The 144,179-nt window shown below is 29.5% G+C and overlaps 13 protein-coding genes, 3 long non-coding RNA genes and 1 pseudogene across 24 annotated transcripts in view; 11 read left to right on the top strand and 6 right to left on the bottom strand.

The window, feature by feature from the left end:
• Window positions 1-14,989: 14,989 nt before the first annotated feature.
• Window positions 14,990-18,106, bottom strand: LOC114168406 (uncharacterized). The gene is made up of 9 exons (XM_028053200.2): window positions 17,796-18,106; window positions 17,669-17,706; window positions 17,461-17,569; window positions 17,353-17,376; window positions 17,160-17,228; window positions 16,089-16,139; window positions 15,888-15,978; window positions 15,745-15,802; window positions 14,990-15,504 (listed from the first exon to the last, which is right to left on the bottom strand). Exons 1-9 carry the CDS (start codon window positions 17,955-17,957, stop codon window positions 15,234-15,236), a joined length of 873 nt encoding a protein of 290 aa, XP_027909001.2. The 5' UTR covers window positions 17,958-18,106; the 3' UTR covers window positions 14,990-15,233.
• Window positions 18,107-18,694: 588 nt separating this feature from the next.
• On the bottom strand, window positions 18,695-21,948 carry LOC114168405 (actin protein 2/3 complex subunit-like protein). Its single transcript, XM_028053199.2, has 12 exons — window positions 21,737-21,948; window positions 21,349-21,532; window positions 21,195-21,257; window positions 20,984-21,089; window positions 20,677-20,781; window positions 20,522-20,598; window positions 20,285-20,402; window positions 20,027-20,102; window positions 19,649-19,840; window positions 19,310-19,427; window positions 18,998-19,222; window positions 18,695-18,915 (listed from the first exon to the last, which is right to left on the bottom strand). The coding sequence occupies exons 1-12, from the start codon at window positions 21,808-21,810 to the stop codon at window positions 18,868-18,870; spliced, it is 1,386 nt and encodes a 461-aa protein (XP_027909000.2). The 5' UTR covers window positions 21,811-21,948; the 3' UTR covers window positions 18,695-18,867.
• A 3,036-nt stretch (window positions 21,949-24,984) lies between these two features.
• LOC146881903 (uncharacterized) lies at window positions 24,985-27,879 on the bottom strand. The gene is made up of 2 exons (XR_014986401.1): window positions 27,562-27,879; window positions 24,985-26,409 (listed from the first exon to the last, which is right to left on the bottom strand). It is a non-coding gene; the product is annotated as an uncharacterized LOC146881903 (long non-coding RNA).
• A 2,216-nt stretch (window positions 27,880-30,095) lies between these two features.
• LOC114169961 (putative glucuronoxylan glucuronosyltransferase IRX7) lies at window positions 30,096-32,694 on the top strand. The gene is made up of 4 exons (XM_028055372.2): window positions 30,096-30,770; window positions 30,912-31,279; window positions 31,364-31,614; window positions 31,813-32,694. The coding sequence occupies exons 1-4, from the start codon at window positions 30,503-30,505 to the stop codon at window positions 32,291-32,293; spliced, it is 1,368 nt and encodes a 455-aa protein (XP_027911173.2). The 5' UTR covers window positions 30,096-30,502; the 3' UTR covers window positions 32,294-32,694.
• A 4,106-nt stretch (window positions 32,695-36,800) lies between these two features.
• Window positions 36,801-38,551, bottom strand: LOC114168888 (xyloglucan endotransglucosylase/hydrolase protein 31). The gene is made up of 4 exons (XM_028053857.2): window positions 38,265-38,551; window positions 38,037-38,137; window positions 37,730-37,947; window positions 36,801-37,439 (listed from the first exon to the last, which is right to left on the bottom strand). The coding sequence occupies exons 1-4, from the start codon at window positions 38,473-38,475 to the stop codon at window positions 37,079-37,081; spliced, it is 891 nt and encodes a 296-aa protein (XP_027909658.2). The 5' UTR covers window positions 38,476-38,551; the 3' UTR covers window positions 36,801-37,078.
• Window positions 38,552-52,389: 13,838 nt separating this feature from the next.
• On the top strand, window positions 52,390-56,637 carry LOC114168282 (vacuolar protein sorting-associated protein 24 homolog 1). Its single transcript, XM_028053035.2, has 6 exons — window positions 52,390-52,723; window positions 52,812-52,888; window positions 53,582-53,684; window positions 55,870-55,991; window positions 56,109-56,300; window positions 56,393-56,637. Exons 1-6 carry the CDS (start codon window positions 52,612-52,614, stop codon window positions 56,471-56,473), a joined length of 687 nt encoding a protein of 228 aa, XP_027908836.1. The 5' UTR covers window positions 52,390-52,611; the 3' UTR covers window positions 56,474-56,637.
• A 3,750-nt stretch (window positions 56,638-60,387) lies between these two features.
• On the top strand, window positions 60,388-63,343 carry LOC114170483 (serine carboxypeptidase-like). Its single transcript, XM_028055969.2, has 9 exons — window positions 60,388-60,737; window positions 60,895-61,063; window positions 61,178-61,297; window positions 61,388-61,531; window positions 61,633-61,783; window positions 61,876-61,964; window positions 62,065-62,326; window positions 62,404-62,537; window positions 63,120-63,343. Exons 1-9 carry the CDS (start codon window positions 60,427-60,429, stop codon window positions 63,225-63,227), a joined length of 1,488 nt encoding a protein of 495 aa, XP_027911770.2. The 5' UTR covers window positions 60,388-60,426; the 3' UTR covers window positions 63,228-63,343.
• A 4,309-nt stretch (window positions 63,344-67,652) lies between these two features.
• LOC114169160 (serine carboxypeptidase-like) lies at window positions 67,653-70,074 on the top strand. Its single transcript, XM_028054199.2, has 9 exons — window positions 67,653-68,022; window positions 68,162-68,330; window positions 68,407-68,526; window positions 68,601-68,744; window positions 68,856-69,006; window positions 69,109-69,188; window positions 69,273-69,537; window positions 69,641-69,774; window positions 69,853-70,074. The coding sequence occupies exons 1-9, from the start codon at window positions 67,688-67,690 to the stop codon at window positions 69,940-69,942; spliced, it is 1,488 nt and encodes a 495-aa protein (XP_027910000.1). The 5' UTR covers window positions 67,653-67,687; the 3' UTR covers window positions 69,943-70,074.
• Window positions 70,075-71,562: 1,488 nt separating this feature from the next.
• LOC114170474 (serine carboxypeptidase-like) lies at window positions 71,563-73,917 on the top strand (annotated as a pseudogene).
• A 2,841-nt stretch (window positions 73,918-76,758) lies between these two features.
• LOC114168510 (S-adenosyl-L-methionine-dependent methyltransferases superfamily protein) lies at window positions 76,759-81,084 on the top strand. Of its 6 annotated transcripts, none has more exons than XM_028053353.2 (11): window positions 76,812-76,908; window positions 77,233-77,318; window positions 77,906-77,988; window positions 78,073-78,139; window positions 78,684-78,749; window positions 79,226-79,319; window positions 79,469-79,579; window positions 79,730-79,830; window positions 80,159-80,233; window positions 80,333-80,425; window positions 80,555-81,084. In XM_028053353.2, exons 4-11 carry the CDS (start codon window positions 78,098-78,100, stop codon window positions 80,849-80,851), a joined length of 879 nt encoding a protein of 292 aa, XP_027909154.2. In that variant the 5' UTR covers window positions 76,812-76,908; window positions 77,233-77,318; window positions 77,906-77,988; window positions 78,073-78,097; the 3' UTR covers window positions 80,852-81,084. The 6 variants fall into 6 exon arrangements, with proteins under 6 accessions (XP_027909151.2, XP_027909152.2, XP_027909154.2 ...); XM_028053355.2 differs by having other exon boundaries at window positions 77,906-77,981; XM_028053352.2 differs by having other exon boundaries at window positions 76,832-76,908; window positions 77,228-77,318.
• Window positions 81,085-88,744: 7,660 nt separating this feature from the next.
• LOC114168731 (transcription factor RAX2-like) lies at window positions 88,745-90,582 on the top strand. Its single transcript, XM_028053644.2, has 3 exons — window positions 88,745-88,982; window positions 89,089-89,218; window positions 89,585-90,582. The coding sequence occupies exons 1-3, from the start codon at window positions 88,847-88,849 to the stop codon at window positions 90,237-90,239; spliced, it is 921 nt and encodes a 306-aa protein (XP_027909445.1). The 5' UTR covers window positions 88,745-88,846; the 3' UTR covers window positions 90,240-90,582.
• Window positions 90,583-98,040: 7,458 nt separating this feature from the next.
• On the bottom strand, window positions 98,041-103,745 carry LOC114170033 (lactoylglutathione lyase family protein / glyoxalase I family protein). 2 transcript variants are annotated; one of them, XM_028055501.2, is made up of 9 exons: window positions 103,606-103,745; window positions 103,222-103,341; window positions 103,066-103,127; window positions 101,589-101,649; window positions 101,299-101,378; window positions 101,160-101,230; window positions 99,701-99,790; window positions 98,415-98,535; window positions 98,041-98,259 (listed from the first exon to the last, which is right to left on the bottom strand). In XM_028055501.2, the coding sequence occupies exons 2-8, from the start codon at window positions 103,312-103,314 to the stop codon at window positions 98,435-98,437; spliced, it is 558 nt and encodes a 185-aa protein (XP_027911302.1). In that variant the 5' UTR covers window positions 103,315-103,341; window positions 103,606-103,745; the 3' UTR covers window positions 98,041-98,259; window positions 98,415-98,434. The 2 variants fall into 2 exon arrangements, with proteins under 2 accessions (XP_027911302.1, XP_027911301.1); XM_028055500.2 differs by having other exon boundaries at window positions 103,425-103,613.
• Window positions 103,746-104,400: 655 nt separating this feature from the next.
• On the top strand, window positions 104,401-107,598 carry LOC114168342 (4-coumarate--CoA ligase-like 7). Its single transcript, XM_028053122.2, has 7 exons — window positions 104,401-105,033; window positions 105,216-105,751; window positions 105,874-106,063; window positions 106,231-106,376; window positions 106,619-106,686; window positions 106,783-106,885; window positions 107,282-107,598. Exons 1-7 carry the CDS (start codon window positions 104,550-104,552, stop codon window positions 107,393-107,395), a joined length of 1,641 nt encoding a protein of 546 aa, XP_027908923.1. The 5' UTR covers window positions 104,401-104,549; the 3' UTR covers window positions 107,396-107,598.
• A 591-nt stretch (window positions 107,599-108,189) lies between these two features.
• On the top strand, window positions 108,190-109,376 carry LOC146881904 (uncharacterized). Its single transcript, XR_014986158.1, has 2 exons — window positions 108,190-108,819; window positions 108,901-109,376. It is a non-coding gene; the product is annotated as an uncharacterized LOC146881904 (long non-coding RNA).
• A 6,856-nt stretch (window positions 109,377-116,232) lies between these two features.
• Window positions 116,233-117,277, bottom strand: LOC146881905 (uncharacterized). 2 transcript variants are annotated; one of them, XR_014986101.1, is made up of 2 exons: window positions 116,987-117,277; window positions 116,233-116,792 (listed from the first exon to the last, which is right to left on the bottom strand). It is a non-coding gene; the product is annotated as an uncharacterized LOC146881905 (long non-coding RNA). The 2 variants fall into 2 exon arrangements; XR_014986102.1 differs by having other exon boundaries at window positions 116,969-117,277.
• A 15,474-nt stretch (window positions 117,278-132,751) lies between these two features.
• LOC114169974 (Heavy metal transport/detoxification superfamily protein) lies at window positions 132,752-134,612 on the top strand. Its single transcript, XM_028055400.2, has 5 exons — window positions 132,752-132,905; window positions 132,991-133,120; window positions 133,208-133,437; window positions 133,657-133,741; window positions 133,835-134,612. Exons 1-5 carry the CDS (start codon window positions 132,897-132,899, stop codon window positions 134,281-134,283), a joined length of 903 nt encoding a protein of 300 aa, XP_027911201.1. The 5' UTR covers window positions 132,752-132,896; the 3' UTR covers window positions 134,284-134,612.
• A 7,747-nt stretch (window positions 134,613-142,359) lies between these two features.
• Window positions 142,360-144,179, top strand: part of ABCF1 (ABC transporter family protein) — a 3,568-nt gene continuing 1,748 nt past the window's right edge. Inside the window, exons 1-5 of one of the 2 annotated variants that reach the window (XM_028054085.2) lie at window positions 142,438-142,827; window positions 143,342-143,466; window positions 143,584-143,657; window positions 143,758-143,968; window positions 144,061-144,179. The exon at window positions 144,061-144,179 is cut by the window's right edge and continues 116 nt beyond it. In XM_028054085.2, coding sequence (XP_027909886.1) covers window positions 143,404-143,466; window positions 143,584-143,657; window positions 143,758-143,968; window positions 144,061-144,179 — 467 coding nt within the window. In that variant the 5' untranslated portion in view covers window positions 142,438-142,827; window positions 143,342-143,403. Of the gene's footprint in view, window positions 142,828-143,341; window positions 143,467-143,583; window positions 143,658-143,757; window positions 143,969-144,060 lie in introns of both variants that reach the window. The other variant, XM_028054084.2, reaches the window with a different exon arrangement.

The raw sequence follows: 144,179 nt of genomic DNA on the forward strand, positions 1-144,179 counted from the left end.
ACTTTGGTTATACACTTTTTTACTCTCTTTTAATTGTTTGGTTTGTTCTTTAAGGTTTAAGCAGATCTTCAAGGTACTTTTCCTTTTATCATAATCTTAATTCTACATTTTTTTTTCCGTTATGTTATGTTCAAATGGATATTCTCAAATTTGGGTCACACATTTAATTATCTTTACTCCTTTATGATAATGAATCTGATGAAGAAGGTACATTATATTCTAGTAATTAAAATTTTCAATTTCAATTATTATATCATATCTAATTTTTCATTTTTTTTCTATGTGTAGGTGGATCGAATGCAAATGAAACCACTTATCATTTGTAAAATTAATAAATATTTTGGTTATTATAAAATTTTAGTAATGTGTAATTTTTTAGCTTTTATATAATTATTTGAATTTTATTTAGTTGTTATTTGATACTTTAATTTGAGATTTATACTATTATAATATTTTTCTTAATATTTGACATCATGAAAATCAAAAAGAGTATGTTATTTTAATATTGAATATTTTGATAGTATCATGATTCCGTTGGTGTGATTTTTAAATTTTTTTATAAAAAATATTTAATTGATATATGGAACAATAAAAAAATGGGTATGGGTATGGGTATAAGAAAATACTCGTTACCCGGTGGGGATGGGGATGGGTCAAAAGTTGTATACCCGTTGGGTTTGGGGATGGGGATGGCGATGAATTTTTATTATGGGGATGGGAATGGGATCATGATACCCGTACCCGCCCCGTTGCCATCCCTATTATCAACCCTTAAAAAGAAAAACAGTAAATAAGTAAGGTCTTCTTCAAAATAACTATAATTGCAATCATTATTATTTGACAAAAGAGATATATGTGATTATCAACTATGAATTCTTCATCCCAATTCATTACGTACGGAGGGAGTAGGAATAGTGAAAACATTATTATTTTTTATCTTATAACCATCTTTCGTCACTTTAACGGAACTTCTGAATAAAGAAATGTTGGAGGCATTGAGTTGATTATGTAAAATCTTAAATTCAATTTAACAAAATATCTGATATATGCATAATTTTTTTCATATATAGTTTATGCTATTTACTATTTATATCTCATTTTTGTCTCTCTCACAATTATGAGAACGTTTACACAAATTTGTTATGTACATATAAAAAATTCCTCTTCAGTTCTATTGATTGGCTTTTCCAGCATCTTGCATGCTGTTGATCAAGAAAATGTAAGAAAGTGACCAAATAAAACAGTGATAACCTTTCAACTATAAAGTAGCAATATTAATAATAATAACAAAAAAAATATGAAGAGGTGGAAGTGACATGTTCCTTAAAAGGACCAATTATAATAAAACATCTTTCTAAACATAAATTTCTCACATGATTTGAAAATTATAACTAATGGGAGGAGCTATCAATATCTTTTATGATGTTAATATATAATATATATTATTATATAATATATATTATTACTATGAGACCAAAACAAGATTTGTTCAACGGTAAAAGTAAAAGATGAAACCTCTTAACCAACACGGGATTAATTAAATTCACGTGGATTATTTAAAAGAAAAAAAAAACATAGTTATTTATGAAGTTAAGAAAATCAAGAATGAACTAAATCTTAGTGGTTTCAAACTTTGTGTTTGGTGGCTTTTGACTGACACAAAGTTATTTTACTGACAGTAATTTGAATGAATGCATGGGGAATGGTACGATCCTTACTATTATTGGTTACCTCCATTAGAAGTAACTTAAACTCTCTCTTTCAATGCATGCATCTCCATTTTTGGCTATGGAAACTTACCCTTCTCTTTTTCATTACACGTGGGCTGCTTCATGCAGTAAATCCAAACATATATTTTGTTTTTTTTTTTTCACTCAACAATAATTTCAAATAACTGGTTCCATCAATAACATTAGTGTCTCACTTTGATTTTGCTTCTTTGCTTTAACTAAATTACAAGAGAATGTTAAGTCATGGAAACTTGTTTTCTTGAATTCAAACAACAGTTATCTTATTTTATTTTAATAAGTTGAAAATTGTTTCAATTGTAGTTTAGATGCAATGGACCATAATTTGAAAAAAAAAAACAAAAACAAAATATGACCATTCATATCATATATATAAAAATTAAAGCTAATTTAAATAAAATGAGTATTCATGGAATATATATATATATATATATATATATATATATATATATATATATTAAAATGATATCATAGTAATGATAATAAATAGCATTAAAACTTCCAAGAAAAAAAAATGATAATTTGTTTGACAGTACGTGTTTATTAATCAAATATAAGTATTTTCATGGAAAAGTACAGGGAAGAAGAGGTTTTTAAATTTTACATCTATTTTATGTGCCTTACATTTTCAAATTTTTTTCATAAGAATTAATTTCATGTTATACAAGGGATTCACATAAAAGATTCAATATTAATAAAATATAAATTCATCTTACATAAAGAATTAATATCACCTCCAACTTAAAAATCTTAAAATAATATGTTTATAGATTTTATTTCTTATAAAATACTCAATTTATTTTTTAGGACTTAAATTTACGGTTAGGTTTCGACATATAAAAGAAAATACTATATACAAACGGGTGATTTTTAATTTATGTGTACAAATATATTTAATTTTATATTTGTATAATACATTGAAACAAAAAAAAAAAATACTAAATTAGTTATCGTTGTATCTCGATCAAATCTACTAAATTTAGTTATCATTTGGCACATCTCATAATGGTCTACTATAAGGAGTTTCAAAATCAATGCAATTGAAAAAAAAATAAAAAATCTTACGATCTACTCCAAGTGTTGTCGACATTTTTTTTTTTCATATAATGTTCCAATACCATAAGAGATATTCCACTATTTGAGTCTAGTTTACGATCTCTTACTTGGAACTAGTTACAAAAAAGTTTTCTCCTTCTATATCAATCAATAAAGTAAAAACACTTTCTAGAAAGAACAATATGGAAATCTTTTTTTTCCCCCTTAATGAAGTAATTGTAATTATTTGTTTTGGTTGACCATTTCAGCAGTTGACAGTGTTAAAAATATCTAATTGATATTATGAAATTAAAGTGGTTCTATGTGAAAGTATCAGCACAAGTGCGTGCAGAAGATAACCAATCTTTAACTTTTTTTGGAGAAAAATATTATGATAAAGTTCAATTTGCTAATCAACTTTAATATATTGAGAAATGATTTTGGATATAAATTTCTTTTATGTTTAGATAAATGATTTAGATTTAGAAACCCCATATCTCAACTCTTCATCATCATTATTATGCAATCTAATGTTATTATCATTCCCACTAGTTATAACAAATTTCAGTTAATACTTTAGTTGCATGCACTTGCAATTTAGTGTAATGCCTTTCATTTTAGATTTTGATATAAATTGAAAAGACTAAGACTTTTTTTTTTTGGTAAAATAAAAGTCCTAAAATGACCCAAAACATGTCAGAGAACCAACTTAAAAAAATGTTGTCATTCTATTTGGTCAGCTCACACAATAAACTTTTTACAATAATTAATGTTTTTTAGTTGAAGCTCATACTTTTAATTTGTATGTGGAAAAATGATTTTATTCATAACTATTTTAATTTACTTTAATTTATATACAAAATCATTTTAATATGTTTTAGTCCATACTGTTTAAACTCAGAGATAATAAAAAATAGTATGTATTAAGGATTAAAAACTTTTTTCAAGTATAAGGAAAAGTAAATGTATTGAACTATGAAGATTAGATCAATAATTAAACAAAATAAATGTAAGCATGTGCCAATAATGAACTTATATTACATATACACACATAGCTCTCACCATTTAATGGACAGAAAGGAATAACTTCCAAAATTTTATATTTCATTTTTTTACTTTCTGACATGACTTAATGTGTGGTCATTGATCATTTAGAAAAAAATAGTGATACATTGATAATGATCCACATTAAACTACATAAAGAGATAAAAATTGAGAGTTAAGAAATGATAGTTATACTATCATTCTGTCTTACAAAAATACATATATTTTCTTTGTTTGAATTCATAATACATCTAATATATATATATATATATATATATATATATATATATATATATATATATATATATATATATATATAATATCACAATTAAAAAACTTTAATGCAGTTTTACTTATGAATGGTTGATGAGGTTAACAAATGCAAGTTGATAATTTATCACAATATTGTTTTATGGTAAATAGCATTTGTAATATAATTAGTCATAACTTATTTAACACTGCATCGGTGAATAATATATATATTTTGTTTTCCTCTTCAGATATGAGAAGCTTCCACTCTTGTACTTTTTTTTTTCTCAATCAGATGCTAAGTACCATTTCCTGAAAGACCGTAATCACTGATAAATGAATCCAAAATCTCTTAACTGTATGAAAATTACATATATATAAATATTACAATCTAGAAAGCGTGTTCATCAGAACACATTTTCTGGCTACTTTTAATTACTGTAATTCACTCATCATGTCATTTTCTTATGTTTTTTTTTTTCTCAGCATGTCATTTTTGACAAACTAAAAGAAAGAAAAAATGTAATAAAAAAACATCCCACGGCACTCGATTTGACTTTACAACTACATGTGCTTAGCATACAATACCTAAGAATAGATCCCTATGGAATACCTATTTTCCATTAAAACAAATGTTAGACACAGTTTAAAGTTTTTTAATAAACTATGAACACATTTAGTTTTATATTTATATAGTTTTTTTTATCCTTTGATCAATTTCTTCAAGTTTCCTTATATCTTTGATTCAGCTATAAGAATGCTGAGAACACATGAACTACATTTTAACTCGCCAAACAAGTTAATATCATCACATGCTAAAATAGCATTTTGATTCTTAAATATACGTATATAATTATCATACTAGTTTCTAACATTAAAAATAAAAGAAAGAGTCTTCGGAAGATTGAAAAAAATTGAAGATGATATCAAACTTGTGGTATATAACATTTATATGGATTATAATTATAGCTAAAACAATTACTAATCGAAAGCAAAGTGAATAATATTTTTTTAATAATATAGTTTACGTAACACTAGCGTAAAAACATGTGCTATAACGTTTATGTGTACATCTTTTTTAAATATATAATATTATATGAGTATACGATAATAATAGTATAATATCATTAAGTTAATATAAAAAATAAATTTATATTTAAAGTGAAATAAATAGAGTAAAGAAGAGAAAATAATTGTTATTGAATGAAAAAAAAAATTGTTAGAATAGTTTTATAGAAAACATATAAAGCCAACCGGTAGTCTTTAAAAAATAAATAAATAATTATATTGTAAAGGATAAATTAGAAATAAGTAATCACGAAGACAAAAGAGGAAATCCTCTTTATATATAATTATAAATTTTAAATAATATTATGAGAATATATATATTTTAAATCACTTAGTCTTTCATACTTATGTCATTAAAAATTGTGCTAATAATGTTATAAAGTTGTCTTTAAGTCTAACTCAATCCAATAACAAATAAAATATTAGACCCAACAAACAATAAATCTTGTTAAGATAAGTTATGATTTATGACTCTGATATCATATCAAGAAGTTAATTTTAAGTCTAATTGAATCCCACAAAATCAATTTATGAAAATAAGGCTTGCACCCTTTTATATATTATAGATTGACTTCATTATTAGTCAATGTGGACCGCCAACAAATACTTTTAAAAAAATATTGTAAAGTTTGATGAAATAATACGAAAACATTTTCCACTTTTATTAGACACTTTACCCTATAATTATGATATGTAGGGTGTAGAGACATAAGTTGTAGTGGTCACAAAAAGGAGCTGGTAACCAAACTTTCCCACCAACATTTGGCCTAAGAAAGGTGAGGGCCCTATTTCAAATAATAAAAGTCCTATGAAAAAGGAGGCTTCTATTTGACGAAATCAAGACCCAAATAAGAAATGATATTTAGATGAAGTGAGCTAGGGTACCCTACAACTATATAAACATATCCCCTATAGGGTGTAGGACACATGTTTTGTTTAACCTTCAAGACAAGTCCTTTTTCTAGCCATTTATATAATATATATAAGATAATGACTACTTCTAATGGCCGTTAAACGTATAATGAGGATTAGTAGGTTAATTAATTCCACTGTTATGTGTTATCATATAGGATACCTAGTGATAATTATTTAATTAATTAAAGACAAAATGGGTGATTGTTTTCTACTTTCAAGACAGAGTGTGGTAAATCCAAATTGATAATACAAAACTCAAACTCAAAAGTTGTTGATTGATTAGGGTGTCATCACCTTTATGTCTTATAATGTTTGCATTTTGGATTCACCAAGTGGGTTTAAGCATTGGATTATAATAAGGTTTGAAAATAATTAGTAGATAGTTAGATTCTTTGAATGTGTTATCAAGGTTTATTTTTACCATATAAACAAAAACTAATTTACTATAATAGACAAATTCATTTTGATAATTTGTATATTTAAAAAGAATCGGTATCAATTTATAAGTTAAGAGATGAATTGTTAATATAATTGTGTTCAGGCTTAATCTTCTTAAGTATACTCTTAAGTTTAAGATTTTGTAAATAAAATGTGATTAGAAGGAAAAAAAAACCATTAAAAGTTGTCAACTAAATTTCTTAACAAAATTAGTAAATTCTTAAAGGTAAAATGGGAAATATTTTATATTAATGGAATAGTTTAAAAAAATATTGTGGGAGTTGGATAAAAAGATGATAGTGGGAAAAAATATAAAAATATTATGAGAATCAATCTAATCATTGACTCAATTGAGTAGTAAGTAGATCATTGATTCATCCAATTTACACTAAAAACGTAAAAGTATATTACATATATTTTACAAAATAACTAAATTTAAAAGTTTTATATCACACATTGTTAATATATAAAATAATAAAAAAATATTTCATGGGATGATAAATGATGAATGTGTTTCAAATATCAGTCTAATTAAATGTCAAAATACATAGTAATAATTATAATATGTATTTATTCTGAAAATAATTATAATATATATTTGTAAATGTTTGAACAATATGATTTCAGATATAATTTCAACATTAAAATATTATTAAAATAAAAAATAATAATTTTCAAATTTTCTAAATAAAAAAAAAATGACTAAACAATCCAACTCTAACAAATTTATATTTATATTAAAAAAATCAATCAAATTGATTGACCCAAATGAATTGTTTTTTTTTAGTGTGGGGAGTGTTCCTAGTTTGAGAAGAATGATTAAAAGCATGATATATATTTCAAAACTATGATTTTGATATTTATTAGTGAAGAGTGAGGCTACAAGGATTTTCTAGGGTATGGTCACATATTAAAACCATCAAATTAATATAATATTCCTCTGTAAATGGAAGAAGTAAATGGCATTAATGTGTTGTCCACTTGTGGGGTTCAAGAATTTGAGGAACTTTTGGCCTTTGTGTTGTCTCCTACTCATCATATAATTTATATCCATTAGTTTGGATTGACGAGAAAATATGTAATTAAGTGAGATAGAATGACACTAAATTTTGTTAGAATGGTTTTATTTAAATAAGATTGAGTTTAAACTACACTAATGACGCTCTGTTTTCTTTTTAATTTAAGTGGTTTGACTTATTTATATCAATTAAAATTTAATGTAACTTCTCTAATTTTAAGTGTGAAAGATAGGAGTTAATCACTTTTTTTTTTTCATTTTATTATAAAAGTTATTTTGTTCTATTTCATTATTGTTAGGATGATGAAAATAACATGTCTTGAAAATTTTTCACATTGTGTAAAACAACTAAAGAAGTGAGTGTTAGTGACTATATAATGGACTCTAAATCTATGATGTTTTTTATTCGAATCAAAGAAACTTTAAATTTATATTTGACTACTCACCAAAAGACATGTATGTATTGTTTATGTGTTTTCTTATGTTTATTTTATTTTTATGTTAATAAAGTGATTCTCAAGGTTTTTTTTTCGACAACTATTTATTTTATTTTATATTGTTTTCGACGATAACAATAAATAAAATATAGGGAGTATTTGAGGTGTTCAACCTTAAGATTTAATAAACATATTAAATCAGAACACATCCACATGAGGTTATATTTTATGTTTCTCTAATTAAAATAGAACATGATGTTATATAAAATTGTACGGTTTGGTTTTATCACCAAAGATAGAATGATGAAATAAAATAGAATGTTTCATTTTTCTTTGTTCACGCATCTTAATGTCGGCATATTTGTTACGAAGCATATAAAATAATATTAGTGAAATGAGAGAGAGATTAAACTTTCTTAAAATTTATATGAAACAAAGATTGTTGCAAACTTTATAGGTATTTGGGATTAAAAAAAAACTGAAAGTACAAGAAGAATTACTTTTGATGATTTTGCTTAATCGTGCACTGTCAAAATTAAATCAATTATTTTTTTTTTGTTATTTGTTAAATAATCATTTTTTAAAGACCGCTGATATCTTCTTCTCATACTATTAAAACAGTTTTATAATTAAGAATTGAACTTAAGATTATGAATTATAAAAATGTCTAATAATTTGCGTTTTTAGCGATAATCTAAACATTTATTTTATGGAGTAACCAATGTTAATAATTATTTTATAAAAAAAATATGAAATAATTCAATTGTTATACAATTTTGTTTCGCCCTATAGTCACACCTTTTTTTTATCTGCATAATCATACCTTGTAAATTTCTTGTTGATATATTTTTGTTAATTTTCGTAGTTACATGATGTTTATATTCTTTAATATATAAATATGATATAATTATTTGTGTAAAAAGAGCATTTAACTTTATTTAATTTGTTTTGGTTTAAAGAGAAATTAAACTTTTAAAAAGGCAATGTGATTTTTGACATTATTGTCAAACTATATATATGCATGGAATTGAAGTCTATTTCTTGATCATATGAATATAGGTTTATCAAAGTTTATATTCATGAGGTTAGAAAATATGTTTTGGTTGTCTTAAAACATATATTTATAGTTGTGTATGTAATTTTAAAATTGTCATTACGTTTCTAAAAGACACCAGTTTAACCTAACTGAAATCTATATCCACCTATAAAGGGTTAATTTGTAAATTTTTACAACCCACAAAAAGTCATGTTGCAAAGAACCACTCCAGAACTAGCTTTTTCCTCCATAATAGTCTTTGTTGAAGTTCGTTTATCTCATTCTTCTTAATTTTGATTTCTTTCATTGAGGTTCATGTTTACTTTCCCTTTCATTTTTCATGATGTTGTTGTTAATCGTTATGGTGTTGTTGCATGTAGGTTTCTCATTGTCATCCTTTCACGTTTGAAGCATCAGTGCAAAAAGGTTTGTGTAACTTTCGCTTTGGGTCTCTCTTTGCACTCTTGCTCTTATTGTCCAAAGTTGTAAGTGTTCCTCATTCCACTCTCTCGCAACAAGCATTGTTTGAGTTGTTGGTCTTAAGTTTCGGTTGTCTTAATAACCAAAGCCTATTCTTACAATGTGTTTCGTTGCACTAGTGAATGTCATGTAGAAAAGACTATGGAGGAAGAATATTTCCCTTTTATAAATTGTATTAAGTACACTTATTTATATATATATATATATATATATATATTATAGGGAAGAAAAAGGGATATATTAACGGATAAAATTTGTTGATAAATTAAAATTGATGATGGTAAAAATTTTATTGATAAAATATTTATTGATAAATTTCATTCACAAATAATAAAAATTCATTGATAATTATTAAAGGTCAAAATTTGTTGGTAAATATTAATCAATAATTTTTGACAAATTTTGATCGTCGATAATTATCCATCACTAAATATCATAATTTGATTATTCTTTCTTATTCTTCCTACCTTCTTTTTATTATTCTTCTTCTTGCTCTTACTTCTCTCATTCCCTCCTTTCTTATCGTCTTTGGCTCCTCTCCTCCTTCAACTTGATTGTTTCTCATTCTCTTCCTACTCCTCTCCTCCTCTTGTCCTTCTTTTGACCAATTTTATAATGAATATTTTAAGAACTCATTACATAATACATGCACCAGTTGTTGTTCTCAATAATACTTAACTTAGCACTTTTACCCTTTATTCATGGAATGGAGGAAACATTAATTTCGTTTTTTTAGACTTGAGTTTAACCAAATAAATTGTTAATTTTAGTCTTCTGATATCTACGATGTTTAGACACACTATAATTGTACAATATTAGGTGTTTTTGGTAGTAGAAAATAAATGGAATGAATTAAAACATATTACAGAGTTGGATTGGTTGAAACAGAATGAAATGGGTTTCAATTATTTTAATTCCCATCTCAAATATATTATCTTTAAGATGCTAATAGTTAAGTTAAAATTTACAATCTAAAAGTTTTGTTCCACAAAGTATCCATATTTGGAATTGTGTGGTGAAATATACCCACATATAAGGCAATATTATGTTATTAAAATATCCATTGTTGATTTTGAAATCAGTAGTTATTTCATCGTATTACTTTTTTAAAGAATTGAAATAATATTGAGATAGAACTGGTACTTTCTAGTCGTATAATTTACTAGTAGCATATTTCATTAATACTTATGAATATTAAAAAGAGATCAATATAAAAGGTGCACGTTTTAAATCTAAATAAAAAATAAATAAATAAACGGATAATTATTTGACATTTTATTAAACACAAACATATATCACCACAAGATAAAAATGATTAGAAAAACAGTGATTTTATATTTTTTAAAAATGAAAAAGTTACAAGAATTAAAGTTTAAATTTTCTACTATTTACCCACAAACTTTGTCACTAGATTCATCTACATGGAATATTTTCTGTCCTTTCATAATTTAAGGATACATATAAGTTACTTTATAAACTCTTGATGATAACAAAAGCAAGGAAAGAGAATACTTAATTAATGGGTTCAGTAACCAAATAGTTATTATGCTAAGAATCAAAGTGATCTCAAAGTTAATTGCTTTGTCTCTTCCAAGATTTCATTTCACAATAAATAGGTTTGAAAAAAAAAATTAAGGAATTTCTTTAAGAGAAGGGTTAAAGAAAGTCATGTTCTTAGTCTATATTTAAAGTTCTATTCTACACTTTTTTGACTCCTCCACTTTCACTCTTTTACACACACCTAAACGTTTATATTACACCAATTATCTTCCTTTAAAAATCAATTTTATATACATTATGGATATATATACTATTTATCTGGATTGTGGGGTATTGATCACGTCTCAAATTTAAGTGATAACATTCTAATGGATTATCTAATGACATTGAAGTGACCTTAATCTTACTTTTAGCCTCCAAACAAAACTTCAAGCCTCATACCATTATTATTTTCACATTTTTCATTTTTCACTACTAATGAACTTTTTTTTTTAAAGTTTGTATGAAGATATAGTAAATATAGCACTAACTTGTATTCATTCTAATAATTATTAATTGTATACTTTAAACAAAATCACTTAATCTCAAGAATACATATTTCCATAATTAAGAAAATAAGTTTTAAAAGACAACACTTTATATCCATTATACTAAATCTAATATAATAAAAAAAATAATTGTTTCAACTTCAAGACAATAAATTTAGAGTGAATTACTACATTTAAAACATTATTTACTTTTACACATAGAAATCCATAATGATTTTATCGTTAAACATATATCAAAGAATTAAAAGGAGAACTATATATTTAAATTATACTTAATGTTAGATATTCTACATTGATCAAAAATAAATACAAATTTACAATATAAATAAATGGTAATTCTATTTTTTAAATCAGTTAAGTAAAAAAAATATATTCTTACTTATATATTATAATTTGATTTTAGCTTTAGTTTACGTAAAACCTTCAACAACTTCTAAATTAAAGACATCATACTTTCACACTAATAACATCAAATGTTAAAATCGAAAAAAAATCCAAAAAGAAATATCTGTAATATATATGAAAAATTAAGAAGCAAATAATAAGAAATTAGTGTCGACTTCAAAATCTTAAAGAAGATCAAGAGCATACGTTACATATTGAATTATTGTGGTGGAAGATGAAATAGAATGAAAGTGGTTAAGTAGGGTTTGTAGAAAGAAACAAGAGGTAGATTACAGAAGGTTTAGATTACATGAAAGACAGAATATACCTTTGATTAAATGTAAAGACATTATTGGATGAACAGAGAGTAACATATATAACACTTAGTCCAATGTTTGTGGGATCCTAACGGCTAATACCTGTCGGAAGAACCCTAGAGAATCGTGGATGCCAACTTTCTTTAAAACGCGTGGGCTCCATTTACTCAAAACAATTAAGATTAACATTTTTTATTTATTTTTATTTAGAGTCTTTAGGTGGGTTGTCAATTCCATCACCAATCATATCATGTTTTGATGATCTTTGGAATCCCAAACAGTCATTAACACAAAAGTGAGGGCCCCACTTAACCAAAGTTACTGTTAAATTAATTCAAATGTTGGATAATTAAAATTCTAAATTCAAAATTGATCTGAATTATCTCATTGGTAATGGTAACCTCTCCTTCTAAGCAAACTCTTCTAGGATCATGACTTCAACAAGACCATCTTTGACACAATAATGAATATACAAAACTCAATAATGAATATATATCACTTTTGTGATATTAATGGTTATGTTGTTTTGCATTTTAGGAAGAGGAAAATAATAAAATAAAGTGGTCAAAAAATTTGTGATGTTTATAGCAAATGATAAATTATTAGAAATGATTTTAAAAGAGTGTGAATTGGGAAGGTTTTGGGTCTCGAAGTGTAGGAAAAACGACGGCCGTTGGTTTTGTCGCATTGTGGGTGTGATGCAGACAACTTAGGTTGTTAGTTAACGTTGTTTGATACTGCCGCGTGGCCCGATCTCATTTATTTGAACGCAACATAATTATTGATCAATCTAATGTATTCATGTGTTTAATATAAATATAGATATGTATACAGTATATTTTACTCACTCCCTGAGTTAAATATTAGAAAGTAAATAATTTTGTACTAATTAAAAAAACAAGTTTTTTTAATTTGTTTTTACTAATTTAATTAAAAGTTAAAAAATAACTATTGAAGTTATAATTACAATTTATTTGAAAATGATTTTATGAAATAAGGTAGATTTTTTTATATTTGTTTGTGGGTTTAATTATTAACTTGATTTTTATATTTATGTCTTCGCTTAAGTTTTCATATTATTTTTAATTTAATTCAGTTTTTACTATTTTAAAAAGAATTAATGTGGTTCTCTGTATAAAAAAAAATCAATTTAGTCTCTTAATTGACATTAGTATCATGTGAAAAGTATCACGTGTCAAAAAACTTATTTTGAGATCATAGTTTGATATTGAATTTTAATACATGATGCTTTCTAAATATTTTCACATATTACACGTCGAAATTTTGATATGTGATATTTTACTAATATTGTTAACATCAGATTAATAGAACCACTCAAGTTAACTCTATAAAAAAAATTTGAAACTCTAGAAAAATATTAAAACTGAAATGAGTAAAAGAAATATAGAATAAAATTGAATCAACAAATTTGTTCAAAGATGATTGTATACATGTGACAGATTTATATACATTTATGATTGATAATGCTATTAAATTTTGTAATTGCAGCAAATCTGTTTTATTGGTTGGAACGTGTGGGGACATTGTGCAATCCATGAAGGTTGAGGAGACAATATTTATGTGTTGATTTGTGATAGAGTGATTAAAGAATGGTGAGATTTTTGTGCAGAGTGGGAGAAAAAGGAAGATGAAGAGGGAGGTGAAATCTAAGTATAATAAATAAAGCAATGGATCATAAGGAGAGACAGGGAATAAGTGAGTTGATTATTGATTATAATAAGATAAGAGAAGGAAGATGATTGTGTAAAGAAAGAGGAAAAGGAAAGGATTAGAAATGTTATTAGGCATAAAAATAGGAAGAAAAGGAGAGAAGAGGGTGTCCCACACGGTTTATTGAAGAACATGGATGATGCAATGCAACCAACACAAACCAAACAACTCTGATATTGACTATTGAGTCTCGCAGCACATGCTTGCACAATTTCGATTCGCTCACATATCACTTGTCAAGGAAAAGTTTACATGTCTTTAAGACCTTTAAAGTGCAAAATCATTTCTAGTTTCATTTTCTCTCTTCTTTTCTTATTTTAATTTTTGCATTGGTTTAACTTATTCGGTGTTTATCTTGGACCCTGTGGTAAAAAAAGTTGACGGGTTTTGATATGGGTCTGTTGCAATTGGAATTGGATTTTTTCTTTCTGCACCCCATTTTCAAAACCGACAATTCAAAAGTCACTTTTACAAAAGGCAAAATGGTGATTTTGAAAATTATGGGTGCAGTTAGAAATTATAAGGTGCAGATAGAAAAAGCTGTGGAATTTGAATGGAGTTCACCAAATATTTTGGACCACTTATAACTAAAGGCCCACATATAATCCCTACAGAACATGATCATGTAATTGTAAGAAACAGATACCGAAACAACAAGGGAAGTTCTTTAAACAGGTGATTCATCTATAAGAATACTCAAACCAATCATACACTAAAACACTTTTTACAAGTTATTTTGAATAAACTTGCAACATAAAGCTTATACATTAAGTATAATTTAATTACGTCTTTTATTTAAATAGTGTATGATTGCAGATAAAGGAGAAAAGGGCAAAAGAATTGGCCATGATGATCAGTAAAGTTATTCAACAATCTAAGAAAGTAAGTTCTCATAGATTATGGTGTCTTCCTTTACCTGGCCAATCAAATTACAATCAATATATTATACTTTGTTGTCACATCAGATATAATCCATCCACCTTTGTGTTTTAAATACAATAGGTTTTTTGTGTTGTTTTTCTTTAGAAAATCACACTCCGGTTTAAGCGTGTGACATAAAAATGGTACTTTAGAAGAGACACGAAAACGAAACATTCACCTGAGGTTCGTCCTAAGTGACTGTTATTATGAACTAACACAAAATAGTGATAGCCAACGAACTAGGAACATAGGATACAATACAACATACGAAATACACAGAACAACATCATCATAGGATACATATGTTAAATGATTAATTAAATAAAGAACGCTATATATAATTCTATCGGTTATTTCGCTTAGTCTAATCTAATCTTCGCAATTTGACATTTACCGGAACCTCCTTGTACGAATGAACCTTCTGAACTGCTCTTCGCAAGGGTCTTCCGAAAGAACACCTTGGAGCTTTATTCCTTTCATCAGAGCTTTCTCCTCTTTCAGTTTTTGAAGTTGGAGATCTCATCGTGTTAGGTCCAGATTGAGTGACAAGATATGCATCCTCTAACTCGAACAAATTTTCTAGAGGTTCATGTTCATGGGTTTTGAACGTTGTAGAATGTCTCCTCAAACGTCTCCTATGTATCAAAAATTAAGGTGCACATCATATTAACAATTTTCTATAAACTTATTATTTAGTTATGCTAATAATTTTCTCAGGTGCTTTTACAACATGCAATGCAACTCTTCATGCATTCCATACACTCAACATAAATAAATTAAAGTGCATTTGTTCAATGAGCTTGGGCGTGCATTGACCATCTTAAACTGAATTAACCTAAGAGACATTGGTAGATGATGTTAAAGAGTGAACTAACCTATTTTCTTTAGCTTTGTCTTTCCCTGTTTTCTTCGAAGCAGTTGAAGAACCAGTAGCTGCAGAGTTCCAAAACAAGCTTAAAGATTGAGAAAGAAAAATGTAAGAAAAAAATTCCTTGAAGAGATGAGTTTTAGCATTTACATTTACTCCTTATCCGTCTTCTATTCATACATTTGTGTTGTTCATCATTGCTGTCCTCAGGGGATAGCTGCACTGTCTTTTCATCTTCTTCCTTGAGCCCATCGATACATACAACAATAAAAGAATGAGGAATAACATTCAATATTCGCCAATGCCATCAATTTAGAAGACAAATAAGTGTAAAAGATTTTTCTCAGGTACCTGTAACTTTGTTAAGGTAGGATTCTCTACGCAGTTAATCTCCCCTTTATTCTGCAAAAATGGGAAGGTCCCAGTTCATTTACAATGATGATATCAGATTGAAAAAGAAAAAGAAAACAAAGGGAAAACATTGTTTTATGCCTTATCCTACATATTGCATTGGAAATTTTAGAGCTTAGACCACACACAGAATACCAAAATTTAACTCAATCCTGTTAAAATGCTTGTAAGGCTCTTTTTTTTTTTTTATCTTTTTTACAAAATGAGAATTCTTGCAAATAACGTTTGGCATAAAAAATCATCTCTAATGGATAACTTTAACAGTAAAAACTTGAATATGCACATGAGGAGCAATTTTCAGTTCAGGAAAAAACACCCAATAGAATACTGGAAGGATAATTGCCGTGAGAAAACGTTTTTTTCTTTAAATTTTACAATTTTACAAAAGTTTTACGCACAAACATTTCACATAAATGCTAAATCTTTTCTGAAGAGACGTTGCTTACTGATCATTTATGCAATTTTTTTGGAGTGGCATTAATGCACAAAAACTACACATAAATTAATTAACCGGTGATAATCACAATTTAAAAAGTAACACCTGCAATTTATTTAAAAGATGTAATCATAACCAAAAAACTTGTTCCCTATATTTTCATTATTCATTTTAAAATATTTTTTCCCCATAACATGATACGAAATAACCATGGTTTTTATCTAAGAGCTTAAACATAAGAGATTACTTAGAGAATTTGAGTTCAATTCTATTTTAAACCAATAATGTATAAATGGTGTACATCAGACATTTAAACACTTTTTCCTCCCAAACCACAATAAATTATTATGATTGTAGACCATTACATGTCTTGGGTCTGGATGAATCTCTGATAAATAACCAAAAGTTTTTCAATCTATAAAAAAGATTTAGTACACATGATGATCTGTTATATCATATCATGCAATAATTTCTCCAACCACAGTTTCTTCCACAGAGCATTCATGCACGAAGTAAGGTAAGCACGTAACTGAGCACATGAAGTAACAGAAAATCTAGCTCAAAGCATAACAAACCTGCACATTCATGTTTTTTCCTTTAATCAAAGCAGCCCTCCACAAAATTTCATGCTGCAGCGTTTTAATCTGAAACAACCATCATCCAATTCAAGAGAAAAAAAAATGAACCCTAAAAAGCCATTTGAGTAGCACTCCACAAACAAATACACTTAGAGAACTGAACCAACTCATTAACTCACTCATGACTTACCCTTTCCCTCCCCATGTTAAGCTCCTGCAAAATTAACCAAAAAGAGTTACCATCACCCGCAATTAACCACGTCAATTAACAAAGCACTTGTTCCATTCCAAAACTAACCGCTAACATGTGACTATTTGACTGCGCGAGGTTCCAGTTTTGGAGTTGCAGCTTCTTCACATCGCCTCTCAGCCTCTGCAGCTCCGCGCCACTCACTTCAATCATTTTGCTGTTCAATTTTAAAAATAAGCAAATTAAATTAATAACTAATAACACTATAGTTCATTGCTTCTAATTCTCTGATGCTAAAACTCGATAGTTTAGTTACTTTCTTTCCGCAAGGAGTTGAATCAACGCCGTTCTTTCCTGCGTCACAATTCAACCAAACAATTAAGAAAAGAGATAATAATAGATGAAAAATCGAAAGAAAAGGAGAAAGTAGTAAATAAATGCACCTTGAGGAGTTGTTGAATGGAATTGTTATCAGAGGGAAAGGAGTGAAGTTGTTGGGAGTGAGCGTTGTTGGCGTTGTTGGCGTTGTTGGTGATGTCGGAAAGCTTCTTCCGCATTAAGCTTCCGATGGATTTCTTCGCCATTTTCTCCGCTGGCATGCTCATGCTTCTTCTACTACGACCACACCACCTACTTGATTAATTGCAAGTTGTTCATTTGAACGGAGTGTGGAAAGTGAAGAAAGGGAAGGAGTGTGTTGGAAGAAAAACAAAGCGAAAAGCGAAAAGGAAAACCAAGGACACTTCACTTCCTTCCTAGCCTAACGGCTTCTTTAACTGAAACTACCGTTACCGAACCTAATTCAAAGCCTCCCGAACCTCCCTTTCAAAAGGTCACAGGCGGGTTATCCTATCGTCCTATACTGTTTCAAAATTTCCTTTTTCGAATTTGATTTAAAATTTATCAATCCTTTATTGGTTACAAATCCCATTTTTTAATTTAAATATATGAAATAGTGTATGCGAATTGCTTTTATTAGATGTTTTTAGAATTATTGCTTGCTTAATCAATAAAGAACATGAACATGTTACAACAATTTCTATTTTTCTTTGTTCTCACAAATGTTTATTAAATAGTTTGTTTCTTTATTTTCTCCGTTAGCATACAGTGATTTACAGTGGCTGGGAAAGTGTTTAGAGTTCCTTTGCTGCTTTATGGATTTTTAATGGGCTTTTATTTGTTGTTGTTAACATATTTACTTTACATTATACTATTTGAAAATTGAGACATCGATAACTAATTTGAAATTTGAATTACTTGTATGCAGTTTGCAGGTTCCACACCTTTGCTACCTAGGAACATTGAATTGCCATAAAATAAGAGACAGGCACAAAAGGAACTGGAGAAAATAAGGTAATCGTGAATTTTAACTTAAGATACTGTTTTACATGTAATTTGACAGCTTTCGTCAAAATATTTTGATCACACCCAACTTTCTTTCTTTCCTCTGGTTGAAAAAATTATACATGAATTGATTCTGGGAATGTGCAGGAGGCTAAAGATAACTGAAACCAATTATTTGTAGATGGAGAAGTGCAGAAGATATGAAGCCCTGTGACGAACCTGTGAAACAACATTATGTTAGGTACATGAAATCACTCTGAAACCAAATCAGTGTTAAAAATAAGAAAGTTGTTTCCTTCACCTTTGATGCATATGAACGTAGGTTGGTTGCTGAAATTAAGGTGGAACAATTTTGAAGGTAAAGACAGAACATCTCATAGATTACTGGATTGTCTTCGATTAATGAGTTGGATATAACCCAATTCTCTGTCAAAACTAAGTGAATATACATATTGTAGAAGTCACAACTTCTGTCTTTGAAATTAATTTCTGTAAAAGACCTGAGGATCTCTTCTCCACTGTTAACCTGAGGAAAAAACCAGTTTGAATTTCCGAAAGTTTAAATAAACTTTTTATATAAATAAACTAGACAAGAGAAAGACAAGTAGCATACTCCATCAAAACAAGAAAGCAGTGTTTGATAAGCAACAGCACTCCTAAGTTGCTTGCAACGAGGTGTAGCTTCTGATATACATTCAATAGTCTGGATGCAATTCAAATCCTTTGAGACTCTACAAAGAAAAAACGAGAAATTAAGATCACAAAACCAATGAGCAAGATATAGAGAACAAATATCAGCATGCACATTAACTTGTTTATTTACGGTGCATAGCTTGGTCATTAATTCCAAATAGGATAAAGTTTGCAACAAAATTTGGTTCTAGTCCACTTTTAACCCAATTTATATATATACTGTTAACAACAATATTTGCAAGAGAAATTATATAAGAACCTGCAAGCAATGAATTTAGCTATGTTCTCACTACTTGAGCACCATTCCTGGTCTGTAAAGTAATTGACAATCGCTTCCATGCAGTCCTTTAAAAGCACCAACAAACCCAGAAACTGGCGATCAAGGAATAGACAAATAATAATTTCAACTATCTCTTCAGCTTCTACAGTAGAGAAGATTTCCTTTTTACTCCTGCAATGAGAATCAAGAGATATGAGTTCACACCATCGTACTTTCAAATATTGTCACTTGAATCATCAAAAGGCTATCTAATCAAGGCTGCCATAAACTCAAATGATGACTAACAAAAGAGTCAAATAACAGAAAAACCATTCAGGTGATCATTTAGTAGACTCACTGCTATTACTTGTTGCTTACCTTATCAGACAACAAACAGTGACAAATCTGATCCAAGCTCTAGTGTTTTGAGGTGGTCTTCCTTCAACGTCAGAATCTAAAAAAGACAAACATATAGATTGTTCTTAGAAGATTGCAATCAATGTGGCAAGATATTAGCAATTCTACTGAAACACTTCGGAGTTCAGACTCACAGTGTTGACACTTAACTAATATTAGATTACAACAATCTGTAAAGCACGGTGGAGAGATAAACTGGTATAGATATAAGAGAATAACCTAAGCTATTTGGCTCTGAGCTGGAAGAAAATTTAAAGAGGAACCCGTAAATGTCCAGAGCTCTTCTTAAATCTGCATATTCAGGAAACCAATCAATTTTGACCGGCATTTGATTGACCTGGTAAAAGGTTGCTGTGAACTATAAGATATAGTATCAAAAGATAATACAGAAATTAAAATTAACGTATTAGTTTATCAATGGTGCAATGCCAAAGTAAACATAACAAACAAGTTTACCTCCTCTTCAGAAGAGAGAATTGCACACCAAAAGTCGGTGGAAGAGCTGAAAAGCTCTTCTTTTGATGAATATAACACTGAAAGAACAAAGTTAAACAGTGGGATGACAAAGATTGCTGGAATATTCACGTATATAACTAAGTGTTTTCACTCACTTGTGTTGAACGCCCAGATGGCAACTGATTTTTCTACATGACCACACACAAAAACTAATTTTGAAAGCCAACCATTAACTAGTAACCCTTCAAGAAATATATCTCCTGCAAAAACAAATAATATTAGCTGCTATGCGTATAACCACTGAAAAACAGGTATACAATTTCCTCTGATAGCAACAAGCAGTAATTTGAGCTACGCTTCACTCAGTATTTTACCATACAAAAAAGAGATGGTTTATTAACATTACAAAGTAACAAAAAGACAGAAACATTGTTGCCTTATAAAACAAGAAAATACATCAACCTTTGTCCACAGTCAATTCCACCACAGAATTTAGCTTGTTGTTCAGAAAGGAGTTTAAAAGGTTACAGCATGTAAGATCAGGAAACTCCACAGGGGGAAAAGCTTTCTGCAATACACAACATCAAAAATCTAAAGCATTCAAACAATGAAGAGATAAAAGTAGCAATCCATGTACAGAGAATGACCGATAAATTTGACTTAGTACAATAACCTTATCTCCAAAAACCTTTACTCCCCAGGGTGGAATGTCTTCTTCTTCACCAAAAGCTTTCAACTGGAAAGAAACCCTAAGTATTCAGTAACAGACAATGCCAATCGCTAAGTACACAGAAACTTAGAGATAAGAACAGGTAAAAAGATTGTGCCTGTTTGTGACATTTCTCAACTAGCCTAGTCAACTTGGCTTCCTTGCTATCTTCGTCATCGTAGGAAGTCTTCCTCTTCTTTGCCTTAGTATTGGCCTTTGTCTGTTTTTTCCTCCTCTCTAGAAGCTTGTTCTGTTCTTTGTAATGATCTTTAAGAAGATCATCCAACCCAATAATTTTTTTCCTGGTTGGAATACAAATTTAAACTATTTGTTATAATCCACACTTTGAACAAACCAAGGGAAACCCAGATAACGCAAAACATCAAAACATGAATTATCATGAAAACTGCTAAGCTATAAAACCCTAAACCAAGAAAACAATGATAAAAATTGAACCTTTTGAAGAGTTGGGGCAAAAAGTAACATTTTTTGTGGAAAAGGATTACCTTTTAGTGTTAATTGCAGGGGATTTCAGAAGGTCGTCTTCTAACTCGAAATCCAAAGGATCGTTCATGTCCATCACAGAGTTCCGAGTTGGAATTTGATATTGGTAATTTGAAAAGTTGCACAATTTTGTGAGAAGCGTTCTACACAACTTATTTTGATGGGTTTACTTTGCTTGAGTCAATCACAATTTGGAGGGAAAATCTTCTTAACTCATGATTTCATGATATGTTGGGCTTAAAAATTTGTTCAGTTAAAGAAAAAACCCTACAAATAAATGTTATATCTCAATGTGTAATCTATATTTTAGTATTTGCTTAGTGTAATTTTTTTTTTTAAGTGGGGTGAAATCTTCCTTTACTAAATGAGTTTTATTAATAATAAAAATATATTTGAGAAGTAAGAAAAAGTAAATAAAAAGATATTCACGTACATAAGATTTTTGTCATAATGTTGAATTGAATATGAGTAAAAATATTTACACAATTTTTATTCACATTTTTTTTGGCTTAATATCTTAGTTGGTTCCTTCTTTTTTTTTCCGATCTTTAAATCGACTTAGCGGACCAAACTCACGTTACCATTCTTATTTTTAATTAAATTAGCAGTAAACATTTTAACACAAAATTTACTTTGGAATATGATTATCCAAAGTGGGACTAGTTTGCTATCACTATTGTTTACTGATCATAATTTGTGATTAAATTTTTGTGTGACTAAATTATATTTTTTTAACATTGTTTTTCTCTTATACTTAAAGTAACATGTTTTTCTCTTATATTTAAAATAACAAAATAAAGTAATTATAACTCTTTATTTAATACTAGCGTCCACACAGACACTATTATGTCTCTGTGTACGCATTTGTTTGCTATGAATGATAATATGTTAATATGTAATAATAATATAATGTTATTAAGTTAATATATAAAATAAATTAATATTTATTAAAAATAAAGTAAAATGAATAAAAAAATTAATTTTTAATGAATAAGAAAAATAAATAGTTTAAAGAAAATAAGTAAAAATAATCATTAATTTTAAAAAAATTAATAAATAATTATATTAAAAAGGTATAATCAATATTATAAAATGTGGATACAAAAGAAAGAATTTTCTTTGTATATTGTTGTAAATTAAACAAAATAAAATGTGAACATCACTAAACAAAGTAATAAAAAAGGATAATGCCCAATTAACAAAATAAAATAAAGGATAAAAATTTAATTAAAAAATTGAAATATTTAAATACTCAATGAATTAAAATAATTTTATATAAATCAAATTAAAAATATTTAAATTTATTGAAAACCATCTATGGCCCAATATAACAGCCGATAAGAATATAGTTGAACATTGGGAGTTTTCTTCCTACACCCCCAATTTTTCCATCACCTCCAAGTTTGACTTGACCGTGAAGATCATTATATCCTTCAAAAAAATAAAATGTAAATTATAAATTAAATATCTCTACAACCCGTATCTCCAGGAATGAAATTCGGTACCCCAGTTTCTGAAAGCCGGTAACACTGATTTCTGAAAGCCGGTACCACCGGTTTCTGAAAGCCGGTAACACCGATTTCTGAAAGTCGGTACCACCAGATTCCGAAAGTCGGTAACCCCAATTTTTGTTTTTAATTTATATATATATATATATATATATATATATATATATATATATATATATATTTATTTATATATTTTAAAATTATATTTATATATAATTATATTATTTATATCAAGTTTAAAAAAAATTTGAATAATTTTAATTATATATTTTTTAGTTGTATATCTTTATTATTTAAAAATAAAAAATAATTTGATGGATGGTGGTTGATAAAAGCGATTAAGGTTCTATCTCTGATCATAATAAAATTATTTTTCAATAAGTCATCAAGAAAGTATTAAAGTAAAAAAAAAAGTAAGGAGATAAATGATTATCTCAATATCTGTCATAAATCATTAATATTTTATTATGATTTATATATCTTAAATTTGTGATTATCCTATGACGTTTCTTCCAAATTAAGTTTTACCCAAATTAGTATGAACCCTAATTATGATTTTAGGAATTCTTTTATCAAATTGGCATGAACCTTAATTTTACCCAAATTAGTACAACCTTAAATTATGAAATTTAAAGGTTGTTGTGTTTTATGCTGAAATGGTAAAATTTATGGATATATCTTGGGTTGCATTACAAATTCTGCTACACATAATGAATTAGTTGGATAACCTTGATTTGGAATAGAAATTAGAATATCTATGTTGCGTGAATTCAGTGATTTAGAAATATTAGAAACTGAAAAGTGCATTCGTGAATCACTCTATAAAAATGGTTTAAGTAAAGAAAATGAAGAAATTTTTATTTAACTAGAAAATTAATTTATATATAAAAAAATTAAATTTGGCACCCCTAAAATTTTTATTCATGTTTCGCCACTGTTCGAATTTTGAAAATCGATAAAACTGAATTCTGAAAGTTGGTAACACCAGTTTCTGAAAGTCGGTAACTTCGATTTCTGAAAATCGGTAACACCGAGTTCTGAAAGCCGGTAACTTTGGTTTTTAAAAGCCGGTAACTACGACTTCTGAAAGCCGGTAACTACAAACCAAAAGGGTAGCAATGAAATTATAAAAAAGTTAGAGGTGTAGGAAGAAAAACCCCGAACATTGGCAGTATCCCAAGAGTTGTAGGCCTCATTTTCTACTATATCGTGACCCATCTATATTTTTTTATTGAAACGGTTGAAAGCCCAAAACCAAAACACTACAATAATTAATTGTACGAGCCTCCATAGGTTCGTAATATTTTAACGGACCAACCAAAAACAAATTTTCTTATTTGTCTTGCTCTAAAAATCAACTAATAATACATCAGAATTAATATATAAATAAAAAAGTAACTTTTGAAAAATTCAATAGATTTTTTTCTTTTACAAATTATCTTAAACTAAGTTCTTTGAATTATGAAGAAATGTTTTTTATTTCTCTTTTATTTTCATTCTTTAGAAGTATCAATGAAGAAAATTATTCAGTAAAAATTTACTTTGCTTGACCCTCCTCCAATACAAGGTCATTTAAAAGTTTGGATTCTCTCTTAAATTTTTCCATATTATTTTTCTATAGTCCTTTTTCAAAAATTTACTGATAAATAATAATTTTGATATTTTAAAATATATTAAATAGTTGTTTAAAATACTATATTTTTATATCGTTAATGTTTAGCAGAAAATCCCACAAAAAGAACTCAATAAAAAATTTTAACTCATCATTTAATTATTTATAAAGACATTATATATTTTCTGGTTTTAATTCTGAGAGAGAATAGAAAAAGAAGGGAATATACTCATACATCCACCATTCAAAGGTCAAACAAAATCCAATGTCCCCACTCTCCAAAATCTGAAAGAATATGAAAAATAATAGTAAGTTATAGTTGGCAATTCATTAATCGAATTGAGGCTGGGTTATTCCTTGTAGGGTGTCACATGCACACATGGGAACATGTTCCCAAAGCCAAACCCAATTTTCATCAAACTTTTCTCTCCAATAATTTCGAAGATTCTTCATTTTATCACCTCTGTTACTCACTCCACTGCATGTGCTCAAACAGCTCACACCACATTCCTGTAGGGTCATGCCCTTTTCTATCATTAAATTACATCTTCTTTCAAATTACAATTCCTTCATTTCTAAGCTCATGCATAAACAGACATCTCTTCATCTTCAGGAATATTGCATTGCCAAGTGGATAACTTGTCTTGTGTTCTTTCAATGCTGGGGGTAGTTGTCTCTTACAACCTCTTCGGTACAAATAAGTATGTTGGGTATTACGAGATATATATCATCGAAAAGATACAATATTAATGAGACATGAGTTCAATTTAAATATAAAAAAATTGACATCTTAGAGAATGGAGGGAGGTAGAAATAATTAAATTGCCGTTTACCTCAACTCTTAAGTGATGTGAGATTTATTGAGTGTACCGAAACAAAAACGAATTTCAATTTCAACTAATTTAGAAACTAAAAATATATTTATCTTTTGGGTTAAATAAGTTTTTGATTTCCAAAGTTTCAGTGAAATTTGGAATTAGTCTCTCTTTAAAATTTTTAACCAATTTAGTCATTCATTTTTAAAAATGCGTAAATTTATTCATTTTAACCAATTTTTTTTAAGTTTATCTGACGTTTCAAGTGCATCTTATGATAGTATTTGAATTGTGTACACCGTTTGACACATTTTCGCTTCAATGTTAACTCAAATATTATCATAAAATGCGTTTAAAATGTCAAATAAATTTAACAAAATTTAGTAAAAAAGATTAAATTTGTGCATTTTTAAAAATAAAGAACTAAAATAGTATACATTTTTGAAGAAGAACTAATTCTAAAATTTACTGAGGGAAAAAAATATATTTAACCCTTATTTTATTTTTTTGTATATATTTGGACGAAAGGATCTTTCTATATTTGCATTTCTGTCGCTACGCATATGGTCTTAATTTGAGAGACATGCCATGTAAAAATTCTGGCAAATAATAATAACTATTCGTCCTTTCTATATAGCTAAATAGCCAATTTGGTCAACTCGGACTTCTCTTCCATACTGTTAAATTTGAAAGATAGAGTAATGGCACTGTCTTACTCATTTATATATTACCTAACCGAACTGCACAAATAAATGCTTGGAGTTATTAAAGTAAACCCAACTATGATTAACAAGATCATGTTGTATCAATGATTTTTTGTTTTTACCTGTTACGTTCTATATTAAAGTCTCCCAAACAAATAATCGAAAAATAAAACCTACTAAAATGTTTCTTCATTTTCTCCTCAATGTATTATTCATTAATAAATCTAATTGTTATTGGTGAAAAATTGAGTTATAGATATTTAAGGCATGAGTTCAAGTTATAATTTTTTATGAATTAAATATGTTTTTGTTACCTTAACTTTCGGTGAATTTTGAAATTAGTCCATTTTGAAATTTAAGACTAATTTAGTCATTTATCTTTCGAAATATATGAATTTAGTTTTTTTAATCAAATTTTGTTAAATTTATTTGATGTTTCGTAGGTATTTCAAGATTGTATTTAAGTTGTTTATACTGTTTGACACAATTTTGTTTTAATGTTAAGTCAAATACTATTATGAACACGTTTAAAATGTTAAATAAACTTAATAAAATTTGATTAAAATGACTAAATTCATGTATTTTGAAAGATGAAAGACTAAATTGGTCTAAAGTTTCAAAATAGACCTATTCCAAAATTCACAAATTAAAGGACCAAAAACATATTTAACCTATTTTTTAATTTGTGTTGCGTGTGATAGCTTCCTCCACGGGTAATGGCTTTTCTTCACATATAAATAGGTATTTTTATATTTCTTCAAAATATATTTATATATATAACTAAAAGTCATTTTAATATCATAGAGAATTATAATTTTTTTTTTCTTTGGAAGAGGTTTCTCTAATAAACAAAGACTTCTAATTTTTTTAAGTAACACTAATACATAAAAGGCGTTAATTTGTGATTGGCATCAACCCCACTAGCAAGGACAATACAACAATGAGTAGTGTATTATGAAAGTAGCCAAACACAAGTGCTTTCTATATACACCCTTTCAATCATTGCTTCAAATGAGTTTTTCTTCTGTTCTACCCAAAATCTCACTTCATCATGAACTTTTCTTCAACAATTATATTTACTTAAGAAATTTTAATCTCTTATTTCTTCCTGTATGATAAGTAATAAGAGAAAAAATATGGCATAATAATTCATAAGACTAGTTTATACGCTGTTTTAGAAATAATTACCTTTTTTTCTTCAGCACCCATCAGAGGTCAAAACATAATCGCCGAAAGAGAAGGACTTGGGTATTTATCTGTTATAATAATCGCACGCAAAATTAACATTAGTTGAATTGAATGAGTCAATAAAAAATTTGAGTGCTTCTACACATATCTTTGCCTTCTAAAAATACTTTAGTTGGCTTAGCTTTTATGCGCAATATCGTTGGTTGCTGGTTTCCTTAATCAGGGAGGGAAAATGACATGCCTTCAAAAGTCGACAAGATAAAGAAACCAGAGAGAAAACATCCTTATATAACCTAAACAACCAAAAAGATAAAAACAAAAATAAAACTAACTACTTTTTTTTCTGTTGTTGTAAGTAATAAGAAACACTTCAACATTGTTTCTTAGAAACAACATTTGTGAAGTGAAAGTTGCTGGCAGAATTAATGTTTGATTTGAATTGATTAAGGAAATAATGATGGCAACTTAGGGTAGAAGCACTTATTGTTTTTTTATATTTAGCGTTTGTATGTTTGTGAGTGGGTGCTTAAAGAAGTAATCCAAATGTAATGAGAATGGTTATCTCACGAAAACTCCAACCACAAAAATTCTTTGCATATTCCACCACATAGAATGTCTCTATTGGATTTCATTATATAGGTAACACGTACTAATCCTATTATCTTTGACCCTAAGATACCATCAAACATGCAAACCTCATATTCTTTTATAACTTTAAATCACATTCACTCATTTTTTCCAAACACAGATTAGAAGGTATATATAATCGAATCCTAGTGTCTAGATATTTATTGAAATAAAAAAAATTATATTTTAATCATAAATTATAACTTTTAATAATATGATAATAAATTTTGTACATGAGAGAAAAATATTAGCTTGCCGTGTACGAAACTTAACAATTATAGAAATATGATGTCCCAACCATGTATATTGTCCGAGCTATCATATCATCACCAACGTGGCTACTACCCTGTGCCTCTGGCTAAGGGAAGCAATATATTCTTTGTAGCAAAATAAATAAATAAGAAATAACTCATTTTAAATCACGTGAAAACAATTATTCAAAAAAATATTTTAATCTAATAAATAAATATCGCTTCATGTTGTTTTCACTCAACAATAAATAAATTTGTATTTTAATTTTACTCTTGAAAAAAAGGTTTTCAAAATCTAAAATTTTATTGCCGTGCATAAAAATATACATGAAGGCCCCACTAAATTTTGAAGTGAAATAAATAGGCCCAAAGAGATTATATAAGAATAATTAAGAGAAGAGAGAAGATATGATTTTTGAGATACAACACTTGTGATTTTTTTATATTTTGTTAGATTTATTTAGTATATTTTAAAAAGATTGAAAAAGAAAACTCTGACTTCATGTAATCCCTCGAAATATTTTTTCCTAGTAGTGATATATGTTAGTGATTATCAATATTGACTACTTTTAAATCTATATTATAATATTATTTATAAATTATTCACATACAACGTCGATAGAAATATATTTTCAATCAATTAAAATGTAACTTTGGTATAATCCTTGAAATAATTATAATACAAATTAAAAAATATATTATACACGATGAATTGTGATGGAATGATAGCGTGGGTTATTTTGATAATTATAATTCATTTTTTTTATTCTCGTTTAAGGAATCTCAAATTATAGAAACTCAAATCAACAAAATAATTGTTTTCTGAGGAAGTCAAAAAATTGTTTTAGTCCCTTTTAATCAGTCATAATAATAATAATAAATATCAGCGCGTAAAATTAGTTACATGATTTGATTTGATGCAACACGAAAGTGATAACAGTGACAAGTGGCTTCAGGGAAAATAAAACAGTGGTTTTTGTTCAGAATTATTGAAGAACCATGACTCTTATTTTAAAAGTATTAATTATTTAATTAATTAACGGCAAACGATATTTTCTATTCCTATTATATATTGCGACTTTTTTTCATTAATTCTTGTATATATTTTATCATTGCTCTTGTTGTTTGGTTTTATCTATTCAAATTTTTTTACATGATTTTTGAAAATATGTTTTTATACAGCCTTACAAATATGATCCACTGTTGAATGCTTGGACACTACCTCATTGGCTGCTTGCACTTTCACGAATGATGGTGAGACAGAGATTGTCACGTTGTTACTTAATCTCATATTCATCATAAAACATGTTTAAGACAACCTTATCTTCTTTGCAAAGCCACACGAATTAGTTGTACCTAGAACCACTCACACCAACTCGATCAAATTACGCACGAGTTAATGCTATCGTAAGTATATTAACCCAGTCTTAACGACAACACTGTTACTGTAATTAATTTAAATTTTTTTCAGCAACATGTTCAGTGATGTGTTTGTTCGTTTCTTTTTTATGGTGTTTGAGTTTTAATTTGAATTTGTTTCATGGTTGATATGAGACAATATATAAAGTTAAAAAGTACTGAGAAAGAGGTCTAAAAAGCTGCATAATAAGCAAGTCCGTGGCCAACCTCATTTCTGATCCTTTGCTACCTTTCAGCCTTTCACCATGTGACCTAACAAACAATCTCTCTCTTTTGCACACGCTCTTTGTTCCCTCAATAATTAGGGAATAATCGAAATTAGGAACACACCAAAGTCTCTGTAACAAAATAACCAAGCCCATAACCACAATACATTAATCCCACCCTCTCTTTTTTTTCCTAATAAAAAATTCACAAACACCCTTTGTTTATTCTCTAGGCAAAAACGAAGTGCTAACAACACAACCCAACACAACACAACACAGAACAAAAAACAAAACAAAACACCCCTGTTTGGTTTCTCCTCCCGTCACTGTTTCTTCGTTTCTACTTCTTCTCACACCCGAACAAGATAGCACTTCCTCAACCACCTTCATCCTCTCCACACCTTGCTCGTTTTTCTTTTCCCTCTGAATTTAAATGAAATGGCTCTGCACAAAACACCTCCAAATAGCAGGGGGTACTATGTTAAGATGAAGCTTCTTCACAAACATGGAAGACCTCATCACCAGCAAGAAAAAAACTGCTTCTACAAATACTACAAATGGCTTCTATGGCTCTCTCTTTCCCTTTATTTCTTCACTTCCTACCTCATCAGTAACAACAACCACCCCAAACAACCCTCTCACCATGTCTCCAGAACTCTTATTGAATCAAACAACACAGCTCCTCCGCAATCTGTTAACTCTCGAGGTATCTGGAATCGTTCTCATTTTATCCTACAGTGAAAGAAAATATCTTTCACGGAAGAAAAGTATTGTTTTCCAGTTAAAGATTACAAATTTAGTGTTGTTTGATATTTTTGTATTGATATTTTGCTTTCTTGGTTATAAGGGTTTTCGTCGCTGAAGAACTTGAAGGTGTTTGTGTACGATCTCCCGCCCAAGTACAACACGGATTGGTTATCGAACGAGAGGTGTAGTAAGCATTTGTTTGCGTCGGAGGTTGCCATTCACAGGGCTCTGTTGACCAGCGAGGTGCGCACGTTTGACCCTTACGAAGCTGACTTTTTCTTCGTACCCGTTTACGTCTCTTGCAACTTCAGCACCGTCAATGGCTTTCCCGCGATTGGCCACGCGCGCTCGCTCATCGCGTCCGCAGTCAACCTCGTCTCCTCGGAGTACCCTTTCTGGAACCGGAGCAGGGGCTCCGACCATGTTTTCGTCGCCTCGCATGATTTCGGCTCGTGCTTCCACACGCTGGTACGTTCGTCTTTTGTTTTTCTCTCCTAATAGTTTCGCTCGTTGATTTCGTAGAATGACTTGTTTTTGTTTGGTTTTGCGAAGGAGGACGTGGCGGTGGCTGATGGCGTGCCGGAAATTATGAGAAACTCGATCGTGTTGCAGACGTTTGGCGTTGTGTACGACCACCCATGTCAGAAGGTTGAGCACGTGGTGATTCCGCCGTACGTTTCGCCGGAAAGTGTCCAGGACACTATGAATAACTCTCCGGTGAACGGACGGCGAGATATTTGGGTTTTCTTCCGAGGGAAGATGGAACTTCATCCCAAGAACGTTAGTGGAAGATTTTACAGCAAGTAAAAACTATCTCTATTTCTTTAACTAAATTTGTACAAAATAGTCAAAACATTTTTAATGGAAGCTTCAATCCTGCTCTTTTTTATTGATTTAAAATTTAAAATACGATACATTTTTGGTTAACAAAAATTATCTTTTTAACATTTAAAAATTATTTTTGCATTATTGTTGATAAATTCACTGTTTTCACCTTGAAGGAAAGTGAGGACAATGATATGGCGAAAGTTCAACGGTGACCGGAGGTTTTACCTACAGAGACACCGGTTTGCCGGTTACCAGTCAGAGATTGCACGTTCGGTGTTTTGTCTGTGCCCTCTGGGGTGGGCCCCGTGGAGCCCGAGGCTGGTAGAGTCCGTTGCTCTGGGTTGCGTGCCGGTAGTTATAGCGGACGGTATCCGGCTGCCGTTTCTCTCCGCCGTGAAATGGTCGGAGATATCGATCACGGTGGCGGAGAGGGACGTCGGGAGGCTGGCGGAGATACTGGAGCGCGTGGCGGCGACGAACCTGACAAGGATTCAAAAGAACCTGTGGGACCCAGCGACCAAGAGAGCACTACTTTTTAACAACCAGGTTCGGGAAGGCGATGCCACGTGGCAGGTCCTACGTGCTTTGAGCGAAAAGCTTGACAGGTCCTATAGGGGTTCGAGGGTTTCACGCCAATTGGATTTTGACACGTAAGAGGTTTAAAATCGGCGCCAAGGTGGTTCCTTGTTTGTTTCTGCACCCGTGCTCATGACATTGCGCAAACAAAACACGCTGCTGCATGGAAGATTATAAGAACGAAATAAATAAATAAATAGTAAAATAATAAAAACAATATTTAGTGGATGACAGCTGGAATTTATTCAGAGACGGAATTTAATGACTCATGCTGGGGCCCATAGGGGAAGATTAGGTTTACGACTTTCTTCGAGGTTATTAATGGTGACGTGGTTTATGGTGGTGACATGGCAGGAATTGATTGGAGGGATTTGCGGTTTGGAGAAGAAGGACAGAAAAATAAATTTTTGTATCATAATTTTTTGCTGTAAATAGATTTAAAAAGTTATATAAAAGGGATACAAGGTTGTTTTTTGAAATTCTGAGCTGGTTTTATTTATTATTGTATTTGATTTGACTGAATTGGTAAGTGGAAAGTGAGTAAAGTGAGGGGTGTGTCAGTTGTTTTGTAATGAAAGAGATGGAAAAATGAAGGGGAAAATTATTGTGGTGTTTGTTTTGCAGTGAAATGATTAATGAGAATGGAGATGAATGGAGGGAGATGAAGGTGTGTCAGAAATGTCAGAACTTTTATAGTGGTGATTTAAAGTTTTAATTTTTATTTTTTTGCAAGTTAATGGTGGCTGTCAGTGTGGTCACGGATGTGTTAAAGGTTGTCAAAATCAAAGCAAGCATACACAGAAATCATTCAGAGAATCCATCCCATGACATGCCACATCCAATAAAAGGGATAAGCAAAAAATGGGTATTCGAAATAGAAGATATTCGATAACAATTTTTAATATAATATTTTTATGTTAAAATTTATTAATAAGTTATATGAAATTATTATTTATTATTTATTGTAATAATTGTTACTAAAATTATCTATGTTATTTTTTAGTTAAAGACTTATTATATTTTATATTATTTATTTAAAATAAAAAACAATTTTCTCATTAAAAATATTAACTTTATATAGGTTTTTAATCCCAAATATTTAACTAAATTAATCCGAAACACAAACTATTTGAATATAATTAAACCGGTTATATTAAATAATTGAATGTAAATTCTAAATCTTAAATTTTGGTTATATATGATTCATCAGGTTGAATGGGTCTAATTCAACCCAAATGATGTTCAGCCTACTTAGGTTAAAATATATAATTTGTCTTTATTTTTGTTCAAATTCATCATTTCAGTTTTAATATTATTAATTTTTTTTAGTTAAATTTTAATATTCGTAAATTTTATTTAATTTGGTTAATTTTTGTTAACGATATTTAAATATTTAATAGTAATAAATACATATTAATGTATAGTATTTATATATAATTTTTTAATTATTTAGAAGAAATTCATTTTCTTTTAATTTTTAACTCCTTTGCATGTTTTGTTACATGCAATTAATACCGTGATGCTATAATTCAAGATGATGAAAGTAGTGTGTTAAAAATGGATAAAAAAAATTAATTAAAATATCATTATATTTTCTGAAAAAGAAAAAACATTTTTAAGGAAGGTTTTGTTTTGAGACATAGTTGTTTAATTCTGGGTCTGTTCTCATTCACTTTCTCCTTTTTGTTTCTAGACTTCTGGCCCAACTTTCGTACTGAGGTTTGACATTGTTCCTGATTCAAGATAATAGAAAAAGAAAAATGCATATTTGCTAGTTTTTAATTGAAAAGACATTCTTACATAAATTAAGAGAACTATTAGAAAATAATAACATATAAAAGAAGGAAGTCTGTATTCATTTTTATTATTCTAAATATGAATTAAATAAACTTTCATAAAAGAATTAAATTCGTAACAAAAAAGTATTATATTATCAATATTAAATATAAAAAATATATTATTTTGAATGTCAAATATCAGAAAAATGTAAGTTTATAAATATTAAATAATAATTGAATAAATATCAAATGATTAAATAAAATATAAGTTTTTCAAATCATTTAGTAAATTAGACATCTTTTAATAATTTAAAACAGAAACAAAGACAATAGGAAGATATAAAGGAGAATGAAAAACGGATACGGATAGATATAAGATCACATCCTTATATTTATATTTAGTTTTAAAAAATCTGATATTTCTCATATTTATACTCAACCATTTCAAAAAATATTATAAAAATTGATACAAATTTGAATAATATTTGTAAAAAATTTAAATAATATTTGTGAAATGGGGTTATTTTATTATCCTAAGAGAGACTGTTATTTGTAGTCCCTAATCTATCACATAAATTTTACCATTTTTACAATATTAAGAAAACTAATGAATATACGAAATTAAATAATTATAGAAAATTCATTAATTAAATAATTTTGATTCTGTCTAGTAAAAGATGGTGATACTGGATAGTGATTGCCATGTTGAAAAATCTGTCATGAAATCTCACGTTAATTATGACCCTTTTTTCTCAACATAGAAAAATAATTCAAATAGAAAATAAATAAAAGTTCATTACTTTTTCTTTTCCTATTATTGGTGCTATCGAGTTTTGTCTCTCTAATAATTAAATTGCAACTTTATTTTCCATTCCAAACCAAGAATTCAAACAAATTTTTATACAATTTAATGAAAAGAAGTAAAATACTTCTAGAATCCGTCGAGATTTCAGAGACCAAATTCAATGAAAAAAAAAATCAAATACTTTTAATAACTAAACGAATATTTGAAAAAAAAAAAAAGAAAAAGACTAGTCTTTTTTATTCACTTCATATTGTTCTGTAACTCCCATGTTTAAATTTGAATAAAATCAGCGAGCACACCTGCAAACTCATGCTCTATTTTATCCTAAAATAAATTTAAAAATATTTTAACCAGTGATTTATACTTTAAATTAAGTTATAATATATGATATATTCTGATTCTTCAAACAAATTTTCTATATGATAATTATGTTTGTGTAATCTCTATTTAATATATTTGTATCTTGATTAAAAATCCATTGTCAACAGATGAATTCATGTACCTATTGAAAATTGTATCCTTGCTTAAGTTAACGCGATTTTTCATTTATTTATTGAAAAGCAAATAAAGTGTTATTTTTCGAAAATAAAAAGTAAATAAAACTTCACATTTTTATATTCCCTTTTGCATAACCATTAATGGCTTCATAAATCTGAAAATAAAGTAATTAACAAACACTGAAAATATTATTATCCTTATGATGATTAAAAAGAAAACAAAAAACTTCATTCATTTTTTTTTGTTTTCATTGGTAAGCCCGTAATTTCATAATGTCTAATCCTTATAATTATCGATATATATGATATTAAGTTTCCTTTGCCTTATCCGAACTATTTTGTCCTCTCCTTCTATTTTTATTTTCTCCAATAATTGAATCACATGCACAGGAAATTTATAATCAAGACGAAATATAGTTAATTATTAACAAAAAAATTGATATATTTTCGATAATGATGTTTTTGTTTATCTTTTGTGAAGAAGCGTTCTCGTTCTCGTTACTAATAGTTTTTAAAATTTTATCTTTTAAATGATTAGATTCTCAACACTTATAATTAATTTTAAGTGAATTTTGGGTTTGAATCCTGGAAATTCAATAATTTAAAAAATATATAGATAAAATTTTTACTTTCAATATTATTCAACTCATCAAATTACGTGTTACATACGAAAGACAAATTTTAGCAAAAAAATAATATTCACAACAACACTTATTTTAATTTTCAATTTTCAATTTTCATTACGACTATATTTAATTTATTAATAATATCTGGGACTTCCAAGGAGTTCTAAAATATAATACAACATTTTTAGTGACACCAAAAATTAAGAAGAGACAAAATACAACAGAAAATCTCTTTCACATAAAAGTGAATTAAAATGATGCGTACTAAACTATCATAAAAGGTGTATAAATATAAATATACAAAACAAAATGGATATTTATAATTTGAAAGTTTTCTCAAAATCTATATTTGAAAAATTAGGGTACCTATTTACAGAAGGGGTAATATTTTGAAAAAAGAAAAACTCTCTTTTATAAATGCTAAGTTTTCATTTTAGTTTAATTGTTGAAATGGCAATATTTTCCTTTTAATTATTAATTGACAAAAGGCACGAATTGATTTGGTTGTCGTATCTATGAAACTTTAGTAGTGTTTCGGGCACTGAATTATGGTGTGGCCCATTTCGTTATCTACATTGATGCTATACAGATTCTTGATCAGGGCCTTCGCATGGGCCAGCAACAGTACCACATTACAATTTGGGTTTGTTTGTTTCCATAACCCTTTTCAAAAACATGACAAAAAATGGAATACTTTTTTTTTTTAAAATCTTATAAAAAGGATTTAACTTTTTGTTTTTTCAGGATTTCGTGACACACACTCTTGAGAATGGGAAAGGAACAAAAATGAAAATATAAGAATATGGTGGTCCTTTCAAAGGGTTTGCTTATAAGGGAGCATGTCCTTTCTCTCAATGTCACTTTTCACACCCATACACGTATCAGAAAAGCATTCTTATCAATTTATATTTATTTTCAACACCAATATTATAGGACCCAAAACATAACTACAACACCACAATGACACAACACAACAAAACATTCCAATCATTAGAGTGGCTTGGACGTTCAACTACTCTTGCAATTACACTTAGCAATGGGACCATCACAAAAACCACTCCCAACACAACACCGTTTCAAAGTTTCAATTTTTAAGTATGTGTATATAAAGGGTAACTTGGAATTGAGACACACCAACATGAACAAACAACTTGGGCTTAGCATTCTGGGATCAGATTGTGGTCTCTCCTAGGATCATGGCAGTAGTTGTACACCATGTAGTTGTTTTGGACCCATTGCATGGTCCTGAACTGCTGAGGACTCAGACTTCCAAAACCAGAAGGAGATGCAGAAGGTGGGTGGCATGAGGGAGAGCTTTCACTAGTGCAACCTTGGAGTTTGAAGTTTTTGTACCTACCAATGAAGGGTTGGTATCTGTAATCAGCTTTGTATTTTCCACCCTCTGTTGCCCAAGAAGATGCATCCCAGATTGACCCATACACATACATTGGCCTTGTAGGGTATGTGGCCTCACTTTTCCTTGGATACCTTCTTATTGGGACATCATCCACAAAAAATCTGCATATGTTATTTCCATCACAACACAACTAGTTAACAACAATGCAAAATATTGCAACAACCACATTCATTCCACAAGCAAGATTGTGTGTGTGTGTGTCACAATCACCTGATGTGTGAAAAATTCCTAGTCATAATCTAACAATGAGCTATGAATGGAAGTGCTGTATCAACGACTTGTTTTTATTTTATAGTTTCATGAACAGATAACAGATAAAAGGATATACTATAGTCAGGGGATCATAGTATGATTGTGAAAATTGGTGGCATGAGAATGCATGAAACATTACATTAACTCAGAGGGTTTCCATAGAACTGCGTAGTTGTGAAAATCCTGTGTTGGGTCAAACCAGAGATGAAACCTCATCTCTCTTCCTATGATGTTCCCATCTCCACTTCCCCTGATGTATACATTTGTCTGCAAGACATATGGTTTGTCTGGCGTGGTACCGAGGAACTCTATGTCAATTTCATCGTGGTTTCCGGGGTGGTCTTGGTTGTTTGAAAGCTGAAATTCCCAAAGAGTTCAGAGAGAAAGATTAAAACTTGCACTGGAAAGAAGGGATTTACTTTTTCAAGTTGTAGAGAAAATCTCACGTAGAGAGATGTAATGACTCCTGCAGTGTAACCAGGGTGAAGCTTAATTGCAGCACCAAAGTAACCAGAGTTGTAAGAGTGAAGTGACTTGAATCCACTCCCTGTGTTAGAAAAACAATGTCTTAGTAAGAGTATGGCAGTGAAGAATGGACTGAAAAAAAAAAACCTTGTGGCTGTGAATTAAGGGAAATTATGAGTGAGATGTGAGAGTGAGACAAAGTTACATACCTGAGCTAGTGTCTAGCCATATTGTCAAAGAGCCTTGGTCTATTCTCTGATGCTGAGGTCCCCAAAGGTTTTTAAAGCCTTGATTGAAGCTAATAGGAGTAATTTTGGAACTGGGGTAGTAGCCAGGTGAAGGTGGTCCCTGAGCAGAACCAGAATAAATCATAGATGAGAGTACAAGAAGGGAGAGAAGAGGAAGCATTGGGAATGGCATTGTAGGGAACAAAATGACTCTGCTAAAATGCAGGGTGGGGCTGAAGATTTTAGGTAAGTGATAGAGTTATGAAAGAGTTATGGATACAGAGTATGATATATAAAGAGGTTGAAGGCCCTACTATTCCAAAAAGGTGATAAGTTAGTTGATTGGGGAGTTACACATGATGACAAAAACTTATCACATTTGTGGTAACCATAGGGGAATATTTTGAGGTTAAGGTGTGGGCTTTTTCTGCGTAATTTCTTCAAGGGAGGGAACTTCCTTTTCAAGTGAATACCTGTTTGGTATAAACTTGCAAATTATATAATGTGCCACTTGAATGGAATAACATGGAGGAAGAATGACACTGTTATAGTTTAGACATGTATGGTTCACCACACCGAATCACAAAACATCACCATTCAACATTCGGACAAGGTATATGTTGCATTCAAAAACATGGGCAACTAATGTCTCATTATATGTTCTCTTTGGGAATTGTGATGGGAAAGGACAACTTCTCAATGAATGATAACGTTCTTATGGTGTACTTTCTCACTGTTACATACAATTTCTTCTTCAAAGTTGTTAACCAGTTATTACACTGATGTTATAAGCACTTTAGGCTGATGCAGAAATTGAAATTCAATTATGAATGTCGGTTGTAGAAATAGTTTGACATGCTCAATGTGTAATGCAGCTTAGTGCCACGATTAGCGGTCAGAGACAGTTATTTAATCACAAGATTACCTCATAATAACAAAGTAAAACATCTAGACTTCAGAAAGTGATTCTCCTTGCATGACTTAAATTTGTCATGTTCTGCTATAGAGGATTGATTCATAATCTAAACGGGTCAACATTGAATTTGTCAAATGCCATAGAGTGCCACAATTAATTATCAATCAGTGGGAGTGATTTAATATTATAAGTTATAACCCTTTAAAGATGCTCAATCTGCAAAGTGAAGCATTTGGGTTTTAGAAACTGATTTCTTCTTCACATGCAATAGTGAGGGGTTATAATTAACCGGTCAACATTTAGCAACTTGAATAGAACTTGCAACCACCAAAACCGATTTTCCACTTTGCATGTTTTGACTATTTTGAGCTTCAGAATATCAAGCTGAACCACACTCACTTTCATGATCACGTTTTAGTTCTGCAGCTTCATTGCAGTGTCTGCAATATATCAGCGACCCTAGAAATTTGTATGTGAACAACCATGCTTTTATTAAATTTTACACAATTTTTTTTTTATCTGGTGATCTAAAAAGGAAACAAGGAAATCTCAACAACTAGATTCAGCAAAAGTTATGGTTGCGGTCGTTACTTCAGGGAAAACCTACCTCAAAGTGGTTATCAAAATATAAGGGTTATGTTATGTGAATACTTTATTGATAATGACCAGTGTAGTGTAGTGTAGTGTATAACTAAACTGCGTTGACAAAGTAGCACATAATGCCATTTTTTAATCTTAGTCTGTCGGCAAAGTCTTGAGGATGAAAATTTTCCACCAATTCTTAGTTAGCTCATAAATTGAGGAAAAATGTTCTTTCATTGGAAGCACATACTTAATTTAAGGTACAATTTCAAGTACATAATTTGAAGGAACAAATAGATTGTTCACAATTTTCAAGAATAGCACAGAATGAGATGACTGCACCATTGGGTCTGAAGTCTTTTAGCTTTTAGGACACTTTGAGGTATAAAATCCAAGTTGTTAGATTTGGTATTAACGTATTCAAGTCAAATTAACCTATAGCAATGAGTTTATTGACTCACATGTATGACATATTTCTTTTTATTTTGAAGAGAATAAAGGAAAACAATTCAGCTACGAAAGTTCTTGTCCACATTATCATCTACTAGTAAATGTGTCTGCCATGTTTTTCGCTGCCATGTTTCCATGATTTATGGTTAAGATGCAAAATAATTTTCAGTTATGAAAAGACCTGTCTCTATAGTATGAGCTCAAGTTTTAAAGGGGTAAGATAAGTCCAGTCAGAAAAATCAATGAAATTTGTTTGCAGAGTTTGCTATTAGATATAAATAAACCAATGTGTTGGATCATTTTTGGGAGCCTTTAGAGGCCAATCCTTTGGTCATAAAACCAGAAGAAACTCTGCAATTTTTTTCCTACCACGTTCTTATGTCTGTCATAAGAAAACCTAATAGACTACTGCTACAAGGCATGTGGAAGCATTTATATTTATAGAATATGTGGAAATAATTTTAAGGGCCACGACATGTTTTTCAAATCTCAATTAGAAGAGTTTGACAAAGTAATTTTTCTTATCAAAAGTAGGGCATATACTTCGGCATAGTTGGCTGAGAATTCTTCCTTAGTAGGCGATGGGAGCACATGTTAAAAAAGTACTCTGATGTGCTTTCAAGGATAAAGTACCAACCAAATGCATACAAACATTCTTAAGTTTAGGTTTAATTTATATCAGATTGATGTATGATTTCTGATACACATCTCACGCAAAGTAATATACATTTTGATCGTAGAACTAGATATTAAATGACGATTAGATACTTGTTTAACCGCAAATAACACGATTGATCCACTTACTTAATAATATAAATCTTTCTTATTTCTAATCGATATGGAATATCCTAAAAGATAGACTTTAGATTTTAACTATAGATAGTGGTCCGGTCAAATATTAAATTTGTCACAAAATTTAATGATTAACACTTTGGGTTTTGTGTAGATCTCATGTTAAAATGATGTTAAAAACTAAAAGGGTTTACATTTTTCACTAAACTGAATTGGTTAGTCAAAATCATAGCTCTGAAACTGAAAAAAGAAAGCTACCTTGTACAAATTAACTACATTAATATTAAGTAGAATTTAGCATGGTCTTGCACTTTCTAGATACAGTTTAGTTAATCATCATAAAAGAGGAAGTACCTTCTGTTAATTTATGTCTTAATCTTCCGTAACAGAAATAAAATAGCAACAAATGTTTGTCTACCACCTGCTAAAATTCAAGGACACAGGGACCCAAATAATTAAACAAGTCTACATCCATCACCTTCCTCCCATTCTGAATAAGTGCTCATTCCTAAAGCTTTCTGAACCACAACTCTTCGGTGGAGTCTTGTCTTATAAATACTTTAGTTTCAATTGATCGATACAAAACTGATTTATAAAATAAAGATTGTATTTATAGACTAAACATTAATGGGTGGTTCGATAGCGGATAAAAATATATGTTTAACAAATATAAATTTCATTTTTAAACTATGATACTGATATAATGGTAAGAGATAAACTATAAGTCTAATTTATCTCCACAAAATCAGTTTGTAAGATGAAGTTTGCATCCATTGTATACTATAAAATAAAGATGTTACTTTGCGGTCAATCCATCTAAAATGTAAAAGTTCAAGAAAAACAAATCTTGTTTAGTATGCTGAAATTGTAATACTATAATAAGAATTTAATGTTTGTTTTTCCTAGGGTTTGGTTTTTGCTTCTTTGATGAAAAGATGATATGAAAAGGCGACAGGATAAGGAGTGTTGTATCTGCAAAGATCTTTCTTTTGTCTGTTGTCATATTGTGTAGAAGACAGAAGTAAAGAATGGGAAACATGCCGAAATTACGCTGATGCGATTGTGATTTTGAGTTACTTCACAATTTGCTTAAGGAATCGGAGAAGAAAAGAGTTTCTTTTTTGACTTGGAGTTAACTTTTGTTGAGCCATTCTTATTTTGACTTTCTTAATTACATTATGTTGTCTTTAATTTGGTAAAATGTTATTTTTAAGGGTATTGTTTTTAACGTAATATTTGCTTATTATAGTTTTGGAGAGTTTGATACATATTAATGACTTCTTTCCAATTTATTGAGAACGAAATTGTAAAGTTACTAAATTTCAAAGTTCTTGAATTTATTCTATGGATATGTGTTTTATCTTTTAGATCAAAATTTATTAAAAAATAAATAAAATTGTTTAAATATTCATGCATATATGAAAAAATCGCAATTAATGGTCATATAGCAAGTACTTTATTGGGCAGGTATGAGTAGGTTTTTAATATAATTTTAAAAATACAAGGATTTTGAAATCGAAATCTTAATTATAATATTAGATGCATCACACACGCAACCGGGGGCCGAATTTTAATAAATGTATAAGTGTTAAAATTTTAACAATTTTTTAAAACACGATAACTCCTATAATAGAAACTATTATTTTATGAAATATATTAAAAAATATTTTGAATACTTAAAATTAAAAATAATAATCACAAATTTAATGTATTAAAAAGAGTCTTCATTAATTTGTTCTTGAAATAGCCATATCATATCTTTCTATGATAATAACAATAATAATAATAACAATACATTTAAATAAATTGTGTTAGTTATTAATTTATTTTTTAATACAATAATAGTAAAGATAATTTGAAAAATATAAAAAGAAAAAACAAGGATAATAACTTCCAAACAAATTATCGTGATTATTCAATATCTAATTTGTTTTCCTGAATTTCACCTAAAACACGAGTTTCTATGCGTACTTGTCGTGGAAAAAATATATATAGATGATAGAAAGATCAAATATTTGTTAACAATTGAGTTATCAATTAGGTATTGTATGTACACTTTGTTGTTTTTCTATTCATTAAATTATGTTATCACACATTTTTTTTTAATCGGTTAGAGATGTCGGGTGACGATTTTGACTAAGCTTTTATATATTTTTCAATATTGTTTTCCTTTCAAGTACAATATGGAAACTAGGGTAAAATAGTTGAGTGTACTTACAAAAACATTTTAATGTGTAAGTCAAACATGATTTTAACAATTAGAGAATATATTCATGACATTTTTTTTTATCATGAACTAGTATATATACTTAAGGTGGGTTGATTCATTACTTGGGTGGAAAATTTGTGTTTTGTTTGCCAAAATATGATTTCGTTTTTTAATATTTATTGAATTTTTCTTGCATTTTAATCACCTAATGAAAATTAAGCTTAATTACTCACTTGAGCTATTACTTTGGACTTTTATTGCTCGACCTAAATATACCCCAACTCTAGTAAATTAGACTTTCTTTTGTCAACTCACATATATATACTTTATTTTTCTCTTTGTTATTGTGCAATTGCTTTGCAATATATAAAATAACATTATCTTTTAGACCTTCGAACCAATTATAAGCATGTTCAACTAGGTGTTTGGTAAAATTTTATTGTAACAATTCTATGAAAATTTGCTTTGAAATTTTGAGTTAATAAAGATGTTTTATTATTCTATTTTTTTTTTTTTATAACGATAGCATATATCTTTTAAAAAAACAGTCTTTATGTTATTTTTTATTGTTATAAATAACATATGTAAAACAAAATCACAATATATATATATATATATATATAATATAAATAAAATTAAGGTTTAAAATTAATAATTTGGTGTCTATATTTAAACATTTATTTATTTTGGTCATTATTATTTTTTACTTATTTAAGTTCTTGTTTTTTTAGAAAGACTAATTTGTGTTTCTAATTTTGTAAAAAATACATAATGTGACTCTTCCATTAAATTAACATTAATGTCATTTAGAAGTGTCACTTGTCAAAATTTGGATTCGTTAGTGTTAAAATTTATGTTATCTTCTACTTGAAGTGTGTCACATGTTTGAATCAAATGAGTTTCAAAGATAAAAGATTATTTAGATTTTGACATGTAATAGATATAGATGTTGACAAATGGTGTTTCGAGGTCAAATCTTTTCACAAAAATTAGAATTCAATTGGCTCGTAACACCTAAGTATAAAAACCAAATTTATAATTAAGCCTAAAATTGACTAATGTATAGGAAAACATATGCAATTATGTCTATTAACACTATAATAAAATTTCTCATTAACAATCTATTTTAGTGATAAAAAATTGTTACTCACTCTATAATGATAAATTCATATACCAATTTACTAAATAAAAAATTATTAGTTATTAAAATAGTCACTGTTATGAATGAAAAATTATAATTGATCTCTAAATTAGTTTGTAAATTTTAACTACCAAGATTTTGACTACTAAAGAAATTAGTTTCTAAATTAGTCAATATTTAATTAGAAATCAATTTAGTAATCAATTATAATTTTTTATTTATAATATTAATTATTTTAATAACCAATGATTATTTATTTTATAAATTGATATTTAAAATTGTTATTACAGTGATTAACAATTTTAGTCACTAAAATTAGTTATTATTTTAAAAGTTTAGTAACCATAACTTTCCACCCGTGCTATCTAACATGTGGAATGATATAATGTTGTTAGTCACAACCATTAATAGTTATTTAAGGTTTAACTTATTATTTATTTTGGTTCATTATAGTGTATAATTATATAGTGAAAATGGGTAAAAATGTAGAGATGGTCGAAGATATTTTATTAACTACTCATATGACAATTGTATCATAGAAATAAAATATAAATATCATTTTACAAATTAATTTTATAAAATTAAGTTGTAAAATTACTTATTAACAGTGCATCATAATCATATAAAAATATTTATTCTATTGTTGAAAAGTATTATATCATTGCCATTATCCTCTAATTAAACAACCTACAAATATTTAATTTCCCACGCAAAGTCGTTTATCAAAGGGAAATAAAATAAGTATCATTCTGACTCTTAAATAATGTATTTTTAAGCAAATCAATGTAATAAAAATAAAAACTACATAAATATTAAAAATAGAAGGATTTTTATTAATAAAAAATGTATAAGATTTAATGTGCAAATGACATTTCTTTATTACCAAAACTCTATAATTTATTGCCATTAAGAGATATAACCTTAAATATATTACCTTTCTTTTTTCTAATACGTGACAAAGAAACAGGTTCTTCATTGAAAAAAAAGATTAACTATGGTAAGCCTTTTATGTCTCGGTGACATGATAGTTGATGAAACATTTTTATTGATATCACTATTGATGATTTAATGATTTTACTTACGTGATAATATTATCCTACTATCATAATGTCGTCAGCATTAAAATTATTAGCACTAGATTAAAGTTTAAAAAATTAAAAAACAAAACAAAAACCAAAACCATAATGTTAAACAAAAGCCAATATTTTTTTTTTTAAAAATGATTTTTTGACTACCAAATTTTAATAACTTTATTTTACAATCTTAGGTGGCAACTTTTGAGTGATTTTTCATTTTTTTCATTTTTTCATTCTCAATATTTTAAAATCACTTAGAAGATGACACCTCATATTATAAAAGAAGTTCTCAAAATTTAATAGTTAAAATATCATTGTCCTATTTTTTTCCTTTTAACTTAAACTAACCTAAGATCAATTTGGTGTGTTTAGAAAAAAAAAAAAGGTAAAAGAGACTGTAAGTTTAACTCCTTCCATTAAAAATAAATTAACAACTAATAATTACTGATAAAAATAAAAATATAACAATTCACATTAAAGCCTTGTGAACCATTAGTCCAATAATTATCACATAATGTGAATTTGTTCATGAAGTTGAGAGGTTTTGGCGATGGTGTTATGAGCCAAAAACGAATAACAATTATTGCATAAATAGATTAAGTAGAAGTAGGGCCATTGATTATCATATTAAATCATGGTCCCATCCCATGCTATTATTCATATTTTAAACCATGGATATAAGGTACAAAATATTATTATTGCAAATAAAATAAACCTTGCTTCCCACCTAAAGTAACATCCACCACTTGAGTTTATGATCATCATTTGTGAAGTTTTGGACTTTTCAGAATATTTGGATTCTCGAATTATCACACCTAATCTTTTGTTTGTGACTACAATTATATGAATCAATCCATGAAGTCTAATACGGGGGAGAATAATGCATTGATTACTTCATATATACTAATAAACATTGCATTACTAATATGCTATATAGATAGCATTCATTACAACCTTAGCCAAAATTTCAACATAGAGTGATGAAATTCCAAACGTTGTGTGTCATGTAGAAATTCATGTCGTTTGTTATAGACAATTGATAACACCCCTTTGTCTCATACACATTGCCGACACCTTGATTGTGCCATTGCACCCAATTCAAGTTTTTGCTTATTTTTATCCCTCTCTTATCCAAATCTTAGCTTTAAGTTTCAAGAATTTTCAGTAGGTATTCATATAATAAATGAGTGGAGTTATTTTAATATTATATTATAGTGCTACTCCAACTTTGTCCACAAAAATGAAAGAAAGTAGTGGCATGCAAGAAGAATCTATCAAAGGTTAAGACTTTGATATACATTATATATATCGAACAAAGGACAAAAATGTACAAAATGGATTAGTGGAATCAATGCTTAATCAAATGGTCATGGGCATTTAAAAATTATTACTAACCCAAACCCTAGTGTTTTGGTACACATCCTATTGAATATAGTACTACGGATAGCATGAACAATTTTTAAATGAGTCAATGAATTAGATGATAAAATTTAGTGTTAAATATATTTTTGATCCCTTATTTTTATGTGAAATTTGAAATTAGTCCCTCTTTGAAATTTTATATTAATTTAGTTCTTCATTTTTAGAAATACGTGAATTTAGTCATTTTAACCAAATTTTGTTAAGTTTGTTTGATATTAAAAATGCATTTGATAATAGTATTTGACTTAACATTAAAGCAAAAATGTATCAAACAGTATAAACAACTCAAATATAAACCTGAAATGCGTTTGAAACATCAAATAAATTATAAAAAAAAAAACTGGTTGAAGAGACTAAATTCACACATTTCTAAAGATAAATGACTAAATTTGTTCAAAATTTAAAAAATAAACTAATTTCAAATTTTAGTGAAAGTTAAGTAACCTGACAAAAACATATTTAACGATAGAATTTACTGTGTAAATATGATTTTAAGTTTTAAGTTACGACAACTTCAAAAACAGAATATGTTTATGTGATCGATGTAAATTATGGTATACTATTTATTTAACGTATTATATAAGAAAGAAAACAAAAACCATGGATGGAACTGGTTTCATATAATGCTAAACTTCAGAATGTAAATGCAGATGCAAAAAAGGTTTAAAATGCTCAAAAAGCTACTATTTGTTTTGAGTTTTTAATATATGTTTTTTAGTTCTGGAATAACTCACTTTAAAATTTCTTATCATCTTAAAGTTAATATATAATTTTTTAGTTGGCGGGTAATGATTGTAACAATAATAATTATTTTGTTTATAATAATAGTTATAGTTATAATGATACTAATTGTAGGATGATATTATAAAACTATAATGTATATATAGTGATTGTATACTTTTAAAGCTAAAGATTAAAATTACGTATTTTATTTTGAAAAATATTAAAGTATTTTTATACCTGAGTTGGAATTTATTTCAACTTATAATTTTGGTCAAATATGTTCTAAAAATGAAATAAAAATAAATTCTCAACCACTCATGTTTTCTCTCTTTCCTTGGTTACTTTGGATTAAGTAGTTTTGATAACGCAAGTTGTGATATATAATGCGAGTTGAAATTTGAAAATTGAGTTGCAGTGTAATTAATTAGGCTGATTTAAACCTGTATTTATTTAAATTATTTTTATATCGAACTCACATGTGAGAAATGTAAGTGCTTATAACATGATTCAGAGGGCGATTTGAAAATAAGGCTTTTACTTCTTGCACTTTACATTTTCTTTGCGCACCCTCCCAAAATTTTAAAATGGTCATTTTTTACTTTCATAAAAGTGACTTTGACATTTCATGTTTTGGAAAATTTTCGGAATTTTAGAAATAAAATTTTCACATAATTTCTTAATCAAAATTTTTGAAATGAAAATTTCAAAATACAATTTCTCGAACGTATGAAATGTATTTTGGAGCAAGTTTTTAGGAATAGAATGTGTTTCGAAATAATTTTTTAAAATACCTGAAATATGTTTCGGAAAAAGCTTTTTATAATAATAATTTTTTCAAATGTCTCTCTTATTTTTCCACTGCAGCGTTCTTCCTCTCTTATTTTTTTTGGTGTTATTATGGAAGCGCAGTTAGTAATTGGCGGGGTACATTAAGCAATATCCTAGATAAAAGGAGCAACCAAAAAAGCCTGAGAATGCCCAGAAGAAATAACCCAATAAACCCCCAAAATATTTATATTTATTTTGAGTTTTCAAGTTATGAGTGACATTGAATATCCAATGCTGATATAAGTAATATGTATACCATAATAACAATTTAATGATATTATCTACATGTTAATTAATATATTAATATCATTAATTTCATTGTGAAATAGTTAAAGAAAAAAGTCAGTAAGTCTCTATTTTGCAAGCTGTAATGTAACTAGGAATTTGTTAAAAATAAAATTAAAAAATTTGAAAATTGATTGAAGCTGATTTTTTTTTTTAATTTTATGTTTATTTTCTCTTCAATTCAACAGTTTATTATGTTTAAATATATCATTAAGTTAATTATATATATTGTTTATTTTGGGAATTTCTTAAATTGTTCTATTAAGTTAAGGAAAATAATACATAAATTACTTTTAATTTTTTTACTTTTAAATAATATGAGACTTTTAAGTGTATTAGAGCAATATTTATCAAAATATATTAAAAATATATGTTACGGTTTTTAATTGTGAAATTATACAATTTATTTATAAATATAAATAAAAAATAAAATTATAAATATACTAACAACTATATAAAATAAATTTATTACATCTATCTCTATCTAACAACTTTAATTATATGATGTTTGGTATCTTTTTATATTTAATAATTTTATAGTAAAATTAATATACAAAACAAATCATAAAGTATTCTTTTGATTCAAATCTTTTATTAAATTTAAATAAAATTACATTTTATTTCGTATTTGAATCGTATCACTTTATAACAAAAAAATATTGCACATCTAACATGATAACTTTTACTCTTAGTTTAATGTTAATGGATAACGACACTTAATAATTAACATTTACTTGATTGAGTTAAGTTATTGAGTTAACTGTAAGCCCTATTTTTCTGCTTTAAAGAGATTTGGGGTCTGGTTTTTTTAGCGTCCAAGACTAGTCTATTAGAGACATTCAGAAATCCCATTCAGCCCCACTCACTCCCATTTTACTCTTTTCCATAATTGTTACTCTCTCTCTCTCTTTTCTCTAACAAAGCTTTGTTAGGATTTTGAGCAAGCTTTTCCTATGAGCTAATCACAAGTTCTCTTTAAGTAAGTAACCTCCCAACCTCTTATGATTTTCGTTTCCAGCTCCTGCACTCTGGTTCTACTTTAAGCATTGTCTTAATCTCATTTTTGTTCCCTGTGCTTATGTTTCAGCTTTTTCAGCTTCCTGGTACAGGTGCCCCCACTATGTGTTCTTCTCCTTAAGCTTAGTTTCACACAAAGGTAAGGGAAGTTAGGGTTTTCGCGTTTTTGTAGTATGTTGGTTGTTTTTGCGTTTATTTCATGCTAAAAATGCCTGATTGATGTTTATGCTTGTATGAGATTGAACTGGATGTTGTATTAGATTGATTTTCTGAATTGCATATATGAATAGGAGCGAGAATTGATATTTTCGCCCAAGCGAGCCCATCTCACCTATACGAGAATAGTAGAAGCTCGCCCTGGTTTTTGCTCGAGCTCTCGCCCAGTTTTCGTTTTGAGCGATGAATCATCTCGCTCAGGCGAGAGGGTCTCGCCTAGGCGAGAATTCGTGGAAACTTGGTGGGTTCTCTGCTTGAGTTGTCGCTCAGGTGGGAGATCTCAGCTTTGAGCGAAGAGCAATCTCGCTCAGGCAAGGAGGTCTCGCCAAAACAAGAACTCACAGAGCCTCCCAGTGCTTCTTGTTGGTCGTCTCCCCTAAGCGAGAGCTTGAAGCTTGAGCGAAAGGCTTCTTTCGCCTGAGCGAGGGTCCATGGCTTGAGCGAGACTGGTGTAGGGACGTGATGTTCTCTTACATGTTTTCGGTTGTTGGTTGCATGATTGATTGGATTACCCTATTTAAAGCATGAAGTATGTGAATATGTATGTATTATTTGATTTTATGAACCGAAATTGGTATGTTGGCATGAGTAAAACATGAATTTGGCTGGTTGGTTGAAGTATTGGCATGAAATTATAATGCTTGAGAAAAAAAGTTGTGGTTAGGGTGTGAGGAACATGAATCAGGTGTGATATAGACGTAATTCCATGAATCTCTTAGTGAGATTTCATGGTGGTATGTAGTGTATATAATTAGATAAGGATTCAAGTAAGGATTGTATCCCAACACTCTAAAGAATAAGTTAATCTCACCTAGAGCAGACTGGTTCAAGTGGTGAGAGTAGCGGGATGCCCTAGTCTTTGGCAGGATAATGACCTTATATGTTTGAAGGCTAACCCTTTGTGTGGTAGGGTGAAACCCATTGGCAATGGCTCTGCAGAGTAGTAGAGGCCACGACAAGTGCAAGCATTCAGTGAATCCCATCTTATTATATGTATTCAGATATTTGAGACTTAGAGTCCTGCTTGTTTGTTATCACATGATTGTATGCCCATCTTGTTGCATGTTTATGATGTGTTTAAGTATTTGTTTGCTATAACATGTTCAAAATTTTTATACTTTAATTTACCCTTTTTGTCAGCTTATGTTTGTTTTGTGTGTGGTTTTTTCTTTTGCACTGATCATCAATTATTAGTGTGAGTAGGGTGATGGAAACTCTGTTGTGTAGCCAAACTTGGGTTACTTTTTGAAGGCACTATATATCTTGCTCTATGAGCAAGCTTTTTGACAACTATCAAAACTCTTTAATACTGTTTAGTTGATGACATCTTAGTGTGCCTTAGTTTTTTTTTCCTAAGTGTATTTATGGATGACTGTAATGGTGAATCCTTATATACGGTTCATCTCGTATGCTCTTTTTTAATATTATATTTATGTAATGTTTTATTTAGTATATTTGTTCTATTTAAATGAAATGTCACATTAACTATCGTTTAATTTTTCTAGAAAAAAAGTTTTATTTTTAACCTTCTCGTATAGTTAAATCATCCTATAGATTGGACTTTTGGAATCAAATTTTAAAATAAAAAAATCTGATAAATGTTAAAACGGGAAAAATGTGTAAAATGAGATATAAATGTTTTTTTTTTTCAATTTTTAACCATAAGATCAAATATTAAAGGGTTAAATATGTATTTAATCCCTCAAATTTTAGTGAATTTAGAAATTAGTCCCTTTTCGAAACTTTATACCAATTTAGTCTTTCATCTTTAAAAAATGCGTGGAAATACTATCATGAAATGCGCTTGAAACGTTAGACAAACTTAACAAAATTTGGTTAAAAGGACTAAATTCACGTATTTTAAAAATGAATGACTAAGATGATATAAAGTTTCAAGAAGGGACTAATTCCAAATTTTACTAACTTGAGAGACAAAAAACATATTTAATCCAATATTAAAAATATACATGCCATAAAAAAAATTTATATTAAAGGTGGAGAAAATTAACAAATAAATAATTATTCAGTCACTTTTTTATTTATTTATGTAAACAAGATCATGACGTTTGTTTATTTATTTATTTATTTATTCGATATTAATTTTCTTAAGAATTAAATATTATCACATAAAACAATTTGTTATATAAAGTAGTTAGTTAAGCATATTAGATAAATTTTGATAATGTTACTATGTGTGAAGTATCGGTTGGGTCTATTGATTAATATATATGACATATAATTGATCTTTATCTAATTAAAAGATAAGGATATTAGTTTGTTATATATAGTTAAGACAATATAAAATTAATTTAATTGTATTCTGTTTTTATCTATTCATCTATTTTCTTTTTGAATTTACTCGTTATCTAAACAAAATTAAGTGAAAAAATAATCATATAATGTTAGAAGTGAAAACCTTTTATATTTTTTCTTTATTTTTTAAAATGATTAGAACAGAACATTTTGGGTAAAACGCGTGAAAGGGGTAAAAGAACATAGTAGGTGTTATTCGTGGAAGCGAATCATCGTCTTTGATGAACCCAATGTTTCAGTAGGATCTAATTTTCAGAGGTTTTGCCAAAAGAACAAATTTGAAGCAATTGTTTTTGTGAGCAAACTTTAATTCCTTCCGATCTCTTGAAAATCAATTTTCGATTTTGGGATCAGTGGGAATGGAGAAGGTGATGAACATTCTGAAGCCGAAGCCAAATCCGCAACAACTATTGAGGGATTGGCAGCGCAGGCTTCGTCAGGAGTGTCGCAACATTGAGCGCCAAATTCGCGGTATTCCTTCCTCTTTATTAAACCCTACCCAATTCTCTTTTGTAATTTTTTTTGTTTGCTTGATTTTTGTGTTATGGGTTTCTATTAGATATACAGAGAGAAGAAAAAAATGTGCAGAAGGCGATCAGAGAAGCTGCAAAGAGAAATGACATGGGTTCCGCAAAGGTTTGGTCTATCTTACTCTTTTATTTTGTTACTTGTAATTTGGTTATTTGACATTGATGTCCTGTTGTCCGTGCATGTGAGTTTTTTAATTTTTTTGGTAGATTCATGCATTAATTTGACTTAGTTTGAGGGATTGAGCAAGGTGGGTATATCACCTCTTACATTTGTTTGTTGAATACGTAAGTTGTGAGCGGAGTTGTAAGTTGTGAGTAGAGTTGGTTCTAGATGGAAGAGCATGAAATACATCTTGGTTTCCATTATTGAGTGTGGGTGAGGAAGATATTAATTTATTTTTTAGGACATATTTTTCGTGCAAGTCCCTAATGCTTAGCATGATGATCAAGGAGACGCAGTAGACGGGATGAGAGAAAAACTTGGGATGGACTCTTATTGCATTGCGTATTTGTGTTGAATCTAATGAATTATTGGATTGACCAATTGGATTATGCATGCATTGGAGGAAGAACTAGCAGTTATGTAGCTTAAAGTTTGTATGGATTGTGTCCGTTGGTGGGCTCGTTAGGATCCGTCACAATATTCAATAAACTAATAATGAAGTGATTTTTGGGTTGCATTTGTTTGTGGCCTTCTAGGCATCAATATGTGTTATCTTTTTAGATTTTAAGGTTCAAAGGATACGGTCAGTATTTTTAGAAAAATTTCTCCTTATTGTGATATTTCTGTAATTTGCAGGCACTTGCCAAGGAACTTGTGAGATCTAGGAAAACTGTTAACCGTCTTTATGAAAATAAAGCACAAATGAATTCTATATCAATGCACCTTGGGGAGAGCGTTGGTAGGTTTCTCCATGTTTTATTAGCCTTACCTTAATTTTGCCTTGTAACAGATAAGGACTGTCTAAGTTAGTTACTTATGTTTGATACCAGGTTTTTGATAATTGGTCCTTAGCTGTAGAACTTTAATTTTTTTTAATCTTTCTTGTAACTGAATGGTGTGGATAAATTTGTCAACGTAGTTGATTTTGTTGATGATTGAATTTTTGGTTGAGGAAAACGATCACTTGACTATTTGTTGCTTCTGCCTTTAGTTTTTTGGGGTAGAGAGGATAGAGGTTCGAGGATTTTAATCTAGTGTGCAACATGCAGATAGTTTTGTTTGATACCTTGGGTTTGACTTGTCTGTATGTCTTATTTATGTTATTTTTTGTGCACGCGCGCACACACATTTATACCTTAATATAACTTATCATTTTAGGCAGCATCTTATGATAAGTGTTATGTTTCCATGATTTATGATTTTTCATCCCCTTATTCCGATCTGAGGTAGGATCTCAATTTTTTACTATCCTTGCATGGATTTGCTTGCAATTGCCATTCACATGAAAACTATGTCTTGGTATGACTGGTGTGAGTAGCAATGCACAATCTTGGGCATAGAATTGTTGGAATCATACTATCCCACCATGCGTTCTCAGAAAAGCCTATTTTCTGTTGAAAAGGAAAAAAACCCACCATGATTTGTATGACTGTTTGTGAGTACTTTTTTCTGTTACTCTCAACCCTTGCTCTCTGTTTTGAGTCTTCTGACCTGTCTGTCTTTTGCATTCCAGTGCTGCAATTGTTACCAAGTTTGTCTGTTATATTATGAATTCCAACTTTTCGGTTGTCTCATTGATTTGTAGTTAGATTTTAGTTAAGGATATGTTTTGTAGAATACAATTAGCATGGAAATCGAGAGGAGGGAAAGAAGATGGAGGGAGTTATTAGAATTGAGGTTGTCAGTTACAAGTCCCACGTAAAAAAAATGCCATCAGAAGAGGAGAAATAACATTAAAGTCTGGATACTTCATCCATTACCAGTTATGGCATGTCTTATGGCATGTTGGGGTAAGGGAGAAGAGATAGAGGACATAGGTGGAAAAGAAGAGAAGAGAAATAAAGTGGAAATAAATAAAGTTGTCCATTTGAAGGGGAAGGGAGAGATAATAAAGTAGCAATTAAACTTTCAAAACTATTTAGTTTAAAAAATAGTATTATTATCATTTATTTTTAATATTTTTATTATTAATTCATTATTTATTATATTCACATTTGTAAGGGGAGGATAAACCAAGAAACTATACGTGAGGTTTATCTTTTAATCAAAAGGCTTTGTCTTACAAGACTTTGGGAGTAGATTCTCAGGGTGGGATATTTAATTATCATATCTGGATGATTGATTATGACGGAGGTTTATATGTTATTAACACAAAATGGGTAATATAATTGATTTTGTTGCACTACATTTCTTCTGGTATGTCTGGTTTATTTTCACATTTCTATTCTATCAAACCACATCCATTCTCTCATTTTCACTCTCTTCTTTCCTCTCCCTCCATTTCATCATTCTTACAAAAAAACACTTCTATATCTTATTTTTCTCTTCGCTATTTCTTAATTCAAAGGCTTCTATTTTTATTCTATTTCTTGCCTATTTTCATTTACTGTATTTCTCTTTTCTCTATTTCCATTAACCCTATTTCTCACCTATTTGTTTCCTTCCCACCTGGCACTCTGTGAGTGTTAGTTTGTAATTTTAAGGTGATTGTTGCTAATATGATATGAATTTAATTTTATGTTTTTGAATAGGATCTTACAATCTGTCACATTTTCTGTTTCATTCTCTGTCTCTGCTGATCCTTTGGTATGATCTCCATTTTTTACTGCCCAATGTGTAAGCTGAGAGAGCCCTTTAAAACCAAGACAGAGGGAAGGTTTGTTTGGGCTAGAGGATGATTTGTGTATAATCAGCCTTCTTTGATTAGAATTTTTTCTTTTATTTGGCTTGATGCGATGACTATTGTGACAAATCATATACTGTAATATTCTCATGTACGTGTTTATTATAAATATACTTATATATAATAATTAAATTAATCAATTACTGTTTTAGCTGTGAACTCTTACGCAATTAGTCATCATGACGGGTTTGTGTTGTTAGAATTTTGTTCGGAAATTCATGATTTTTGGTTGTTTATGCAGCAATTGCTCGTACAGTGGGACATCTGTCAAAAAGTGCTGAGGTTATGAAGCTTGTCAATAATCTCATGAAGGCTCCCGAAATGGCTGTGACAATGCAAGAGTTCAGCAAAGAAATGACTAAGGTATACCTGCAAAATCCTTTTAGTGGTGTGGAAGAACGTCACATTGAGTCCTGTCATCCCCTTGTGGTTAGAGAAGATAGTTGCATTGGTATTTATGAGTAGTGTTGTCTCTTTCAGGCAGGAGTTATCGAGGAGATAGTAAATGATGCTGTGGACTCAGCACTAGATTCTGAGGATATAGAAGATGAGATAGAAGAAGAAGTCGATAAAGTGTTGACCGCAATAGCCGGTGAGACAGCTGCACAACTTCCTGAAGCTGTGAGGAAAGAAAGGGTGAAACAACCTGGTCAAAGTGTTGGAGCCTCAGAGGTATGTTCAGTTATAGCTAATTTTCTTTATAAACATGGCTCTTTCCTGCCTTACACATAAACACCAATCATGGAATTCATTATGAATTGCAGGAAGAGGCTATAGCAGAGGGTGTTGATGATGAGGAAGAAATGGAAGAAATTAGGGCCCGACTTGCTAAAGTTAGATCATAAGCAAGTATTCTAATCTCACACCTCTACTTGTACTCTGGTGTGTTTTAAGAGATTGAGATGTTGACAGGTTTGTATCCTATTTGTTGAAACAGACAATTGATAAATCTAATGGGTAATATATTGTGAAGGGAGGTTCGTATGTAATTACACCCGTTCTTGCAAAATGTCTCAAGCTGTAGTTTTTTTTTGCTGTGACAAGATACTGACCTTAAAGTCTACATGCATGGTTGAGGATCTATTGCATAACTTGGTTTAATAAAATTAGTAAAATTAATCAGCAGCTTATGAAACTTGCAATTCTAAATAATTCTTGAAATTCCTTGAGAATGCACATATATCATGTGATTATGAGACAATTTATGTGCCACAAATGAAGTGGTTAGAAATTCACAATTGTCAATGAATGTGAAATGGACAAGAATGTGGTGAGTACTTGTTAATTTAAAGTTTAATTAGTCGGATGATAGTCACTATCATTTGGATGTGTCAGTTTGGTATTCTTCTTTAAAAATGTGTTAATTGAGTCTCAACTTTTGAAAAGATATTTCAATTAGGCTTATTTAAGATAAAAATTATTAACGTCTTTAATTAAAGAGAAAGGTAAAAACTAACAAATTACATTTAATTAAAATTTATACTTTTTATCTTTTGGGATTTGATTGCTCTTAATTTTTAATATGGTTTTATTTTATTTGAATAGTATCTCGATAATGTATTTACAATATTGGTTGTAGCGATTATACTAACCTCCTTTTTGTTGTAATTTGAGTTTTAATGCATTTACCGCATTTGTAAAATGGTGGATTATTGCATAATTACATGTTCTTTGTTTTAGTATCTTTATGTGATAGTGTTTATAGGGAGAAAACTCAAACTCTCTTGTCTTTGGTTGCTTTTTGCATTATATACATATAATTGTATAATTATATATAATTTATAAAATTTTATTATCAATAATTTTTATTTATTCTATGGATATTTTTTTATTATAAATAGTTGTTATAATCTAAAAAGTTTATTAAGTTTTAAGAAAAGAATCAAATCAAAATAAAAAACGTTTAAGTTTAGAAAAAAAGTTACTTAAAAAACAAAATTTGATAAAGTAATTATTTTTGTGTAAAAATTATCATTTAAAAAGTAAAATTAAGAAAAAGTGTATATTAAAAAAAAGAAGGAAGAATTTGATTTACACAATGATATACATATTTATTTGTGACGGGATTAAATTTTTTTTATTAACCTCACTACAAATTAATGATTTAATTATGTCCAATAATTTTAAAAAAATTGACATAAATTAATTAATTATATAATTTGTAGATAGTAAATAATCTTACATTTAGTAATGAAATTATTAATATTATTTGGGTCCTGCTAACTAATGTCTTAGATGATTAATATGTCTTGAATTTTACAAAAGTGCATAGTTAAATGTTATATTAAATGAATTTTAAACTAATTATCATAATTACAATTTTACTTATTTAAAATTCAAAAATTCCCGAAAGTGATGTACAATTCTGATTAATAATTTATTTGATGAACATTAATTTGAGATAATAAAAAAAATATATTTTAATATTACTGAAAATTAAAATATAAATAAATTTAAAATAAAGAAAATTAATTTGAAGGAGTGGCAAAAAATATTACTAAAAGAGGAAATTTTTTCACATTAGAGTATAATATTTTCATTAGTAAAAAAAATATATTTTGATTCCTAAAATTTAAACTTAATAATAGTCCCTAATCGAAACTTGGTCGCTGTTTAAAATTATTGTTAATATATAATAATAATTTTTATTAATAATAATAATAATAATATATAATTATTAGTATTATTATTATTATTTATTAATAATATAATTATATATTATTAATAATATTAAAATAAATAATAATATTATCACTATTATTAATATATAATAATTATTAATATTATTAACAGTTAATAAAAAATATATATTAATATATGAGTAATAATATTAATATATCAGTAGTAATATTAATAATAATAATTTAATAATATTAATATTAATATATCAGTAATAAAATAAATAATAATTAAAAATATTAATATATCAGTAATAATAATTAATAGCAATTAATAATAATTAACAATATTATTATTATTTATTATTAATATTATTATTCATTAGTAATATTAATAACTAATGAGATTATATAATAATAATAATATTATTATTTATAATATAATAATAATAATACTGATATATAATTATTAATAGTGTTATTATATAATAATAATATTATTAATTGTTATTAATATTATTACTTATATATTAATATTGTAAATCATTATTAACATTACTACTCATATATTAATATTTAATTTTTGTTAACTGTTAATAATATTAATATTAATAATAATAATAATTATTATTATATATTAGTATATTATTATATATTATTAATAATTATAATATTATTATTTATTTTAATATTATTAATAATGATGTATAATAATTAATATATAATAATAATAATAATTATTATTATATATTTAATAATAATAATAATAATAATTAATATATAATAATACTATTAATAATTGTATTTTATTATTGTTAATAATAATAATATTATTATTATTATATTAAAAATTATTTTGAATGTGCAAGGACTCAATAGTGACCAAATTTCGTATAAGGACCATTTTCAAATTAAGTTCAAAATTCATAGACTAAAAATATATTTTTTCCAATTTTTGTGAAAAGCATGTGGACACTAGTTTTTATTTCATAAATAAATAAATAATGCGTAATACGGCGTTTGTTATTTTTAACGTCATCCAAAAATAAGGATAAAAAACAATAATTTTGAAACTGTAGGGACCAAACATTGACAAAATTTCGATTATGGACCATTTCCAAATTAAAACCAAACTTTAGTGACTAAAAATAAATTTTTTTCCTAAAATTAATTATTTCAGTTTTCAATTTAAAATTTTAAAATCAAAGATCACTAATTATGCGTTCACTACATTGGTTAGCATTCTTTATATTATTTATTAAGTTAACAATTTATTAATTGAATACTTGTAATTTAATGATTAATATTTAATATTTATTAATTAAGTAATCATAAGTTGATATTTAATATTTAAATGAAATAACTTTATTAAATTATGTATTTAATCACTATAGTTTGGTAATTATTTGGGGCAAGTTTGGGAATTATGGGGGCAAGTTGATAGAATTTGGAAAACTTTTTTTGTGAAAATGAAAAAAAGAATCTACGAAAAGAAGTACAAAAAAGTTAGTCGCATGATTTTGCATTGCGAAGTGCTATAAGACGAAAATTATTCTTTCACACGCTCTTTTATTTCTAGGCTCACTTTACACTGAACTTTTATACAAAGATATTATATTAATATGATAAAAGTAAATACTATAAGAAATTATGCTTTTATATCCGAGTCAATTGAATGTAAGAGAGAATAAAAAGAAATGAAAGTTTGAAATAGGTGTCATACAAGGATGTAATCGAAACTTTTTTTAATAGCGAGAACAAATTAACACATTTTTAGAGATTATCCAAATAATTAAATATTTTCTTTAAATATAAAAGTTAAATGAGTTAAATAATTTATAAAAAAATATTAAATATAATATCATTTAAAAGGTGTTAAATAATGAACGTAGTTTTAGAAAGTGTATAAATTATCGTTTTTAAAAGCAAAAAATCAGAGTTAAATATCAGTTTCCGACAATAAGGAAAATATTATTCGACACCGTTTTATTACCGTTTGAAATATTTGATAAGAATAAAGTGCTCTTAATAAAAGTTGATTTTTATATTTAAAAAAAATAAAAAATAACGAGAGGTAGTGTTAAATATAGGTTTTAGAAAGAAAAATTGATGTGAAAATAGCGTGTTTCCTCTATAAAATTGACAGGCATCGTGGGCACAGATTTTCCAGTGTAAACAAGATGGCATGTTCATTACCCTTCTCCAAACTCTCTCTGTTGCTTTTGTTCGCATCACTTTCATTTTCCTATGCAACTTCTCGCCACCCTGCATTCCCACCACAATCATCAAAAGCAGAAAGACTCATAAGAAGCTTTAACCTATTCCCGAAGGAACCCTTCAACACCATCCAAGAACTTCACCACCTTCATACTTTTGTCCCTGGTCAGATCGTAGAGACCAACTTCTCGTTTCTCGGTGCTTCTGGGCCTCCTGTTGAAGACCTTGGTCACCATGCAGGCTATTATTCACTTCCTCATTCCAAAGCTGCAAGGTAAATTCTCTTTGTTCATTAGATCGTGTGTGATATACTCAAGGAATCAGTGTACAGATCTTAAGGAATCATAAGTATATGCTTGTGGATTAGTTAGTTTACGTTAATTGCTAACACATCATTAACCTCAGTGTCTTTCTTTTTGTGTGGCACGCAGGATGTTCTACTTTTTCTTTGAATCACGAAAGAACAAGAATGATCCCGTTGTGATATGGTTGACTGGAGGACCAGGGTGTGGAAGTGAATTAGCTTTGTTCTACGAAAACGGTCCTTTTCATATCACCAACAACTTGTCTCTTACATGGAATGATTACGGCTGGGATCAGGTCTCACATTACTCAATTTCTCCATGTTTCTTTTATAAAAACTGTTATAAACTTGCACCAATCTTTTTTCTTATTTGTATCTGCAACTCTCTTTTTTTTGTGCTCATTTTGCAGGCATCGAATATTATATTTGTTGACCAACCAACTGGGACAGGTTTTAGTTACTCTTCTGATAAAAGTGACATTCGCCCCGATGAAACTGGCGTTAGCAATGATTTATATGATTTCTTGCAGGTGATTACATAAGGTTCCTTCTTTCATTCCATTGACCTGAATATAAGATATGATATTATCTACTGAATTAATTTTACTATAATCTCACAGGCGTTTTTCAAGGCTCATCCTGAGTTTGTTAAGAATGATTTCTATATCACTGGAGAATCATACGCCGGACACTATATTCCTGCAATTGCTTCACTGATTAACCAAAACAATAAAAAGAAACAAGGAATCCATATAAACCTCAAGGTCGAGCAAGGATATATAATATTAATTACTAATTACTTTGTCTTGGTTTTGGTTCAGTTGATTTATTTGAAATATATATATATATATATATATAACAACAGGGTTTTGCGATTGGTAATGGGTTAACAAATTCTCCGATTCAATACGAAGTATACCCAGAATTTGCGTTACAGAACGGACTAATTACGAAGAAGGAGGCAGATGATATCAGCAAGTTAATCCCAGACTGTGACAAAACCGCTAAAGCCTGCGGTAGTATATAGCGAGTTCTTTTCCATTTGTCACTCACTTCACAGCCTTTTATATGTTTCACTGTGTATCGTTGTTTGCGTTTTAATTTGCAGAATCTCGTGGTGGGAAGGTTTGTGAGGATGCATTAGATGCTTGTGAAGCCATTTTCGATAAATTATTGTCTATTGTCGGTGATCTTAACGTAAGTTAAGCTGTCCTGAAACAATAGAAACTGTTTGAGAAAAATGAGGTAGTTGGGTTTGGTTGATTGATTGATGCATTGTGGTGTGTGAAAATTGCAGTACTACGACATTCGAAAAAAATGTCTGGGACCTTTGTGCTATGACTACAGCAACGTGGAGAAGTTGTTAAACGAGGAGAAAGTGAAGAGTGCTTTAGGTGTGGGGAAGGGGTTGAAGTATGTTTCGTGCAGTCGAACAGTGTATGATGCTATGCTGCAAGACACGATGAAAAATCTGGAAGTGGGGATTCCTGGTCTTCTTGAGGATGGGATAAGGTTTCTTGCGTATGCTGGGGAAAAGGATCTCATATGCAATTGGCTTGGTGAGGCTACTTGATTCATCTCAAGAACATTGGTTTTGTGTTGAAAAAACTAATGAGTTCTGGTTTTGGTTTTGCAGGGAATTTAAGGTGGATCAATGCCATGAACTGGTCAGGCCAAAAGGGTTTTGAGGCATCTCCTACAGTGAAATTTGTGGTTGATGGTGCAGAATCAGGGACTCTAAACAGCCATGGACCTCTCTCTTTCCTCAAGGTTTGTTTGTTTCTCAAGGTTTTTTCTGTTATTTTTTTGTCTGGAATACGTCCATAACTATTAATTTTGAAATTTTAAAATATATTAAAATTATCTTTAAAATATTGAAGTGTATTTTTAACTTTAGTAGATAACAACACAATAAAAATATTAGGGATAGTGAAAGTGTGAATCAAAGTCTCACATTGATAGAATAGACAAAGTTAAGTACTATAAATAAAGACCCATAACATCATTATCATCAGATTTTGGTGTAAAACACGTGTCAAATATCTTATATGTGCTAGACTAATGTTATATATACATAAACCCACAATCTCTCAAATAACCATAACCCATCAGTAATATTAGAATCGATGATTCTAAGTGACTAACAACATAACTATAACAAAAAAAAAAAAGACTCACCTTTTAAAATTTTTAATGTAAAACTGATGTCAAATATCTTATATATATTAGACTAATTTTATATATACATAAACTCACAATGTCTCAAATAACCATAAGTCAACAAAAACTTATTCGAGAATCTGAATTCGATATTTTTACTTTGGTTATAACTTTATTTGATGGTACTAACAGGTGCATGATGCTGGGCACATGGTACCTATGGATCAACCAAAAGTTGCATTAGAGATGTTGAAAAGGTGGATGGGAGGAAAACTGATGAACCCAACACCAGATAATTAGGGTTCCTAATGATTTATATAGTCATCTTAAAACCAAAACCGAACATCCTTTTAACATGGATAGCGATCACAATTATTTTTGTATACATGGCTTTCCGAATAAATTCAAGGGTGAAATTCTGGATACTTAACTATTATATCTAATTATTACTACGTTGAAAGTACATATCAACTAAAAATAAGGTCAATTCAAAAAATATATATGTATATATAAAGCGAAATTTGTACATTTTTAACACACTTTTTTTGTTAGATTTAGACAATTATATTTTAACATCCATTTTTTTACATTTATTTGATACTAGTTTTTATTTTTTTACTTTCTCTTTTCTTTTTTATTACAAATATAAAAATTTAGGACTATTTATCACAAATTAAAATATGACTGGACGGGGAACCAGAAAAAAAAAAGGAAGTTTGAAATCAAAGTTTTAAGTGGCCATTAGTTTAATTTAGAAAAGTATGAAAAGTTATAAAATCAAGCAAAGAACGGAAAACACTGTTTTAACCTAATCGTAAGTTGTTGTGTAAAATATTTTTTTTTTCATTAAAATAAAGTCTGTCATTAAAAATATTCATAAAAAAAATATTATTTTAAAGTTTTAGAGAGGATTCATATTTTATTATTATTGAATCTTTTCGGTGAATCTCGTAAATCAAATTTATAAGAATATCCTTTTTAAGTACATTTGTAAAATACTGTATAAAATTATGTTTATTCTTATCAAAAGATAGAATGTTTTTACATAAGTTGTTGTATAAGGTTTTGTTCCTTTATGCTGGAGTTATGAATGAATTATTGTCGAAGTCATTCACATAATGAAATGAGATTTTTCAATGGAAGATTTTATGTCAGTTAAGTTAGTAAGAATAAATTAACTTTACAGAAAACTTCGTTTAAGTTAGTAAGAGTATGTGTTAAGTTACAAAGTTTTTACGTGTGAAAGCAATAACGAGTATATTTCTGAGGCACACTCTTTTTTTTTTTCTTTTTCTTTTTATAAATTTGTTTAGGTTTTTCTGTCTTTATAAATATAAATATTACTAAGTTGTCGAAATTAGTTCAGAAAATATAAATAATTTGTTAAACAATTTGTTATAAGTTTTCCAAGTCATTTTAGTTTACGTTATCTCATTAGTTGATATTATCAGAAATACTCGATATAAATGGATGTATACAAGTCCTTCAACTTCACATTATTGAAATTTAAAAATGAGGTTGCATTATTGAGTATGACAATACTGTTAATTTCACTTTTGGCTATAGATTTATAAAAAAATCTTTGACATTAAAACAAAAATACATTTGTTTTACGATCTATAAATATAAAAATATAATGAAATATTCACTTTTTAAATATAAAAATATAAAATTGTGAAGTGGTTGCATTTTCTAAAAAGATGTCAAATATATCATCTTTTTTTACTTGATTAATATATTGGAGGCACAAATTATACTGATTTTTGAACTTTCTGAGTTTCGTGATCTTCATTAGGTTAACTATTTGTATACTGTTTAATATTTTTCGTTTAGTTACACAAAAAAAAAATGTTACTTGTAGAGTGAAATAAATATACAACATAAAAAACATGACCAATACATAAATTTATCCAAATGAAAAGAAATATTTATTCTATAGTATACAACTACGTATAATTTATATATATATATATATATATATATATATATATATATATATATATATATATATATATATATATATATAATACTTTTATTAGTAGAGTATTATTAAATTAAAAAATTTCTACCACATAATAAAACTAATTTGACTGATAAATAACTTCATCTAATTTAATAAATAAATTTGTAAACTTATAAATTTCTGTAACTAAATATTTTTTTTTTAAAATATCTTTATCATCTTAAGCTAACAAAAAACACTTCAAGCACAAAACAAAGAATTGTATAAAAACAAAAATTTTAACTAGTTATGTGTTTGACACGAATCCGTATCCGGTATTTTAAGATACTTTATTGATATATATATATATATATATATATATATATATATATATATATATATATATATATATATATATATATATAGACTGTTTCGTTTTCGTAACTTCATGGTATACTCATAGCTTGACAAATTTTTATTTAGAAGGTTGCAACTTCTTAACCGATGCAGTTTCCACTCCCGCTAATAGTTTAGCACACTTTTTGTTGTTATTGTGGGGTCCAGAAGCACAAGGAGATGCAATTGGACATGAGAGTGTGATTGCATTATAAGGTCGCAATTGAACAGATCGAACAAGTTCAAATTGACATAACATGAAACTTATTAATCCGAAAGCACTGTGGAGAGCAACAAAAGTCTACATACCGCCTAACTGACGCCAACTATATATATACATACATACATACATACATACATACACACATATATATATATATATATATATATATATATATATACCAATAACGTTTTTTATATTGAAAATATTTAATACATTTGATTTTAATTTAGATTCGCACAAGAATAATCATATATTTCTCATTTTTTTTTGAAAAAAATTGTATATTTTTTATTATGCATATATCAAGTGTCATATCTTATTATTTTCAAAATTAGCGTATAGGTGTATCAGATACGTGCCGTATCCGATATGCGTATCGTATATATGCATCATAAATCATAACAGAATTGTACAAATTAAATAATAACAAAAATTATAAAAAAAAATTATATAATTACGTTAGTAAATTTCATATATATAATACTAATTTTCGTTTGTTTAGATCTTTTTCAGGTTTTTCAAAAACATATTCAAATAAGTTAAAAATATTGACTAATTTAATTAATTTGGTTTTCAAGGATTTTACTTCTCATTTAATGCATTAATGTGTTATTGATTAATATTTAATGAAAGTATATTTCTCATTTAATTAGGTCTATTGATTGCTTCCTCGGTTACTTTACAAGTTCTTTATGATCGCAATAAAAGAATACGATAAAATTTCTTAAGTTTTAAATATTTAAAAGTTATTATTATTATTATTATTATTATTATTATTATTATTAAACAGGAAAAGAGAGTGTTTCGAAGGATAAGTAAAATGAATTAATTTCAATCTTTTATCTTATTTTATTACATAATAATATTTTATATCGAAGTAATGACTTAGTGATACTTTAATTAATATGAAAAATATAGTAACGGTTAAGAATATCATGTTCTAATTAGTTGACATAACTAATCCTATTTTTGAAATGATTGAGTTGAAAAAATATAACTTTTTAAATATAGGTAAAATTGAACTTGTCTTATTATGTAAGATAATAGGTTTGAATGTAGGTTTACTTGTAATTCACTGCAGTGATTTTTTATAATTTTGTAATCATCCTTTTAATTAAATTATAAATTACTTTTAATTACGTAGGTATTTACTATTTTTATATAAATTATTTTTTTATCCAATTATATAATAAGTTACTATTTTAATTTTTACATACTTTCACCTCAACCACTAATAAACCAATCCATGTGGGACAAATTAAATTATTAAATTTATGACTTACCAAAACAAAAAACTGGGTTTTCAGTTTAACCATTGATAAGTCAACTTGTTTGGATTGAGTTAACTATACCTTAATACTTATTATAGTCGAAATTTTTTCTCTTATTATATTTAAAGTTTTATTTTAATAATACATAATTTATTTAATATTTTTTAAAATATAATTATAAATTAAAAACTTAATTAAGTGTTTAGTTCTTATTACATTCTACTATTTTCAATTAAGTTTCTATTAAAAAAATTGTATTTTATTAAGTACTCAAAAATTTTATACCTTTCATTTAAATTCACCCTATTTGAATTTGTCATCAATCGGTACTAATGGGATTGTATTAAAAAAATTCTATTCTCTTAAGTATAAAGATATTTATAATGTTTTATTGTGTGTTGTCAATTAAAATACCATAAAATCAAAGAAAAATAAAGATAGAAACCCTGATTGTCCTAATATTAAAACAAAATGTCAAATAAAGACACAAAATGATGTTTGGTAAAAGTAATTAGGATTTTGAAACTATTTTTTATTTCAAGTTCATAATATTACTGTATGAACAAACAGTCACATTTTCCTAACTAACGGAATTAAAAAATATAAACATTTTAATCATTTAATAAAATATTTTTTTAATAAAAATTTAATTAAAAATACTCAAAATCTTAAAGTTAATTAAACTGATATTTCTTTTCTGTAAGAAAATATGTAAAGGACAATAATGCAAAAAAGATGCAGCATTATTTTTAATAAAATCACTTAAAGAAAATACTCAAATTTTAGAATGATTTAAACATTAATTAATTATAAAATAATCATAAACCCGTATAGGAGTACGTATGTGTCAGTAAATGTAAAGTTTGTCTGCACAGTCTCTGCTATAAATTCATAACCATCTTCTGCTATTCCAGTATTGGGGAAGAACATGGCTTTGCCAATGGCATCAACACCAACACTTTCCAAAGTTTGTCTCACTGTTTTGTTTCTTTTCCTTTCAATTTCTTCTTCTGCAATCTCTCATGGCCTCAACCATAACCCTGCCAACGCATCATACTTACACTCAAATGCACAAAAACTCATTAGAAGCCTTAACCTATTCCCAGAGGAATCAATTAACATCATAGAAGATGATCATGCTGGTTTTGTCCCTGGCCAGATCGTCGAGAAGAAGTTCTCGTTTCTTGGTCGTTCTGGACCTCCTGTTGAAAACCTTGGTCACCATGCAGGCTACTATTCACTTCCTCATTCCAAAGCTGCAAGGTAAATATATCACATTTCATTCATTCTATATACTTGTTCATTCCAATGATTTGATTGAAATGGAAAAGTACCGAGTGGGATTAATTCAGAGTAATGTCACATGATTACAATTGCAATTTTACTTTTCTACCACATGCAGAATGTTCTACTTTTTCTTTGAATCACGAAAGAACAAGAATGATCCTGTTGTGATATGGTTGACCGGAGGACCAGGATGTGGAAGTGAATTAGCTATGTTCTACGAAAATGGTCCTTTTCATATTACCAAGAACTTGTCTCTTACATGGAATGATTATGGCTGGGATCTGGTAATAACCTTATTCAATTTACACCAAACTTCTTTTGTTATTGTATCAACAACTTGTTTTTTTCTCATTTTTGCAGGCATCAAATATTATATTTGTTGACCAACCAACTGGGACAGGTTTTAGTTACTCTTCTGACGACAGCGACATTCGACACGATGAAGCCGGCGTTAGCAATGATTTATACGATTTCTTGCAGGTGATTACATAAAAGTTCCTTGTTTTATCATGTGTATAAACAAGATCTACTTATTCATTTTACTACAATTGCAGGAGTTTTTCAAGGCGCATCGTAATTTCGTTAAGAACGACTTCTACATCTTTGGTGAATCATATGCTGGACACTACGTTCCTGCACTTGCATCTCAGATTAACCGTGCAAATAAACAAAAACGAGGAATTCATATAAACCTCAAGGTCGTACAAAATGTCTTATATACATGACTGGGAAATGTTAATGAATGAAATGAAGGTTAATTAATTGAGTTGTTGGTTTTGCTTGCACTGACTCATTCGACATAACAACAGGGTCTTGCTATCGGTAACGGGTTTACAAATCCTGCAATTCAATACGCAGCATTCCCAGATTTTGCATTACAAAGCAGAATAATTACAGAAGCTCAGTACGACGACGTGAGAAAGTTAGTCCCACTCTGTGAACGATCCATTAAAAATTGCGGTACAATACAACTTTTCCATTTGTCACTCACATTCCTTTCTACCATGGTGTTTCACTTTCTGATGTTGTTGTCTGTGTATGATTTTTTCGAAACGGATGCAGGTGAAGAGAGTTGCCCCGAAGCGTTAGATATTTGTGAAGGCATTTTCGGTCGGATAATGTTTTTTGCCGGCCACATTAATGTAAGTATATATAGCAATGATGAAAGTAGAGAAGGTATTTAAGTGTTTAGTTATCTGATTGTGGTGGTGATACACAAAGTGCAGTACTATGACATCAGAAAGAAGTGTGGTGGGGGGAATATGTGCTACAACTTCGCAAACGTGGAGATGTTGCTAAACATGGTGAAAGTGAAGAGTGGTTTAGGTGTGAAGGATGGGTTCAGGTATAACTTATGCAGTGTGAAAGTTCAAGCGGCTATGTTGCGAGACATGCTGAGAAACCTGGATGTGGGAATTCCTGGTCTTCTTGAGGATGGAATAAAGGTGCTGGTGTATGCTGGGGTAAAAGATCTGATATGCAATTGGCTTGGTGAGGCTAGTTGGTTGATTTGAAAGTTGATCTTGTTTTGAAATTGAGTTGAGATTCTGTGTTGGATATTATGGTGATGTATGAATGAATGTGATTTTGATAGGGAATTCAAGGTGGGTTGATGGCATGAAGTGGTCAGGGCAGAAGGGTTTTGGAAAATCTCCTGTTCGGATATTCATGGTTGATGGTGAACTAGCAGGTTCTCTTAGAAGCCATGGACCTCTCTCTTTCCTCAAGGTTTGTGTTTAGGGTTGGATTAATATTATTGAATTAGAGTGTTAATTTCACTTTTGGATTAATATGAGATTTCAACAGGTATATGAGGCTGGCCACTTGGTCCCTATGGATCAACCAAAAGTTTCACTTCAGATGTTCAAACGTTGGATGGGAGGGAAAATGACCTAAACAAAAAGGAGATAATTAAACATAAACCAAACACCGTGTAACAATCACAATTATTTTGGGTACAATTTGAATAAAATTATACAACTTTTCTGAATAAATATTATATGATTCACCCAGGGGCCACACCCTCTACTTTTGCTCTTGTTCTATGCTAAACATGTCGTTACAGGTTGATTGGATTTATTGAAAAGTAAAAAACATAGTACATAAATTATTTAGAGTGTTTGAGTAAATCTACTAATACAGGGAATTTAATGGCTAGAGAAGATTCTCATATAAACTACATTTCTCTCGTCGTGAATAACTAAGACCGATAATATCATTGGATGTTTGGATGATACAATGCTCAAAAAATATACAGCGGTTTGTAATCACCTGCACCAATATAATATGGAGTATTTTTATAAATAAAAACAATTACCAACAGGGGAAAATAAGCATGGCGTGATTCATTAATTATTCAAATTCTACTTAATATGCTATTTTTCCTTCTATAATAACTAATCACTCTAATATCATTCAGTTTTTTTTTTAATAATTTAAATTATGTTAGATATTAATTAACTTAAAAATATATAATAATACATTTGAAAGATACTTTATATATATATATATATATATATATTTCATATATTTAATTGAATGAGGTGGAAATCATCTTTTTCAGTGTCCATGAATAATTTGAAGATGTATTTTTTAAAAACTGTAGTTAAATAATTTTGTATGAATAAATCATGCAAAATTTTACAACAAAAAGTTTAACTTACACAAATTGCTCTCCATCAAACTTTTATTATGTATTAATTTGTAATGCATATTAATCTTAATTGTACAAACGAAAAATATCACGAAGAAATTATAAACTTAAATGAACATATAGTGACTATATATAATTAGTTCAATTTTTATAAGTTTGACAATAATAAGAAATGTATAACAAAAAAATGAATCGGTGCAAAGGATTTAAAAAAAAAAACGCAAATTGGTTTGACAATAATATAACAAAGAGATAAAAAATTAAATTTTGGCATGATAAATGGAATTATATATATTTGACACAAAAATACTCTTGAATGTATAACGATTGAATTGACAAGCAAGTTTTGGTCTTAAAGATGAGCAAATTGAAATAATATGAGGTGGAAATAAAAATTTTGATGGAGAAGGGAACTATTTGGATAAGAATTAAATAAGGTTAATGGATTAGGAATGAAATTTCACAATACAAATCATCAAAACACATGAGAATGAAAGGGAGAAGAGACCAAAATTTTGACCGTTAAGTCAACTTATAATATCATACAAAATAATTTCTATAGGGAACAAATTGATTTTTCACAACAATTTGAGAATTAAAACAATGTATGTTGTATTACACTTTGTTTGGCAAGTGAGTTTGATTTGCATAGCTATAAAAGATAACTAGGTAAGAGAAGGGTGTATTCATCTTGTAATTTATCTGCCTTGCGTAGTGCAATTGAAAATCAAATAACAGATAGGATATAAAACAAAAATCTTCTTGTGTCTCAATGTCCTCTACGTATATCCTATTTATTCTAACTTTTAGTGTATATCTTCTGCACTGGGAAAGTTTTATAAATTCAAAGTCATTGCCTTGCCTTTTTCACAAATGCAAACATGTCATTGCCATCATCACCATCCTCCAAACTCTCTCTTCTCTTCTTCTTCTTCCTTTCACTTTCCTCTTCTTTTGCTACTTCTGATCCCTCTCATGACCCTGCCCACCAGCCACAATCACATGCAGAAAAGCTCATAAGAAGCCATGATGACGATGATGGTTTTGTCCCTGGTATGATCGTGGAGAAGAAGTTCTCGTTTCTTGGTGATTCTGGGCCTTCTGTTGAAGACCTTGGTCACCATGCAGGCTATTATTCACTTCCTCATTCCAAAGCTGCAAGGTAAATAATATATCACACTTCTCTGGAATCACAAAGTGTTATGACAATGACATTTAGAATGATTGAGTAAATGTCATTTGATAAGTCAAAAGGGCTTCAGAAAAAAACTTTTTTTTTCCTTCATAATGATTCATTAAGATCGAGCTTCTTTTTCAGTTCCCATAAATATATGCATCTACTTTGTATGACATGCAGGATGTTCTTCTTTTTCTTTGAATCACGGAAAAGTACGGATGATCCTGTTGTGATATGGTTGACTGGAGGACCAGGGTGTGGAAGTGAATTAGCTTTTGTTCTACGAAAACGGTCCTTTTCATATCACCAATAACTTGTCTCTTACATGGAATGATTACGGTTGGGATCAGGTCTCACATTACTCAAGTTCCATGTTTCCTTCATAGAAACTGTTAAAACATACACCAAACTTCTTTTGTTATTGTATCAACAACTTGTTTTTTCTCATTTTTGCAGGCATCAAATATTATATTTGTTGACCAACCAACTGGGACAGGTTTCAGTTACTCTTCTGACGACAGTGACATTCGACACGATGAAGCCGGCGTTAGCAATGATTTATACGATTTCTTGCAGGTGATAATTAATTATATAAAAGTCCCTTGTTTCATAATGTATCCATAAATGATTGATTTTACTATAAATGCAGGAGTTTTTCAAGACGCATCCTGATTTCGTTAAGAATGACTTCTACATCTTTGGTGAATCATATGGTGGACACTATGTTCCTGCACTTGCATCCCGGGTTAACCAGGGAAATAAACAAAATCAAACACTTCATATAAACCTCAAGGTCTTGCACAATATATGTACATATGATATGACTGAGAAAGGTTAATGAATGAAATAACTTGTTTTTGCTGGCATTGACTCCTTGAACATAACAACAGGGTTTTGCTATCGGTAACGGGTTAACCGATCCTGCAATTCAATACCAAGCATACCCAGATTTTGCATTTGACAACAGAATAATTACACAGGCTGAGTACGACAACGTCAGCATGTTAATCCCAGACTGTGAACAAGCCACTAAAACTTGCGGTACAACTTTTCCATTTCTCACTCACTCCCATCCCTTTCTTTCTACTATGGTGTTTGACGTTGTTTGTGTATGATTCTTCAGAAACTCAGGGTGGAAACAATTGCACCGATGCGTTATATAGTTGTTATAAGATTTTCCAGCGTATCTTAAACTTTACCGACAACATTAATGTAAGTAATAATAACGAAAGAAGAGAAGGTACTTAAGTGTTTAGTTATCTGATTGTGGTGATACACAAAGTGCAGTACTACGACATCAGAAAGAAGTGTGAGGGGCCTATGTGCTACAACTTCACAAACGTGGAGAGATTGCTAAACATGCAGAAAGTGAAGAGTGCTTTAGGTGTGAGCGATGATTTGGGGTATGCCTTATGCAGTTTAGATGTTCGATTTGCGATGATGGAAGACTGGATGAAAAACCTGGAAGTGGGGATTCCTGATCTTCTCGAAGAAGGAATGAAGGTGCTGGTGTATGCTGGAGAAGAAGATCTCATATGCAATTGGCTTGGTGAGTTGTTGTTCACATATTTGGGTTGAAAATATATGTTTGAGTTGTTGATGTGTTGTTGAATATGGCAGGGAATTCAAGGTGGGTAGAAGCCATGCAGTGGTCAGGCCAAAAAGCCTTTCAAATATCTCCAACAGGGAAATTTGTGGTTGATGGTGCAGAAGCAGGTTCTCTTAATAGCTATGGACCTCTCACTTTTCTCAAGGTCTGTGTTCATTCATGGTTTTGAATTTCATAGATTCATAGATTCAAATGTCAACTATAGTTCATGTATCCATTGTTTACCCTTGTTAACAGGTGCATGGCGCAGGGCACATGGTTCCAATGGATCAACCAAAAGCTGCACTTCAGATGATGACAAGCTGGATGGGAGGAAAACTGAATGCTTCCTCTCTTCAAAGTTTTTCTCACCGGCTAAAACCAAGACCGTTGATTGTGTTCTTCATTCTCTTTCTTTATCATATAATCACCGATCAAAGCCTCAGATCTTGACCCTGTTATAGCTGCAAGAAAATTTTGCTACAAAACATCATAATAATGTCTCTCATATAATTAATACACTCACTGCAAAACCAAATGTAACATTACTAAATTACACCCTATTGTCGGGATAGAAAAAAAAAAAAGAGAGAAGAGAGAAATTACTGGATGTAATAATACAAATAAAAGATATAATGAAATGAGAAGAGAAGCTGTTTCATCAGAATAACACAAGCCAAAACCAAACATCCTCTGACATGTTCAGTGTTCACAATTACTTCGTGTACTGTACTATTCATGCATAATATATTTGGAGGTTGAAATTGTTTTTCACTTAACCTTTCTGTGAAATAACTGATCTTACGATTTGATACGATTTGAGCAATGTTCGCCATTTCTGTGATTACTTAGAAGGTTAAAATAGTTTTTAACAAAAGATAACTTTTACGTATTTAAAATAAAGAGAAAGTGAATAATAATAAGAGATAGTATTAAATAATAATAAAGAAAAAGTGTACAATCAAAATATCAATTTGGCATTGTAAATTAATGATAGAAAACTAAAATAAGATAATGTTAGATAAAAATTTAGGTATTTATAGAAAATAAATAAATGAAATGGATCGAGTTATCTTGGTTATAATAATATATATATATATATATATATATATTATTTTAAAGAAATTATTTTCTGTTAAAGTTTGGTATATTAGTTTTTTTTTTTTTCTGATTAATGTGCTTGTGAAAACAAATTATATAACACAAGACTTGAGCTTTTCCGAAGAACTGAACCGGTTAATGCGCCAAGGACTTTTTGCCATTTGCGTCTGCATCATGATTCTACCTACGCAATTGATGTTGCATTCAATAAAATGTTTTTTTCATTTTTCTCAAATTTAAACATGTCTTATTTTCTTCTATATTTTTTAGTCTAATTATTAATTTAATCATTTTCTTTATTCATTTTGATTTTCATATTATTTTTTATTCAATTCAATTCTAATCTTTTCAAATAGAATTGATGTAGTCACTTGTATTAAACTGTCATAACATCTTTTTGGAAATAACATATGTCATTATAATAAAATAATTGATTAATAATTGGATTCTTATATTTAGACTTATGAATCAATGTGATTTTTACATTTTTTAAATAGAGACATTATGGTATCGACATTAATATACTTAAGATGTGAGAATTTTTGAGTTCAAACTCTCTTCTCCTTTCCTAATCTTTTTTTTTAGAATTATATTCTCACCTATATTACTCCCTTCAAATACAAGATCATTTTTTTTTTTAAATCTAATATCATAGATTTAATATCTTCATTTTTTTTTATTACATAATCAGAGATGAATACGTGAATTTAATTGAAACTTTTGGGTTTTTTTCTAGGATTCATCCCGATAGAAAAGAAACCACATTATCTATACTATTATATAATTTCCCTCGTTGGTATATCATTTGTTTTTATTTTTTATCCTTTAAATAATTTTTTTAAAATCAAAATAATTATTTTATCATTTAAAGAACTATTTTCAAAATTGATATTTTTTATTTGATTGTTTTTTAAAATTTAACCATTTTCTAAAATTAAGATAATTATCTATAATAAAATTATAAAAAATATTTGTATTTGCTTTTATAATTATAGTTATTTACGGTTTTCACTGGTCTTTATATTAAAAATATAAAAACTTTATTAAACCTTTTTTTGGGACTAACACATGATAACTTCATAATGGGGTTAATACTTATTTAATTCGATCTATTTAACAAAATTGAGATTTGATTGACTCAAAAGATAATATTGAGACCAAAGTCGATCAAAGACTTAAATATATAGATAAAATTACTTTTGCATTTTCAATCTTTCAAAAATAAAACAAACCATACTTATACTATGAAAATTGGTTAAAATTATTCACATGGTTGAGAAATTAAATTAATTAATCAAATTATGGGCTATTTAGTAATATATATTTATTCCTAAATATAAATGGATTTCCATTTTTATGTCTACATTTATTTTTTAATTTTATCCTTTAAAAAATACTTTATAATAAAAAAAATATTTTATTAATTTTTTTCTTTAATTTATTATCATTTTTATTTGATTTTTTTAAAATTTAATATTTTTAATTAAAATAAATACAAATTATTTATAATAAAATTAAAAAAATTAAATATATTTAATTTTACAATTATAATGATAATCTATAACGATATATAATGAGATGTCATATTTTATGTCTACATTTCAATATTCCAATTTTACTCTTAATTATTATTTTTAAAATCAATTATTTTATAAATAATTTACTCTTAACCGTTATTTTAAAAATATCTTTTGTCTCTAATCGTTATTTCAAAAACTCCTTTTGTGTATATATCTTATTTTTGAAATTTTACATTTAACAACTATTTTAAAAATTAGGTATATATTTCTTATTCATCTTAACTCAAATTTATATAAAAATTAAAAAAAATACGAACACACAAACACATAGGTTATGTTTTCGCTAGTTATAATAAAAAATTCAAATCCAGGATTTTTTTCTCAAAATACATACATATATACCCTTAATTATTATTTTTAAAATAATTGTTAAATGTAAAATTTAAAAATAAAATATATATACACAAAAGTTTTTAAACTAACGATTAAAGATAATTTTTTTTAAATAACGATTAAAAAAAATTATTTATAAAATAATTAATTTTAAAAATAATAATTAAAAGTAAAATTTTAAAATATAAATAAAAAAGAGATATTCTCTTTATATATTTTATTGTTATAAATAAAAAATACTAATGTACAAAATAATAAATAAAGTGGAAAATAATATGATTTCATAGCTTAAATCTGATGAGTATATAGAGTGGCGCAACCATCAAGCCTTGGTTGATCCCAAGTTGAAGTTCTACTCTTCCTCGGTGTCTCTGTCTGCTACTATGTAGTTCCTATTCAAAGACTCTCACTTCAGCTTTCACGTTTCAAGGTTCTATCTCGTCTCAATCTCATTTTTTGTTGTTTTTTTTTTCCCTCACTTCCCCTTCATAATTTTTTTTTAAACATGATAAATATTTTGAATTGGATAAAACCCACTTAAAGTAAAGGAATTCAACTTTTTCAATGATTTCAACAAGCTAGGGTTTTGATTAGGAAAAAAATATTGTCACCTAAAAATCTATTTGGAGTCAAATTCTTTGTCATTACATACTGCGTGAGTGTTGTTACTATTGCCCCCTTCCTAGCTTATTCGTTTCTCTGCGTAGTTAATCAACCTTTTTACCGTCTTTACTTTGCCAATGATTTAGCGCAGGACCTTAAGTGGGAGATAGGTCATCTAGATTCTTTTTCGTATTAATGATTTTTCTTTGAAGGCTGTGATCTCATGGAGCCTGACAGGTATACATTCCTTCTTAATCAGTTATCTATCTATTGAAAACAAAATTAAAATTGTATATTTACACGCGAATTATAATATCTGAACCTTGGCAATAACATTAGCATACCTAATGTGTGGGCAGTTTTTGTTGTTGTTGGTATTGCCAATTCTATTTTGTGTGCAGTTATGGATCATTAGTTATGATATCTTAACCTGCTTGCTTTTGTTCAACTTGTCGTTTTAAACTAAATTCTAATGACCATGATCATGATCATGGAACCATGGAACCATGGATGTCTTTTCTAATTTAATGCTTTGAGATATGTGTGGTACCGATTACTGATTCGAGATTAACTTAGTTGGCCTTTTTTGAATATTTGTTTGTTGCTATACTGCTTCTTTCATTAAAGTGAGATTGTGAACCTTTGACTTCCTCTTGTTATACTGGCTTGCAAATTTGCAATGAATTGGTGGAATTTGTATCGAGTAACCACATTAGATTAGCTTCTATGCCCTTAGTCTCGCACCCCATCATGTTATTAAGTCGATAATTGGACATATCATATAAATTGTCAGCTTAATTAAGACCTCATTTTTTTCTGTTTAGGAAAAAACATCTACTGTGATATCTAGCTTTACATTGTTGTGCTGTTACTACAGCTGTACATACAGAACCTATAATGGTTGTTGGTAAAGATAATTGAATGATTTTTCTTTATGATTTTTGACATATTACAGTTACGTGTTTCATAATATTCAATATCGTTTTACCAGGTTAAATTCCCCAACCACATTTGAGATGCCATTGGAGGTTTTGGGCCACGAGTTGCAGTTTTGTCAGGTATTATACTGTTTTTAAAGCACGTGTTTGGAGGGTGCTTCAAGGAGGGTGTTCTTTTCTGCAAATGCCCATTGAACATTAGTTTTGTGACCTTACTAGGCATCCAAAACTTTTTTCCTTTTAGAAAACTCTGGGCTCTGTTAGTGTTAAGCAGTGAATGATATTAATCACAATGAACAATTAATTTGGTAAGATGAAGTTAGTGCATCAAGGCCACTCAATGTGGACTAGAGACTTCAACACTCTGTTTTATTTGTAAGTATTCCCAAAATATTTGGAAGAAAAAAAAAACCACTAGTTAGAATTAGGGCATATGCAGTAGAAATGAGACCTGCATTGTAAATTTTTGAAATGATGACTGACTAAAGTGACATGTGCCTACAAATTATTACATGTTATTTACTGAGATCTTCTCTTGTTGTTCTGCTTGTAGAGTGTAGACGTCAACTACTGATTTTGTTGAAATTGATCATATATTTGAAATGTTTGCTGTTTTTTTTTTGCGAATGTTTCTACTCTGACAATTCAATCTTTTCTTTTATAGGATCCCAATTCCAAGCACTTGGGGACTACAGTATGGGATGCATCACTTGTGTTTGCTAAGTTTCTTGTAAGTTATGTGTGCATCTCACATGTTCTGGAATGTCCTTTTAGCCTTTTCATAAATGAAAAAAATTATTAGATCCTTACTGTATTTTTTTTCTAACTTTTGAAATTAGCTCATTCATTCAATATTCTTTAGGTTCTCAATTATTAAAGCATATATGATGTGCACCCTGTAATTTGCTATGTACATGAAAAACTAGCGGTGCAGACTTGACGGATAAGCCTTGGACTTGAACTTATTCTTGAAACTGCGCATGAATAAAATTTTACGTGAATGCATATAAATCACCCTTTTTGGTATAGCTCTTTGCTTTTAAAATGTAAGGGGAAGTTTGGAAGAGGAAAGTTAGTGACATGATCTTAAGTTTACATTAGATCCTTTGACAGTGAACTAGGTCATGAAGCTCTTTAAATATTGATTTTAGTTTCCATTACCTAGTAATAGAGTAATATGACTATATTACCTTTATATTATTTCAGGAACGGAATTGCAGAAGGGGGAGATTTTCCCCAGCTAAACTTAAAGGAAAACGTGTAATTGAACTAGGAGCTGGCTGTGGTGTTTCTGGTTTTGGTGAGTTTTAAAATTGTTGTTAAAAATCTGTCCATTGAATCAATGTACTTTGCTATATTCACTCCTTTTTGAAACTGGTCTACTTTTACCCTATTTTCAGTACTTAGGTTTGGGGGTGATGCCTAGTCTGATATGCAGTTCCATTGCAGGCATGGCTTTGCTGGGGTGTGATGTTATAGTGACAGACCAAAAAGAGGTTTTGCCATTGTTGGAGAGAAACGTTGAGCGTAATATTTCAAGGGTCATGCAAAAGAATCCTGGTTTGATTTGATACTTTTGAACCATCCTCATTGCCATTTGCTTTATGTATTTATTTATTTTAAATTCTTTATATCTTGTTGTACTTGTCTCTGGTTATTCTGTCTGCGGATTTAAAGATAGTATTTGACTTGGAAATCAATTGTTTTTAGAGACATTTGGTTCAATCAAGGTCGCTGAACTTCAGTGGGGAGACGAGAGTCACATTAAGGCTGTGGGTCCTCCATTTGACTACATTATTGGTACTGATGTTGTAAGTGTATATCCTTTCTGCTAGCAATGTGGAAGTGAATATCCCTTAAAAGCTAACTCATTAACAATATCCCAAATTAATTCCTAAAATTACAATCTCTAATCAATTTACTTCTTAAAATTACAAAAATGTGATTTTAATCCCTGATATTTGTTAACATTGGTCATCTTAACCGTTACTCAATTTAATCCTAGAAGTTTTACAAATATCATTTTAAGTAATAAATTTATATTAGTTGTAATTTCAAGGATTAAATTGACTAGTGCCACTGGAAACTAATTTGGTATGTATAGTAATCACAAGTTTGATTTGGTGTATTTCTTTGAAGGTTTATGTAGAGCATCTATTGGAACCTCTATTACAGACAATACTTGCTTTATCTGGACCTAGGACTACAATTGTGGTTTGTTTTTCTACTCCGCTATTAAAATATGCACATATTTCTTACAGTAACTTGTATAATTCACTTGTTTATTATTTTGTTTTGAATTTGTTCATGAAGTTGGGGTATGAAATCCGCTCTACAAGTGTCCATGAGAAGATGCTTCAGATGTGGAAAAGAAACTTCGACGTGAAGACTGTGTCGAAGTCCAAGGTAAGCTATATGTTCCAATGAGTTACGTTTATCGCTGTATATATGTCTTGAATTAGCTATACTATTTTCAGTCAAAGTTAACGAATAGGTGAGTTTGGTTAACTAGTTCCGAAGCTTCAATTTGTGCAGATGGATGAGACATTTCAACATCCAAGTATTCAACTCTTCATCATGGGATTCAAACATTCAGCAGAGTGCACAGAAAACTCTGGTGAGGCCACTGTTGAAAAAGTTGATGTGGAAACTGTTGTGGAGGATAAAAGCAGTGAGGGAAATGTTGTAGTAGAAGAAGGATCTGGTCTCGTTGAAGAAAATGTTGATGACCAAAATAAGCCTATTTCGCAAAATGCAAAGCTCAGTGAGTGGGAAGCAAGAAGGTATGGAGCTATGGCTGCAAGGATTTTGCGAGATGTAAAAATATCCTGATTTTGAGAGTTGCTCTGGGAAATTTAGTCGTGGCAAAAATATTATGATAGTCGTAGCAATGCTTGAACTTTATGTTTGGTATTTTTTTTTTAAATATGATCCATGTATTTTAGTTGTTAATTTTGGTTCCTTTGTTTACTTAATGTTCAATATTTAATACTGTCATCACACTGTAACATTATTCATATGAAGTACTACGTAGAAAAAAACAAACTAGCATTTCAAAGTCCTAATTTATTTTTGTCATGTATTCACACAAGCCCAATTTGTGAGAGAATCTGTGATTAGATCCATACAAACTATGCTTTTGACATGGAAACCTCAAGTACAAATTTGCTTTAGCTATGATCTAATCAACGTGAAAGTTCTTTTAAATTACTTTCTGAATGACACAGCAGAGGAGACACTGTATGGTGGAGACGGTGTCCCCACTAAATAGCTTTGTGATGCAACATAAAGAGAGAAAAAGTTCAAACAATTATAATCGAATATAAATGATTAGGATATGTTAGTCTTTAAAAAAGTTGAACAATCTATCAGAGCTCCGTGATTTAATTTATCTTTGGATCAAAATACGGTAATCAGAAAATATTTGCCTGGTACATTTTGCTTTTGCAAAACTTCTACCAGCTGATTCCGTAGGTTTCGTTTGGAAGGAGCTAGTTTCTTGCTTTTCTCCACAGCATCCAAAAGATAAAACATGTATTAGGTCACGTCGCGTAAAATTAATTAACGAGTATGCAAGTACAAGTACTTAAAAGATTATCTGATACCATACTTTTGTAGTGTAAAGAAAAAGAAAGGAAGCAGGACAAAATAGTGAGTATCAACCAATTATAACTTTATCAGTGTTAAGAAATATTATCTGAAAAATTATGTTTTAAGGATGTTGTGTTCATTAGAAAAAGTAATTATGTTTTCAAAAGAGCTGGTTTGAATAAACTGTGGAAAAAATAAGGAGTGAGAGAAGGACAATTTGAATGAAGGAAACTGATTCTTGTGGCAGAAAACAAGTCATAAAAAGACAGATAGGTGATCATGAATTGCAGTGATGAAAGGAGGGTCATGTCATGAGATTAACGTGATAGACCACACAACAGATATATAACTGCTAACTTATCAATCAAGGCAAAGGTAGAAGAAGAAGAAGAAGGACCATGAAATTGCATGCTGTCAAGAGTGTCAACACCACCAAATCATTATCCCTTCCTTTGACTCCTTCTTTTTCTTAGCTATGGCTAGTCATTTTTCTGCCACCCCATTGGCCACCACGTTCCAAAATTTCAAAGTAGGGAACCAATATTCACCAACCTCATCAAACAAACGGAAATTTATGATCCATTGGTAAATGTAAATACAAATATAGTTTCATTGTTTAATCTGACACAAGTTATTATGCAGCTAGCAAGTGAGAGAAAACAAAAGAAAGGTCAACGTATATATTTTCCCTTATGATAATGCACTTGGAAACTAAAATCTAGCAGTTTTCAATTTGTTATCTGCATGGAGTGATTGATTCAGGCTTGGTTACTGTTAAAGGAGCGTGCATGCACGTGTGGCTGAGTCTCAGCCACCTTGTCACGGGAATCAGAACACAAAAGTTCTAATCTTAGTGAAAATGAGAGCATATTAATTATAAGGGCAGATTAGATTAATAATAATTAATTCATGTAATATCAACATTAAAAAAATGAAATGATTGACACTAATAATACAGAAATTAGTTACGACGTTGCATAATCTTGTCCTCACTCTATGGACCAGGAGGATATCCTTGTCCATCGTATCTCAGTGTAGTTAGGACCTCTTTGACTTTTTCCTTTCTTTTCCTTCTATTTCAACTTTTTCTAACCCTCATTTTCATTTTCTTTTTCACCCTGAATTACTCAGCTTTGAAGTTTTCATGTGTTGCTTTTGTTTGAATGTAATGTGAAGAGGATTCCAGACACTACAAGAAGATATTAATAAAAATAATATTCCCTTGTCACATCAGACATCATAATCATATACCAACCAAACTTGGTGAACTAAAACCTAGCCTACCTCGTGACTCCTATTACTTGTTTGCTTCATTATTCTTCCAAGTATTCATTCATCCTTCAAACAAAACCAAAACCAAAATTTCAGAGACAAAATATACATCGTACGTGTCTTTGTACTGAATCATTGTTGCTTTAACTATGATTTCTGATAAGAATATGCGTGTATTTATGATAGTTGTAGAATGTGTGTTTAACACATGTTAATCAGATCATATAATTGAGTGGTACGCAAATGACAAGATATAGTTTATAGTATTCTATCTATCAGCACCAGTGTGGGAGGAATTTTAAAATTATAATCAAGTGCAAAGGAAAAGGTACAATATTAATAAATGGATATTGTTGCTACACTTATGGAGACGATTATAACCTATACAACGTTGAAAAAAGGGTAGCATCATTTGCTGTTTTAGAGTCAATTAATCATGCAGAAGACTATGACACTTGTTCTTTCAACTTGCATGATTATGAATATAGTACGATTTTAATTTTGATTTATTTGTACAAACTTTTAACATATATAATTTAATCTAAGATGCCATTCATTGACTTCAATAGATAAACTTCTCTCATATAATTGAGACCACAGTAACAAAATGATTGATTTCATCTTTATATTAATATTAAAAACGCAACATTCAACCTTATACAAATACAACTTATAATAAGACCTTTTTTTATCATTTGAAAAGAACTAAGAAACTTATTCAGTAATAATAGATGTATACAAAATTTTCCTATTACTATATATCTCAATGGAAGATTTTTTATTTTTCTTACACAGAGTGGATGGTTGAAACAATGTGTTCTTGAATCTAAAGTCTTCTTATAACTATATAAAAACCATTGTCAACATAGGTTGATCAACCTCCAAAATGTGAAAATGGATGGAGTTTGACTAACTATCGTTTTGTGAAAGTCATTAATCTGGAAAAACGAAAAATAAAATAAAATATTTCTTAAGAAACTTATCATAAAAATAACCACGCGGTAATATATTTATATATATAGTTACAGCAAATAATTGAATCAAATTAATAACATGAAACCTTTCACGTGATGAATGATTAATTACTATTTGTATAAACAATTCACATGTTTGTCCATGGTTTGTCGTGAGATGATGACCCATTAGCATTATTCAAAATCTTCACTTGGAAAGAAACAGACAAATGAAGCCTCGTCATTTTCTTTAAGACTTCAAATTAAAGTCCTTACTAATTAATTTTTTGTTAATGTGTAAAAGAAAAAACAATGACCTAGAGGTCTATTGTAGCTATAGCATGTGCCTGTAATGAGTGTATTTGCTACAACATATAGTTCTGAAAAAAAAAAGTGCTTATAAAGATGTGAAAAACTTCATGAACTTGTGATGTGATGAACAAATATCTTATGTTTTTAGGTTGAAAAGGTAGAAGAAAATTGAATGTATTTATATGTGTGTGTGTGGTGTATGATAAAATAAAAGAAATGATTGACTTTATGATATAGGGATGAACATATTTAGAAGGTGAAAAGTTTGATTTGTTGATATGAAGGCAATGATTGTGCCATAATTGATAGATAGAAGTCAACTATAATTGGTAGTGTAAGAAGCACTAAAAAAAGTAGTATGTATGACTAGAAATGAGAACAAAATGCAGGCATTATATGCAGATAATAAGGTAATTACCAAAAGAGATAGCAACTTTAGAGGCAGCATATGTATCTTCCTAAATAATCCTTGTCTGCCAAAGGAGATTATCATATTGCTTTATTAATTCTTTTGATAATTCTACTTTATGGCACCCACTAGGACACTTTTCCTCTTGTCTACATTCAATGATTCAAGTAAAATCAATTCACAAAAACTACTCATCCAACCTACCAACAACATTTTCACACACAATAAAAAAAAAAAAAAATATATATATATATATATATATATATATATATATATTTATTTATTTATTGGAAATTTTATTGTAAGAATAAATCAGAGAGGTCTAATAATTTCGAGGTATAAGTTGTTCACATAAAAAACTTACACCGCTAAAAAAATTTATATTAAATGAATTTTTTTTTTACAAATTTGTTAGAAAAATTTACAAAATTTTTTTTTCTACTATTTTTTCTAAGAATCTTAATTAGTAGGTAACTTTTTCGTGTATAATTATTTTCTATAAAATTATAAAATTCGTAAGTATTTTCTACAAAATTTGTTATAAAAAGTATTTTATATAAAAATATTTTGCAAAAAAAATTGACAGCAAAATTTCAAAGTATTTCTTACAAAAGAAATTTCAAAACAAAATTAGCAGGAAATATAGTTTTTTTACTGTGCTAACAATATTTTAAGAACTTGTACTCATACAAGCTATCTTATAAGTGTGACTTGGATCATACGTGAGTTGGACTTCACAAGAGGTTTCTACCACAATATAGAACATACTACCAACAAAAATCATCGATTTTAATATATATCATTATTGAACATTTTTCCTAAGATAAACCAGGGAAGTTCACCACCTTAAGATATGAGTTATTTATATAAGAGACATGATACATGTTCAACATATAACACTAAGGTTTAATATTTATAAGACTTTCATTTATATATCAATATACGAAAATGTCTTATTGACAATCAATTTTAATATCAAAAGTTGTTAGTTATTGTATTGACCAATTTAAATATCAATTTACAAAATAAAAAAATAGTGGTTACTAAAATAATGACTATATTATGAATAAAAAATTATAATTGGTATTAAAATTTAGTTACCAAGATTTTAACTACTAACAGAAATTTGTCACTAAACATTAACTATTAAGGTTTGTACTACCAAAGGATTTTGTTTCTAAATTAGTTTCTAATTAATTAGTGACCAATTTAACGACAAATTATAATTTTTATTCATAATATTGACTATTTTAGTGAATAATAATTTTTTGTTTTGTAATTTAATATATTAATTGGTCATTATAATAGCAACTTTTAGTCAATGAAATTGATTGTTAACCAGACTTATAGTCAATAATAAAATATTATGATCTCAGTTTACTTTTAGTTTTTAATTTCGAAATACAATGTGTGTGTGTTTAATCATAATAAGGTATTTTTTTTTCTTCTAAATGAATACTCATATCTGATATAATGATTAACTATACCAAAATGACACATAAGACTACCCAGTAGAATGCATTGCTTTAGTTGTAAAGAATATCGTGTAAAACAAAATAAGCATATATCTTTTGTGCACATATTTAATTAATTGATGTTATAATAATTAAGTGAATATATAAAATTAAATATTGGTTGGGTGGTACAATTAGGAAGTGATACAAGAGTTTCAACATAAATTTTGATATTATTTTAATAAGTTTGTGAGGTTAAATTTTAATATCATTTTTATAAATATATGTACAATTAACTGAATCTTAGAAAACTATTTTAAAATGAAACCTACATATCTTGTTTATGAGAAATTCAGATGAAATTTGTGATTACATATTTAGAAAGAAAAGTATTAATTTGGTTGAAGAGGATCCATAGTATTATGTGTGTTGGTGTAGGACGTAGGGTGATGAATAATATGAAGCATTGTGAGGGTGTAGGGTAGGGTGTTTTAGGTCGCTATTCCTATTATGTAACGTGAGGTTCCCCGGTGGGAATGATACAGTGTGGCACAAAATATCTGAGACAATAATATTATTGCTCCTCAAAACCATGGCTAGCTAGGTATATGTATGAATATGATGTTTTGTCACTAAAAAAAATGGTGTACTTCATTAGTCAATCCAAAACAATGAATCTAATGCCAAAGAATCTCATTCATTTCATTGGCCCCATGCAACTCTCAAACGTTATCATCATTCTCATCTCTAACATTTATTAACATGGATCATGCAACCATCTTAATTACCCTTCTTTACTTTTTTTTTTCCTCCTATGTCATTTCATTCATTTAAATATGTTTTTTTTCGTTAACTTTGAGTGAATTTTAGAATTAGTTCATTTCGAAATTTTGGATCAATTTAGTCATTCATTTCTTGAAATATGTAGATTTAGTTCTTTTAATCAAATTTTGTTAGGTTTATTTGTTGTTTCATACGCATTTCAGGATTGATTGTATTTAATTTGTTTATACTGTTTGACACATTTTTGTTTTAATGTTAAGTCAAATACTATTATGAAACGCGCTTGAAATAACAAATAAACTTAACAAAATTTGATTAAAAGGACTAAATCCACATATTTCAAAAGATGAAGGATTCCAAAATTTTTTGAAAGTTAAGGGACCAAAATCATATTTAACCCTTTAAATTAACGGTACAGATAATTGTAAATCTCATTTTACAATTCAAAATTTTAAAATTATATTAAATTTAAAGTTCATATTTTTTAACGTAATATCAAAATTATTTAAAAATTTATTCAAATAAAATTTATTATTTATTAATTCTATAATTATATATATTAATGTAAAAAAGTGTGTTAGAGATTCTATTTCTATATACTTGGGACACTATTTAATCGGCCAATAATATAAATCCATGTGTTGTTTCATGTTTCAAAACTATTTACTCTAGCTCGAACTCATTTGTATTCAATACACAAAAAGTTCAAAACGGAACATTATGTTTAAAAAATATTTCAGTAGTTAGTAATCGTTATAGTATCTTTATTTAGCAAACTAAAGTTCTTTATTTATTTTATTTGATTTCATAATCTATAATGTTAATTTCCATTAAATTAGGATTTGAAACTAGAGTATCAAAATTTGTAGTTAATTATAGGAAATACCTAAAGAAATGTTTTGTCCTATTTATGTCTACCTTAGGTTTATGGTGTACCAACGATACACGCACTCAATAATTTCTTTTATATAAGAAGTGTAGGAATTTTCCAAATTTTAAAATTTAAACTTCTGTGAATTGATTTTATGCAGATTTGTTTTACTGTATCCTTGGGTTTGATTCATCAGCAGCAGCACCCTTTTTCTTCATTGGTCTCTATACTTATTTATTGTATTTCTTTGAATTTCAAACCCTCCTTTTTTTCTATTTTTTTTCTCTCTCTCTTTAATTTATTGGCTGCTGCAGAAGTGTGGAAGCCAGAGAGAATCCAGTCTGATCCATCCATGCACCAAGACTCTGAGCCTAATTTTCCAAATGCAGTTAATTAAGTGTGAAATCTCTGAGTTTTTTCATTTTTTTTTCACACATAAATCTAAAAATCGAATTCAAAAGCAACGTGTTTTGAAGGGTCCAAACTCCTTTTATTCAATCAACTCATGTCGATTTAATTCAAACCCAATAGTTTCATGAATATATTCAGGTGATGGGGTTTAATAATATTTTGATCTAATTAATCGATTCCAAATTCTTTGCATCCCATTATTAGCTAGCCTTTTACCTTTTTGAAAAGTTTCAACGCAAATTAGTATGAAATAAATAACATTAAAAAATATTAAATAACGAAATAATTAAAAGCAGAAGAAAACTAAGACCATCTTCACATTGGTCCTAGTGTTTGGAAAGTGTCACAATTCTGGTAGCTGTACCCATCAACTCATTAGTCCTCTCTTCTGTGTTGTCTTTCTTTCTGTATTGCAAACATTGGATGCTTTCTCTTTAGAGAAGACGAACAACAGAGTTAATGTGTGACTTCAACATTTCAAATTCAAATCACTACCCTTCTTAAATATTAATTAATTAATTATTAACACTGCGTGGAAATTTAAACTAAACTAATTCTAAATTTTAATCTTCTCTCCATGCTTTCATTTGACTTCTCTCTCTCTCTCTCACTCACACACAGTGTTTCAGATGATAAAATAATATTTTTTTTGAACTGTACAAAACCAGGGTCTCTTATTTATAAGGCACAAGCACTACCCACCAAATCTTCATTCAGATCAGAAAGTGAGAGTTTGGAAAATTTTCAGGGAATACTCAAAAGAAAAGAGATATGGGAAGAGCTCCATGTTGTGACAAAGCAAGTGTTAAGAAAGGGCCATGGTCACCAGAAGAAGACACAAAGCTAAAGGACTACATAGAGAAAAATGGAACTGGAGGGAATTGGATTGCTCTTCCTCAGAAAGCTGGTAACTCAATAAATGTTATCATTTTATGAAAACAAACAAAAAAATGCTTGAATAATGTGTTTATATATTCCTACACCCTCTTTCTAATTGTTTGATTCCAAAATAGGTCTTAAGAGATGTGGGAAGAGTTGCAGATTGAGATGGCTCAACTATCTCAGACCCAACATTAAGCATGGAGATTTCTCGGATGAAGAAGACAGAATAATTTGCAGCCTCTATGTTAACATTGGAAGCAGGTATAGTAGTTCATTATACTAACATTTTAATGTAAAACTAAAACAGTTATTTTTACCATTTTCTGACCAATCTATTCTGCAATCGATGACCTACATGTTATGTGACATACTTTTAAGAAATGGGAGAAAAAGGGCAACATACTTTTTTCAGAAAACCATGGTTGTTGTTGTTGTTGTTCATAATCTGCCTATAGTAATCCACATGCATGCCGAGTTTTGATCCAACACTGTCATCCACTATGTCTAATTAAGATATTAATTGAGTAAATAATTTTCCTCGGTGGAAACTTGATAACATAATCCACTAGAGTTGGTCTACTGTGACAGATTTGTACCTAATTTTCATGTATATTTATTAACAAACAGGTGGTCAATTATAGCTGCTCAGTTACCAGGAAGAACAGACAATGATATCAAGAACTACTGGAACACCAAGTTGAAGAAAAAGCTCATGGGGTTGCTTCCTCTTTCCCATCACACAAAACAACCTTCATTTCCATCATCTAACCTTCAAAACCCTTCTCCTTCGTCTCACCAACTGTACGGAGAGTACGGCACCTACATCCCAGTCACAGGCATGGAACATCTCGTTACCCTTCCTTATGAAAGCACAACAACCTCAGTTTCTCAAACCTTGTACCAAAACCAAGACAACATGGGCGGCGTTAATCCCATGCAATGCTATTACCCTGTGAGTGATAGCATGGTGATGTTTGGAAGCGAAGGAAGTTGCAGTTCCTCCGACGGAAGCTGCACACAGGGAAGAGAAATGAAGCAAGAAGAAATCGGGTACCACAGCTACAATAACCATAACTTGATGCTGAGTTACAACACTAACGATGGAGATAAATCATCATGTGTGGGAGGGTTGTTGGGGCAAACGCTAACAGCGTTGGATTATGATCTTGAGGATATTAAGCAACTGATTAGTAGCAGTAGCAGCAGTTTGAATAATAATAATAATAATAATGTTGATGAAAACAAGGGAGAAGAGAAGGCGATGTACTGCTGCTACTACTAGTGACTGCAACTGATGATGATGATGATGACTGACTACTGGTAAAAGATATGATGATGGAGGAAGAAGGGTATGTTGGTGTGGCAAAGATTCAGGATATTGATGACATTTTCTGGGGCTCTGTGTTCTTTGATTAAATGAAACATTTCTTGTTTTGACAGTACATGGTAAAAGTTTCTTTATATTTTGTGCATATCTTCTCGGAAGTGGTGATGATGATTACGAAGACGATGATGTTAGATTTTTGTTGAGTATGTATATGAAAAAACTATTGAAGTGATTCAATATCTTTCTCTTCTTAATTATTTGCTATAAATATTATTGATCTTTATCTTCTCGATGAGAATTTGTGACTTGTTATGTCAGAAACTGCATTATTGAGCTGAGCACTCCGTTGAAGAATCTTTTGCAAAGTCTGAGTGAAGATGGCTACGTTAACAACGAAAACCTCAAATTTCTTGGCATTAATAATAAAACGAAAGCGATGAAATATGGGCAACAGAAGAAAAGAAAGACTATTAGGTTAGGGAAAAATTTTGTTGTCTTCTGTGCAAGTGTGGGTGCTGAGACCCGTAACACTAACTTCAAATTATCGAATAAATTATTACCCGTTTTCAATGAGTTGTTTTTATTCAGTCTCACGACAACAAAGGCAGCAAAAAACATGAAACTTGTTTCCTACGTGGTTCCTGCGAAACGGAAGCCATTGTTGACAAATTCACCCTCATTTTTAACTCTACCTTATTTACAAACATGCTCATTGTTCTTCATTTTTCTTCTTTCTTGAAATTCTATAAAACTAGTAGCAGAACACAGGTTTCTTTTGACTTTTGTAATCATTCATTTCATAGTTATATCGAGCGTTTTTTTATTATTACACATTTAATATATATCCCTCCAATCAGTTTTAATTTAGTTCTTACAAATGGATTATTAATTACTTTTTATATATACTTATTATCAGATCATTTTCTGCATAAGTTTTAAAACATTAGAGTGTGAACAATATACATGAAGATTAGAAACAATATATTTTTCGTCCATGATTCGTTCACGTTTTACGTTAACTTTATGTCAATTTTATGATACTATAATAGCAATAGATGACAGATACCAAATTCAAAACGATATAAGGAATCTCATTGAAAATACTTTTGTAAAGACTTTCCCATATTATTAGCATAAAATATTCATTAACTTTATTAATAATTTTTTTCCTTTATAAGACGTTGCACTCAAACCAAACTTAATAATACCTTTCGGTAAAAGAGTAAAATAAAAGTAAATGGCAAATTACATAAGCAATTTTTTCTTTTTATTTTGCCAGTGAGATTTATCTGAGTGATTGATTTTACTATTTTATATAATATAATTAAAATCATCTCAAGAATCAACGGTCAAACTAACGAAAAATTAAGATCATATAAGTGGAACAAAAAATCACGTATTAAATATAAATGGACCCCATGCACATGAACCCTCCCCTAGCTGTTGCTATTCCTTTTGTTTTTAATTTAGAAAAGAAAATGAAGATAATGAAATAACAAAATCACTCTCCACAAAAGTACTTTTATTTATATCATATTATCGTCTTTATAGGTTGTCTATCGCTCTCAACGTATAGTATAATATATATAGCATGAATGATATTTGTAAAAGCACTTCCAAAGAAGAAAGATAATGTTCTTTTCCAAACATAGCCTGTGTTTAGAAACAATACAGATATTAAAGGTTAGATTTCTTTTTTTAATTACTACAATTATTAACATATTTTTCTATTCACAATACATTCTATGTGTAAATCATGCTTAATGAATAGAGTTTTTAACAACTTGTTATTGTTTAAAGTTAACAAAAGAAGTTATTCGTGTATAAACTTAGTGTTTTTTTTTTTTAATTGGAAGTTGACTTATGGTTGTAATTATAATAACATTTTTTTTATTATTTCAAATTCTTTTATTTTGAAAAGGTTGTTACAGATAAAAGACCAAAAAGGGTTATCTTATTAAATGACTATTTGAAAAAAAAAAACTTAAACAAACTAGTTATGAGATAATTATAATGATTTTAGTTAATCTATATTTGTGTATCGTATACTAACATTTTTAAAAAATAAAAATTAAAGATACTTATTAATTTTGTTAATGACTAATCTATCCAATAATTTCATTTTTAGTGTTTTTATTTTATTTTTGTAATTTATGAGATTTAAGTGCTAAATCGTAATTAAAGAATAATGAGAAGTTTAATTATCTTAATAAGTGGTTTTATGATTTACTTTTATCTCATAAAGTAAATTTGTAAAGATAAAGTTTTTACTTATTTATATATTATACTTTAAACTTATATATAGGTAAGATCTTCATAACATGATATAATTGTGATTTCACTTTCTTCTATTTTAAACAAAAGAGAAGGATCTACTGAGAACATAATCAATTAAGAAACTTATGTCAGGTTGAAGTTTCATCAATTTTAAACTAAGATATTAGAGTCGAATATAACATAAAAAAAAAAAATACAAGAGAAGGATTGGTCAACCTCAACTAATGGTAATATGTATATACAGGAACTATTAACATGAAGCCATAAAAAAATATTAACAAAAATTAATAGAAAGTAATTAATTCTTTTATTTATTTAGTGACAGGTCTTAATTAATAATTTTGGATAATTAAAATAATATTTTAAATTAAGTGTAATTATAATTTATTTCACACATTACAAGGTAGTGCGAACAACTTTTTTTTTCTTTCATACACATATATACCGTATTATCCTTATTTGTATGCGATAAAATGACAAAAAGTTGTTATATTTATTAAAGATTAAATATGTTTTTATTTTTAAAGTTTTGGTGAAAATTAAAATTAAAATTAATTTATCAGGAACCAATTTAGTTTTCTATCTTTAAAAATGTATAAATTTAGTTTTTTTAACTCAATTTTATTAAGTTTATTTAAGGTTTCAAATGTTATGTTTATTTGATTAATATTAAAGTTAAAATGTGTTAAACAAGTTAAACAATTTAAATGCGTTTGAAACCTTAAATAAAACTAACAAACTTTAATTAAAAAGACTAAATTCATATATTTTTAAAATTAAAAATAGATTGAATCAAAGTTTTAAAAATAAAATAATTCTAATTTTTAAGAAAAGTTAAAAGAATCAAAACTATATTAACCTCGTTCCTTATATCAACCTATTATAACACTTTTAAAAGAAAAAAAATACTAAAAGTTGTGAAACTCGAGTTGAAAAACTAAAATTACTCCAAATTCTGGTAAAACCCCCTTGGCTTTTACTCGTTGTTTGTGAAAATATAAGATAAAAGGAATTGAGTTGATGAATTTTTTCGTATCTAGTTTACTACAAAATATTTTGATTAATATAGTTACATTTTAATATAATTCACTTATTTTTTCACTTATTTTTATTCTGGTATATCCAATAAATTTCACATTGTTCAAGAGTTGAGGTCACGAAGTTTAAATACTCTTATTTCTCTTCTCCTCTGAGATATCTTTTAAGAACAAAACTGTGACGGAGTTCAAATATTCCAAAACAAACAATATTTAAAAATACATAAATTATTCCTAGTGATGACTGCCGGATGAATTTTGGTCAAAATTGGAGCATTCCCAAAAACTAAGAAGCCATACTCCTTTTCTTCTTATTTGTGTGATTTAAATAACATACTGTATGTCATTTCTCTCTACTTTGTTCAGAAAATGAGAATTAGAGGAATATGTTGGGTGATTCCAAAGGCATTGGGGATTGCAGAGAAGAGGAACATCATAAGATGGTGTAAGCGACAAAAGAAGTGGATGCAAGACATAACACATTTTTCTTTAAATTAAGAGTAACAGGTTTTGTGGTGTGGTGGAATCCTCATTGGGAACCCAATCGAAAAGGTTCCAAAAAAACAAGATCCCCAAGATTTGTGTCAGACTTTGCACTTCCTCTATTTTCAAATCACAAACACAGTACTCACACACACACACACACTAATGCACTTTTCAATCCACTCTCTTGTCACCTTTACACTATTTCTAACTCTTTTTTTCTTTTTATCACTCTTTTAAATATCTAAACATAAACAACCTGATTCAATTAAGTAATTCATACATGAAATGAATTTCAAGATATTTAACTGAAAAAAATGCATAAAGATTCATTTCTAAAGCATGTATAGATATATAGAAAAATAAATTATTTATATCAAATGTTTTGTAATAATATCTTTTTTTATTACTTATATTTCAATGACTTCAAAAATATGTTTTCTCGTTTTTTTACATTTTTTTTTGTTATGTTTTAGTGATTTGGTATTACATAATTGCAAAGTAGTGACAATTATTGATAAATAGTATATATTTATGTATGTACTTCTTTAAAGATTAAATGACAATTACAAGTACGAAGATGAGGATAAATCTATTTTTTAATTATAAGTATGAGGTTGAATATTGTAACATTTTATTTCACTTTTTGCGGATTTTCATTCGTAATAAATTATGAGCACATAAACCACTAATAAATTACGATAAGATATGTAAATATTTAATTTCTCACATTTTCACTCTAGAAGTTAGTAAGTGGTGTATTGCATTTACATTGTTAGTTTTTGTTGTTAGAATACTAATTTAACTTTTATGAAGAAATATTTTCTACCAAATTTATATATTTTTCTTAAAATATAAAGTCAAAATGTACGACTAAGCAATAATGTGACACATAGTATCTAATTATGTAGGGTACCCCTCTAAGGAGGAGACTGGGTGACCACAAAATCTGAAGGGATGACCATACGCACACGCCACTACCTCCATAGATGGGTCCATTAAATACAAAATAAGATTAGAGATGTTATGTATGTATTGTTTATATAATTAAATTTAAATATAAAATTTAAAAAGAAAAATCATTGATCTTATATATTCATTGTATAAAATTGAGTCAGAGTAGGAATATATAATGAAACTAAAGTATAGTTTATATCTTGTTATCTAGTTACGACACTTTGTGATTTTGGAACTTTGGTGAACTAATAGTTATAATTTCTTTTGTTTTTCTTCAAAGATTATCACAAATTTTAATTAGAATGATGATTGATTATCTGAAAATCATAAATTGTGAAATATATGTTACAATAACTTCCTAGTAGATAATGTTTTAACCTAACAAATGCTAGCCTACAATTTTTGAAAATGAATTTGTAAAGATTTTAATTCAAACTTGATTTTAAAATGCAACAACAAAAAACGAGGCAAATTGAAATGAAAATACTTACAAATAAAAGATGGCATGTACCAAAAACATGGGTAAACACGCAACCTCTTCCAATGTAATAATGATGATACAAAGGTTTTAATATACTTTGAAAGTTTGAGATGAAAGAATTAGAGTAGAAGAAGAGAAGAATAATCCTAATTAACATTAAATTAAATTAAATTAGATAATACAAGACAATTTTATGATTAACCAAAAAATTATTTCAAATTAACTATGAAATAACAATTTTTTTATTATCATCGAGGAGATGAACGCAGATAATTAATTTACTCAACACAAAAAAGTCGTATCAAGTAATGTCCAAGTTTGATACTCAATGAAAATATCATTCACCAAACTTTATTTACTTGTGATCGATATATATGTAATATAAAATTTCATAAATTAAAGTCACTTTTCGTGAAATAAAATTGAGAGAATAATGTAGCAATGTTGAGCATCAAATCACAGCATAAATCTTGACTAGTATTGATTCACATCATTTTCAGCGTTGCCAGACACTAATATAGGCTGCTACGTACGACACTCAGAACATAAGATAATCGCAATTCAATATTCCAAAAGTTAAAATATTTAAAACAGTATTAAATAAGTACTTTAAATTATTTAATTAAAGAGGTTTAATTAATATTATTTTGACTTATTTATCATACCACACTGACTTATTTTTGTGGGAAGATGAGAGTCAAAACACTAAAACTGAAATTCAAGGTGTGAAGCATAGATTCAACGAGGATATAACAAAGTGATTAAGATGTTCCATTTAATTTATTGAATTGATTAATGAATAATTAAGAAGTTATTAGTTGTGAAGCAAAGGGAAAAGGATTTACCTAACAGAATAGGTGTTTTAGGTCTTAACCTTCCAGGTGGTGGACTCTGATTGACTATTGTCTGCGACTATATATAGATATTGAATTATTTTATTTTTGTTTTGTTGGTTTTGAGAATATTTTCCACAAAAAGCAAGAGTTGAAATGTAATTACGTATGTTCATACGCATCGCTTAAAAAGCTAACCAAACACATTTTTGACTAACTAGTCCTTTCATATTTGTCTGACCATGACTTCCAACCAAACAACTCTACAATATTAATGCCTCCATTCTTTCCTTCACTACAATTCCCTATACACACACACACATCTATATATGTATGTATATATGTATGTATATATATACATATATAAAATTAATTAGATGGTACCCACTTCCATTTAGATTTATTAGTTTGGTACCCGTTTTAAAAAAATGTGTCAATTGAGTCCCAACTTCAACAAAAAATTATTAACACCGTTAATGATATTGATGTTTAAAATGACTTACAAAATTATGTATTGATATTTATATAAAAATTTAGTAGTAAAAGCCATGAATTAAGTTAACGACTTTAGTAATTTTGTCTAAAAGGGACCTGATTAAGACACTTTTTCAAAAGTTGTGACTAAATTGACACATTTTTAAAAGCAGGTACCAAACTGATACATCTGATACATCTGAACGAGAGTGGTACTATTCGACTAATTAAACCTATATAATATATTTAGGGCTTAGGAGAGACATTCCTCAAATCGTAGCCCAGCCCACGAAACAGACCCAATTTCAGAATGTCTCGGCAAACAGAACAGGAAGAAACAACCTACAATTCATGATGCACAAAAATAATACAAACCCAAACAAAATGTATGCAGTGAACAAAATCAATTCACACGATTATCTATTGTATGCAACAGACCTAAACACGATTATGTACTTGCAAAGTCTTAACTGTATATGGGTAGCGCTAGAATGAATTGGAAGTTAAGAAAAATTGCTACCATCATCTGGTTAGTTTTGAAATTTCTTACTCAGTTCTTAGCTATTTTATCAAGACATAGTCTAAATCAATTTTTCATTCATTAATTAAGTGGTCGATAAATTCAATGATTATATTATATTAAGGAATGAAAAAATGAATTATAACAACTGTATCCAATTAAATTATAATGAATTGGGATGAGTTCAGTTTCTACTTTTTTATTACACAAATTAGTTCAATGGAATTAAACTATAATAGCGATAAATAATTAAAAAGTAGTCTTACATCTTTATTTTTTTCTTAGAAAAATACCTCAGTCAATAATTTTGTTACTTATAAGATAACAATAATAATTATAACTTTAATATAAATAATAATTCTTAAGATGCTTAAATATTGAACCAATAATCATAAAACTATTTTACAATTCGCAGATGTGTTTTCAAGCAATGATGTGAGATATCTAGTATTTAAGCAAATAGTATGTGGTATAAAATATTTGTTCATAATATTTATATGATTAACTATAAGATTATTTTCTTAACTAAATTAAATTATTATACAAATATTACTATCTATATATTTATTATATAATTAGGTTAGAATGAATTTTATTTCATTTCAAATCATATAAAGTAGTTACCCAAATCAATACTATAGGAAAAGTTTTTCACTCTTAACCCAACACTAGCAAAGGAGCCAATTGCAGAATATATACAAAACCGTTCTCACACATTATTACTTTCTAGAAAGCATGCTCTTATCACACATCCATTGCAAACGTAGAAGTCAACACAATCCTTATTTATTCTGGTCTCACAACATTATTCATCCTTGAAGGGAAGCTTAAAAAAAACACTACAGACTCTTCAGGAGCAAAGACCCAGTTAAAATCGGTGGAGATATGAAAATTTATCACACAAGAGCCGGGCCTGCAACAACAATCAGAAGACTTCATTGTAATAAACATGAGGAAACCCTTAACCCTAAACAAAGAGAGACAAAACAAATCGTATTTCGTAAAGAGTTGCATACAAGGGCTTGCACGGAAAATAAAGGCAACGGAATAGAAAATCAGAGTTTGTACCTGAAGGGGATATCTTAAGCCTAAGAAGAACTTTGAGTCACAGTTCCTATTCTTTTTAGATCAAAGATTTCAATCCAGTATCCATCAGGATCCTTGATAAATGCTATACCTTTCATTTTCCCTGCAGAAAATAATTCAAAAATAAAGAAAACTTCGCAGTGATATTTGAAGCAGTAGTAATGCTGGAAAAATCTCTACGCAATCAACAAAGTTCGGACATCTACCATCAACATTCAACATTTGTGCATCACTAGGCTACTAAAAAATTGCAGCCAACAATTGTCAGCCCAACTTCCAGATAACTGTGCAAGTAAAGTATGATCCATTTTCTTTAATCATTGCACTACCACAACAATCAGATCACAGTAGCACTAGCCACACAATAATACTTATTCCCTGTAGGTTTTCATTGTGATGCTGTACAGTTGTTCTTTCTGTGCTCCACCAATAAAGGGTCACATAATGCATCCGGCAACTCCAAGATGGCTTCAAAACACGGGATGTATTGGGGTGATGGCAATGATGACTCTGAGACAGAACAGAACAGTGTGTTGGTGCACGAACAGCAGCACTAGAAGAGGACAGATGATCATGGATACAAAACTGGTGGGAAGGATTCGCAGCATCATTTGAAGGTGCTGATCAAATAGGGTGTATGAAAAGGCAGACAAGTTTTAGTATTTCTAAGAAGCAGCAACTCAAACCAGCTGAACAGCTCTACCTCGCATTCATCAGCATGACGATGTCACAGTGCATTCCTTTCACTTGTGGTGCCAAAAGACTGATGACTTTTTTTCCAGGTTAGGCCTCTCCCAGCGGGGCCTCCTACTTGAACACGCAGGAGTTTTTCAACCAAGGCAAGGAAGCTTTTTCAACAAATTAAACGCATTTTTTGGATATTTACTTTCAATTCTAAGTAACCCCGACATGAATGACAGGTTGACAACTACAGAATCATGTACCATACCTAGCCTATTCAACTCAAACCCAAGCTTTTAAGATTAAATTTTACCACCAATATTCTAACTATTTTAATATTTCACACTCAGGTCATCCATTCACATCTCTAGAATTAAACATAGATGTCATCAAGCACACGAATCATACAGACCACAAAAAAAATATAATAATATATCATTCTGTATGGAACAAAAGCAATTATTGTTGTCCTGTATTGTACAACAGACATAAAATAAACAATTAATAGCTGTTGAAAATGACGATATATTCGAAAATGTACATGAGAACCACTAGAAAGTTAGTTGAAAACTAAAGAAATTTGTTACCGTCATCTGGTTTCTTAACAAACTCAACTCCCAGATTCTGAAATCTTTCACATGCCTTTACTGTGTCATCAACAGTTATGCCAATGTGTCCTGTAATCAGAAAGACAATTTCCTATCAGGATTCGATCCCCTATTTATCCACAAAAACAAAGAGTACTATAAATAAATATAGTAAATAGCCATGCAAATAAATAATCGCTTTACAGCCATATTAATGACATGAAAAGTAGCATAAAACATAGTCAGTAAATAGCAGTTAAAAATAATAATTGCAGACATGTCAATGACATGAAAACTAGGTCATCAAAGTGACCAGGAAGGATTAACTTTTTCAGTCCATCGGTATCCTCTTGGGGTACTGCACAGGAACTAAAAAGCAATGCAAAATTAAATTTAATGCCAATGATGAACATCCCCTCACGTGAACAATAACAGCTGTAACAGCTGGTAGGTACTAAATATGCATGTTGAAATTAAAAATAAAAAAATTAAAGTAAAGTGTACCTTGGGATAAAAAATAAATCTGACTCAGGTAACTCAAGACTCATGACATGTGATTTCGTTTTAAGAGCCTTTTGGTTAAATAGTTTTGTCCATTTATAATAGTTTAGAATTGTGATATTGAGCACTGCACATCACTTATACATTACATGTGATTTTTCATTGGCCTCTGAACCTTATGGTTCAACGTAATTAACAGTTAACAACTAAAAATTAGCTTGGCAATTCCCTATTTGAATGATTATTTGATAACCTAGAATCTAAAAAGAATGCAAATCATATTACTCAAAACAAATCCCGGAAATACCTCCCATTTAAAGTGTTGACAGAGAGAATAAGAATAGAACCTAAATATTATGATTGATATTGACTTGATATAATGTGACGAATTACAATGTGATAATAGGATCATAAAACCAAGAGAACTAAAACTAACCCTTTTTCTCTTCTAATCATAATCCTAATTAAAAAGGAAAACAATGAGATATGGAAATATGGTAGCCAATCCTAATAGATAGCGAGGAAATGCAGACACTAACAACATAAGATATTCAAAGGTATGCTAAAATAAAGATGATATTGGATATTTTCACAGGATCTAACATCGTTTAGTTACTATAAACATTTCAAAAGATGAAGACCAACGAAATTCATCATTTGATGAAATTAATGTCTATGTTGACATTTTTAAAAGAGCCAACAACTGTGCTAAGGTGTTCACGAGAATTTTTTAACAAAAGATGTTTACAACTCTGTATTTCATGAAACATGTTATCTCAAAGCATCATATACGGACCTAAACTTTGCAACTACAAGGGGCAAGAATGATAGCCAGGAATTAAGCTTCTTTTATGAGATAACAAACTGTAATCACCAATTGAAGTAAATAGCAAGGCTTTATAGCACAAATTGCACCGAGGCAATTACCAAATTAAATTAAATGAAATATCACACATACCAAAGCCGCGAGGTTCAGAATTGCCATTGTGGTATCCTTTGAACTCTGGATCACTTTCAGTACCCCAATTACTGTACATTATGTGATTGTTAGATAAGAGACGCTGGGATAAAGAAATAAACAAGTTTATATTCCTTACTGTGTCAGTTCAATTGTAGCCTTCTGAGAAAAGGTCCAAACCGTTTTATCAACTGGATTACTTGGAGCTTTTGACGTATCCTAAAAGTCAAAAAGTGCAAGAAAAATATCAAGAGCATATCCACAAAAATTAGAAAAACTGCGTATATAAGCTTAGAGAAAGTTGACAATAAGAATTATTTAGAGAAGATTTAATACTGGCATCACAGTATATACATAATCCACATCTAGTATTCCAATTAACAGGACTAAATTTTCACCCACAAATAGGTACAAAAATATATGTCATACCTCATAGCCCAAAAAGTACAGGCTGAACTTCATCTCCGGAAAATCCAGCCTCTTAAGCAAACTAAACCAACCAACAAACTGTCATCAGCATTCATAGCATTGACAACTGAAGAAAAAATTCAAAATAAAAAAGAATCCAGACAATATTTGCGAAAATATAAACAGACAAAGGAATTCGTTACACAAGGCACAATATTTTAGTTCAAATTTAATTTTAATAAAGTGTCATCATAAAGATCTTTATGGTGCCAATTAATAAAAATAATTTTAGATACGACTTTTAAACTAGTTATTATAGAAGGTAAAAACTCAAAAATATTTTGTAACTCAGAAACTGACACAGACACCGGACAATATGACACGTGTAATCTCCAAAATGTAGGACATGAGACACAAATTTATATATTACATCATGAATTATTTCAATTGACAATCAAGATGTATGTATTCAAAATCATGTATAAACATGGTTAGTCAAATATAGCAATTTAAACATATTGTCACCTAATACAAAAGTAATCTAATCCATCTATCAAAAATCCAAAAAGTGAAAAGAAGATATAATTCATAAGACATTTCATCACCTTCTTGATCACCGTTACCATTGAAAAGACACTTTAGCCTAGATTCATTTAAGACAAATTAACAATGTTAAAAAAAATTCACATTATCTATGATAGGAGAATAAATAAAAACATTCCTACTAATACAAATATAACATAAATATTCATTATTATATAGGATTGGTTCCTTATTTCTATAATCGTAATAGAAATTTACAAGTTTAAGACTTTTTAAAAAATGAGTGTATTTTGTCCTTGTTAACTTTGTGTTTGAGTCATGTCAGAATTATGTCACAAACCCAAAACAAATGTTTACTAAATTAAACACTTCACCTATACATGTCATATGCATGTTGGTGTCCCATGAGTGTTGGACATAGGACACCCCATTTAAGAGGTGTGTATGAGGTTCATAACTTCAAAGTCGCTCTTATTTTCTATCACCTCATTTATATTCTCTACCTACTTTTATTTCCTCTATCATTCAATAGCAAAGCTAATGTGACTCTTGGACTTGATGATAGTATGATTCTAATCAAATCCAATTAGATTTGCGAGTAAATATCCAAATTGGTCCATGAGAGTGATTTTATTAATAAGTCTCTCATTAAAACTTCATGCAAATAAATCCCTGAAAAATTTATCTGTTTGCATATAAGTCCTTCCACCTCAAATATAAAGAGAATTTGATATTTGGATATCAAATACCCTTAAAAGGACTTATACAAAACAAAATGGGTTTTCCGATGACCCATTTACATGTCAAGTTTAATCAGAGACGTATCAATTTTTATAGACCAATTTGGGTATTTACTCATAGTTTGGTAGAAGGTTATGCTCACTTTCAAGCACTGACGAAGAAATAAATGTATAACCAACATAAGAGAAGGTTGTATCCAAAAGAGAAAACTCACGACATGCCCAAGACGCGAGAATAGAAATCAAGGCTCACTTTGGGGTCTTTGATTCGGAACATCTACAATTGAAATCACAGTTAAGAAGTCAAAATGGAACCCCTGAAGCTAAATAATAGTAATAATGATAAGCATAAGGGTAAAACAACGCCTCACAGTTTGTTGCATAATGTAACCCTTGGTAGCTTCGTCCGGAGTTGTATGCAAACCGGGGTTGTTGGCGGGCGATTCCTTGGGTTCCGCAGCCATGGAGAAGAACCGCAATCGAGTCGGTTTCTAAAAAAAAAAAAAAATCGGGAGTGTTAACCATATAAGTATAAGACATGAGTGAGGTATTGATTGAAACAGGGATTTGGAACCTTGGTTTTGGGGGTGAGAGGGAAATAGGATGGGATTGAAAAAGGAGATAGAAGGGGTTGGGAATTGGCGATGAATCGGAGACGAGAAAGGCGAAGTAAGGAAGCTGTGGTTGCCATTTGTGGATTTCGTATTTATATGAGTAATTCAGAGAGAAAGAGAGAGAGAGAAAGGAAACTGTACCTTGAGATGTTGAAGTAGATGAGGATGAGACTGAACTAGAGACACGAGATTATGAACATAATTTTTTTTCTTGTGGTTATTTTATAGAGCATAATTTTAAATTACCTTACCATAAATGAATTTAACCACCATTTTTTTTCTCATATTATTTTGCCATATTTTTCTCATAAATTATAATATTGATGTGAGAGTGATGTGGTGTTATGGCTAACACACATTACTGTAGTGCGATGTGACTCTAGATAAGATATCAAATTAAGAAAATAAAATGTATGAAAAATATAAAAGACAATAATTCCAAAATTGATTGAGCATATATACGAGTGTTAAAGTGTTTATTTCCTTAAAGAGAAAAGAGTAGGTTTATAGAACAAGTTTGGAAGAGTTCACTTAGCATACGAGGATGAATGACTTCAATTTCACGGATTGGAGATGATGTTTTCCTAACTTTGAAACAAATTTTTATTTATGATGATGTAACACATATGAAAGATTTATAAATTTCATAAAATTACCAAAAAATAAAAAATATACTAATTAGGATTGAAATGTATGGTTTTACCCAGTCCATATTTTCCATGCACAGAAAAGTAGTATTTGTTAATTTGACAAATACATTTGAAGAAAAGAAAAATAGAAATTCTAATACCTTAAAATTGCATGCAATCTATCCAAGTAAACAAAGTTACATTGCACAACCTCTGACTGTGTCTTGTTAAGAAAAAAGTCATGGTACTAATACATCAGTATATCACAATCACCTTCCTTCCGTGAAAAACACCGGCAAAACAACAATTAATGTCTCGTTTTCATCTCCCACCTAATCCACAACTTCCGTGGAAGGAACTGCTTCCTGTTCTTCATTCCTTGTTCGTCTGAGTGTATAAATTTACAAAATCACACCCATTTTCGTTCATCTGTCATATTATAATTGTAACTCTGCAATGAATAGATCCGGGTACGGTGGCGACGGAATATACCGGTCTCTACGACCTTCCTTGGTTCTTCCGAGGAACACCAACCTTTCACTCGTTTCGTTTCTCTTCCAAAGCGTTTCTTCTTTTTCATCTAGAACCGCTCTTGTAGATGCTGACTCTTCTCAGACCCTCTCCTTCGCTCAGCTCAAAGTCCAGGTCGCAAGGCTTGCCCATGGTTTCCTCAAACTAGGAATAAAGAAGAACGACGTCGTCCTACTCCTCGCTCCCAACTCCATTCACTTCCCTGTCTGCTTCCTTGCCGCCACGGCCATTGGAGTCATTGTCTCCACTGCCAATCCCATTTACACAGTCCACGAACTCTCTAACCAAGTCAAAGACTCCAACCCCAAGCTTGTGATCACAGTCCCTGAACTATGGGACAAAGCAAAGAAACTCAACCTCCCTGCCGTCATTCTCAGCGCCACCGACAACCTTCAGTACCCAACTAAAGGTAAGATTCCCAAAACTTGAGTTTTATGTTCATCCAAATAATATTGTTTCCATTTGTGATTTTTTTTATAAAATTGTTTGAATTTATATTTAGTAACTTTTTTCAGAGTAATTAAATTCATATCTAAATTTAGTAATATTAAAGTATGCAATTTGTGTCTGAATTCACGGTCCACCATGCAGACGTGTCACCGAAAATCACGAGCTTGGATGCGGTAATGGAGATGGCGGGGCCGGTGACGGAGCTGCCGGAAAGTGGGATTAAGCAGGGGGACACGGCGGCGCTGCTGTACTCTTCGGGGACCACGGGACTGAGCAAAGGAGTTGTCCTGACACATGGGAACTTCATCGCGGCGGCAGTGATGATCGGCGTGGATGATGACCTGGCCGGAGAGGTAAACGATGTGTTCCTCTGTGTTTTGCCGATGTTCCACGTGTTCGGGCTGGTGGTTGTGACGTACACGGCGCTGCGGCGAGGGAGTGCGGTGGTGATGATGGCAAAGTTCGAGTTGGAGGCGTTTCTAAATGCGATTGAGAAACACAGAGTGACGAAGTTGTGGTTGGTGCCTCCGATTCTGCTTGCTATGGTGAAACAACAGGGTGTGGTTGGGAAGTACAATCTCTCTTCGTTGAAGCGTATAGGTTCTGGTGCTGCTCCTCTGGGGAAAGAGTTGATGGAAGAATGTGGCAAGCGTTTTCCTCATGTTGTTGTTTGTCAGGTAACATATCTGTTATCTTGGTCCATCCACTTTCTTTTCTATCTTATTTTCATCATTTTTTTTTCTTTTGTTTTTATCTTACATATGTTTGATCGTACTAATTGTTTTTATGGTGTTGTCAGGGCTATGGCATGACAGAGACTTGTGGCATTGTTTCTGTGGAGAATCCAAGAGCAGGGATTCGTCATACTGGGTCAACGGGAATGCTCGCTTCAGGAGTTGAAGCTCAAATAGTGAGTGTGGAAAAACAAAAGTCTCTCCCTCCTAAACAGTTGGGGGAAATATGGGTGCGAGGTCCAAACATGATGAAAGGTAGAGACATACCAGAATGCTTTATTCTGATACAAGTCTGCAACTTTTCACTCTGACTTTCAAATTGAACACTGTAATTCAGATTCTTCTTTCTATGGAGTTTGACATTAATGTGTTATGTATATTTTCCTAAACAAAACTTGGTGCAACTACACACAAATTTTCAGGTTATCACAACAATCCACAGGCCACAAGATTGACCATAGATGAAAAGGGGTGGGTGCATACAGGAGATCTTGGATATTTTGATGAAGATGGACAACTTTATGTGGTTGACCGTATCAAAGAACTGATCAAGTACAAAGGTTTTCAGGTAAATAGTGCAAACACCAGAAATCTTTACCAAATCCTTGTGGGTCTAGTGGGGTGTTGAAGAACATCAAACAGATGTTGCATACCAAAGTGGTCAATGTGTTAATTCAATTGTAGGAATTTCAGTCCATAATATAGCATTTTCTACTCTGTTTGGATAATCATTTGTTCATATCATAATCCTTCTGCTTATTTCAGACAACATAGTACTGAACTAAGAGCTATTTGCCTCCATGTAACTAGGTTGCACCAGCTGAACTTGAAGGCCTTCTCATTTCTCACCCTGAAATACTAGACGCCGTTGTTGTCCCGTAAGTATATCATATAAATGTTCTATATGTTGTGGTTTTTGTCATCATATGTTATCAATTATTAGGAACTCACACTTCAGTAACTCCCTTTAATAGATATCCCGATGACGAGGCTGGTGAGGTTCCAATTGCCTATGTTGTTCGTTCACCCAATAGTTCACTAACTGAAGAAGAAATTAAGAAGTTTATTGCTGATCAGGTAACAGAAAGCTAAAAGAATTAGTTTGATTTTTTGCTGTCACTCATAGAATAACTAGAGTTCGCTGAAGTAAAAATACTGTGAATTTTAGTCAAGAAAAGGAAAAAGGAAGTTCTTGCTTTCAACAAAGTTGCTTCTTTCATCCTTTAGTTTTGTGTTTGAACTTTCTGTTATAGAAGTAGTCATTCTGTAGACAAGTACAAGTTCCAAAATTACAGAGTTTGTTTAAACCTATGAATAAGTAGGGAAAATACTGTGAAAATCTTGTTTGTGTGTGTGTTAAAGTTTTGGCAAAGCACACTTGTTATTGTTTTCACTTTTAGGTCAATTCATCACATTTGAATGTTTGTTCTGTCTGCATATCTTGTAGTTACTCATTTTTATACGTATTTACAGGTTGCACCTTTCAAAAAATTGCGAAGGGTGTCATTCATCAGTAGTGTTCCAAAGACATCTTCAGGAAAAATCCTTAGAAGAGAGATCGCTGCAAAAGCACGATCTAAAATTTAATGTATTATCAATTCAATTTCTGAGATAGAGTGAAAAGTATGAGTTGAAGAATTATTAGATGTGCCAAATCAAGTTTAAGATTAAAGTCACACAACAGTTCCTACAGAGTAGCATTTATTGTCACGTAAATTGTTGTGAATTTTACAGTAAACATATACTAACCAAAGGAAAGTAAGAAAGTGAAGCTGGTGTTGTGTACTAAATTTATCTCTTTTAAGAGTTAGAAAAAGTTATGTGTTTATTTCTAATAAGTAGAAATTCTAAGGTGGGTATTCTAAGAGTCTACAGATTTATTATCTTTATTCGTTTGTAATTTTATATCACAATTTATAAACTATTTGGACACACTATTATTCATCTCTAGTTTGAACTTAAGTAGTTTATAAGCTTAATGCACTGGTTTTTTTTTTTAAGTAATACTTAATCAATATTTTAGAAATTCGTGAGTACAATTGTTATTTTAAATTTTTCTAGTGAAGGTTTAATATATATAAAACAACAAAAATAACAATATATATATATATATATATAATTATTGATTTTTAATTGAAAACAACTAGTTGTTATTAAAAAATATTATAAATATGTATAATATTATTATTATTTCAAGTTTTAATATTTAAATTTGACTTCAAATTTTGAATTTAAATTTAAAATAGTAATAGTAATTGTGATAATTACAACACAATTTATACATTAATTACAAACTATTACATTAAGTATGTTACTACAAAGTTATTTTATTATAATAATTTAAAAACTTATCTAAATGTATGGAAAGAGAAATTGTAGGTTTGAAATATAATGTAGGCACTTAATTGTACTTAATCGGGTATTTTTTTTTTTTACATTAAATCATCATAATTTAAATAAAAGATATTATACTTTTGTACCATTCTAAACTAATTATATACATTTAAATATTAAAACTATAGGCTTAAATACGTTTTTGGTCTTCATTTTCGTAGTGTTTGTTAAGTATGGTCCTTATTTTGACAGAATGTTTAAAATGGTCCTTATTTTTACCGAATGTTTAAAATGGTCCTCATTTTCGCAATTCGTGTTTTATTTGGTCATTTTCTGTAACGCCGTTTAAATCATTAACGGAACATTGTACAAGTGACACGGTTTGTATTAGGGTGTGTTACATGTATTGTACATGTGGTAATTAGATATTTGAGGATAAATAAGTGAGTTCGGGTTTTGGTAAGGAATGTTTGGGCAGGTGGTGAGTTTTGGCAATCTTGTTCCTCCATTCCCAATTGGTGTTGCTGCAATATTCTTCCTGCAATCCCATTATATAGGTATGTTACGGTCCCAATCTTCATGCACTGTTGGTGGTTCAACGAGAAATGAATTAACCCCGAGTTATTGTTGCGGAGAGATGGCAACTTTGAGGATGACAAGAACTCCAAAGAAAATTGGTAGAAAATTTTGGGTACAATCTGTTTTTATTTTTGTGTTAATAATAAAATGGTTTTAATTCTTGGTTTATTGATTTACAGAGTAGTGGTTCCAATCATGTGGGCTGCAACTTTTTCAAATGGTGGTGCTGATGAAAAGGATGTCATCATCATGACACAAATGAGGCAGATTAATGATTTGGAGAAGTCATTGAAGGTTGCTGAGGAGAGGCTGTAATTAGTATAGGGTTCACTTGTGTTGTTATTGTATTATTCGTAATGTTATTGTGTGTAATCTTGGTTTAATTGATTTACAGAGTGGTGGTTCCAATAATGTAGGCTGCAACTTTTTCAAATGGTGGTGCTGATGAAAAGGATGTCATCATCATGACACAAATGAGGCAGATTAATGATTTGGAGAAGTCATTGAAGGTTGGTGAGGAGAGGCTGTAATTAGTAATAGGGTTCACTTGTGTTGTTATTGTATTATTCGTAATGTTATTGTGTGTAATCTTTTAAAGTCCAATCTATTTTGTACTATTGTTAAATGAAGAAATGAATTAATTTGATTATGTTGATATTAGTCCAAACATGTTCAAAATGACATCTTAATCTGAGCATTGAAATAAGTGATATTAATATAAGTTTGGAAAAAATTAAATTGATCTAAGTCTGGAAGAAGTTAAATTCATAACGTTAATTCATCATCATCAAAATGCACTACATCAATGTTTGGCAAAAGTGAAATTGAACGAAATTTAAGGAAAGTCAAAATGTAGTACAATTCTACATCAGAAATTCCAAAAAATAACTAAGACGTTTGTAGCTGCTATCATGGCCTCCTCCTAATCTGTAATTTCATCCTAAACTGCTGAGGTGGTTCTTCTGGTGTTGGTAGTGGTGTTGCTTGACTCCCCACTTCATTCCTTGGTGGTTGAGTTGTTTGAGTTGCAGCAGTTGATGCATTCTCAACAGTTTCAGCAGTTGGTGCATTCTCAGCAGTTTGGGCATTTGGTGCCGTCTCAACAGGTAATTTAGAAACCATGCAGAACATCACAACAATCGAAAGATAAACAAACCCCAAACTAGAAGTACGAAAACCTTAACCCACAAGCAAACACAACCCAGAAAACCCTAAATCCACTTACCTCGTTGATGATGATTAACTGGAAAATTGAAATGAAGAGCGCAATTGCAATCCAATGATGAAATGACAAATATTAACTGCTTCCTTTGCAAATCCGAGCTCAAGAAAGACGAAAATGAAGAAATTTCCTTAATTGTAAAACTTCCCCTAAATTAAAGAATTAACGTTAATTAGCCACTTGTACAGTACACGTAACACACCCTAATACAAACCGTACCACCTGTACAATGCTTCGTTAATGATTTAAACGGCGTTACAGCAAATGACCAAATAAAACATGAATTGCGAAAATGATGACCATTTTAAACATTCGGTCAAAATGAGAACAATTTTAAACATTCTGTCAAAATGAGGACCATTCGTAACAAACACTACGAAGATGAGGACAAAAAGGTATTTAAGCCTAAAAGTATACTTGCTTAATTTTTTTAAACATGCTTACCTTTTTGGATATAATTAAAATTTTATTTACTGTACTCATTCAATTATCTGGTTCTTAAAAAACTGAATTACATTGTACTTTCAGTTTTAAGACTACTAATATTTAAATATCTTGATCAAATACTAGCATAATTCTTATGTTTTATTTAAACTTGGTTACTATATTAATTTTAATAATAGGAGAGTAACATTGAAATTATTAAAAGCTTATAAAATAATTTATTAAATTCAAACATACATATAAATTCTAGATATTTTTTTAATAAATAAAATCATGAAGTATTATATTAAAAAATGTTTACATTTAAATACTAATTCAAAATTATTATTTTAATAAAGAATCATATTATAAATAATATAAAATTCACAATAAATTATAAAAACACTAAAAAGGACATATTATTGTATATTTAAATATTGACACTTAAATAAAAAAAATTATGTTCAATATTTCTTTTCTAACAAAAACCAATTATAGTTACTGCCGATTCAACTTAAAGATAAAAAAATATTAATCTGTACTTTTACATTCTTTTATTTGCTATTTATTATAAAAACATATACAATTATTTACACTATTTTTTAAAAAAATATTATATAATATTATATATATATATATATATATATATAATAAGTTTTTTAAAAAAATAGTTCAATTATACTATTATATAAAGAAATACATGTCGTCTTTCAATAGTACAGATTTATCATTTAATAAACAAAAAAATAATTTATTCATTTAATAAAATAAATAACTAAATAACTTTTCTTTATTTAAAAAAAAAACTGAATAACTTCTTTTATAAAATAACTCCTAAAAAAAATTTAATACTATTTTCATAAAATTGTATTACTTTCTTAAATATAAAGTTGCATTATGCTGATTTCGAGTTGCGTTTGATAATCATGGCTCTCGCTGGCTGAACAAATCATGAAAATAAAATAAAGTAACAGAAAAAGTATATTTTTTTAAAATTACTTGTGTTGTGTGAAAGTGAGGCACATACACGTACCTTTTAATATGCTCAGCATCATCGTTTATAACTAAAAAAAAAACTTAACTTGGTTCAATAAAAAGGATGCATTTCATATATTTTTAAAGCATAAAGATGAGTTTTATATACATTTTTTTTAGATAAAATGAAAAATACTTAACCCGTATTTATTTAACTAATTAATTATTATTAAAAAACTTGTATAATAGTTCTATAGCCAATTGTTAACTTTTATATAGAAGAAACGTACGTAAATATTGGTTAACCCACTTCCACTACTATCTTGTTAATTTGGTATTTAATTTCATTAAGAAAAATATTTTTAAAGGTGAAATAGAGAAAAGTATTTAATATTTTTATTTGAACTTACATTTATATTTTATTTAATATTGTATTTCTAACTCAATTTAAAATAGGAAAAATTTGTCAATAATTATTAATAATAAAAATTTGTTAGTAATTATCCGTCAATGAATATTAGTTAGTAATTATTGATAAATTTTGATCATCAATCATTATTAGTAGATAAATATTAATAAGTAATTATCAATAAATTTTGATGATCGACGATTATTTATTGATAAATATTGCATTTTTTTTTCTTATTTTTCTTTTATTCTTTAAAAGAAAATTGTGTATTATTAACACACATATTTTATCACGAAATAGATAAAGTTAAAAGCCAATACTTTGACATAGGGATGTCAAAAAAATTCACGAATTTTTGCGGATAAAACCCGCAACAGTTAGAAAAGGGATATTGAAAATGGATACCTATGGATAATGGGTACAGGTAATTTTTGGTGAAATAGAGAAAAGTATTTAATATTTTTATTTGAACTTACATTTATATTTCATTTAATATTGTATTTCTAACTCAATTTGAAATAGGAAAAATTTGTCAATAATTATTAATAATAAAAATTTGTTAGTAATTATCCGTCAATGAATATTAGTTAATAATTATTGACAAATTTTGATCATCAATCATTATTTGTAGGTAAATACTAATAAGTAATTACCAATAAATTTTGATGAACGATGATTATTTATCGATAAATATTGCATTTTGTTTTTTTTTCTTTTTTTTTCATTCTTTAAAAGAAAATTGTGTATTACTAACACACACATTTTACCACGAAATAGATAAAGTTAAAAGCAAATACTTTGACATAGGGATGTCAAAAAAATTCGTACCCACGAATTTTCGCAGATAAAGCTCGCAACAGGTAGAAAAGGGATATTGAAAATGGATACCTATGGGTAATGGGTACAGGTAATTTTTGGTGAAATAGAGAAAAATATTTAATATTTTTATTTGAACTTACATTTATATTTCATTTAATATTGTATTTCTAACTCAATTTGAAATAGGAAAAATTTGTCAATAATTATTAATAATAAAAATTTGTTAGTAATTATTCGTCAATGAATATTAGTTAGTAATTATTGACAAATTTTGATCATCAATCATTATTTGTAGGTAAATATTAATAAGTAATTACCAATAAATTTTGATGATCGATGATTATTTATCGATAAATATTGCATCTTGTTTTTTTTTTCTTTCATTCTTTAAAAGAAAATTGTGTATTATTAACACACACATTTTACCACGAAATAGATAAAGTTAAAAGCAAATACTTTGACATAGGGATGTCAAAAAAATTCGTACCCACGAATTTTCGCGGATAAAACCCGCAACAGGTAGAAAATGGATATTGAAAATGGATACCTATGGGTAATGGGTACAGGTAATTTTTGTACTCGCTTGTTAACGATCATAGTATCCGTACTCGTGGATACATATACCCGCTATACTCTAATTTAAATTAAAAAAAACATGATTAAAATATTAACACATTTATTTTTGGATTATTTTTATCAATTGGTTTTAAAATGCAATCACTTTCACTTTGTAATATGTCATTCAACATTATTTAATTGAGTTATTTGAACTTTGTTAGAAATTTATGAATGTTATGTATTATATTTTATTTGTTAAATATTTTAAAAAAGATTGTAAATACCTACGGGTACCGGCGGATATCTGTGGATATTAAAAAAATATACGGGTACCCGCATAACGGTTATCCGCACGGATATGGGAACAGGGACGGGTACAAGACGAATATTTATCTAGTAGGTACGGGGGAGGAACTACATGTATCATACCCGCCCGTTGACATCCCTACTCCTATTTCAGTGATAAAGTGATAAAATCTATTAACAATAATAGTTATCGATAATATAGACATTGTAAATTATCAACGAATATTTTTATTAACACATTTTATTTCCTTTAATATCTTTCATTATTTTATAAATTAATTTTGAATTGTTAAAAAATGGATTTTAAGCCTAACTCACCCTTATAAATCGGATAAGGCGAGGTTTTTACTTATATTTTATGGAATTGTCTTATCCTTAGTCAATATGAGATCTCCAACACACCCTCACGCCAAAGCAATACATATCGAGCGCGTGAGACTAGATATTAATAGGTGTTTTGATAACGGATAGTATAATAGGTCCAACAAACAACAAATTTTTCAATACCGAGTGTATAATAGGTCGAACAAACAAAAAATATTTGCTAGGATAGACTTTAACTCATGACTCTGATACTATATTAAGAAGTAAACTTTAAGCTCGACTAAATCCTACAAAAAATTTAATTAGTTTTTTATTTCTTCTAACATGTCATTCCCCAAATGGTTTAATGAAGTGAAGACAATTGTGATAAAAACTTATCTTTTATTTGTAACACATTTTGTTTCCTTTCCTATTTTCTAGTCTTTTAGAAATTGATTTTGAATGGTTAAGAAGTGGAAACATAACTCAACTCTACAAAATCGGCTTGTAAAGTAAGGTTTGCACCCACTATAAAATTGTCTTATTTCTTGTTAATCTGGTATCTCCAATGCACCATTATAACGTCGAGGTATATACAAGTGTGAGACTAGACATTAATGGGTGGTCCGGTAACTGTCTAATAGTACGTGGTACAATATGACCAACAAACATTTGATATCAAGTTAAGAATTGAATTTTAAGTCTAACTCAATCCTATAAAATCAAATTGTAAGATAAGAGAGTCTTGCACTTATCTCAAGAGATCTTTAACATCTATATAAAAGTGTTATACCATAATAAATTATGATCGTCAAATGAAGTTATTTAAGTCCTATAATATATATTGAACATTTTTCTAGTCAGTTGCATTGGTTTAGCAAATTGACTTATGTTTGCTTAATTCAAATCTTGTGTGGTTTAACAATTAGAAACTATTAAGTATGAACACGCAAGCTATGAAGTAGTTCGTATTGTCTTTTTTATCGATTTTAATGGCTTATTTTCTTGTAGTGAGAGTAATATATAAGAAAATTTTACAATTACTTAAGTTAATAAATAAGCATAATTTAGGTCAAAATGAATTTAATAATTATTTTTTCTTACATTTTTTCATGCGAAAATGAAAAAAAAAATATTTCAAATTTTGGTAAAAAAATGGAAAACTGTTTTGTGTATATTTTAAAATAACTATTTATGCTTTGAGTTAGAAAGGTGAAAATATTCAGTTTCTGTCTTTTTTTTTAAACTTTTTTTAAAAAAATGGCATTTGGTCCCATTTTTTAATTCTTTTATAATTTATTTGTAACAATTAAGTGTCTCGCACATTTATTTTGGCGAAAAAATCAATCATAATTTTGTTAACTTTAATCAAGTCATTGAACCATTTAGCAATCAAACATCATGCAATCATATATATAATTTTATGTTTGAACTTCAGTTACGTTGAAAAAAGTTTTTCGATAAATACTTACAAGAAAAAGAACAAAATTACAGAATTTACGTCTAATTTATACAAAAGTTAATTTTATAACAATCAAACCTAAAAAAAGACAAATATTATCACACATACATTTATATAAATAATATGGCAATTACTAAATCTCAATACAACTTTTCTTTTTTCTAATTCATAGTTGGCATTAATTAAGCAAACAATCAGTAACTGTGACTAGCTTTTAACCTATATTCTACTTTCAAAATCAGAACATAAACATTTAAGTCATGATTTAGTCTGATAGTTACTTATCATTGCCAGTGAATAACATATTCAATGAATTACAGAATTTTATTAAATTCTCAGAATTAATCAAAAACAATAAAAAAAAATGTATTTAATATATCCAAAATCAACTGAAAATAATTAGTACCTTTTTTCTTCGTAATATACCTTTGTGTTCATTGACTCCGTGGTTCAAGCTCCATGTTTGAAAACACTTACTGTGTTTAAACCGAAGCATCTCACTCAGTCACTGTATTTAGGTTTGAAATTTGTTCACTTATGCTTACTTTTTTCTTCACGACAAATTACAGATAGAAAATTACAGATAGAAAAGAAAGAGGGGAATATATATGTATATATATACATGTATATATATATATATATATATATATATATATATATGTATATATATATATGTATATATATATATATATGTATGTATATATATATATATATATATATATATATATATATATATATATATAAAAGGGTTTTTTCTTTTAAAATTTTCAATATCTCTTATTTCTTTTACATCTTAAGTTTTCAGACCTAACATACTTTTATTTCTTATTATATTATTTATCATTTTTCTCCTTTTTCCATCTCGATATGTGCACTCTAACAGTGAGTGTATTTTATTGTGTTTTCCAATATGCAGAAAAGTGACTGCGAAAAACACTTTGCGTTTGTGTGTGATCCATTCTGCAGATTAACAAATGAAGCAAATATCACCAGTGTATTAATTTGGATCACTAGGGCACAGTTATCATGCTCACTAGTTCATAAATTATTCCTTGATGCCAATATATATCACATATAAGAGACAATAACAATTTGTTCATGCTCAGAAACCAGAGTTCATTGCAAAAACTCTTGGCTAAGAAACAATTTGGTTCCACCATCGTTTTTGGTGTCATTTTCATGTACGAGTCTCATATCATGGATCCAAAGAAACACAAAAACAAAAACAAAAACAAAGAAAAGTATCTCCAGCATATCATGCCATTCTTGAGTTTTAGTATCAACATTTTCTTCATGAAAAGGCTAAAAAACTGTGTGGATGTGGTTTATACCCTCAGACAAAATTAACCATGCCATTTCTGGTGAGATTTGAAAAAAAGCTCTTCAAAACTATTCACTGTTCCAAAAGGGTTGCTAGAATTTATAAGTTGAATTCAACCATTTTTAACAAAAATTTAGCATGTAGAAATCCAAAGGACTCATATCCAGATCTGGATCTGCATAAGTAACTAAATATATACATCATGCTATGGAAATGCAGAGGGGAAAGGGAATCTAGCTTCAGAACCCTTCTTTTCAAATTCTTCATGTGAACCTGTACGGAAATTTTCAGATAGAGAATCAAAGAGTAATCGTCTTAAAACTGTAAGATCTGTTTAAGAAACTAGTATCCATCTGTTCTAAGTTCTAACAAGTAATCTCCTTTATGTAGTACTACACAAACTGAAAACACTAACTCTAATTCGCATTTATTTGTGAACCACTTCGTACCATGTTAATCTTTCTTACCCTTCTTTTCCTGGGACAAGTACAATTGACTCAAAAAAGGTTGCTGAAGTTGATATTAACTAACCAAGATGTCATTCGCCTGCAGATGCACCTGCACCTCGTGCTTGGTTTCTCATTCATTCCCACACACATACATACACAACGTTTTTTTTTTTTTTCCATTAACATGTGTGCTTTGTGGGGAGTAATTGAGGCACATAGTTGAAGAGAGAAAAGCAAGTAAAGTGCAGGTGCAAATGCAGGCAAAGGGAGCATATTGGAAGGAGAAAATAACAGGCTTGTGTTGTGGAAGCTACATGGGGCAAATGATTTGATGATAAGGATTTAATTTAAAGGGGTGGAGTGAGTGAAAATGTGGAAATTTGGAATGGAAGATGATTATGGTAATGAAGGGTTTAGCAGAAGAAAGAGGGAATGTGAAGAGTGATTAATAATGAGATTATGAAAGGATAAGGATTTGATGATGATCTCCACCATTATAAGATTTTTAGATTTTGTTGTGATGTCGAAAGTGAGAAAGAGCCGTGCACCCGCATGTCTGCCACAGAACAACCTGGTCTTACATCACGTGAAGCAAAACATCAGACCCACGTGGGATTTCATTTCTCACCATTCCCACTGCCACGCAAGAATTTACCCTCATTTTACTTATTTTTACTTTAGAATTAGAGCTTAGAGTTGTCCAAATGAATTATAATTTTTGAATCATGGTTTATTATGAATTTGAATTAGCTTGGGTTGAAATTTCAATATAGGTTTATTTTTAACTAATTTAGAATCTGACTCATCTAAGTTGAACCCGCAGTGAGTTGAATTGGCTCATCAACCCGCAAATAAAGGGTCACCAGTATTTTTTTATTAAGTTGGGTTTTGCTTTGGGTCATGTTAGGTTATTTTTTTTTACCTAACACATAGATAATTTATATTTTTGTGATTTTGGTTTGTATTTGGATTGTATTAAAGTTTATTTAGATTTTAATTAGAATTATAATTTAGTTTTGACTAAAAAAAATAAAAAAAAAATGTATTTTTTTTAATTAACTGAACCCGTGAGCCAACCCGTTTAACCCACCAACCCGTGGTGGATCGGACCAGATTCGAATTTTTTTTGGCTCGCTAATAAGTGAACCAAGTTGGATTGGCTCACTAAATGATCAACCCATAGTAAATTGAGTCGAACGAGTTATCTGTTTCGACAGCTCTAATTAGAATCCATTTTATAGTCAGACACATGTTAATTATATTTGGATGATTATGATTTTTGTATTTTTTATAATTTTATTAGATAAAAAGTAATTGTAAAGAATTATTCTATTTGTTTTCGTTCTTCTTCTCTTTCTTCTTTAAACCCGTCTTTAAAATATGCTATGTTTATCCCAATTTGTATACTATTTTAGAAAAAGTTATTATCTGAAAAACGATAGATACTACTTAACATTTATACTTGCTCACCATGATCCTCTTGCCCTTCTCTTTGCCATGAGGTGAAAAAAAAAAAAAACAGGGTGTCGTGGTAATCAAGTTCAAGAAGAAATTAATGATTATGTAGAGTTTTCAAGATAAAAATAAAATAAATATAATAAATTAATTGAAAGTTAACTTTTAATGTTTACAAATATGATCAAGGTGCATAATGACGTTATAAAAAAATACCATGATCATAATATTGACTCTTTTGAGTAAATATGCTCACTGAAAAGTAATGGACCATAGTTAACAACAATGACAAATATGATCTTATTTGAAAGGAACACAAAAAGAATCTTTTTGTTATAAAATAAAGGTAATAAGAGAGACAAAGGAGAGGAAGAATAGAGAATGAGAGAGTAGGGAGCAACTTCTGTTTTTATGTGTGTCTCATTACTGATAGGACGAGTCCTATTTATAGGTACAATATGGTAACCCAGAAAGGATATAAAATCAAATAGTAAATACAAAATATTACATCATAAAGAGTAATGAATAATATGATTATCAATCATATGAGTAATTGTATAAATCAATGGACGACCATTAATTCATAACACTCCCCCTTGGGTGTCCATTGATAAAAGAATGTGCCTCGTTAAAACCTTACTAGGAAAAACCCTTTGGGATAAAAACCTAGTGAAGGAAAAAGAGTACATCATTCTATATAATATTGTTCTTTGCATCTTCTAATTTCTCCCCCTCATGTAAACTTACATCATTAAGATGGCGGAGTCCAATCCTATGAACCAATTGCTCAAAAGTTCTCCTTGGCAAAGACTTTGTAAATAAATCTGCTAGATTTTCACATGAGCGAATCTTTTGGATCTCTACATCACCATTTCTTTGAAGATCATGAGTGAAAAAGAATTTTGGAAGAATATGTTTTGTTCTGTCTCCTTTAATATATCCTTCTTTCAATTGAGCAATGCATGCACTATTGTCTTCATATATCGTTGTTGGTTTCATTTTTCCCAAGGATAAACCACAAGTTTGTCGCACATGTTGAATTATAGACCTTAACCAAACACATTCACGACTTGCCTCATGTAATGCTAAAATTTCTGCATGATTTGACGATGTTGCTGTTATTGTTTGTTTCACAGATCGCCATGAAATCGCTGTGCCACCACATGTGAACAAATATCCTGTTTGTGATCGACCATTATGAGGATCTGATAAATAACCTGCATCTGCATAACCCATTAGATCTAATTTTGAATCATTTGGGTAAAACAAGCCCATATTCATAGTGCCTTTAAGGTAACGGAGTATTTGTTTTACTCCATTCCAATGTCTTCTTGTAGGTGAAGAACTATATCTTGCTAACAAATTTACAGCAAATGCTATATCGGGTCGAGTATAATTAGCAAGATACATTAGTGCTCCTATAGCACTAAGATATGGTACTTCAGGACCAAGTAGTTCTTCATCTTTTTCTTGAGGTCTAAAAGGGTCTTTATCAACATCTAATGACCTCACCACCATTGGAGTGCATAGTGAATGTGATTTGTCCATATAGAACTTTTTAAGCACTTTCGTTATATAAGCTTCTTGATGTACAAGAACACCTTTGTTTAAATACTCAATTTGTAATCCCAAACAAAACTTTGTCCTTCCAAGATCCTTCATCTCAAATTCTTTCTTTAAACAATCAATTGCCTTTGTGAGCTCATTAGGAGTTCCAACTATGTTTATGTCATCTACATAAACAGCAATTATGGCAAATTCATTCTCGGATCTTTTCATATAAATACAAGGACAAATAGGGTCATTTTTATACCCTTCCTTTAATAAGTACTCACTTAGACGGTTATACCACATACGTCCTGATTGTTTCAATCCATAAAGGGACTTATTCAATTTTATTGAATAATCCTTTTTAGAATTTGCTTTGTTGGGCACATTAAATCCTTCAGGGAGTTTCATATAAATATCATTTTCCAAAGAGCCATACAAATAGGCTGTAACAACATCCATGAGGTGCAAATTCAAACCTTCTTGTGCAACAAGGCTAATTAAATATCTAAATGTTGTTGCATCCAATACTGGAGAATATGTCTCCTCAAAATCAATACCAGGTCTTTGTGAAAAACCTTGAGCAACTAACCGTGCTTTGTATCTAACAATTTCACCATTCTCATTTCGTTTTTGTACAAAAACCCATCTGTACCCAATAGGTTTTACACCCTCAGGTGTGCGAACTACAGGTCCAAAAACCTTTCGTTTAGCAAGCGAATCTAATTCTGCTTGGATTGCATCTTTCCATTTTGGCCAATCATTTCTTTGCCGACAATCTTCAATTGTCATTGGTTCTTGATCATCATTGTCACTTATGACATCCTTTGCTACATTATATGCAAAAACCTCGTCAATATTGACTTTATTTCGATTCCATATTTTATGATTCATGACATAATTTATTGAGATCTCATCATTTTCAACAATTTCAGGTACCTGAGGTTCTTCTGGAACCGAATCATTGATTATGTCAAAAGAATCTTTTGGGACTTTTACCCCCTCGATTAGGCCATCTTGCCTTTTTTCCCTTTTTCTCACACGAGGATTTTTATCTTTGGAACCCAAAGGCCTACCACGCTTTAGGCGTGTTTGAGATTCATTTGCTATATTAGATTGTCCAACAGGAATATCAATTCTGATTGGAGTATTAGCAGCGGGTATATGCGACTTAGTTACCCTTTTTGTGTCAGTAAAAGCATCTGGTAATTGGTTGGCCAATTTTTGTAAATGAATTATCCGTTGAACTTCTAGTTCACACTCTTTTGTACGAGGATCAAGATGAGATAATGATAATTCATTCCAACCAATATCTTTTTCCAGTTTCTTTCTTTCTCCCCCTAACGTTGGAAAAATTGATTCATCAAAATGACTATCAGCAAATCGAGCTGTAAATAAGTCACCTGTTGATGGTTCAAGATATTTTATTATCGATGGAGAATCATATCCAACATATATTCCCAAACGTCTTTGAGGACCCATCATAGTCCTTTTTGGTGGGGAAATTGGGACATATACAGCACACCCAAAAATTCTTAAATGAGAAATATTTGGTTGTTGACCAAAAACCAACTGTAAAGGAGAGTATTTGTGATAACTTGTTGGTCTGATGCGAATCAATACTGCAGGATGCAGAATTGCATATCCCCAAGTAGTCATTGGAAGATTAGCTTTCATAAGTAAAGGTCGTGCAATCAATTTTAGACGTTTTATCAATGATTCTGCAAGTCCATTTTGAGTATGAACATGTGCTACTGGATGTTCAACTTCAATTCCAATTGACATACAATACTCATTAAAAGCATGAGATGTAAATTCACCAGCATTATCAAGACGAATTTTCTTAATTGGATAATCTGGGAAGTGGGCTCTTAACTTGATCAATTGTGCTAATAACTTAGCAAATGCTTGATTTCGAGTTGATAGTAAACAAATATGTGACCATCTAGTGGACGCATCAATTAATACCATGAAATATCTAAATGATCCACATGGTGGGTGTATTGGACCACAAATATCACCTTGTATTCGTTCTAAAAATGAGATTGACTCATTTCTAATTTTTTCTGGTGATGGTCTTATTATCAATTTTCCCTGCGAACATGCAGTACATGAGAAATCATTGGACTGAAGAAGCTTTTGACTTTTAAGTGGATGTCCACATGAGTTTTCAGCTATTTTTCGCATCATGATATATCCAGGATGACCCAACCGATCATGCCAAACAAGAAATTCATTCTTATTTGTAAGCTTCTGGCTTACAATAACATGCGTCTCAATCACATTAATATATGTGTAGTACAAGCCATAAGAGAAGGCTGATAATTTCTCCAATACACATTTTTTATTTGACTCAATTTGAGTGATATAAAGATATTCAACATCTCCTTCATTATTTGTCTCAATATGATATCCATTTAGACGAATATCCTTGAAACTTAATAAGTTTCTATTGGACTTAGGAGAATAAAATGCATTTTTAATATGCAATCTTGTACCTCTTGGCAGAAGTACTGTAGCTCTTCCAGAGCCTTCAATTATATTTGTAGTACCAGAAATAGTACTAACATTGACTTCTCGCATTACCAAAGTAGAGAAAAATTTATTACTCTTGAGAATTGTATGAGTTGTTGCACTATCAGCAAGGCACAGATCCTCATCATTGGTGTTAATGCCAATATTCATTCTTCATATAAACATAAATATCAATATTAGAGATTACTTTGTAAGAGGAGAGAAAGAAAAAAAAAATAAAATAGAGGATTTTATTCATAAAAACATAAAAACTTGTACATATAAAAGCAACATGAATTAAATATAAAACATTGTCTTAAAAATTAATCATAAAATAAAACTATTTTCTAACACTCCCATCACCAATAAGGTGATCAATGCTTCCATCGGGTTTAGAAAAGAAATCACCAATATCAATATGAGTAGTATCCATATGACCATAATCAGAATCACCATCTTCATAAGCAAAGTGTGTTTCTACATTCTTCTTTTTAAGTGATTCTTGGTAGAGTTCAACAAGATGCTTTGGTGTATAACAGGCACGGGTCCAATGACCTTTACTACCACAACGGTAACATATATTTTCAGCCTTTTTGCCATTATTTTCACCCCTTTCTTTTTCCTTTTTCGCATTCTTGTTCCACTTCTGTTGATGAAGTTTCTCTTTGAAAATTTCCTTTATAACCATGTCCACGACCATGATTAATAGCACGACCACAACCACGACCATGGCTACGACCACGGCCAAAATTACGACCACGATTATTATTATGGTCTTGACCTCGTCCATGATTATATGGATCAGATGTTGCTGCATTCACTTCTGGGAATGGAGCAGAACCAGTTGGTCGGGCCTCATGATTTTTCATCAAGAGCTCATTATTTTGTTCAGCCACAAGAAGGCATGAAATCAATTCATAATATTGATTGCTCCATTCACTTCTGGGAATGGAGCAGATTAGGCGGATCTCATGATTTTTCATCAAAAGCTTTATTGCTTTGTCCAGCCAGCCATGCATAGGCATGAAATAAATTCACAATATTTGTGAAGTCTCTTTTCACAATATTTTTGTTATGAGCAAATTAGTTGCTTTATTTCTTTATTTAATGGTATCCCAATATCCATTGCATCTAAATATATTTCAACATTTAAAATCCAATATAAGGAATTCTTCCTTACAATATCAAGGGTCACAAATCCAAATTTTGCAACGTTTCGCGTGTTTAAAACTAACACATAAAATAATAATATTAATAATAATCATCATCATCAAAATAATAATATTAATAATAATCATCGTCATAATAAAAATATTATGACAGAGAATTTTGCAACGTTTCGCGTGTTTAAAACTAGCACATAAAATATTAATATAATCAAATTTCATGTATGAAATTATTAAAATCAAATAATAATAATAATAATAATATGACAGAGAAAAATAAATCAAACAATTATCATTACACAAAAAAAAGAAAATGAGATAAAGTTTGTGAATGAGAAAAAGATTAGAAAGAACCTCGGTTAAGGAATATAGAGCGTTGTTCTTAGGGAGAAAAAAAAAAAATATGCCTTCACGCTCAGTTGGATAACCCTCGTGCTGATAACGTGTTATAAAATAAAGGTAATAAGAGAGACAAAGGAGAGGAAGAATAGAGAATGAGAGAGTAGGGAGCAACTTCTGTTTTTATGTGTGTCTCATTACTGATAGGACGAGTCCTATTTATAGGTACAATATGGTAACCCAGAAAGGATATAAAATCAAATAGTAAATACAAAATATTACATCATAAAGAGTAATGAATAATATGATTATCAATCATATGAGTAATTGTATAAATCAATGGACGACCATTAATTCATAACACTTTTAAAATATTTTTGTTGATTTTGACGTCTACGTACCAAAAGTTCCGCCTAATTTTCACTTCTAACGCCTTTTTAATCTAATTTTAGTTCTTATAATAATAATAATAATAATAATAATATAATATATTTAATTTCATTTATTTTAAGATTAAGTAATTTTAGTCTAAATTAATGATGAGTTTGTCTAAAAATAAAATAATTTTAGGAAAAATCATTTACTAAGAAATATATCAGATTTTCTTACTGAGAAAAAATAACAGAAAATTACTTATCTTTAAAACAAGCAAATCAGAAGCGCATAAAAAATAGAAATCTGATTATTTCATTAGAAAAACCCTTTTATAAAACGGAAAAAGTTTAAACCAAGCCTAATATATAATAAGCCCAATATATTATCTGATTGTTAAAAAATATTTTACAGTTTATTTTTAAACATTGCTATTGGTATAGTATGAGTAAGTAATTAAGGTTTTTTTTATTGACAGACAAGTTTGTTTTTATGAGGACAAATATTCTACATAAACCAGTAAATTTAAACTAAAAAAAAAAAAAAGAAACGAGAGCACATCCATTCTTTTAATGAATCTCAATATCTCAACATATTTTTTTTTATATTTTATTAAAATACATTTTATTCAAAAAATAAATAATTTTTTTAGATACTTAAATTCTGTAAACATGTCAAAGGAATTAGCTTTCAGCTATCGAATATGGAATGTCTTCGTACAAACAAAAAAAAAAGTGAAAAATAAAAATAGTTTACCGATGTAAAATTTTTAGACATAACTTGTCATATCATTATTAAAAAAATATATTTCTTGTTAATTTTGTTTTTAAATTTTTTTTTTAAATACTTATAAATTTTGTTAATTTTATTGTGAAAAAAAAATTGCAAGAAATTGTTACCAATTTTCTTGCAAAATATTTTATATAAAACATTTTTTGTAACAAATTTTGTAAAAACACTTACAAATTTTATAATTTTGTAAGAAATAATTACTCACGAAGGAATTACCTGCCAATTAAAATTTTTAGAAAAAATGACAGAAAAAAATATTTTCTTGTAAATTTCTTTAACAAATTTGTAAAAGAAAAATCTCATGTGAGAATTTCTAGTAATATATTTAGATCAATTTTTTGAACATGTGATGTAAAATTATAAATACTTAAATATAACATTATTTTTTAAAATCTTTATTATTAAATTTGAATTGTTTATATAAAGAAATGAAAAAAGAGCACAGGACAAATATATGCGTGAAGAAAATACAATGTTGTTATGGGATATCTTAGTTTGCTGTAGACAATTTATTTTCTTATTTATTTTTTAATATAAATAAATAATTTATATTTGAAGTAATTTTTATTTATCAACGGAGGCATGAAAAAGAGAAAGTGGAGGGCTCTGAGAATACGGAAGAGCAGATGCGGGGGAAGAGGATAATGGGTCCTGCTCATGTCGTTTCGAGTGCTCATTGGCCACTCTAAATTTTTCACACACTTCTGAAATTTTAAACTTCTGAAATTTTAAACTATTTCATGACTTAAAAAATAATAGAGTTAATAAATAATAATATTTCTTCTTTAATTTATTTCGTTAACGTAAACGTTCATATTATTTTTATTTGTTTGGACACAAATTAAAAAATGTGCGATTTTGTTGTTAATTAAAAAGATGTTGAATAAAAGAACAAATAACTTATATTGTTGTAATTAAAAATGTTTTAGATAACGTGACCATAAAGTGGTATTTTCTTCCCCTAAATGGCATAAAGTGAAACATTATGTTTTAGATAACCTTAGGTACTACGTACGTTCCACGCATTATCCCTCAAGCGTGCAAATAAAAAGTACTCCAACACTCGAACGTTACGAAACCTAACAAAACAAACTTTGATGAGATACACACTTTTAGATTCTATTACCACTTCAAAAATAATCATTTCTCACATTAGTATAGATTTGAAAAAGAATATGATATATATTCGTTACTTTTTTTTAATATACATAATAGTAACTAGCGTAACACAGACGCAATTGCGTATGTGTGTATGTATTTTTTAAATATGCGTGATATTATATTAGTAGGTGATAATATTATAATGTTATTAAGTTAATATATAAATTAAAATTATATTTATTAAAAATAAAGTAAAATATATCAGAACAGATAAAAGAATAACCATTGATAAATAAAAAAGAAGAAAAGAAACAAAGACATCCAATTTTATAAAAAGTTTGTAAAAGCAACAGCCAATTTTTAAAAATTTAATAAATTATTATATTTAAAGAGTAAAATCGATATTTTGAAAAGTGGACACAAAAAGGAGAATCCCCTTTATATATTGTTATAGATTATAATTTTGTTTTAGTAAGAGTGAGAGGAAGAGAGAAGGGTGAGAATATGACTCATGATGAGCGTTAGAGAGAAAAGTGACAAGTTGACAAATAATATGAACTTGTGATAGAATGATGGAATGGTAGGTTTATGTTAAAGGATGAAAAGATAGGTTTAAGTCATTGAACTTAAACCTTTTCTTTTGGATTTATTTTTTTGACTCCAAATTTCTAAATGAATGATACATCACTCTTTTACCAAAATTGTGGTAAAATTTGAACTTTTGTTTTCAAAAAGTATTATTTTATTGAAAAACTTTTCGTTTGTTAGTTCTCAATTGTATATAGTATTAGATGTCACATATTAACATGAAAGATTTGAGAATGAAGAAGACAACAAATGTAAATGTTTACTGCTTTTATCGGTTCTTTTATGTTTCTACAAGGTACAAACTTTTCTTCTTCTTGTGGATATTTTCTTCTTCTCCCAGATCTGAATATTTTTTTATGTTTTTCTTTACTTGATGAATGAATGTTTTCTGGCAGATGAATGAACCGTTTCAAGAACACAATAAAGGTAGAAACTTTTCTTCTTCTCGCAAATCTTTTCTTCTTCTCCCAAATCTGAATATTTTTTTATGTTTTTTTCTCTAATAAAATAATGTTTTGTGGCAAATGGATGAACTATTTCAAGAACACAATAGAGGTAGAAGTTTTTGTTCTTCTGACGAATCTATTCTTCTTCTCCAAAATCTGAATATTTTTTTATGATTTTTGTTTCTCTAATAAATGAGTGTTTTTTGGTAGATTGATGAACTGTTTCAATAACACAATAAAGGTAGAAGTTTTTCCTTCTTCTCGCGTTTTTTTTTTCTTCTCTAACCTTTGAATATTTTTTTATGTTTTTTTTTTTTCTGATGAATGAATGTTTTTTGGCTGATGAATGAACTGTTTCAAGAACACAATAAAAGTAGAACATTCTCTTCTACTCGCATATGTTTTCTTCCAAATCTAAATACTTTTTTTTTATGTCTTTTTATGTTTTTTCATTGATGAATGAATGTTTCATGCCAGATAGATGGACCTTTGAAGAACACAACAAAGGTAGAAGTGGGTGTGCCTCGAGATGAAAATGTTTTATTTTTATCAGTTTCGTGCCTTTTTTTGTTTATGTGGATTATTCTTTTCTCTTGTTGTATGGTTTGTAATGGTTGATAATTTTATATCAGATCATCACTATTTTTGTTTTTAAGATGAATGAAATCTTCAAGAAGGAAAAGATGAAAGAGCTATTGAAACACAAGAACGAAGTTCATTTTTAAAAGCTTTGATTTTTACTAGAAGGACTAACATCATTCTCCTTTTTTAAAAAAAAAAAATTCAAGATGAATGAAATTTTCAAGAAGGAGAATATCGAAGATCTCTTCAAAGTCAAAGGCAAGGCTATCAAGCATAAGTACAAATATTTTTTTTAGAAAGTTTGTTCTTCCATTCTTTAAATCTTAGTTTTTGTGAAAACTTAATGTTTCTTCTACTGTCTATGTTTTTTCTTTTTCTATTAGGATACATTTTTGTTTAATCCATTTAAGTTTTGTTTGTGTCATATTCAACTCATTATTTTTTGTGTTTTTCTTCTTCTCAAATTTGTTCTTCTAAAGTTCTTTTCTTTTTGTTTAACATGTTAAAGTTAGAGTTTTACATTATTAGGATTTTTCTATGCATTAAAATCAACTTACTAGTTTTTATGCTTCTCCTCTCCTTTTATGATTTTTTTTTTCAATTATGAATTTGTTTAAGTAGTTAAAGTTTATGTTTTTTTTTTTGTTTTTTTTTTCCATCAGATTCAATTCATGGTTCCTTCTTTTCTTTTTCGAATATGATTTTTTTTTACTTTTTATTTTTGGCTACCTTTTTGTTTAACCCATTAAACTTATAGATTTTATTAGTAGGGTTTTCCTTTGCAATGCAAAGTTTGCATTAGATTCAACTTATTGTTCTTTTTTCTTCTTTTTTTATCTATTTATTTGTTTTGGGCTATGTTTTGTTTAAGCCATTGAAGTTTTGACTTTTCTTTACGTCATATTTGATTCATTATTTTTTCGTGTACATCTTCTTATATCATTTCTGTTTTTTCATCTTTTGTTCTTCCAAATTTTTTTCTTCTTCTTCCTCACAAGACACACCTACCGTGTTTTCTACAAGGATGAAAATAGTAGGTTTTTGACAACAATGAGGTAGTCAAAAGGTAATTGTTGAAGATGCAAAAGTTTGCGTAAAACATCTGTAAATTGCTAATTGCTAAGAACATAAGAGCACACAAACTTGTGTGGGAAAATTTAATTTTCGTGTAGAACATCTATGTTTGATAGAAGTTGAAAAATGGCGTTTTCGAAAAGGCATGCATAGAAAGATATAACATTCATTCAATGCAGTCGGAGAATGCATTGTCCCAAAAAAAAACATAATTGGTGATTTTCATAATTAATGTTTTTAAGATAATATGATAAGATGACAACTTTAGAAATCTTTACAAAGTTTCTTGAGGAACGTAGCTAATTTTTATAAAATAAAATAAATTAAAAATTATAATACAATAAATTAATTAGGATTTGGTGTGAAATTTACAAATATTATAAAATCGAAATGTTTTGTAGTATTAAGACGAAATACTTTCAAATATAATATTTAATGTTATTTTATAAAATAATATTTACTATTTGTGAATTATAATAGGGTTAAAATACTTTGTTGGTCTTCGTTTTGGTTCAGAAATCTCAAATTGGTCCTCGTATTTTAATTGGTCTCGATTTGGTCCTCATTTTTGTAATTGAATATTAAATCAGGGCAATCGTTAACTGTTGGCAAACAACGCTTCTATGTGATGATGTGGCTGTAATATTCATTCTTACGTGTCAATGAGTTGTGGATGACACCGTAAACAACCATTGTTGTCTTCTCTTTTAAGAAGGTGATATTGGGAGAGGGTAAGTGTTTGAATTTGAAAGAGGGTGTGGAAGGTTTGTAGTCTCCTCTGTTTTGCTCGTCCTGCACCGATAATGTCTCCCTCTCATTCTTGCTCGTCCTGCACTTGGGGAATGAAAAATTCTACCGTTTCTTCTCATGGGGATGTGGGGAGGAGGTTCGATTTCGCACCTCTTTGCTATTGCGGTGAGAAGACAATCATGAGAACTCTGATTCCACTCGCTCTCACCTCCGACAACGATCTACTTCACTTTCACAATTCACGCACATGGGGTTCGCAATCCACGCCTCTGATTTTCCCAATCCAATCCCTAATTCCCTAATTACATCATTTATGGTTTTTCAAACTTTGTTACTTCTAATTCAGTCCACGCAGTTACTGTGCCAATCTGAAAAATAATACATAACGCCACGTCAGAAATCAAAATCAAGTTAACGTTAAAAAATTTAACACTGTTACTGATTGCCCTGATTTAATACTCAATTACAAAAACGAGGACGAAATTGAAACCAATTAAAATACGAGGACCAATTTGAGATTTCTGAACCAAAACGAGGACCAACGGAGTATTTTAACCTTATAATAGTGAAGTAAATCCAAATCATAATCTATATTTTATTTTTATAATAAATACAAATTATAAAGATAGAATCCAAATTTCTAAAGTTTTAACAAACGAAATTAAAATGAAGTAGACAATTTTGTGATATCTATTAAATTGTCATATCTACATTTTGCGTTCAAGCGAAAATCATTAGACAATATTTTTATTTATAGTTGATATTTTGCACAAACAAAAATCATGTTGAAGAGAATATGTAATTTTCACTTAAATGAAATGTTTCTCTCAAATGAGAGTTTATAGTTGAAGCTAGTGATATTTATCAGGCAAAAATTCTTTCTCTGTTTAGATAAATAAGTTGTTCAAGTTATAACTACTTTCTCAAGTAGCATTTGAGTGAATGTATTTAAATTTGTCGTTGTGACGTTTTTATATTAATTAATGTCCAAAGAAAATATTTAGTGTAATTTTTGCATTTGAATAATTATATGAAAATGCACAAATTGATGTATATTATGTGAATTTGAATGATTTCATGCATGTTACATACCTAGGGTGGTATTTTGGCCCAATAAATTTGTTGAAGGACATAGAAAGGAATAAAATAAATTAATCAATTTAAGCGGTTCTCATTCCAAACAACAACTATAGGATATAAGAATGAGTTTTAGTGAACAAGGGATTAAAAAGAGTTTGGTGCACAAAGTATCGATCTTAAAGGAAAAACATCCTCGTTACACAAAAGAGACAAATTAATATGCATTCTTATTTTAAGATACATCACCTCCAGAGGTTATGAAACTTGTGAATACCGATGGTTTCTTAAAAAATAATATAGAACAAACTAAAAACTCTCATAAGAGTTATTGTATTTGTTATTTATTTTCTTACTTTCATAATGCCTATTTTTTATTATTTTTATTTTGGGAATATTTTAAAATTTTGATAGTATTTATTTTATAAAAGGCATTTTATTAGGAGGTAAAATTAGATTTCTTTATTTTTTAGCTTCGCAATGGATGAACTCACATTTACATATATTTATGGTACGATAAAAAAAAACTTTAAAGTTACTTTATAAAAGAATATATACTTTTTTAGAAAGGATAAGGATCACAACCAAAAAATAAAAAAGCTGCATATCAGACATTGATTTATTCACATCTAGATCTATAGTCATTTATAAATTTATAAATACCAACCACAATAATAGACGATTCAATTGATACCAGTAACCGATAAGAAAAAAATGTTACTGACAAAGCTATTAAAATTACCAAACTTGCATTTTTATCATTATCTACATTTTTTTCATAAAATTAGTAATCAGCACATAACCATTAATTAATCTCTAAATTATTGAATTTAACTAGGAAGCGAATTTTCAACCAAATATATCCTAAGCAAAATAAAAAAAAAAAAAGCTTATGTCCACCGTTTATTTTTATCGTTAATTTTCAGAAGAAAAAAAAAACAATTAAAATTGGTTTAGGAACATTATAGCTAAGTGGATCTAGATCAAACCCAACTAGTAGAGGGCCCATGGCCCGAATCACATTTATGAAAAGTTAGAGAGAAACCCAGAAATACTGAATAGTAGATTTGCTGCACAGTGTAAATTGTAATTGGGCTATCAACCCTACACCAACCAATATCAATGAAATAAAAAAAAAAAAAGTTGACGGTTTCTTATTTGAGGTAAATAAATTGATTTTATTATTCTGTATTATTTAAAACGTGTATATGGGACAAAAGTTGTTTGATGTTATTAATACGCCGCACACGCTTACAAGCAAAACCTCGGGTAGCTAGAGAAATTGTTTAACGAGAGTAGTATATTTAATGAGAAACTGACTCATGTATTATTATTATTGTTATAAAATAAAATTAATAATAAAAAAATAAAGAATAACTGTTTTTTTATTAAATACAAAATATAATTAATAAAAAATAGAAATCAAATAATTAATATAAATATTTATATCTCATAAAAAATAATTAATTAAATTAATAATATGAGTAATTATAACAAATTAATCGATTGTATGTTAATTTTAATCCAATCAATCATTAATTTAAAATAATTAATGCAAATCAAATAATTAATATAAATATTTATATCTCATAAAAAAGTAATTAATCAAATTAATAGTATGAGTAATTATAACAAATTAATCCATCATATGTTAATTTTTATGAGATCAATTGACGGTGATTAAATCATAATAATTATTGGTTTATTTATATGATAAGGAATGTTTTTATAAAATGGGATGTGTGTTAAATTTGAAAAGTAAAAGTGTTGGAAAAATGGCACCAAAAATAGAAAAAAAGAAGTTGGGAAAATTAAGAGGGGAGGTATAATTGCAGAGTGTACATTGAGACAGGCCCAGCCCAATTGAAGAAGGACGCAGACACATGCTTGGCAAGAGGGAAGAAGTTTCTTGGTCCAGTCAACATAATTAAACCAAGCTCCTTGTGAAAGAAGGAAACACTTCAACAATGGGTCCCACTCACCCACATCATAAACACGCACCATGTGCATAGTTATTACTTCCCCCTATAAATACCCACGCAGACCCATATTAAAGACTCACACTTACCACTACCAAACCAACGTTTACTCGCTACTCTCTCACGCACACACACACACACGATAATGGGCGCGGTAACTCACTCTCACTCGCGACTTCCCTTCACTCTGTTACGTTGTTGCGAATAATAACTAATTTGTGTTGTTAATGGTTTTGCAGAAAAAGAAGTCCGGTGGCGGAAACGGCAACAAGGAGAACGAGAACGGCACCACAACCGTCGTTTTGAAGCTCGACTTCCACTGCGACGGTTGCGCTTCCAAAATCACTCGACACCTCCGTGCTCTCCAAGGTTTTATTCCCCTTCTTTTGTGGTTACTTGCTCCGCGCTGTTTGGTTAATTGCTGTGTTTTAAAGTTATTTTTGCTTGCTGTTGAAGGTGTGGAGACGGTGAAGGCGGAGAGCGACGCCGGGAAGGTAACGGTGACCGGGAAATTGGACCCCGTGAAGGTGAGGGACAACCTGGCGGAGAAGATGAAGAAGAAGGTGGAAATCGTCTCTCCGCAGCCGAAGAAGGACAAGGACAAAGACAAGGAGAAGGAGAAGGAAGAGAATAAAGACGCCAAAACCAACAACAAAAACCAGGACAAGAAAAACAAAGACAAAGAGGTTCGTTCGCTCATTCGTTCGTTCATTTCTGGTCCCAACCTTTTCCTTTTTTATTTTATTTTACTCTCTCTGCCACTGCCAGCCTGGGATTTTTTTTTTATTTTAATCTCCTAATTTGTTCTGGCACTGTTTGGTGATCTCTGTTGTTATTATTATTTTTTGTTTAATTTACGAATTTATTTGTCGTTTGTTGTTAATTTTGCTTAATTTAATTACCAGGTGGTGGCTACAGCGGTTCTGAAGATGGCACTGCATTGCCAAGGTTGCTTGGACAGGATTAGCAAGACTGTGCGGAAAACCAAAGGTTAGTTACTTGGTTTTGTTTATCTTTCCTTTTTGCTTATTTTGTTTTTGTTTTGTCTCTTGGTTTGGCTAATTGGGTGTGGACATGATGCAGGAGTGAAAGAGATGGCTATAGACAAGGAAAAGGAAACGGTGACTGTGAAAGGGACAATGGATGTTAAGGCTCTGGCGGAGAATCTAATGGAGAAGCTGAGGAGGAAGGTTGAGGTGGTCCCTCCCAAGAAAGAGAAGGAGGGTGACAAAGAAGGTGAAAAGGACAAGGAAGGATCAGGGAAGAAGAAGAACAGTGGTGGTGGTGGTGGAGGGGGAGGAGGAGGAGACAGTAACGAAGGGGGAATACAGAAAATAGATTACAGCAGAATGGAGTATTTGCCACAATCTGCTTTTGGCTTGGGTCATGGTTATGGTTATGGTTATGGACACGGTCATATGGGTGGCTATGGCTATGTGCCGGTGTACCCGGAGCAGATGCACTTTCACTTGCATGCACCACCACCACAAATTTTCAGTGACGAGAACCCGAATGCTTGTTCTGTCATGTGAGCGAGGTGTCAGAGGTTGATTTCATTCAACTGGGTGGTGATGGATGATGATAATAATGACGATGGTGGTGGTGGATGGTCTTGGCCAGGGTTATAGACTAGAGGCTATATAGTCTAGACTGTTTCTATTCTTTTTTTCAATTTTGGTTTTTAGAATTCCACGAGAACTTTGAGATGTTTTGTTTGTGATTTTGATGTGATTAGTTAACCAATACGGATGATATATCTTCAAATGGCAATGCCAGTTTCAGAATTTGTTACTTCCAGTTTATGCATAATGTAAATAACAAGATGGAAATTGGAATCCATTTCAAATTTGATTTTGTTGTATGCTTGTGGTTGGTGCCAATTTTCTTGATAATTTAATGATTGTAAGTAGATTTCGGAGAGGGTGGACAAAAAAGGGGCTGGCACGTACATGTCCTTATTAGGTGTCCTTGGTCGCTGAGATGAGGTGTTTGGTGCACTCATTAGTTATGACGCTTATTCCTACAAGTTTCTTCAGCGTCCTTTTTTATTTTTTCCTACCTTTATAATTTGTCCACTACTACACCATTGCCATTGCCTCGAAGCAGGGTCGTTAGTTGCTTTAAACTCTGTCCTTTTCCCACCTTTATCATTTGTCCCATATGTTAACTGCTCTTTTCCTTCCACGCTTTTAAATTTGGCTCTTTCTCTCCTCGCCTTCTTCGCCCTGCATAACTTCTCAATTCGATTCAATCATCTCATTCTTCTGTTTTTCATTACATTGACTAAGGTTTCAAAAACAATGTACATCCTTAATCATTATTAGTCCTATGTGGTGGTGATCATCTGCTAGTGTTAATTAAACATAAAGCACTGGTTTATGATGATTGTTAAGAATGCTGACAAGTGCATTTTTAACTGAGGCGTTGGGTTGCATGTGCTACATGAGGCAAAGTGCAAACGTGAGGGATCATGATTACAATGCATTGGTTTTATGCATGGCATATTTCTTTGGCGATGATGATGATGCTATCCAAGACCACTGACCACACTACCCTGCACTCAAAACCCCCTTCATTTTTGTCTGCCTTTGCCAAAAGAAAGAAACAAGAGCTTTTCTAAAAGAATGGAAAAGCCAAAAACAGTGGCACACCAACATTTTCAAATCGCATTCCTCTTCTAATCTCACACCAACATTAATATTGTCGTCAACATGTGTGCAAATTAAACTATTATTGTGGTGAAAATAAATAACTTTTAGACTAACATGAAAGATCATACAATGTATTATACAAGATAAAAAAGGACAAACTAAACAGTAACATGCTTTATATGGAGTATGCAAGAAAGAATATATAAAAACCAAGACAGAGAAACCATACGATATAATTTATGACTAACATAAGTCATTGTAAAAGAAAAAAAATTATCAATCTCATCATGTCTTTATTATGGCGCTTTTAAACTGATTTATGGCTCTGCTACTTTTGTCGTCGACAGAACAAACTGAACTTTCCATTTAATAAGTAATTTAATCTATACTTTTTTTTTAAATGTTCATTTCTATTGTAATTTTCTAAAGAATAAACTTAAGAAAAAAAAAAGTGTCCCTGCAACTGCACTCCTTTACCCTTTTCCTTTTTGATTTTGAGTTTGGTTCTGCCAAAGATTTTTTTTTTTTAATAATACAAGAATATTCTGGGCACTAACACAGCGAGAGGTCAACCTAAAACTTTTCGGCTTTTCCCCTTTACCGAGTGTTTTAATAAAGTGTATTCACAAGAAGGTGTGCTTTCATGTATATTCACAGAAACCAAATATTATGCATTTTAAAGATTCCGCATCCATGTGGCTAAAGCCCTTTTATTTTCATAGGTTTTCCATTACTCTAGCTTCTTAACACGGTCACTGACCATGGTTTCAACTTTAATTATTTTTCCCTCTGTAAATCATTAACTATTTTTGAAGCCTTAAATTCAATTATTATTTGCTATTCTTGGTGAGTTTGTATTTGGTTGAACAATAATTCACACATCGCTCACAGAACAGGCTAGCTTGAAGGTTGGTGCCAAAATCGTACGCATCGACGTACACTTGTGAAAGAAAAATAAATAAAGTGAGCTTTATTCAGAGTTGAATTTCTCCCAAATGGGGCCACACACGTAAAGGGTCAGGCACTGCACTAAAGGACCTTAAATATTCTTTTTCAGATATAAGTTTGAGAAGGAAAGGTTGGAGTTGGCAAACTGTGCTTTATGCAGAAGAAAAAAATTACAATTCTCACAAACTTTGCTCTTACTTTTAACTGCTTTTCCTTAATCCAGAATCTGAAAATAATGAATTTATGAGTCTTCTCTTTTAGATGATCTTGGTGGTAACAAAATTGAACCTTAATGATTAACAAAGGCAAAAGGTGAATGAAAGTTGAGTTATGAATGCAAGGTGTATGGGAAAATATGAGTTTATGTTTATCCTTGAACACTTCAACTGTTCCTTTTGATCATTGAAGAAACATAATTGATTGTCGAATATGACAACTGCAGGGAGAAGTCATTGGTCAAAAGTGTCGTCCTCTATGTTCTACAAACATGAGATTTTAGAGGGTGAGGCTAATACTTATTACGATTAGTTTATAAATAATTGAAGTTTGGATGGATATGCGATTAAGCAACTTGTAGTAGGGGTTGTAGCTTGTGATAGGTGGAAAAGCTATATGCTATATGTTGAATGTAATTAAGATCAAACCAGAAATTTCCAAAGTCTATTGTCGCATTTTCTTATCCTTAATATCATCATGGTAATGACCCAAAAGGTTCTTTCATGTTCTGCATAAATTAGGAACAGTAAAAACTATATCTTTTAATAAATATATGATCCACTCCTATAAGTAGTATATTCAAATTTTCAATTCATATTCGGTGATGTTGAAGTATTCTTTCCAATTCGTAATCCTGTATTGTTTATTCAAAGTTTGGTTAAAAACTTAATTGTATCTCAAGGGACACACAAACTTCACCCAATAATATTTTTTTATTGTGTTTAATTTTTTTCTTATCACCAAACATGAAACATTATATACATTCGGTATAAAAAGATGGTTAAAAATGGATTTTAAGCTTAATTCAACTCTATAAAATCAATTTGTAAGGTGAAGTTTGCACATTACTTATACGTGGGACTATAAATTAATGGGTGGTCAAGTGAGTACAAACCTCACCTTACAAGTCAGTTTTGTGGGGTTAAGTTAGACTTAAAACTCACTTCTAACATGGTATCAGAGTCATTGTTAACAAAAATAAAATCTTGTCTCTAGTCTACGTAGAACTTTCAACAAAGATATTAACTCGTAAAGTAAGTAAGAAATCATTACTATTGAGAGATAATTATATCATATTTATATAAAAGTTACATAAATGATAATCAACCAAGAGGTTTTTCAACCAAAGAAAGGCAATCGAAAGCATAACAACTCTACATTTCCATAAGCTAGAGAACCAAAACTCAAAAAAATTTCGTGCTATATGTAATTTTTTCATTCTTACCCTATATTGTACTCTTTTTAGGTAAAGATTCTACTACATTAGTTACATATATTCTACTACACTAGAAGACAAGATCCAAAAAAGTTATCCTACATATTAAATATTGAATAATTACAATGATTCAACCTATTATTCCATGCTGAAGAGGAAAACTTCAAATATGGTACAATTTTACATACTATTTTAGATTCAAATGTCACACATGATCATGCTACAGCAAAATCGTTAGGATCGTTGAAAAAATTGTAAAATTGTATGGATCATCATTTTGTCTAAATTACTTGTTTACCTTTTTGAATTAATGAATTTAATTCAAATAAAACTTAAACATAATTTAAAAGTTAATGCAATTAAAAATTCATCTTATTTTATTATGTAGTATGTTGTCGGTCACAACACCACCCCATTATAAATTAAAAGTGTTTTTACATTCCCTCTTTTATGAAGATTGTGCCACAGTGTTAAAGAGGAAAAGACACCTCACAAGTATTTAAAACACATTCGGAAATCCAAATGCAAACATGAAACTACTTAAGTTAAGCTTAATTCAACTATTCATTGTTTAATATTTAGTTAACTCCTAAGTAATCCTAAGATAACGTAATGGTGGTTCTTTAAAATTAAGGAAAGGTGCATGCTAAAAATAGGAAATTTTCGTCTTTATACTTCCAATGTGTCTCATGGAGAGGTTAAAATATATTTTAAATAGTTACAATCATCATACTATAAAAGTGACATGTGTTAGTTAGAAATGTATGATGTAACTTCTACACATATAAATTCTACCCTCATAAATTCTGTACTTATAAATATTCCAAGAGAATAAAAAAAATATTCCATAATATAAGTTTATAAAAATTGAGAATTTCTTTATATTTTTCACTTTTTTTTTTTAATCTGCCTCTTGTTAATCTTTCTCATAGTCTTTTGAAATCTTCTTATTTATTTTATTCTTTGTCATGTTTCTTTTATTAATTCCGGAAGTTCCTTTTATCTTTTTTTTGTTCATTATATTCCTCTTCATTCATATTTACATCATCTTACTAACCTATAATTGAGAATAATAAATGAATGAAGGGATCCTTCTAATAAACACTTCTTTATTCAAGATACAGGCTTCTCAAACTCTCTCCCACCTCTATTTTTTTTTTTTTCATGTTTATTATATTTGTCTGATAATATTAAAACTAAGAAATTAAATAATCCTTCTCCTCTCTAATCTCAATCAGCTCTTTGTTCTTTAATTCTCACTCTGTCTCATCACTAATGTGTTATTTATAATGTATTTTAGTTTTCAATTTTTATCAATAATTTATCGATACAATTATCTTGTCCAAAACTAAATTTAATTTCATTTCCATTTTAAGAAATGAACGAGTCAATTTGAATTTTGTTTTTTAAAAAGTGTAAAACCACAGGTAATAATGAATTTCATATCTTTCTACATTAAAAAATATATAGTGTATGTAGAAGAGATTTTAAAATAAACCTTTTCTTTTACTTTTCATTTTCTTTTTTCCATTTATGTATTCTCCAATGGACTATAATACCGGTACTTTTTTTTTTTTTCTCAAACGCATATGAATGGTATCATAACAATTTTCATGTTTCTAATACACAAGTACGTATTATTGATCAATTCCTAATAGCAAATCGATCATTTTATATTGAGTTTACTGTTTTTCATACACATTTTCCTCTGCTAAATAAAGTTATATATCTATCTATCTATCTATATATATATATATATATATATATATATATACTACTTTGTGTATAATTATGAAAGAAAAAGTATTTTCTAAAAAAATATATTTAGTGTCACATTTTCTTATCCATAGTACAATGGGGGGCCAAAAAATCCTTTCATATATATCCTTTAACTTTTGAGACTTCCAAGTCAATGAATTTGAGAGACTTTCCAACACGGAAAAAAATAGAGACGTACCTCACTTTTTGTTCTTCTAAGTTAGAAGGCGCAAAGGAAACAAAAGAAACGAAAAGTCTTCGTAATTATGATTAACTGAACAACCATAGAGAACCTTTCTCATCAAAACGCACACAAATTACTTTTTTCCCCCCCTAAGTTTGTATAGGTCACAATTAATCTTATTACTTTTTGTTGTAGATTGGACAATTATCCCGTGACTGAAATTAGGTGGACCAAGTCACAATTCAAGTGAGATTCCTAGTAAGATAATTGCTGAGGAAAAAAATGGTTACAAGTGACATCAATTGTTCCATGTCAGAGCCAAGTGGATTAAGTCATAATCGAATAAATTGTGGCGCTTAGACTTATGTTACACTCTTAAATGAAAAGAGTTGCATTCTGACTAATAACTATAACTTTTGACCTAGTAATAAACGCTCGATCCTAATATTATTTAACAATTGAACGATTACAAAACTGATTTTGTAAGATAATGTTTAAAGTTTAATTCAACAAAAACTAACTTGAAAAATATATAGTGCAGATTGTTTTTAGTGGATTTGGAACTAACAACATGAATTATTCACAAAAAATATCCACACTCAGTTGAAAATTTAAACTAATTAATCGTTCCATTAGTTAAAAATACGTTTTTTTTTATGTAATTAATTTGTTTTTGCGTGCAAGTAGCTAGTATATAGAAAACAAAGAAAATGGTAATAAAGCAAAAGTTTAATAATTGTCTTTAGCTAAAAGCATACAGAAAAGTGCATTGCATTCAAAAGTTAAAGTAGACGAGATAATAAAAACAATGCTTAGACTGTTAAAGAATGGCCAAATAAATAATAAAGGTATAGAAGATTTCCAAAGGAATGAAAGTTTAATTAAATGATGACAAAATAATACTGCCAGTGCACAAGAGACTGCAAGAATCTTACTCACCAGAAAATAATCACAAATGTTTAGTTTTGAATTTAGTTTCTCTGTTTGTTTTTTTTTACTATTTTCCTACCATGCTTTCAAAATATTTTGATACCTATTGATTTTAAAATTTTAAAATATATTATAAAGATATTGAAAATATTAATATAGTATATTTTATATGTTTAATAAAAAAATAGTAAAAAATCTAAACTCATTAGTTTTATATATAGTTTTAATATATTTTCTCGTTTTAGTTCCTGGAGATATTTCAAATCCATAACTTCGGAAGAACATCATTTCATTAAAAGGATGTAAAATATTTAACGGATTAAGCAAAAAAGCTGAAGAAAGAAAGAAGGTTGTCTACTCATCTCACAATATTTTACATATTTTCAATCAAATGATTTTTTTTTTTCTAAGGATGTTAAAAAGGATGTTAAGACTGTGATTAAATATAATTTTAATATTTATTTATATAAATACACATATACAAATAAAATTTTAAATTTAAATAAATAAATAAATAAATAAAAAAGTGGTGAATAAACCCACCAACCTGTCTTCTGGCACAACACATTACAACAGGTCGGATTCTCACTCCTAATTTCTTCTTATCTCTCAAATGAAAAATAAAAAAATACAATAAAAATAGTTTCGCATTACTTTTTCGCAAAACCTAGTTTAATATTACTTCCAATTTAATGAATATATATTATCAGCAAAATATTTTGTATTGCACGACTTCTATTGTGGTTATTATCACAATAATTAAACTTGTTTTTTCACGCAGTCAAAATAGTTAACATTTTTACATATAATAGTTTAGTTAGGTTATGGTGTTAAAAAGTTGACAACATTAATATATATTGTTTTTAGTTTTATTTTACTTTATTCATTATTTTCTTGATCTTACATAGAACAGCAATATGAATATACTATTTGGGTTTGATAGTTTGATGATGCTTTCTTGCCATATGAAAAAGTTGATCCAAGTATGACCAATCTTAATAAAAATTAATTTATTTTTTTTGCCAAAAATATATTTGGCCCACTTCTTTTCTTCTTTAAAAAGACTAATTTCTAAGAGAAAAATATTTTTTTAACTCAATCTGTTTTTTAGTGAGTTCACCCTTTAAAAAATAAAAACAATAGTAACCGCAATTTGCTGAAAGAAAAAAAAATTGCATAATGTGGGCATGATAAAAAAAACGATACTCACGTAACAACGGCGAAGATAATAAGTTTTCTGGTCCGGTGGAGAACGATCTGGGCTGATCCATTTACAAGATAAAAATAAGAGAATTTCTTCTTGCACCTTCACATTTTTTTTATTGTACTTCCATAAAGGTAAAAAGTTAAATTTATCTTTATCTTATTCTTTTATCTTTTTTCACATTAGGAATTGTGCAATTTGTAACATAATTTACATTTTTATTAGTTTCCAAATTTTCATTACGAATCATGTAATTTGAAATATAAATTTATATTAGGAATTTTGCAATCCAGAATTTATATAAATTACTCAATTCGGGATATAATTACAACAGGAACAGGAGTATAATTGAAATTTTAAAAGTATACGGGGTGTAGGAGGAAAATATAGGGGTGCGGGAAGAAATTCCCTTCTAGGAAGCCCATCATAATAAGTCACTTAAGCATAAAAGCACCACTAGTTAGCACAAATTTGACATTACCTTTGTGAGTCACAGTCCAACTCGAACACGCAACCAAAGCGGAAGCCCACACCTCCCTTCCTCTCTCTCTCTCTCTATATATATCTCAAACCTCGCTTCACTCTGTCCACAACTACCTCCTTCAAGAACTCAAACCTCGAACCCTAAGCTTTCTCTCGGGTTCAGTTTTTATTTCTCTTTGTTCCGCGAAACCCTAGGGTCATTTTTTAGATCTATCTCCATCTCTCCTTTCCGATCCAAACTTTTGTTCGTAATTCGTATTCGATTAGCGATTAAGGATGGTTTCCGACGCTAGCAAGAAGAAGGCTGCACAGAAGAAGGCCGCCGCCGCCGCTAAAAGAGGTGGAAAGGCCGCCGCCGCTGCCGTCGTCGCTGCTGCATCTTCCAAAGCTGCCGATAAGGCCGCCAACGGAATCGCCGATATGCATATATCGGATCGGACCTGTACCGGAGTTCTCTGTTCACATCCTCTTTCCAGAGATATTCGAGTGAGTAACACTAACCGTGACTGCTGTGATTACATAGTTATACATGAATCTCTTTGTTGTAGGGAATTCTCTCGTAATATAGAATCGTTTTTGTAAAATTGATGAAAAAACTAATAACACAAATTTATTTTAGTTATATCATCTATCAGACAGATATTTATGTTATGCTAGGTTTTTTTCTGAACTCTATTCCTAATGTTTGATGATACTCTACCAGGCAGCAAAATGTTTAGCAATTTAGCGCTTAGATTTTTTCGTTTACACTTTTAATAAGAAGTTCTGCCTTGGTTTCTGAAAAGCACAAAAATCTGCGAAGAGCTTTCATTAAATATATATATTCGATTTAGTCTATACGTTTTTTAGAGCAAAGTTTACAGAAGACCTAACATTATTGACGCACTTGTTGCCTGCATCCTTATAGCGGTCATAATCTATCTTGATAATGTGTAAGTTTTCTAGAATGTGGTAGACATTCCCGGTTTAGTGAGTCTTACTTGTAGCTTATTGTTGCTAGCGTGCGTGCACGTATTTGAGCGCCTAGCTGGGCAGTTGGGTCTGTAGCTTGGCTATTCTACCATGTTGCCATGGTTCTCCTTTGTGAATGTAACCAAATACTCACCCATTACAAACCCTTCTGAGGTAGGTAATGTTGTGCAGCAAATGGACATTTCTACCATATTAATTATAACTTTGTTAATGCTGATAATGATTAATGTTTTGTATTGATGGGATTGGTCATGTTTTCTTAAATTGCAGATAGAGTCTTTATCTGTTACATTCCATGGACATGATCTCATTGTTGATTCTGAACTGGAGCTTAATTATGGAAGGTTTGTTATCCTTACCCTTACTTGTCCACATGTGATGCGTTGCATATATTCGTCACTTCAATTTTTACCATTGATTGTGATTGCTTTGGATTTCTTTCAGGCGTTATGGTTTACTTGGATTAAATGGTTGTGGAAAATCTACACTGCTTACAGCCATTGGTCAGCGGGAACTTCCAATTCCTGAACATATGGATATCTATCACCTTACCCGGGAGATTGAAGCCTCTGACATGTCTGCATTGGAAGCTGTCATAAGCTGTGATGAGGAAAGGTTGAAATTGGAGAAAGAAGCTGAAATTTTGGCTGCACAGGTTTGTTGAAGTAATTATTTTTCTAGATTCTGTGCCTTTTTGTTTTTTAATTTTGTAGGCTTTCTAACTTGTTTGAGAAATCATGGTTCTAGGATGATGGAGGTGGTGAGTCCCTGGAACGTGTTTATGAGCGATTGGATGCCTTAGACGCAGCAACTGCAGAAAAACGTGCTGCGGAAATCTTATATGGTCTTGGCTTTGACAAGCAAAT

Source organism: Vigna unguiculata, chromosome 11 (genome assembly GCF_037176805.1).
Source record: "Vigna unguiculata cultivar grain cowpea cultivar isolate G323 ecotype 2 chromosome 11, ASM3717680v1, whole genome shotgun sequence".
Taxonomy (NCBI): domain Eukaryota; kingdom Viridiplantae; phylum Streptophyta; class Magnoliopsida; order Fabales; family Fabaceae; genus Vigna; species Vigna unguiculata.

Bases quoted from the DNA above. Each gene is read 5' to 3' on its own strand.
- LOC114168731 (XM_028053644.2), top strand. From the start codon at position 88,847: ATGGGAAGAGCTCCATGTTGTGACAAAGCAAGTGTTAAGAAAGGGCCA. The intron at 88,983-89,088 runs GTAACTCAATAA...ATTCCAAAATAG, and splicing joins TGCTCTTCCTCAGAAAGCTG to GTCTTAAGAGATGTGGGAAG. The intron at 89,219-89,584 runs GTATAGTAGTTC...ATTAACAAACAG, and splicing joins TATGTTAACATTGGAAGCAG to GTGGTCAATTATAGCTGCTC.
- LOC114168405 (XM_028053199.2), bottom strand. From the start codon at position 21,810: ATGGACATGAACGATCCTTTGGATTTCGAGTTAGAAGACGACCTTCTG. The intron at 20,782-20,983 runs GTTGATGTATTT...TTGTTTTTGCAG, and splicing joins GGAATTGACTGTGGACAAAG to GAGATATATTTCTTGAAGGG. The intron at 19,428-19,648 runs GTTCTTATATAA...TTTTCTTTGTAG, and splicing joins GCTAAATTCATTGCTTGCAG to AGTCTCAAAGGATTTGAATT.
- LOC114169974 (XM_028055400.2), top strand. The intron at 133,438-133,656 runs GTTCGTTCGCTC...TTTAATTACCAG, and splicing joins AGAAAAACAAAGACAAAGAG to GTGGTGGCTACAGCGGTTCT. The intron at 133,742-133,834 runs GTTAGTTACTTG...GACATGATGCAG, and splicing joins GACTGTGCGGAAAACCAAAG to GAGTGAAAGAGATGGCTATA.
- LOC114168342 (XM_028053122.2), top strand. From the start codon at position 104,550: ATGAATAGATCCGGGTACGGTGGCGACGGAATATACCGGTCTCTACGA. The intron at 106,377-106,618 runs GTAAATAGTGCA...CCATGTAACTAG, and splicing joins TCAAGTACAAAGGTTTTCAG to GTTGCACCAGCTGAACTTGA. The intron at 106,687-106,782 runs GTAAGTATATCA...TCCCTTTAATAG, and splicing joins CTAGACGCCGTTGTTGTCCC to ATATCCCGATGACGAGGCTG.
- LOC114168888 (XM_028053857.2), bottom strand. From the start codon at position 38,475: ATGCCATTCCCAATGCTTCCTCTTCTCTCCCTTCTTGTACTCTCATCT. The intron at 38,138-38,264 runs GTATGTAACTTT...TTTCTAACACAG, and splicing joins ATGGCTAGACACTAGCTCAG to GGAGTGGATTCAAGTCACTT. The intron at 37,948-38,036 runs GTGAGATTTTCT...TGGGAATTTCAG, and splicing joins GAGTCATTACATCTCTCTAC to CTTTCAAACAACCAAGACCA.
- LOC114168510 (XM_028053350.2), top strand. The intron at 79,831-80,158 runs GTAAGTGTATAT...ATTTCTTTGAAG, and splicing joins ACATTATTGGTACTGATGTT to GTTTATGTAGAGCATCTATT. The intron at 80,426-80,554 runs GTAAGCTATATG...CAATTTGTGCAG, and splicing joins AGACTGTGTCGAAGTCCAAG to ATGGATGAGACATTTCAACA.
- LOC114169160 (XM_028054199.2), top strand. From the start codon at position 67,688: ATGGCTTTGCCAATGGCATCAACACCAACACTTTCCAAAGTTTGTCTC. The intron at 69,007-69,108 runs GTACAATACAAC...AAACGGATGCAG, and splicing joins ACGATCCATTAAAAATTGCG to GTGAAGAGAGTTGCCCCGAA. The intron at 69,538-69,640 runs GTGAGGCTAGTT...TGATTTTGATAG, and splicing joins TCTGATATGCAATTGGCTTG to GGAATTCAAGGTGGGTTGAT.
- LOC114168406 (XM_028053200.2), bottom strand. From the start codon at position 17,957: ATGAGCATGCCAGCGGAGAAAATGGCGAAGAAATCCATCGGAAGCTTA. The intron at 17,707-17,795 runs GTGCATTTATTT...ATTGTGACGCAG, and splicing joins CCATTCAACAACTCCTCAAG to GAAAGAACGGCGTTGATTCA. The intron at 16,140-17,159 runs GTTTGTTATGCT...CCATTTTTGCAG, and splicing joins GAAAAAACATGAATGTGCAG to AATAAAGGGGAGATTAACTG.
- LOC114168282 (XM_028053035.2), top strand. From the start codon at position 52,612: ATGGAGAAGGTGATGAACATTCTGAAGCCGAAGCCAAATCCGCAACAA. The intron at 52,724-52,811 runs GTATTCCTTCCT...GGTTTCTATTAG, and splicing joins CATTGAGCGCCAAATTCGCG to ATATACAGAGAGAAGAAAAA. The intron at 55,992-56,108 runs GTATACCTGCAA...TGTCTCTTTCAG, and splicing joins TCAGCAAAGAAATGACTAAG to GCAGGAGTTATCGAGGAGAT.
- LOC114170483 (XM_028055969.2), top strand. From the start codon at position 60,427: ATGGCATGTTCATTACCCTTCTCCAAACTCTCTCTGTTGCTTTTGTTC. The intron at 60,738-60,894 runs GTAAATTCTCTT...TGTGGCACGCAG, and splicing joins CCTCATTCCAAAGCTGCAAG to GATGTTCTACTTTTTCTTTG. The intron at 61,532-61,632 runs GTCGAGCAAGGA...ATATAACAACAG, and splicing joins GAATCCATATAAACCTCAAG to GGTTTTGCGATTGGTAATGG.
- LOC114169961 (XM_028055372.2), top strand. From the start codon at position 30,503: ATGGCTCTGCACAAAACACCTCCAAATAGCAGGGGGTACTATGTTAAG. The intron at 30,771-30,911 runs GTATCTGGAATC...CTTGGTTATAAG, and splicing joins GCAATCTGTTAACTCTCGAG to GGTTTTCGTCGCTGAAGAAC. The intron at 31,615-31,812 runs GTAAAAACTATC...TTCACCTTGAAG, and splicing joins AGTGGAAGATTTTACAGCAA to GAAAGTGAGGACAATGATAT.
- LOC114170033 (XM_028055500.2), bottom strand. From the start codon at position 103,541: ATGGCAACCACAGCTTCCTTACTTCGCCTTTCTCGTCTCCGATTCATC. The intron at 103,128-103,221 runs GTGAGGCGTTGT...TTTCAATTGTAG, and splicing joins GTTACATTATGCAACAAACT to ATGTTCCGAATCAAAGACCC. The intron at 98,536-99,700 runs GTAACAAATTTC...TATTTTCTGCAG, and splicing joins TGTTAAGAAACCAGATGACG to GGAAAATGAAAGGTATAGCA.